Consider the following 144,179-nt stretch of genomic DNA (forward strand, 5'->3'; position numbering starts at 1 on the left):
AAGATTTACCCTGCCTACAAGATGTGCAAGTGTAAAGATAGAACAGAGATTGAGGGAATGTCCAACCAAAGCCTGGTCCAACCTGAGATCTAACCCATAGGAGAGAGCCAACCCTTGACACTATTAATGATATTCTGATATGCTTGCAGACAGGTGCCTAGCATAGCTGTCCTCGGAGAGCCTCCACCCAACAATGGATCGAAACAGATGCTGAGACTTACAGCCAAACATTGGGTGAACTGTAGGGAGTCTTGTGGAAAAGTGGGGGTAAGGATAAAAGAACCTGGAGGTAACAGGAGCTCCATAAGAAGACCAACAGAGCCAAGTAACCAGAGCCAAGAAGCGCTTGTGGCAACTGAAGCACCAACCAAGGACCATGCATGGACTGGACCTAGGCCTCCTACACAGATGTAGCTGATGGGCAGCTTAGGCTTCGTGTCAGTCGTGTAGTAAGGAGAGCAGGGGCTGTCTCTGACATGGATACTTTGCCTGATTTTTTATAACTTCTGCTTAGTGAGGCCCTTACCAGGCTATAGGAGAAGTGGAAGCACTCAGTCCTTATACAACTTGATGAGCTGGAGTGGGTTAGTAGGCAATCTCCCTTTTTCTGAGGAATAGGAGAGGGGAAAGGAGGAAGAGAGAGAGAGAGAGAGAAGGACCAGAAGGAGAGAGAAGTAGTTACAATCAGGATGCAAAGTTAATAAATAAATAAATATATTTTTTAGAAAAGAAAACAAAACAGATTCTATGGGTTTTAATATTCATTTGCATATTTCTTGATCTATTTCAAATTTGTGTAACATTAACAAAATAGTTTGGATCAATTAGAGCAGATCAGTAAACAAAAATGAAGTTTTCTTCTCACTGAATTGATATTCTTTTGGTAGCGACAGGATAAACAAATAAGTAGCATGTATTGCATTTTACGTAAGGTGGTTGCTATGGAGAAAGAAAGAGTAAGCGTCGATAGATAGATAGATAGATAGATAGATAGATAGATAGAAGTATAGATAGAAGTATAGAAGTATAGAAGGATAGAAGTATCCTTTCCTAGAGACAGTTGGCAACAGGTAACCCTTCCTAGATGTTAAGACTACATAAAATAAAAGGGTTAAAAGTAGCACAAATTAGCACAAGATGGTCAATAACCCAAGGAAACAGAAAACAGAAAGACACACATAAATATATACAGGAATTTGTTAAGCATTGGTACCACAAATGGTAAAAATCCATTAAAGCATGAACAAATGGTGCCAGGGAAAGTTGACAACCATGTTTTCCTTCTTTGTGCTACCTGTATTACCTACTTCTGATTAAAGACCTAAAACCAGAAGTAAGTATTTAAATCTTAGAGAAGAATATTTAAAACAATGTCATTACCACATTAAAGTAAAAACAGCTTCATAGGCTGGAGAGATGGCTCAGAGGTTAAGAGCGCTGCTTGCTCTTCCAGAGGTCATGAGTTCAATTCCCAGCAACCACATGGTGGCTCACAACCATCTATAATGAGATCCAGTGCCCTCTTCTGGTGTCCAGATGTACATGCAGACAGAACATTGTATACATAATGAAATAAATAAATAAATAAATCTTAAAAAAAAAAACAAAAAAACAGCTTCATTAGATTGAAGCAAATAGAAGAAAATAATGGTAAATACGACTAGCTTAAGGTTTACCCATTTCTGAGTTAGTGAGGCCTCGATCTATGCGGCCACAGGTTGGAATGACAATGTGTTTGGGAGTATTGGGAAGCTAAGGACCAGGTATGGGAAAGCTTGGCTTCAGTCAGTCTTAACAGGCAGAAGCCTGAAAGTGAACCATTTAATAAGTTGCAGTTCTAGAATTGAAAAAAAAAAAAAAAAAAAAAAAAGAAAGAAAGAAAGAAAAGAAGAAAGATGGAAGACCGCAGCTGAGCACCGGCATTCTTTCTCTGCTCTCTCACCGCAGACACAATGTGCCTGAGACCACTCCCTGCAGCAATAACCATGTCACCTCTAAACTAAGAGCCACGATAGACTCCAGCCCAGTCAGATGCATTCCCAGGAATTGTTCGCAGTGTCGAGCAAAGTAACCAATATTGAACGTGTGTTCTAAAGAGACTTTGGAAGGAGGTCCCTACAAGTACCTTAGTCCATGGGAAAGTGTATTAGTATGTAATTTTTGAAGTTTGCCTAGGGACAACGAGAAGCAAGTGTTATAGTGCGACCAATGGACCCTGTGACCTTAGGGTTGTCTACTTTGCTGCATTTTCTTTAAAAGAATGACATCCTGCAAATTTCATGGTTTCCTTGTTTTTAATTGCTCAGTAGTATTCCATTGTGTAAATGTACCACAATTTCTGTATCCATTCTTCAGTTGAGGGACAACTGGGTTGTTTCTTCCTTCTGGCTATTACAGATAAAGCTGCTACGAACATGGTTGAGCAAATGTCCTTGTTGTATGGTGGAGCATCTTTTGGGTATGTGCCTAGGGGTGGTATTGCTGGGTCGTGAAGTAGAAATATTCCCAGTTTTCTGAGAAAGTGCCAGATTGATTTCCAAAGAGGTTGTACAAGTTTGCATTCCCACCAGCAATGGAGGAGGTTTCTCCTTTCTCCATATCCTCTCTAGCAGAAGCAGAAAGACATACATGGTATATCTTCATTTATAAGTTATTAGACACATAATATAGAATAAACATAATAAAATATATATGCGTAAAGAAGCTAAGCAAGAAGGAGGACTGTAGGGAAGATGGTCCATCCTCATTCAGAACAGGATAGTCATTGGAAGTGGGAGAAGACCAGGAACAGAACAGAAGCCTTCCACAAAGGGCCTCTGAAAGACTCTACTGAGCAGGGTATCAAAGCAGATGATGAGACACATAGCCAAACTTTGGGCAGAGTGCAGGAAATCTCATGAAAGAAGGGGGAGATAGAAAGACCTGGAGGGGACAGGAGTATCACAACACAAGGAGACCAACAGAACTAAAAAATCTGGGCCCAGGTTCTTTAAAGAGACACATACTCCAACCAAGGACCATGCATGGAGATAACCTAGAACCCTTGCTCAGATGTAGCCCATGGCTGCTCAGTCCCTAAGTGGGTTCCCTATCAAGGGAAGCAGGGGCTATCTCTCACATAAACTCAGTGGTCAGCTCTTTGATCACCTCCTCCTAGTGGGGGAGCAGCCTTACTAGGCCACAGAGGAGACAAATCAGCCAGTCCTGATGAGATCTGATAGGGTAGGGTCAGAGGGAAGGGGAGGAGGACCTCCTTTATCAGTGGACTAGGGAAGGAGCATAGGGGAAGAAGAGCGAGGAAGGAAAGAGAAGAAGAAGGTAGGACTGGAAAGAGACGAGGTAGGGGGCTACAGCTGGGATACAAAGTGAATAAATTGTAATAAATAAAAAATAAAAACAAAACAAAACAAGAATGACATCCCATAAAGCTCTTCATAGTTTTTATTCTTGTGTTTAGGGACCACTCATAGCCGACAACCATAACAAACAAAAGTGAAAAGGGGTAAAAAAAAATAAAAAAAAAAAGTTAGACAAAACATAAAATGAGGAATTTCACCGAAGTTAAATTTTAAATGACAAGTCATAGCAGAGAGACTACTCAACATCAGCTTGTTCGATAGCTGCAAATGGAAATACAGATAAAACTGCACTACTTTTAAACTGTAAAAAAAAAAAAAAAAAAGAAAGGCAATCCCAGTTGAGAAGGTGGAAAGAAATGAGAACTCACATGTTGAGGTTGAAGGAGAAAGTAATTGCCAATACATTAACATATTGCGAGTTTCTATCCTACGTATTCAAAATACAAGATCAAGAATAAAGCCTTGGGGAGCCCTGTGCGTCTTACAAGGAATCCTCCCACTTATTTCTCAGAGCTACTGCTACAACCAGAATTGCATGGAAATAATGTAAGGACAACCAAGACAGGAATGAAAATTTCATTATAGTGTATGTAATAAGAGGAACAAACTAGACTTACATGTTTCATATCAAGTAACAAATGCCAAAGCCATGAACATGACAGAAAAAGGTCAGCATTCATGGTTTATTATACTGTGTCTCCATTGGAGTTATGTGTATTTTTAAGACATATAGATAGAAAGGAAATATCCTCTTTGGATTATTAGTCTTTTCAAAAATAAGTGAACGGAAATGTGATGTGAGGAATCGTTTTGTTCAAGTCAAACTGATTTTTTTATTTTTTATTAATTATTTATTACAATTTATTCTCTTTGTTTCCCAGCTGTGGCCCCTTCCTTCATCTCCTCCCACTCCAACCTTCCCTCCCTCTTTTTCCCCTATGCCCCACCCCTAGTATTCCCCTTCTATCTGACCCTAGCCTATCAGGTCTCATCAGGACTGCCTGCTTTGTCCTCCTCTGTGGTCTGACAAGGCTGCACCCCTCAGGGGGAGATGATCAGCTTGCCACTGAGTTCATGTCAGAAACAGCCAGTGCTCCCCTTACTGGAGTACTCACTTGGACACTGAATCTATGGGCTACATCTGAGCAGGGATTTTGTAATTATAGTACTTTGTTTCTTACAACATACCCAGAACAAGAACTGGGTTAAGTATGGAACAGAAAAAAAAAAAAAGAAAGAAAAAGAAAAAGAAAAGAAAAGCCAAAATAAAGTCTTTTATCCTGTTGTCCTTCTCAAACTATCTTAACATTTGGCCTAAACATTTGTACACAAAGAGTTTCCTATGCTTTGTACTCTGGATCACTTAAATGAGCCACTAATTTTTATAGTACTCAGAAAGGAACAGAGGCTGAGCTATGGGGACAAAATCCCTTTATGTCCTTCCTACAAGCTCCAGTTGGCATCATTAAAGTGGCAGAACACAGCTCCCAAGTAGACAGCTTATGTTTATGTGGCTTATGAAAACACTGAAGGGCTGCTTGTGTGCATCTGAATGTTGCCTCCATTTTCCTAAGTTATCTCCTCCTCCACCTGAGTAACGGTGCCTTCCTGCTTGGAAGGATGCCATGTCCTACCTCCATAAGTTTCAGAGTGACCATGAAGAAGACCCACAGGAGCTCTGTCTGAGCCAGGCACAATATCAATTATCTGACTTTTCAGAAAAATACAATCTTTCCTCTGAAATACAAGGATACAAAAAGCTGTTTTCAGATCTGCTCACACAATTTATTGTGTTGGTTAAATGAATATGAAAGATATAAAATGAGAAAATATAAAATATATAGAATGAAAAAGTTCTATGTCATTGCTAGTCCAACTATTTGTAATTATTAGCAAATATTAAGCACCACTAAGAACATACAAGCCTTGACGAGTAGTGCATGAGACAAATAAAAGTCAGAATTAATAAGTTTATTTCTTAAGAAAGTTTAGAATACATTCAAAAAAGAAGCAAAAGAAATGTCTTTCAAATGCTTTCCCAAAGCTCTCTCAGCTGTTGCTATAATTTTAAAAATAGGAATCATCACAGCTCATCTATTTCTGTGGTTTCTACTTTAGAAATAAATATCAGACAAGAAGTTAGCTGCTCAGTGTCTGCGTTAAATCTGAGGTCATTTATCTCTATGTAAAGGACTGGTTTGGTCATGAGTATCTTTCATGTCACCACTTCCCAAGCTGTTTATTACATAGTATTGGTTTTATATAAGAAAGAGTACATGTAAATTATTACATGTCTCAGTATTTCTATAAAACCCATTACACTCCATTTAGTGTTTAGTGTGCTGAAATAAAGACATATTAAAATAAATCACTATTTCAAGTTTTAAGACACATCATTGAATAGGAGAAAATTAAGGCAGCATCAAATTCACTTCTCAAATCATTCTTCTTTCATTTTTCTCCTAATAATTAAAAGAAAACAAATATATTCACAAGAGAAATTTTAAACATGCTGTCAATAGATCATCTAAATTTCAACTCTCCTATTTTGATTTTTGAGAATTTGTGATTCCAAATTCTCTCTCTCCTTAGTTATCAGTTATTGCTTTGGAAAGCTTCATTCACCCACCTATTATTCTATCTGCTCTATTATTCTATTATTTTTACATATGAGAGCTTAATTAGAATTATTCCAAAAATAGTTTTGTTAGTACGATAATACCAATAAAATTATACCAATATTTTTAAAATGAAAATTAAAGTATTTATATTTGGGGACATCCTGGGGTACACAAGACCCTGTCTCAAATAAAAAACAAAACAAAACAAACAAACAAACAAACAGAAAAAAACAGAATAAAACATTGTCTTTTATGGACAGCAAATATATATATATATATATATATATATATATATATATATATGTATGTATGTATGTATGTTTGGTCGACAGTACTACACTATGTGAAAAGCCTGGATTGAAGAAAAGATAAAACTGAAGACCAAGTAACACATGTATGACCAAATGTTTCCAAGTTCTTTCATGGATGTAAATGCTCACAAGAAGCAGCCTCTTTGCTGAAAATCCAAAGAGAAACAGGTGATTTGATACTTGTAGCAGGGGCACAGAGCATCTCAGGTTTCCATCCGACCTAATCACACTGCAATGATGGATTGTCTCTAGCAATTACCGTACTTTAGTTTAAGTACGTGCATTTATCATTGTAAGTAGAATTTTCCAAGAATTATCCAGAAGAATTCTAATAGCATAAAGAAAGAAATAAGTTTTCCTTCTTTCTCCTTCTATTTGGGTCCAGGTAAAGGTTCTATCAAGATTCTTCTTAAGACTCTACACAACAAATCATTTTCTGCTTCGGTTGCTCTGGCTCTGGCCCAGGACTTTGCTTAAATGAGTTGCTAGAACAAAGACAAGGCAAGCCAAACTGCAAAACCAGGAACTATTGCTGAAAACAACAAATGACAAGCTACTTTGAATCTTCAGCAACATGACTGGAATGTGGTCTTTATATACTGAGTTAGTGAGGAAGGTCATGCATCTGTATATGAAAAGCCCAAGAGTGAGGTAAACTGGCACAGAACTGAAATGAGAATATGCCATGATTGGATCTGTTGGCAACCTATTGCTTTTAGTTCAGGCAGAGAAATCAATTCAGTGAACACACCTAACCTTGCATCTTGACACTTGAAGCAATTATTTTCTTGATTCATAGTTGGAATGATGTTTGCTGGAAAGTTATCAAACTCTATTTTCAAGATAGGTCAACAAAAAGAAAATGCTTCTAGAATAAATCCGTCTGATGAGCTTTCAAGTTTGTCTGTCTTTCAATCCAGAACATGATCTCTGCTGGAGTTAAGATCCAAAAGAGGGGATTCGTAGGGGTGCTCATGTGGAGGGATCTGCTTTATACTAGATTCTAAACTGCTCAAGATATGGAAAGGTAACAATTAGGTAATGTGAGAACACATTGACCTAACACATAAATTTTGAGTATTAAATTTAAATGTTTGAAGTTTGGCCAAACATGATCAAAATAACATAGTTAAGAAAACTCTTTTCATTTTCATGTTGATATTTAAGATAACTATTTTTATTTTTTTGTTTCTCTGTACATAGACTTTAAGCTGGCCCTTTGGATTCTTTTGTCATTTGTCTCTTTTTAGCAACTCAGTTCCCTTTCTAAGAAACCTTTCCTACAGCAAAGCATGGTCTTCTCCTGTCAAAGAGACCACACACCTGTGACATATGACCAAGGACCCTGAGCCAGTTTATCCTTAAAGATGTGGTCCTAGATATTACAGACTGCCCAGAGTATTGTAGTGTAGAGTGGTTTCCATTCCCAGATTCCAAAGTGCTTTTTAGTTCAATGGAAGAGGAAAATGAGAGAAACAGAGGGAGAGAGAGAGAGAAATTTTATGTCCACCAAGGTTAATATCAGATTTCATGAAGGAGCGTTATTTGATAAATGAATTTGACTGCTAAAAAGTTTCAAAGATAAGGAAACTGAGAGCCAAATCTGTGAGGTTACTTTCTTACTCATTTGTAGTGTAAGCAAGCCAAACAATGATCGATCGATCGATCGATAGATAGATAGATAGATAGATAGATAGATAGATAGATAGATAGATAAAGACCACCGAGGTGTCAAGGTGTTCAGAGTAAATTCTTCAGCAGTTCTGGAGGCTCCCTGAAGGAGGCACATGGAGCTCGATAGCAAAGCGGGAGAAGGAAGAGTTCCTGTAATATCATTTACAGTCAAATCCTCTCCTGTTACAAATAAATTTATTTTTACAAAGTCTGTTATTGATATTGTGTGAAGAAGGATTGGCTCTAGCAAAGACTGGGAGAAGAAAAGGTGGAGCACATGGGACCACATTCGATTCAACATCAGTAGCAATCGTGTAAGAGGATTTTTATCCTTTAAAAACCTAACTTGTTTCATTGGGACACTATTTAAGGTCATTGTTTAACCTAGAGACCCAGTTGGGCTAAATCAGATGGATCTTCACACATTCACTAATCTTTTTATTCAACAGTATTTACTGTCTACCTCAGTACAGTGAGGCACTGTGCTCTGTTGGCCTCACGTACATCAGGGAGTGTGCGCTGAACAAAGCTGTTGTGGCCAGAATCCTTCTGGGTCTCACTCTGAAATACAGAACTCATAAAACATGAGCATTTCCTTAGATGACATCATTTTAAATTTTAACTTCAAAATAGAATAAGGAATGCTGGAGAACAACACAATTATTTTTACGAAGACTAGGGAGGTGGGCAACAGGTCCAGATGTCCATGAAGAGGAGAATTTTAATCTGAGAATTCTTAGTGCACATGGGTATGGGAGGGAGGATGGGGGAAACTGGATACACAGATGTCAGGATAAAGCTAAGTGCAAGAGTATAGTGAGGCTTGGAACTGAGCGCTAGAGTGTCCGAGAGTCTTAAAGGGCCATTGTGAATGAATCCACAAGCAGTTGGTTTTCACCCAAGAGCAGACCCCGCAGGAAGGCCTACAGAGTTCTCTGCAGCAAAAGAACGCAGCAGGACACAGGAGACCATGCTTTGTCTCTTCTTTCTGATAAAGCTCATGCATACGATGAAATACACCAGTCCACAGGTCTTTTTTTTTAAGCTTTATTGAGTAGCCAATCATAATAGAAAGAGAATGACCTAGTTATTTAGTTCTTGTATTCCAGGGAGGGGGCTCAACATGGTCACATGATCACCCCTGCACTTTTCCTGTGTAGTCGGAGCTGTGCAAGCTGTAGCTGCACACAGCTTGCATGGCTCCATCATAGCTGTGCTATATAGAGAAGCATCTTTGGAGGCAGAGTGATCGTGAGGCACTCCCTGGCAAGAGAAGGGACTCTGAGCAGGAGAAGGCATGGATTCACCTCCTTCACTCCAAATGCCACCCTGATAACTAAAAAGGTAACAAACATAAAATAAACAGTGATGCAGACAGCAGCTGTGGCCTTAAATAGTAGTAGGATTTGCACAAGCTTATTAGCTTTTCTTGATCCTGGATCTGTAAATCTGGATAAAAGATTTTTTATCAATAAACAATAATATGTTATGTTCCCCTTCCATAGAGTTTTGTAAATCAATAGATAACCTCCAGGAAGAAGAGCAAAAAGACATTATGCTCCGTCCTCACCTGTACCAGCAAACTCACCAAAGCCACTTAGAGGTGTGGCCCTCTCTGAAGTTGTCATAGGAAGGGGAGTTATATTTGTGCCTCCCCGTTTCCCATGTTTTCTCGTGGGGTACACACAACAGAAGAAGACGTGTGACCTGGACATTGTTTATCTGACTCTAGCATAGACTGTGGAAGGCAGGTACAGAACATATTTCTCCTCTCTGGGCTTAAGATGAAGAGGAAGGAAACAAGTACAGTAGTTAGGAAAGACTTGGAGACCACAAATTAAAAAAGCAATGATCAGAGACTGAACCAGAACTTCCTCATTATATCCCATTTGTATGAGAATCGTACCGACACCAGAAGGCAAGTCAAACCGAGGACATTCACTTTTTAATCTATTTTTTCAACTTAATAGAATTTTTTATGTACTCATTTGTCTTGGCAGGGTCTCAAACTATAGCTCAGGTTGGCATAGGACTTGCTTTGTGGCCCGAGTTAGCCTTGAATACTTACCAGATCTCCCTGTCTCTACCTCCCAAGTAATAGAAATAGATACAGGCATTACTGTACCTAGCTAAAATCTGTTCAGACTTGAGAGCTTCCATGTATTTCAGTGCTTGCATACAATGTATCTAATTTAAATCTAGGTAAACACCTATTTTTGCAAATCTAGCTGGAAGTTCTGTGTTCTGGGTATGTCTTCCTTTAATTTTCTGTGCATTACCATCTATATTTCTTTGTTGTGAAATGCACGCTGGAACTTCTTACTTCACTATTAACTATCAATGAAAACTCAGTAATTGGTAGTGGGTAGATGGCTCAGGGGTTAAGAGCTCAGTACTCCTTTTGCTATGGATGTGAGTTCTAGCATCCGTTAGTGGATTTCAGAAGCTGGTAACTCCAGCTCCACGGGTGCCCTCCTCTGGCCTTCTAGATCACTGTGCTCACCACCTCCTTACACATACACAATTTCTAAAGGTATAGTAAAACATTTAAGGAACCCACTGAGCAGCCATTTCCTGTCTGTCATCAACACCATCACACCCTTAATGTCCCTGACATCTGCATTTTTAGGTGACACAGATGAGTGAGGGCATGTGTGACTTGTCTTTCTGTATGAAGACAGTTCCTTGTTTTCAGTTGTTTACATTGTAAAGCTCTACTTCGAAATTACACGCAGAATTTTGGAGACAAAACTGACAAGAAGTGTTATTTTCTTTTATTTCTAGCAAGTTCTGTAATTCTTTAGGTGCATTTTAAAAAGTCATTTTCTTCCAAGGCTGGGTCCTTGTTCTTTTGTAATTGCGTCTAAAGAAAGTGCCACAATTTGAAAATATTGCCAGAAAATATATTTAATTTGATATCATATATTTCATATTAAATATTTGAAATTTGATGTTTTCCTCAAGGAAAATACATTTCAGAAGAAAAGTATATCCTCCAACCATGACTTAGACTTATATAACTATTCTCTCCTAAGGTACCAGAAAGTACTACAGAATGCAGGGCAGACTCGGGTTACAGTTGTGAGTTTTCCATCCTCAGTTATATTGTGACTTAGACTACAGAGCTAATTTTCAGTGTCTCTATTCTTCCCATCCTGATGTATCCTCATTTGGAAACAGCTGAGACAGCACTAGAACATGTGATGGCAAATAACTACTTAAATAGCTACATAATTTACATATGAATGTTTTTACAGATTATAATTATTTGTTAAAATCCATCTTTTGTGTATTCAAAGAATGACATCCAGGTACTATTCCTAAAGATTCTAAATTTATACAAATACTTAAGAGTTATAAAATATAATGTCACATTCTATATGTATTCTGTCCTATGTTTATATGATATACACATTATTAGTTACTAACTAACATAAACTGTGCTTCAAAGAGTTATGTTGTACTGGTCCATTCATAAAAGGCTGTGGTAGCTAAAGAGTTCTTTTATTGACATACATTATTTAATTATGTAAGGGGAGCAAGCAGAGAAGTGCCAGTATTTAAGTAGCAAGCGTTCCTCAGTGATAAGCCATTCCTCTAGCTCATGAGAGACTATTGACTTAGAAATATTGCACAAATGTTTAAAATTTTTGTAGTAATTTTCTAAGTGGTACATTATGTGTATATTTTTATATCTCTATAATAAATATACTATCCCTGAAACAAGAAATACATAAATGCTTTAGAGAAAATTGCATAGTCAGAATTAAGCCGTTGATGGACTCCTTACTGCTCCTCATTGCACCCCTAAAATGGGGACTGCCAGATCACTGTGGGCTACTCAGCAATCGACTGGGGCACTCGTGTCTGCATCACAAAGTCAACCATCTCTTATTCCCATCCTACTGTTTCCCACTCATTCTCACTAGAACGTATTAATTCTACTAATCACGAGGTGTGATTATTTCATAAGTGTATAGGTAGATGTACTTAAAGCACCTTACTCCTGTCTATCACCCACTACTCCTTCACCTTTCCTTCCCTGTCTTGCTTGCCTTTTCTCTCTCTTTAAATAATCTAGTCACATGTCCTTCTGTTGTTGTCAAATCCTGTGACATAGTTTTTAAAATCTCTATCACTTGAACACATCCTTGAAAATATAAGAGTAAATCAGTTGCTTTTTAATAGAGAGGAAGAAAAAGTAAGAAAATCACAATGACGGGGCAGCCTCCGTAAATAGGGGAAAGATTGCTGTTTTTGGTGAAGCTGCTGATCTAAAGAATCTTCTTGGGTTTCTAGAGTAAAAAAAAAAAGCTCAAGATCGTCTGTGTGTCTACACTTAGGCACAGCTGCTGATGACAGCATGTATTCAGGAGTCTTCATTGCAGGAGAGGCAAAGCCTTCAGGGAGGAGAATTTTCTATCAGAGTAGACATGCCATGGTAGATCTGTCAGAGAGAGTCAGGCTGGCATTCTATTCCCTGAAGGTGATAAGAAAAAAATGTCCAAAAGAAAAAAAAAGCAAACATTTTCATTGAAAGCATTTGGTGAGTTGGTAAGTGCCCTAAGAAATCAAAAGCACAGCAGAATGGAACATCCACTGAAATCTTTTGGTTTAAACATTCCACAGAGATAATTAAAAAAAATAACTATATTCCTTTTGATGGTCTAGTGATACGAATACACGGCTGACATTAAATGATTTCACATATGGCTCATATTCATCTTTCATCCATTTTACAAATAGGTATCAGATTTCTACCACACCAATGCAGTGAAGGGCTCCAGCGGGTGGAGTGGTTGGCTGAAACAGATCTTTCACATGGAAAGTGTGGAGAGCACAAACTTGGCATTATATGTAAGAAAGCATTAAAGTCATGCGTGTTCAAGCATAGAGCTGAAAGTTTTACATCTTTTCATGTTTGACACAATGCTGCTTGACATGTAGCTTTTGTGTTCAGAAATAGTATGATTTGATATTTTTAATATGAAAAGAACAAAGAGAAATATTGTTCTAAAGCCAATCAAATATGCAAGCCATCGACTTCAAAGCTGTTAGTTCTGCTTCTGGGTATACAGTGGTAAAATATTCTGTAACTGCCAACATCAGTGGCATGCAAAAGTGAAGAGTGTTCCATTTAGAAATGTGGAGTGTTGTTGTTTATAAATATTTAATATTGATTTATCTTTTAGTTAAGCAGCAGTTATTCCTAAACTAGCTGTATACCCAAATCACCACACAAAGACTAGGGTTTATTTAATTAACCTAGAACACAATGCTGGGCAATAGTTACTCCATCCTAACCTCCAAGCCCTCATAGTTTCCTACCATTCAGATTTTCCACATTATACTTGCTCTTTAGTCATATCTTAGGTCCAGTTCATCTCTCCTCTTGGTTCCAAGTCCTATCCTCCCAATCTCTCCTCTCTGACTTCTCCCACCCTACTTTCTTCTCCTCCCCTCCAGACCAGGATTTCTCACCCTATTCTCTCCATTGTTCAGCATTGGCTGGTTGTTTTATTGACAATACAGAGAACAAATGGTGGCATGTTTACACAAACTTGAGACAGGTGATACTTAGAATAAGCATCACAATGCAATGTCCAGATTGAAACCAGATAGTGGAGTAAAGAATTCAGTATTTGAATAAACAAGGGTAAATTGTATACATTCCTCAAGAACATTATACCAACAGCCGAACATTGTGAAGGTGCAAAAGATTGGGAATATTAAAACTCTAAATATATACTGTGCAGAGTACAATGAATAACATTAGTGATATACAGAATAATAATAGTGTCTGTTACAGCAATACTGAGAATCCATCACAAAGAATGTTTCAATAAGTGCCATTCAGTAATATATCTATAGTAATACGACCAATGCCAGTTATGTTCAAGGCATCTTCCTATTGGATATTTGTAAACACTGCTTGCAGAAGGCATCCTCCCTGAGTTTGAAGCCTGGGTCTTCTGAAGCCTGGTCCTGCATGAAAGAACCTCACTTCATCCCACCCTATGTAAATACTCAAAAAGGTGATAATTTTTTGTTGTTGTTGTTGTTGTTTGTTTTTGGCTAGCTATTTGCACCTACTAAGGAGTCAGGAATGAAGCCAGGGTTTCCAGACCAGCAGGTAGGGTAGTAGGGTGTTGTTTGTTTTGTGTTGTGTTGTGCTGTGTTGTGTGTTGTGTGTGTCCTTTGCCAATGGTAGAGCAACCTTCAACCACCCGATTATGTTCTTATTCTATTCAGGTTGTGCTATTCCAGTGGGAGGTGAGAGTACACAAAGCCATTTCTGCCTCTTAAATTCACTGTTATCTCCTGCTTTGTGTAACTCTCTTTCTCTGAATTTCCTCACCAGTTGCCCTTGAAGCTTCATTTTATCCTGTCAGTCACATCACCATCCCATTGTGACATCATCAAAGCTATTCCACTAGTTTCAGAAATGAAGAAACTGAGGCTCTGGGCATTGCAATTCCTCATCTAGATTAAAAAGGTTCTGATACATTCTTCTGTTCCCTGGCAGAGTGCCATCCTCATAAGAGAGAATGGAGCCTGATTAAGAAAAATATTGAACCCACAAATAAGCATTGTGGCACTGAGTGCAAAGACGGGGGGTGGGTTCTTTTCATGTTACACATGAAAGTTTCAATGTGGTTTTGTACACATCTATACAGCATGTATGTGAGTAAACCCAGTCATTATGGCAGTCCATTCACCTCACTCCCCTCCCTAAGACTTATGGGAAACAAACAGCTGTGCATGGAATGTCCACTGAACAGCTAAGCTTTTACATTTCAGAAGGCCTTCAGAGTTAAGTTATTTTGTTAAGGTGAATCTAACATTCAGGTGTACATGTGAGGTTATTTCTGGGTGAAACTTGCATTTAAGCCTGTGCACTTGAGTCAGTCCCTGTGCCCTCCGTATTGCACGTGGGCTCCTTCAGTGAGCTGAAGACCGGAGTTAAGAAGTCTGAGCCTGAAAAGGCTGTCTTCTCAACCTTGCATGCTGGCCTTCGGCTGTTACTCTGCTCTGCAGACCTTGACCTTGCCAGCCTAACTATGTTTCCAGCTAATTCATTACAATAAGTATCTTTCTCTATATTATGTAACCTTTGAATTGTGTTTTCTGTGTTAAAGGGCAGGGAATCCTAAGTCGTTAATAGCGTTTACCTTTTAAAACTGTATTTCGGTGTCTACAATTTCCAGTAGAGTGATGTCTATCAAAACGGGGCAGGAAAAGCCTGGGGTAGAAAAGTCAGGGGTCGTGTGCTGTATTTTTTAAAGGACTTTATTCACTGCTTGATGCAGGCAATCATGCATCTGATAGCTTCTGGCATTGGTGGTAGCTGAGGGCATTGTTCTAGGAGCTGATACACTGCAGAGCAGAATGACAGCATCCTAGCATCTTCTCATTTACGTCGAGTAGGCACATGATCAGAAAAGCAAAACATGAAAATGAACAAAGTGCTTTCAGAAAGCTCCGGAGGAAGCATACTTCAGTGCAAGTGGCTAGTGCAAAGCAATTATTGGGCTTTAATGGAGGGGGCGGCAATACGAATTGGGTCATAGACTTCCTGTTTAAAGTAAAGATGATGAGATATTTTGAGGGGATTGTCAAGGTTAGAAACAGTGCTCACAAGGTCACCTGTGGTGCACCTAGACACTAAGAAGTTGTGGCTAGTAAGGAGCTACAACAGATGGAAGAATTAGAGTAGAGTAGATAAGAATAGAAAAATCATTTACAAGAACATACGGACTTAAAGATGAACCAGGAAAACCAGGAAGATGTTCTCAGATGAGATATTCTCAGCATGAGAAGACAGACCACATACACAGGACATGTAGAATGTGGCAGAATAATCAACACCCAGATCTAAATGACAACATTGCTTGTTTGCCTTTTTTATTCTATTAGCCAAAGATATCCAACACATTTTCCCCTTTTAGCTTGGATATCTGGAAGCTCAGAATCAGCAGTTCTTAATTTCCTCAAGTAAATCCTTGTCTCTAAATTTTTCTGATGCTTTGTCTACTTCCTCTTTGATATGAAAAACCCAGTATTACGAATGTTTGCTTTTCAAGAGCATCTGTGGCAGTAGAAAATGAAGAGAGTTTTGTGTTTCTCATCCAAAACGATGATCTTTTAACCTGCCCACACACCAGGAACACAAGGAAACCTGACAGCCTGGAAAGGCGAGGCTGTGTGTTGTGAGACGCTGAGTATTGTATGCTTTGATATTGCTCGGGCACTACATCTATTTTTTCTTTTATTGGAAATGTATTTTTTTCATACCATATATTCTGATGTATGCTTCCTCTTCACTGCCAAGGCCCCCAACCTCCTCTCCCATCTGGATCCACACTTTCTGTCTCTCTTTAGAAAACAAACAGCATCTAAAGAATAATAATAAAAAATAAAATAATGAAACAAAAATTAAAAAAAAAAAGCTAGGATAGGAAAAAACACAAACAGAAGGGAAAAAGCCAGATAAAAATTACAAGAAGCATAAATGGAGAGACACACACATTTGCATATACTGGAATCCCGTAAAAACTTGAAACCAGAAGCCATAAAATATATGCTGGCATGTGGCCTACCCTTAAGAGTGGTTTGTTTTTCCAGTGAGACTTCCTTGCAGAAAACTAATTTTTCATTCACAGGTGTTTATCAGCTGAAGCTAGGATGAGGGTTAGGGATGTGGAGGTGTGGGCACTTCTCTCAGCATGGGATCCACGTGCAGCACACCCACCCCTGCAGGCCCTGTACATACAGACACAGTGTGTGAGCTCATGTGCGTGTCCATCCTCTGTGCCTTTTAATTAATTAATTAACTTTACATCCAGATCCAGCCCCCTCCCTCCTCTCCTCAGAGGACAGCTGTGCTAGGCTCCTGTCTGCAAGCATCACAGAGGACCTCTGATAGCCTCAGGGCTGGCTTTCTCCCGTGGGGTGGGCCTCGGGTTGGGCCAGGCATTGGCTGGACGGTTTTGTTTCCTTCATGTCCTCCATCCACTCTGGCTCTTTCATTCTTTCTGCCCTAGGGATGTTTCTTTAAAGAAGCTAAATTCATTGAATAATTTTAAAGTTAAAATGAGTTTCACTCAGTGGGTTATGAAAGAAGGAAAGCTCTTGCATTCTACCCAGGGAAACTTTGAAATTACAGCTTCTTGCCTCTTCTGAAAACTTTCCTTTTGAGAATCAGATGAGAGACAAGGGCACTCTGGGTCAGATAAAATTTCTGCTTTATGGTTTTTTTTCCCCAGCCATGACACTAATTATTAAACAATTTCAAAATCAGGAATTCTCAGTTAAGATTTCAAGATACAGCATATAAAATTGGAACTATATGTGTGTAAATATGTACATACATTTTAACTGTATATATATATATATATATATATATACATATATATGTAACATAATTACTGTCTTACCCATGTTTAAGTACAAGTTTAAGTTCAGTGTTTAAGTAATCCCCATTGTTCTGCAATCTCAGAACTTTTTCTTCTTGCACACTTCCACATACCCATTAAAAACAACCCTCATTGCCCCTTTATTTTATTTTCAGCAAATACCATTCTACTTACTTTTTTATGAATTTGACTATCCTGGATGGGACATCTGCTTTGGGTCATATAGTATTTGTGTTTTTGCAGCTGTCTTTACTCAGCCTTACGTCCTCAAGGTTCGTCCATGTTTGTGCATGCAATAAGCATTCTTATTTTTCAGGGTGAAAAATACCGTATTTGTAAGCCACTTTATGTTTTAACTTCTCACCCATCCACAGACAGTCTTATTCCCACCTCTTGTGTGTTGTTAATAATGGTCTTGTGGCTATGAACAGGTAAACATTGCTTTGGTGTGCTTTCATTTTATTGCTTTAATTTTGTTTTTTGTTTGTTTGTTTGTTTGGTTTTTTTTTGGATTTTTTAGAAGGAAGTGGAATAGCTGGGCTGTCTGGTAATGTTATATTTAACTTTTAAGGATATCTCCTATGTTTCCCACTGTAAGTGAGTCATCTTCCTTCTTTCCACTCAGCAACTATCCTGACAGTTATGAGGTAACTCATGACAGTTGTGTCTAGGATCAGTTAAATATCTTAATGTTTATAAAACATGTAACAATCATTAAGTTTTAAGGGAGTTTATCTAGACTTATTTTCTCAGATCGCAATTCTTTGGATGTGTACACATTAAAATATGAAATCCTTGCAAAGAAATGGTGACAAAGCCAGGCATATCTCCACACCGTGTGTACAAACCCTCAGACCGTTCTCCTGGAAAACGTTGCTAGAGAACAGCCTGACGCCTCTAGCCAGGTGGAATGGATTAGTAGCTAATTACCATGCTCTTATCTGAAAATACCACACCTGCTACTCCCATGAGTTCTTCAACCAAGTGTCACTTATAAACTATGTTAAGAAGAAATGGCACTTGTGCACAATGCTTGAGGTGGTATTTATATTGTGTTCACAAGGAGAGTGAACAGTGCCCACTCTCCAGGTTGTCCAGCTACAAAGTGACTCTGTTAACAGTGTGAGCACCTTTGTCAAAGAATTGCCTTCTCAACTGTATGTATTCTGAATTGTTAGTATTGTGTGTCATACTATAGGTCCTCATCGTTGAAAATCACTGTCACTAACCCACAAGTGGACACATTATGTTATGCTGTTTAGCAAGCCTGTGGCATTTCTTAGTTTCTGCAATGAATTGAAAATGAAAACCCAAGTCAATAGCAACTTATGATTCAACGAACTGCATAGTTCATATTGAAGTTGGCTTCTGATATGTTTAAAAAACATCTGTAAACAGATTATCATATTGAAATGATGGCTTCTCGCTTTAGATTTCTAACATTCTTGAAATAACCAGGGAAGAGTCTTATGGTTTTAAGAAGAATTTGAATTCAGATAAAATTTTGCTGACACTATGTTGCTGTTTATCTGTTCTTTAACTAAAGTTTTCAGTTACAGAGGCAGTTTGAAAGTTAGAAAAAAGAACAGGAGACTGAAGAAACCTGGACCTTGAGGCCACCACTCATTGGATATAGCAATGTGCTTCATTGCCGATGTAATTCTAAGGCTAAAGTCATCAAAGTAGGTTTCCAAGGGACATAAATATATTATCTATATAACATATAATGTAATATATAATATATAGTATATTGCTTTTAACTCAAGAAACTTGGAAGAATATTAGCACAAAGAATATGAAAAAAGAAGTATTACTACCCATCATTCATAAACTGTTTTTATCTTTCTTATCATTTATTCTTTTTTCTACACTGCCTTACGTGACCATCAATTGAACATTACATGAATTTGAATACTACTGAATTCTCCAATGGTCGTTGCACACATCTGCTCATCTGCTATGCTCATCTGATCCTGTGCTTTTGATAAAAAGGAGAGACTAGAGCAATTGGTACAGATTAAAACAGAATGAAAGGTAGGAAGATTTTGTGAGTTCCTCCTAAAACACAGGCAAAATCATTCCTTAATGAGATGCTTCAAAGTTTCAAAGTTCCAATAACTATGAGTTTTTAAAAGTATCTAATCACTTCGTGTGTTTGGGGAGGGGACTACACGGTGCCACCTGTGAGTGCGGATGTCAGAGGACAGCTTGTTGGGTTTGGTTCTCTCCTTCTTTCATGTGTACCCTGGGCATTGAACTCAGGTCACCAGGAAGTGCTCTTACCTGCTGAGCCATCTTGCCAGCTATGTTATGAAATTTTGTTCCGTAAAAATATGTGAACAAAAGCGTTCTGATTCCTAAAGTCTATTGTATATTAGGACCTGCTTCTTGGAGAATGAAGGCAGAAAAACCAGAGCCATAAGCAGTCCTGGAACTGTGCTGAGAAGGCATTGAATTACCAGATTGGCATGGGTACCCCTCAGCGCACTTGAACTTGTAGGCTGGGCATTTACTTGGAGGATTTCCAGAGCTGAAGTCCGTTCTTTCGCAGTCCCGAGGGAAACCGTCACGTTAGTATTTCTGCAGAACTATCTGGAGTCTCTGAAGCTTGGCAGGGACTTGGAATGCGCCTGGACGCCAGCAGATGGGCCTAACGGTAAGTTTCTGGAGGTCTCTGGACGCAGAGACACTGACAGGCCCCTCGAGCTGCTGCTTGCTCTGACTGCCACAGTCTCACACTGGATTCATTTCTCTTGTCAGTCCAGGCTACCATGAGGAAGAGCTCTCTCGCCTGCCTCGCTGCAGGTAATGCCACAGTGCAGCTCCAGCCTTGGGCTTCCAAACTGTTTCGTTTGATCACACTAACTTTGTACTTCAGATTGGCTGGACCTTTCTGTATTTACACTCTTGATCTGAAAATTCAACCGCTGTGTATAAATAAATCCACAATATAGCATCCGTTATAAATTGCATGATAAACAAAATGTGTAACTTGTACATTGGCTACAGATTTTCTTCAGAAGAAAAAAAACAAAACAAACAAACAAAGAAAAAACCCACATGACTATTTTAAGTTAGCTTTGGGGACGAGTAGAAATCTGTGCAGTTGTAATTTATGTGCACTTCGTGTTATGAGCTCATTAAGACAAAATTGTGACAGTTAATCAACATGCAAATGACATGTTTGTATATGACTTAGAATGCATTTTGACAGATGTAAGAATACTAAATATCAAAATTTAAGGCATTAGCCTTGCAATGGAAAACACAAACTACAGAAAGCGCTGCCTTACGCACCAAAACACTGAGATAAAAAAATTAATCATTATCAGATAGTTTTCCCCTGTTGATGACAGATGCTACAAGCACTCAGTTCTCATCCTGTACTCCAAACCTCACCCATCACCTCTAGTCACAAGATGCTGGTATGCTATTTATTCAGTAACTAAAGCTGTTAGACATGTATTCAGAATTAAAATGCATCTGCTTAAATAAACATCCTGAATTATTCTCTGTTCATAAATATTTAAAAATGTACTACAATTTCTGAATGTCGAAAGGGAAGTTCCTGTCACCGTCACCGTTGTTAGGTGTCACAAAGTTCCACATAAAAGAAAGGAGTTGTGAAGAAGCATGAGCTAGGATGGTAAGTAATGGGAGGAGTTCTCAGCTATATCCTTCAGTTGTGCTCTTTAATTCACATTGCATTATTCCTTTAGAGGTCCTCTAGGCAATGTGAATGAACATCTCAGCAGGCCAATTAGGCATTATGCTAATTGTCTCACACCCATTATCCTCTTTAAATCTCAGTATCTAGAAAATGTGACAAACTGGGGTTCAGAGACTGAACTTGACCAAACTCAGAGTTCCTGAAAGTAGAGAGCTGTGCTCGGAAGCTGGCTGTAGCTCCGGACCCCATGGTCTGTAATACGATGTACATTTCAGAGGATTTCCTTCACTGCTTTCTTCACACTTCTCTGTCACCTCCTTGGTAGACTAGTGGTTTATGGGTGTGATGTTGGTGCTCCCAGGCAGCACCCGCAAACACTCCCTCTCCACAATAAAGACTCCCCAATAAATACTACTTTTTCACATTAGAAATAGCAAAATGTCAAGAGGAGATAACCTAAAAGAATATAAACTGTCTCTGTAATTTCAAGACCAACAGTAGCTGTGAGACCCTGTCTTATGAAACAAAGCAAAAGAAGAAAAAAAAAAAAAAAAAAAGGAGGAGGAGAAAAGAAAAACAGTATGTGTTGAGCATAACTTTTAAAAGGTTAGGGCCTCAGGGAGCTGGTGCAGTTTGAAGCAGTGAGTGGGATTTCAATGAGAACACTCAGCATACATGTTTCATAAATGTATCTATAAAGTGGGGAAAACTGAAAACGGGCAAAGGGAAGAAGAGAAAGAATGTACAGAAGGAAAAGAAAGAGGAAAACGAAAGATAAGAAACTAAGACGTTTTAGACTCTCCTACAAGTAGAGATTTTTATATATGACACTGTGTAAACTTCATATTAATTGATCCGAATGTTTTGAGAAATACTTTCTGCCGCTTTTATCAATAAGAATTGTGAGCAATTTTGATGTAACACGGAGCTCATGGACACTTAGGGTCCAAAAGTAGAAGTTGCATCTGGGATTGCTGGCTGATACATAGTTACACTTAAAGGGGAACACAAAAAGATATTTAGATTATTGTGAAGAAACGCATTCACTTGCCTAATTAGAACCGTTCTCTAGGATGATTCTAGTTACAGTATTTCACATATTCTTTGAACCGAATAGAAAATATTTTCTAAAATTTTCTTCTGTTTGGTACACTCATTTTAATAGCCTAATATTTGTGTCTTGCTTGCAAATTGGAGGATATTTTTGTGTGTTTAATAACATCCTCTTTTGGTTTCAGTTTATTTCACTATAAAGGAAAGCTTTATTAATAGAGCCTACAAGACTTTGTAACATCCCTGTCTGAATCTTTGTGATCCTTACGAGGAGGAAAGTGATAAATTAGCTTGTACGTTCATTTAGCAAGCTCAGAGAGCAGATGGTGGAGAAAGCGAGGGTGTGATACAGTTTCTTTGGAAGCACATTTTCTTTGCTTTGCTTGTACCCAGAAATTAATTAGGATGAAGTTGTGTGTGCACATGCATGCATGCCTGTGTCTGTATGTACAATCAAATATGAGTGTATATTATCTATTGTTATGTTTTTAGTATTGTATTAATGTAAGAGCCTAACTGTAATGTTTCTGTGGATAAATGATCCTAATGTTTCTGACTTACAGCCATGTCCCACATAATTAACTATGGCATATGTACAATACTGACTATGACTTTGGTCCGGATAAGGGTTATCCAGGCACACAGTACCCAGGATTTCTTTGAGAATGGTTATTTCGTTACTCTAATAAAATATCTAAGGTAATTACCTCAGAAAACCTATTTGGGCGAACAGTTGTTGGGGTTCCAATCCCTAACCAACTTGCTCGTTGCTTCGGAACTGTGGTGTGGAATCACAGCCTGGCAGGGGTGTCCAGCCGAGTAGAACTGTGGTGTGGAATCACAGCCTGGCAGGGGTGTCCAGCCGAGTAGAAGTTGTGTACAACATCACGTAGGGAACAGAAGAGAGCAAGGAGGGACCAGGGTCCTAAAATGCCCTTCAGAGTCCTGCCGCCAATGATCTAAATCTTCCACAAGACCCCAATTCACAACAGTCTGTCAATACCAGCATGTACTACATCACAGTAGATGTGATCATGGGATCACATCTTCAACACTGAAGAGGCCAACTACCAAGTGGCCACTTCTTCCCAGGTAAGCTTGGGATGAGGGGGCAAGTTTCTTCCTCTCTCTTCTATTTGTTCGGTGCAGTGGGAATCTCAGTGTTTCACCAGTCCTTATCTAACTGTACTGGTGAAGGGGGTCTTCCTTTTCATGGGATTTTGGCTGGATCGATGTTGAGTAATTCAGTGGAAACCTACATGAAAGAAATCAGGTATTATCTTCATGAATCTAACTTCTTTTGGGGGGCATCTTCATCTATCTTCAAAAATTGAGCTGTAATTCTTTCAAGCTGACAATACTTGTGAGACGTCATCGTCATTATCTTTTATACATCTGCAAACACAGAATATACACATGACACAGTGCTATCAAGTGTGCACTTTGTCAACTCTAGATCAGACTGGTCATGGGGCACATCACTGCTGTTCTGCAAGCGCTTTGAGATGTCTGTCTTCTTGCATCTGAACTGAAATGAACTGAAATTTATCTGAACTGCTTATTAAAGGATCTCAGCATAGAATCTTCTCAGTACCTGCTGACTGAGTCTCAGCAAGAATGACAGAACTTCTCTTTGGCTATTTATTCACATTCCATCCCATTCAAGAGATTTTGTTGTTGTTTTGAATCCTCTTAAAAATTTTCAGGCGAAAGTCGAATCCCACAAAAACTAATAAATTACAAGCAAATATTAGTAATGAAGGTTGATTATTCTGATCAGGGAAACATTGCTCTTGCTATCTTTGCATCTTGTTCTACCTTAGTAAGAAACATGGAGGCTCCCCGCGGACAGTAATTAGCATGTGCCCAAGGTCTGGAAATCCTTTCTCAGAGTCCTGAATCTCCAGACTCCCTCCTGTGCGAGAGACAAAGACCTGATTGTAGCCTGTGCTTCCTTCCTCTTGCGTTTCTACCTCATTTCTCATCTCTCCTGTGAGCTTGCTTCCTTCCTAATATTCTGTCCTTTGTCACTTATACAGTCTTTTTATCTGCTTTTTTCTTCTGGTAATCTCTTAGTGTTTTAAGTATCTTCCTTGTTTGTTGTCCTCCAAATGTCTCTTTCTAATTATATTATCTGACACTTGCCATCTTTTTTTTTGTCCCCAATATTATCTGACATGCCAATTTCAATTTCATTTTCTCTTTTGAATCAACATAATCATTGTTCATGTCTATAGTATATACTGAGGTAATTTAGTTCACTTCTGTAAGATGACATGATCAAATCAAGATAATTAGCTGTGACAGATGCTTGTTATTTCTTCAGATATGAAGCCTTCGGACTCCTAACTTTTACTTCTTCATAAAATACATGATGAGTTGTTGTAAACTATCATTACTGTGGAACAATAAACCACATTTTCCTATCTGACAGAATCCTGAGCACCTGTTATCCAACTTTCCTCTATACCCATTCTCTCTAATCTTTCACTGTAGAGCAGAACAACTGATCTATTGCAAATGATAGCAAGTTTTCTTCCTTAGTATAAAACATAGTCTCACTCAGAGGCACACTCCATGCACACAGGATGTGATGTAGTTTGAGCAAGCTGTGAGCAAGCAAGCTGGTATAGTAGACAGCACTCTGCTATGAATTCTGCATCTGTTCCATGTTTCTGCCTTGAGTTACTGCCACGAGTCCCTTGGATGATGAACTATGTTGTGAAAGTGTAAGTAAAATAAACCCTTTCCCCCCACAAGCAGGTTAGTATTATGGTCTTTATAAGAGCAATGAAGACACCAAGACAGTGGGCAGTTTTTTTTAATCACTGTTGCCTTAATTCCTGATCATACTTCCCAGACTATATAAGAGTAGATTTGGCCTCATCCCGAATGACTTCAGTATCCTAGTAACACTCTCACTCCTACTGCTCCTGGAAACTTTTACACCAGCTTTCACAGGAAATCCTAATACCTCCTTTGTCTCAAATGTTAACTTACATGATGAAAACAGTCTTTAGAGATAGAAATCCTCAATGGCTCTCAAAAGAAACACAATTCTAGTTTACTACCAAAACTAATCTGAATGATCTAGCCTATCTAGCATGAAGACAGAAATATGGAATCTAAATTTGAAGTAAAATTAATTTGAACACAAGGAGGTAAGTGACTAAATTAGCTTTGATTTAAGTGATAACTAGGTTAGCTAATGCCTGATTGCCACATGAAACACACAGTATCAAACCTTCAGAGACAAGGTGAGTGAGAAAGAATTTCTCTTACCAGGGCTAGATGAGGATTTCAAAGAAACTTGTCTGTCTAGAAATTAGTATCCTCCAGTATACTTATAACCACTAGCAAGTTTTCCCATGGGTCTTTCCTTCCAATTATCAGCATTGTTGTGTGACTAAAATGTGTGTGGCCATTTTAAGTTAAAGTAGTCTTGGCTTTAGTTAAAAGAAAGGAGCTTTAAGAAATTAAAAGACTAAATTCTAAGGTTAATAAAAATCAGTTTGACATGACAACACGGACTGGGGAAAGCTCACAGGGACTCACCTCTTGATGAAGCGATATAGGTAATTGAGCTCTTCTGACAGAGAGGGAGAATTGGTCTTCTCCAGGGATAAGAAGAAGTTTATCCAGTTCCAAACGGTCAGTCTTAAACAAATACACAAAAACAACAACACTAAATGGGACATTTTGTGTGTGTGTGTGTGTGTGTGTGTGTGTGTGAAAGAATAATTAAGGAAGAGGTCATAAATTTAAGAAAACATGGAAAGAGTTGCAGTGGGGAAAGGGAGGTGTGGAAATAATGTAAAAACAATACTCATATATGAAATTCTCAAACATTGTTAGAAGAAAAATGTAAAACCCATTATGTAATGAAAGGGTTATAAAGAGATATACATACCTGGAAGAAACTGATTAGCTCCAGAGAGAAAAGAAGTTATTAATGATGTGGGAGCATGGATAAGACCTTAAAAGAGCAAAAGGAGGGACTGGCTCTTTCAGTTCTAGGAAGAACAGTGGACACCTCACTAAGAATGATCTTTTCTAGTTCCCACAAAATTTGCCTGCAAATTTCATGATTTCTTTGTTTTTAATTGCGAGTAGTATTCCATTGTGTAAATGTACCACAAGTTCTGTATCCATTCCTCTGCTGAGGGACATCTGGGTTGTTTCCAGATTCTGGCTATTACGAATAAAGTTGCTATGAACATGGTTGAGCAAATGCAGTTGCTGTATACTTGAGCATATTTTGGATATATGCCTAGGAGTGGTATAGCTGGATCTTGAGTATCCCAGAAACAGAAAGACATACATGGTATATACTCACTTGTAGACATACAATATAGGATAAACATACTAAAATCTGTACACCTAAAGAAGTTAAGCAAGAAGGAGGACCCTGGGTAAGATGATTAATCCTCATTCAGAAAGGCAAACAGTATAGACATCAGAAGAGGGAGAAAACAGGGAACAGGACAGGAGCCTACCACAGAGGGTCTCTGAAAGATTCTAGCCAGCAGGGTACTGAAGCAGATCCTGAGACTTATAGCCAAACTTTGAGCAGAGTGCAGGGAATCTTATGAAAGAAGGGGGAGATGAAAGACCTAGAGGGAACAGGAACTCCACAAGGAGAGCAACAGAAATTAAAAAAAAAATGGGCCTAGGGGTCTTTTGTGAGACTGATACTCCAACCAATGACCATGCATGGAGATAACCTAGAATCCCTGCATAGATGTAGCCCATGGCAGCTCAGTGTCCAAGTGGGTTCCCTAGTAAGGGGAACAAGGATTGTCTCTGACATGAACTCAGTGGCTAGCTCTTTGATCACCTCCCCCTGAGGAGGAAGCAGCCTTACCAGGCCACAAAGGAAGACAATACAGCCAGTCCTGATGAGACCTAATAAGCTAGTGTCAGATGGAAGGGGAGGAGGACTTCCCCTATCAGTGGACTTAGGGAAGGGGATGGGAGGAGAAGAGGGAGAGAAGGTAGAATTGGGAGGGGCCTACAGCTAGATACAAAATGAACAAATTACAATTAGGATGAGGGGGCAGTGAGATGTCTCCGTGGTTAAAGGCCTATCAAACCTGAGGACCTGAGTTTGACTCGAGAGACCTGAGGTGGTTTGAATGAGATGTCCTCACTTCTGTGGGACATTTGAATACTTGGTCCCAGTTTTTGGTGTTATTTGAGGAGACTTAGGAGGTGTGACCTTGCTAGAGGAAGAGTGTTACTGGGGCCTGGCTTACAGGTTTCAAAAACCACACACTATTCCCAGCGCTCTGTTTTTTGTTTGCATTTTGAGATGTTGGCTCTCAGCTTCGAGCTCCAGCTGCCGTGTCTGCTGTGAGCTGTCCTCGCCATGGTCCCCAACACTCTGAACCCTTAACCCAGTGTACACTTCCTTCTGTAAGTCACAGTGTTCATGGTAACTAATACAGACGCATGCGGAGGAAGGAGAGAACAGAGTCCTGAAAGTTTTCCTCTGGAATGCACAGGTGTGCCATGGCACATTATTACCCCCACCTCCTCCTGTCCATGTGCACACAAACGTATGTAAACTTATAATAAATATTTCAATGTGAAGGGATGTTTGAAGGCAATGAGTAGACTAGCCACAGTGTTGGTGATTCTCAGATAGGAAAAGAACACTTGCTGCTTCCTTCTGCACCGTTTTTCTTTTGACTAGGGAGGTATTGTGAACACTGTTCCCATGAGTCCCCTATGCTGTTGTTAATGGAAATATTGATGCCCACAGACAAAAGATTGCATTCTGGCTTCAGGGACATCTTTAAAAAAAAACAAAACAAAACAACAACAACAAAACAGTCCATTGGTTTGCCATTTTCTCAATCTTTGCTTTATCTTTATACCTACACTTCTTGAAGGCATGACAAATTTTGGGTCTAAGGTTTTATGGGTGGTGTCCCCCTCCCTTCACTGGAAGTTTCACCTGGCTATAGGAGATGACCACTTCAGGCTCCTTAACCCCAGTTGCTAGAAGTCGCAGCTATGGTCAACCCCATGGACTCCTAGGAGCCTCCTCTATTCCAGAAATGTCCCCCTCACACAGTTTCTGTTCTTTCTTCTGGTTTTCTCCCCTATCCCCAACCCCTGCTCTCGGAAACACCTGATCCCCATGTCCATTACCCTTCCCATCCCCTTTCCCATCCAGTTCCCTCTCTCCATCTACTTCAGATATCTATTTTATTTCCAGTACTGATTGAGAGTCAGCATCTTTACTTGGGCCCTCCTTGGCTTCTTTGGTCTGTAGCATGGTTGTCCTAGAGTTTATGACTAATAACCACTTATAAGTGAGTACAGATGATGCAGGTCTTTCTGGGTCAGGGTTGCCTCACTCAGGATGATGTTTTCTAGTTTTATCCATTTGCCTGAAAATTTCATGATTTCCTTGTTTTTAATAGCTGAGTAGTATTATTGTGTAAATGTACTACAGTTTCTTTATCCATTCTTCAGTTGAGGGATATCTTAGTTGTTTCAAATTCCTGGCTATTACAAATAAAGCTGCTGTGACCATAGTTGAGCAAGTGGCATAGTAACTTCCATTAAACAATTATTATTCACAGGTATCTTAGTTCTCTAGAATCCATGTTTATGAACTTCCTCTGATGCTCATACATTTACAACTGAATTTAGATCTTCCTTTTGGTAAGGATCTTGAAATCCACCTCTTAAGTACATCAGTCTACTGCCTTTTTTCCATTGCTTCCACCCCAAGTTCGGTCAATGTTTCATCACACAGTATCTACACTGCTTCCATTTCTGCTGTTAAGCTTATCTTTCAACCCATTCTCTGCAGAGCAACAAGAAGCGTCATTCAGTAATGCAGTGTCTGACTATGCCACTCGCTCTCCTCAGAAGTCTTTTTCTCACCCGTCTCCAGTCACTTCCCCAACCCTAAGCATTCTTTGTACTGCCACTGCAATCACATCTCTCAGAAAACTTCCTGCAACCTCCAGGGCCGAGCTACCTCCAAGATGCTTGTACTTGCTCATCACTGTGCTGTCCCGTGACTCACAACTCTCACTATAGTCATCTCATTAGCCTAAGGTATGCGAAGACTGGGATAGTATCTGTTCAGAGCCTGAACCATATCCACTATTCAATAAATAACTGAATGTTTAAAATTAATGAAAAAGAGTTAGATATAGATAAATTAAATATTCATAGTCTCAAATTAAGATATTCATGAAACTAGAATTTATTCATTATGGAGCCTTATCCACCATCCTGGAAAGTTACTGGAAATGTAAGTATTTTTTAAATTCATACAGAAGTTTTATGTATATTACTTTAATTAAGCATTTGTAATATGAAAATTATATGCTATTAAAAAGCTATGCACATCTAATATCCACTCTCAGCATAGAAAATTAACTCTTCTGGTTTCACATCAGCTTCTCTTTGAGGAGCTTCCTTCTTTTGTTTTAATGCAAATGGAAGGTGACTTTGAGAGAGAAACCTCCAAAGCCTTGGCTGACAACACACTGTAAGTCCAATTGGTCTTCTATTATTTTCTGACAGACTTTCTACCTTCAACAACATGACTGGGTTTATATAAACACAGTCTGTGCCACAGACTTGCCTTCAGAAGACTTCAGTGCCAAATTTGCTCGTGCCACAAATGTGTGAGCTGACAGAAACATTGGTATTCATTCCTCTGCAGGTTCCTCTTCTCATAAGAGTGGAAGTGTCCAATGATAATTCTTTCTCCATAAAGTTTCGACAAAAGGCACACAACCTGAGGGAACATAAAAGTTAGCAAAAGGGAAGTGCAAGGTGTTCATTACGGCAGACGTTTTGATAACATAGCCCTTGAAGACCATTAAGCTGTATCCAGCTCCGTGCAGATGACAGGTCAGAGTTCCTGCTGCTCTGGCAGAGAGATGGGCATACATGAAGTACACTCATGAAGGACTTGGAGTTAGTGCCATAATATAGGAGAGTTAACTAGGAAGATCTTTGCTAGTAGTTTCAAACGTGGGACAAATACCATCAGAGGAATGTGTGATACAAAATATAAATTGCTGAGTCAAACTCCCAATATTCTTATCCACTAGGCAATTTTTTGGGTGTTTGTTCATTTTCTTTTGTGTTCTTGCTTTCAGACAAGGGCTTACTATGTAACAAAGGCCGACCTTGAACTCTTTGCAAGCCTCCCATCTCAACCTCCCAGGGCTTGGCATCATAAACTGGATTTTCAATTTTTTGTTTGGCTTTTAGATATTAGGCTATTTACTCCAACAGAGCACTGAGGATGGAAATGATTCAGCCAAGTATAACTCAGTGAATCAATGAGCTTCCTTACAGGAGCAGAAAGACAGCTCTGTTACTAAAACCCCACCCAGGCTCAGTGGCTTCTCACAAAAGCCCGAGAAGTATGTTCAAATCTCCAGATCCCCCACAAAAACCCAGATGTGATTGTGCTCACCTGTATAACTCCAGTACTGTCTGGGATGGAGACAGGAGCACTGTTGGGTTTGCCAGCTACCAGTTTAGCTCCAGATTTCGAAGACTCTGTCACAGGGGTTAAAGCATAGTGTGATACAGGAGGACATCCAGCATGTTCACCAGATTCTGTGTACTCCCTCGGAGCCCACACACATATATGTACAATGCATATCTCTCTCTCTCTCTCTCTCTCTCTCTCTCACACACACACACACACACACACACACACACACACTAAAACACGTGTTTACATGTACATTTATCTTTTCTTCTGGTCTTGATGCCTCTTTGTAGGTCTGAGTTTCCAAGTTTTAAGGAATCTCATCATACAGAAAGTCCTTTTATTTTCTTGTGCTGTGGGTCTGCTAATGGGAGATCATCAGCTGTTATTGTCTGAAAAGTCTGTATTGTCTTTCCTTTAAAAAATATATTCTTTCTGGAGACAAAGTTCCAGTGGAAAGAATTTTCTCTCAGTATGATGAGAAGTGTTTTGTAGGCCCTCCTTGACTTTCATGTGTTCAGTGAGAAATCAATCATCTTTGAATATTTCACCACCTTCGTCCTCAACTCATACACAAAGCTCTGCTCCTCCCCTTCCCCCTCTCTCCTTTCTATTACTTTTCTATTCTCTGCTTTTGTGTTTTTGGGCATCAAACCAAGCACCTTGCAAATGATTGGTGATGTTCTACCATTGATCTATATCCCTAAGAATCCCTGGGTTCAGCTGTGTCTTCATCATCTCCAAAACACTGTTGAAAGCATCACACTGGTTAAACTCCAGCTCAATAATTTGCACTATGTTCTAACTTATAGTTTATATTTTTATGCTGGTATTCTCTATGTTATTCAATCTGCCTATATTATTAGTTGTTTTTATGGTTATTAGTATTATATCCTTGAACATAATTATAATAGTGGTATAAAATTATTATTTGCTAATTCCAACACCCATTCATCTTTGAATTTGTTGATATGCTTCAACGAAACTGCTTCTTTTCTTGATCCAGTGTCACAGCTTTACACTGTATACTTAACAATTATCATTTACAAATGATAGATCAGACTCCAGGAGATGCTGAACGCTGCTACTGTGATATTGGCACTATTGATGTTTTCTCTAGATGGCTTTCAAATTATTAACTCATCATCTTTGTGGGGTTTTGCTTTTTATACATTGCTAAAACATGAGCATTTTCAGATTCTTTAAAAATTAAGACAAATCCAGAAGGAAAACACTGAAATAACAGTCTTTAATACGATCATAATCTTTATGTGGAAAACTACCATGGCATGCACAGCTTATGAACTGATCTAGCTGGGTTGATGGAGAGAGAAAGTGTAACAGACACATGCACAGAAGAGTTGGGGTCAGGTGGATTGTGCACTGATGGAGAAGCACCACCAGCAGTCTGAAAACTCACCATTCTTATTAAACATAGCAGGAACCAGGAAAAGGAGGCAGCGGGCCAGCCTGTCTCAGTAGAAGGTCTCTGTAGGGAAACAGTATGAAGTTGTAGTATTCCGGAAGGATGGATCTGTGGTTGATAGTTTCTGCACACACTGGCTTCTGATAAAGGTTTACATTCTGTTAAGATCAGTATTTGGACCAGGGGAAGGCCTTGATATTGGCCTGAGCCTGACCAGGGGAAGACCTTGCCATGGGTCTGACAAACTGCAGTCACTAACATGGCTATCCTCTTCCCCTTAACAAACATTCACTCAAGTCTTCACCCATTATCCACAGGGGGAAAAAAAAATAGAAGGCACTTATTAAGTAAGCATCCTGACTTGTTATGGTTCATATATCACACTTGAAATAACCACAGGAATTCAAACTTCTGCTGGCAGTAGGCCATTTGAAGCCTCATAATTAGTTGATGTGTGTCATTGGTTTCCCTCCAGTGATTTTGCTCTGGCTGGGAAATAATCCAAATAATACACATTTTCTGTGGTGCTGTATTTTTCTATTTCATTTACTTTGAGCAAATATGATTCATTTGCACCTGTTTATTCTTTTGTCAAAATCATTTGACATTGTTTTTCAAAAGGAAAAGGAGATTTGCTTGTGAATGCTAAAGAAATGGGCCATGTATGTTGACAAAGATGTGCTGTAGACCTCCCAAGGTATTAGACAAAATGTTGGTTTGGGTTTGCAACCACTGCCTCTATCTTTATAAAGAATAACAAATTTTGATCTGAAATAAATATAAGTAGCAGAGCCATCAAAGGGAAGCTCTATAAGATGAATCCTATTGTGAAAAAACAAAACAAAACAAAAACAACAAAAAACCCAAATGATCCCCACATACTTTTCTTATAGAGCTAAACAGGGAACTCTCTGTAGAGGATTGTAGAATAGCAGGAAAACACTTAAAGAAATGCTCAACATCCTTAGCCATCAGGGAGATGCAAATTAAAATGACCCTGAGATTTCACCCGACACCCACCAGAATGGCTAAGATAAAAAACTCAAATGACAACACATGCTTGAAAGGTTGTGGAGAAAGAGGAACCCTCCTCCATTGATGGTGGGAATATAAACTGGTACAACCACTTTGAAAATCAATCTGTTGCTTTCTCAGACAATTAGTAATAGCGCTTCCTCAAGATCCAGCTATACCACTCCTATGCATATATCCATAATACACTCAAGTACACCACAAGGACATTTGCTCAACCATGTTTGTAGCAGCTTTATTTGTAATAGCTAGAACCTGGAAACAACCAAGATGTCCATCAACGGAGAAATAGATACAGAAATTGTGGTAATTTTACACAATGGAATACTACTCACCAATTAAAAACAAGGAAATCATGAAATTTGCAGGCAAATGGTAGGATCTAGAAAAGATCATTCTGAGTAAGGTATCCCAGAAGGAGAAAGACACACATGGTATATACTGACTTATATAGACCTGTAAGATATGATAAATATACTGAAATCTATACACCTAGAGAAAATAAAAAAGAGGACCCAGGGTACGATGATCAATCCTCACTTAGAAAGACAAAAGCAATGGACATTGGATGTAGGAGAAAACAAGTAACAGGACAGGAGCCTACCACAAAGGGCCTCTGAAAGACCTATCTAGCAGTGTATCAAAGCAGATACTGAGACTCAACCAAACCTCCGGCAGAGTGTAGAGAATCATATGAAAGAAGGGTGAGTTAGTATGATCTGGAGAGGACAGGAGCTCCACAAGGAACAAATATATCCATCTTTTATGAGACTGTTTCTCCAACCAAGGATGATGTATGAAAATAACTTAGAACCTCTGCCCGGATGTAGCCCATGCTGGCTCAGTATCAAAATGGGTACACTAGTAAGGGGAACAGGGACTATTTCTGACAGGAACTCAATGGCAGGCTCTTTGACTACCCCCACCCCCACCCCGCCAGGCAGGAGCAGCCCTGCTAGGCCACAGAGGAGGACTTTGCAGCCAGTCCTAAAGATACCTGATAAAACAGGGTCAGATGAAAGGGGAGGAGGACCTCCCCTATCAGTGGACTTGGAAAAGGGCAGGGAGGAGATGAGGGAGAAAATGAGGGAGCAGGATACATCTGGGATACAAAGTTAAACTGTAACTAATATTAAAAATAAAAAATTAAAAAAAATTTCAATGAAATCTGCTTATTCATCGTAAAAACACATCTTAGAGAGCTTTTGGTCACTATGATGAGATTCCTAAGCCAACATCTCAAAGAGGCAAGATTTATTCTGGCTTAGAGTCTCATTTTTGCTCATTGTTGGCTGTCTAAATAACATTAAGGTACATGGCAGACAGAATGGCCAGAAAATGTTCATGTTAGGTACTGTTGTTGAAGAAGCCCAGAGACTGTGAAAGAAGCGGGGGGAAAAGAACTACCCACAAGTGCATGATTCAAGAGACTATATTTGTCTACTCTGGCCACACTACTCAGTGTCTGCCACCTCCCAATAATCCATCCAATGATGAATTCAGCAATAAGTTAATCTGTTATTTGATCAGACTCCTTATCAATCACTTTCCCGAAGCCCATCAACTATCAATCATATCATTAACAATGGCTTTTTTGGGGGTAGAGGATGCTTCATATCCATACAACACAGGTTCACATACCATACATTTGCAAATATGTTGCTACTCCATCTTTCTTAGAGTTGATCTTTAATTCCAAATAAATAAATATTCTATTTATTTATATCTATCTATCTAAATATCTATTCTCAGATGCCCCCTCAGTGGTGACCGTAGTCACACTAGTCCCTCTTAAATATCAGGCTTATTAGTATAGTAGTTTCTGCCATCTGGAATTTGTTGTTTTTTCATGATAGAAATGAGGTATTAAGAATATTTTGAAATAAAAAAGAAAATCATCCATGTAATGTCATTTAGTTCATGGATTCTTTTATTTCATTCCTGTGTGTAATATCCTGGCTAGAATGATCATCAAATTAACTGAGTGTGCAGCTATTTCCTTTTGTCACTGCTGTATAAAGGCTTAGAAATATGTTGAGGCATTAAAAAGACATAGAATTAAATGCAATCTAAGTCAGCAACAATAACTGTAGCACCACTGAAGCCTTTTATCAGAGGACAGGCTTAAGATTTGAAGGCACATATCTGGCTTTTAATTAAGAACTGGTTTAAATCAGTGTTGTTGCTAATACAGGCTAGTGCTCTGATTTGAGGCCAGGCCTCTCTGATGGGGTAGGATCTTTTCCTATTAGGGTCATTAGAGAACAGCCATAACATGTCAACAACTTCTAAACTCTGAGCCCTGAGCAGTGAAAAGAGCTAAGTTCTGACTTTTCAGGTACTCAAATTCTGTTGGGAAAAGAGAACAGATCAACAGTTAATGAGTCAGTGCAAAAGAGAAATGTATGCTGGAAGGTATGTGTGTGGCAGGTCAGGGTAGATTTTCTATCAGTAAGATAATCAGACAGTTACTGTAGTATCGAGGATGTTAGGGAGTAAACCCTGGAACATTAAGTACCACATCCCTGGGGGAGACTTTGTTTGCATGGTGTGCTGAAGAAACAAAGAGCAGTGTTTAGATAAGAGAACCATGACAATACAAGGGACCAGAGGCACAGAAAGGGATAAGCAGCCATTAGTTGGTGAAGGCCACCATGGTGTATTTTCATGAGAGTAGAAAATACAGACATCTGCTTGGTATTTTAACAAATTACCTGGCTGCAGTGGGAGTCCTGTGAGGAAACTGTGGTGGCAGGCAGTCCATGCAAGACAAGATGTTAGTCTAGCATGGCAGCACAGTAGTAGGGGAAAAGGAAGTGCAAAATTGTGGCTCTTTTTTTTAAAATTATTTTTATTTTTTTTGTTTGGTTTCAAGATAGGGTTTCTCCGTGTAGCTTTGGCTGTGTTGGACTCACAGAGATCTGCCGGCCTCTGCCTTCCAGAATGCTGGGATTCAGTTAGGTGTGCACCCTAACTGGCTGTGGCTAGCTCTTAATGGATAGTGTATTCTTCTAATGGACTGAATGTGGAATGCATAGGAAAAAAGGGAGGCAGGGTGACTAGACCCAATGTTTGTGAATGTGGAGCTTAGTGAATTTGCTGTAGATAAATTTCTTTCCAAGCACTCACAGCTGGAAACTTTATGAAGCCTGTTTAACTTCAAGCCAAAGATACATCTTCATGGAAGTAAGATTGGAAAGCACAGTCTGAATGACAATGACTTATTAAAATCCACGCCCTCCCCAACATGAAGCATGGCATGCAAAGGACCCAGCATCTCAACTCAGGGAGTAAAAGGAACATGAGGCAGTCTGCTCAAGATCATTCCTGTCAGTAGGGAACAGCTCCTCCAGTTTTAAAAAAATCTCATGACTCTGACAGTGACTTATTACTGCTTGCAATAGTTTTAATTACATAGACCTAGTATCATCTTCAGAACTATTTTACAATTCCTAAATTTAAATTTCTACACTTTAACTACTCTTGATAACACAAATAATTCTGCTACTTAGATTATGTAAATCTACCTTTTCACTAGTGAGACTAATATAAAGTTTTACATAGCCTAACATATATCAATGTATTTTACTCAATAAGAATATAACCAGAGGGCTGGAGAGATGGCTCAGTGGTTAAGAGCACTGGCTGCTTTTCCACAGGTCCTGAGTTCAATTCCCAGCAACCACATGGTGGCTTACAACCATCTGTAATATGATCTGGTGCCCTCTTCTGGCATAGAGGTATACATGTAGGCAGAACACTGTATACATAAAAAAAAAAAAAAAAGAATATAACCAGCTTCTGTAACGCAAAGGACACTGTCTTCAAAACAAAACAGTTTGGGAAAGGATCTTCACCAACCCTATATCTGACAGAGGGCTAATATCCAGTATATATAAAGAACTAAAGAAGTTAAAAAGCAACAAATCAAGTAATCCAACTTAAAAAAATGGGGTACAGAGCTAAACGGAATTCTCTGTAGAGGAAATATTGAAAGGCAGAAGAACACTTAAAGAAATGTTCAACGTCCTTAGTCATCAGGGAAATGCAAATCAAAATGACCCTGAGATTTCACCTTACACCCATCAGAATGGCTAAGATCAAAAACTGAAGTGACAACACATGCTGGAGAGGTTGTGGAGAAAGGGGAACCCTCCTCCCCTGCTGGTAGGAATGTAAACTTGTACAACCACTTTGGAAATCAATCTGTTGCTTTCACAGACAATTAGGAAAAGTGCTTCCTCAAGATCCAGCTATATCACTACTAGGCATATATCCAAAAGACACTCAAATATACAACAAGGACATTTGATCAACCATGTTTGTAGCAGCTTTATTTGTAGCCAGAAGCTGCAAACAGCCCAGATGCCCCTCAGTTGAGGAATGGATACAGAAATTGTGGTACATCTACACAATGAAATATTACTCAGCAATAAAAAACAAGGAAATCATGAAATTTGCAGGTAAATGGGGGGAACTGGAAAAGATCATCCTGAGTGAGGTAACCCAGAAGCAGAAAGACACACAGGGTATATATTCACTCATAAGTGGATACTAGACATATAATATAGGACAAACATACTAAAATTTGTACACCTAAGGAAGCTAATCAAGAAGGAGACTCTGGCTACAATGCTCAATCTCCATTCAAAAAGGCAAAGAGGATGGACATCGGAGGAGGGAGAAAACAGGGAACAGGACAGGAGTCTACCACAGAGGGCCTCTGAAAGGTCCCTGCAGGTTACTGAGGCAGATGCTGAGTCTCATAGCCAAACTTTGGGTAGACTGTAGTGAATCTTATGAAAGAAGTAGGAGATAGTACAGGAGCTCCACAAGGAGAGCAACAGATCCAAAAAAGTTTGGGCACAGGGGTCTTTTCTGAGACTGATTACTCCAGCCAAGGACCACTCATGAAGATGGCCTGCAACCCCTGCACAGAGGTAGCCTGTGGCAGTTCAGTGTCCAAGTGGGTTCCATAATAATGGGAAGAGGGATTGTCTCTGACAGGAAATGATTGGTATGCTCTTTGATCACCTCCCCCTGAGGGGGGAGCAGCCTTACCAGGCCACAGAGGAAGACAAAGCAGCCACTCCTGATGAGATCTGATAGACTGACTTGGATCAGAGGGAATGGGAGGAAGACCTTCCCTATCAGTGGACTTGGGGGAGGGACATGAGTAGAGGGTGGGATTGCGAGGTGAGGAGGGAGGTAGGGAGCTACTGGGCAGATACAAAGCAAATAAATTGTAATAAAAATAAATATAAATTAAAAAAGAATATAACCGCACATGCAAACTTTAATCCTACTAGTATTCCTTAGACTGTGCATTGTTTGCCTAGCCCTCTTTATATCTTACATATTTTCTTGACTTATTTACTTTTTTCTTTTACTTTTGTTTCCAGACTTAGCAGCAAAGACACTTCAAAATTGCCATCTATCCAGTGCTGGCCTTCAACTGTTGATCCTGTCCCCAATTCCCAAATTCTGGGATTACAGGAATGTGACACCATTCCTGGCCTCATTCTTGTCCTTTTCTCTGAAGCCTAGTCCCCTACTTGTCTTTTCTCACAAACTGTGTCAAGTCATTTTCAGGTACATCCTGTATGAGTAATAACTGAATATAAATGTATGAGCTGACCTTTGAAATAACAATTTTGCACATTGTATTCTTTATCTTAACCTTCATTTATGCTTTGGTCATTCTGTACAAATATGTATCAGTGATTTCAACATTTGAGGACAAATTTACCTTTGTACAGTCTTAAAGGGATAAGCACTTAGGACTTCCTCTCCAAAACCCCACTACAATGTCTTTCTACTGCAAACTGTTTTCACCTGAATCCACAAGTTAATAATTTTGATTTTAAATAGTCTTACCATGGAATTGGAATGATAAATGCCTACAATCCTTCTGCTTGAGAGGAAAGCTTGGGTTGTGACTTTCAACAAATACCCCAAAGTTTTATGTTCTCTACAATGTTCCAAGAAACTGGTATTAGCTACACATGCGTACATTTAATAATTGTCATGGAAGCTTGGGACAAAAAATTACTTGTAAAGGAGCTAAGTGTGGCAAAATACCAAATTTTAAAACTGCCTTCTAGGTGGAAGTCAAAACTGAGCTGAAAAGTAAGAGTCTATGTTGATTTTTCTCTGGAAACTCATTTGATTTAGATGAAAGAAAAAGTTACTGTGAAAAAATATATACAAATTCAGATGCCTGTAAAAACTGCAACAATATGTGAATATTTGTTATTAGATGACAGGGAGGTTAAGGTTTTAACAGATGCAACTCTTTAAAATACTCTTAACAATTAGATGAACTAAAGGAAATCCACACAATCTATAAGCAGCCTTCTCTAGAGACGGTCAGGTAAATGACAACACAGCACACCTAAGGCATCAAATCAGAGTAAGTTTCTCTACAGGAGCAGTTTTACACACTTTCTTCCTCTTCTTCCTCCCCTTGTGTGACTTTGTGATCCACATTCCAAGTACAAAACACAGGCAGACCTTCTTCAAGATGCTTCCGCAGTTTAAAAGCAGCAGAGCCACTGACCTCTGGGTGTCTGGAGAGCTGAGATTCTTGACCCTTACCACTGTCACAGCAACTTTGCAACCCATCAAATGCACATTTCACTGGAAGAGACATTTATCTCCTTGTAAGAAGACCACCACTTTGAAACTTTCACTCATCTCACATTTCTTAAGACTACTAATCACAATATTGGAGAGAAAAATAATACACAGCATCCCGGAATGATTTCCTGACCTCAGTGTAGATATAATGTTACACACGAGTGCTCATAAGTTCCCAAAGACAGACTGCTTTTTCCAGATTTTACTAATGGGTGAAATCTACATCTTCCTAATGAATGAGATAGCTTATAAGCCATCTAGAATAGATTATGAACCATCTAGAGATCCCAAGGCACCAGCAGAGGAACTTATCTTTTATTTTCCAAAAATGATATTCTAGGAGTTTGTGGTGAGTCTTCATAGCCTTAAGCTCAAAATTCCTAGCAAAACCACACAGGTGTCCTTCCCTTTATTACGTCTCTCTCCCCATGAATATGTCAAAGAATGAAAAGTATGTGTAGAAAACAGTACCACGGAAGTTCTATTCTGTATCAGGCAAGTCTCCAAAATAGTCATCACCTAAAGCCCTATAGAGGATTTGGTGGATCAGGCCAGGGTCTCTAGATTTACAGAGAAAACAAGACAAAAGGCAGATTAAACCAGTAATTAAAAAATAACGTTAACTACAAAGTTATAGGATTAACAACCCAGAAATAAGGATGCATTCTTATAAAAATTCAAAATTCCAAAAGTAGTGAAAAATAAGACATTTGGGAGAAACCACAGCAGGCATCAAAAAAAAAAAAAAAAATTACAGAACTCCCAACTGAAGTTACTTGTGTTTTGAAAATAAGCAACGGGCTTCTCCCTCTCTGAACATGGACATGAGAACAGAAGGTGAAAAAAAGAAAAATTATGGTACTGTATCCACAACGTAATTCTATTTTCAAAAGTATACACATGTTCTTAAGAATCTGGAAAACTATAGAGCAAACTAAAATGATTTCCTGTGGGATCACAGCTAAGTCAGTGAATAACTTCACATTGTTTTGTTTAAAGCTCTCAATGGTATATATTATTTCTATTAACCATAAGCATCTCTGGCTAGGTGTGGTTGTTTGAGTAAGAATGGTCCCCCACAGACTCATGCTTAGCCCACAGGGGGTGACACTATTAGGAGGTGTGGCTTGGTTGGAGGAAGTGCGTCACTGTGGGGGTGGGCTTTGAGGTCTCCTGTGTTCAACCTACAGCCAGTGTGGCTCAGTCTTCCTCCTGTTGCCTGTGGACCTAGATGTAGAACTCTCAGCTCCTTCTCCAGCACCATGCCTGCCTGTGTGCTGCTCTGCTACCCGCCATGATGACAATGGACTAAACCTCTGCAACTGTAAGCCAGCCCCGATTAAATGTTTGCCCTTTTCAGAGCTGTTGTGGTCATGGTGTTTCCCCTCTCTTGGCAGCTTGCATAATAATTTCTGGTACCATAGAAGCTAGAAAGGAGAAGGGAGGATTTCAGGTTAGATTCAAACACCCTGAGCTCTTTGTTTTCACTGTGTGATGTCTTCAGCAACAGGGCCTTATCTTCAATTTCTGAGAAGCAGCCAAGGGCAATGGCAATTGTTTATACTGTATTGGTAGTCAACTGGACTGCTCTGACTAACCATTCAAAAGAGGTTTCCTATGCCTGGTGCTGGGGTTTTGTTAGTCTACGGTTCTCGTGAGAAACCCTGTCAGCCCAAGAGGCACAATTTCTTTTACAATTCATACATTATTTATATATGTACATATATTGACTTATATGCATTGTATATAACTTTAGGTAAATAAAAAAATAATAATGTCCTTATATCCACAGGTAAGCATAGTTATAATAATAAAAAAAAAACCCTCATCAAAGACACTTCTCCTTATAGCACATGTAGACCACCACAAGAGGCCACAAGTAGACACAATACAGAGACCAAAACACTGTGGAAAGATTAGCCTTGCTGATACGTCAAGCCACAATACCTACATCTATGGTTCAGAAACATCACAGAAAGATTAGAAGAGACAGAGTACTGGGAAGTTTGGTGTGATAGTTTCTCCTAGAAATGGCTGTATAAATAAGACTGGAAAAATGGCAATTATAAATAGATATGCTAACATAGAAGGAGGAAAATCTCATGGGGTCCTACTCCTAGACCAAGAACTACAGGCAACTAATGGCTGCTGAGAGAGCAGAATTAGCCTCTCCCAGGGATAAGCCCCTATCGCTTATCTAACACAAAGTGCTTAGCCCTGAAACCATAAACATAAACAGACTCAGCAGTTTATATTTATATGTGTGTGCAAATACAACATTCACTGTGCAATGGTAACAGGCTCCCAGATCTCAGTACAACTGATGCCATCATGGAAATTTCATTCAGGCTATAAAACTCAGCACAAAGGCAGCACCACCTGCCAAAGTAAAAACAAAGACCTAATCCACCAAGGCCCATCTTTCTCGAAAAGTATGTACTAACCCTGCATTTTGACTCCTGTAGTTCTGCTACTGTCTCATTGTTTTTGTTGGCTTTTTTTCTCCCAGAAAGGATCTGGGCTACATTAGGATCCCAAATACCCAGTGTAGTTGCTAGCATACTTTCTTTTGGCTAAAACCTGTGTCTGAATGGTCTTCTCTGGTTTTATAGCTCACAACAGAAGAAGAGCATGGATTAGAAAATTGTTTGCACATAAAAACGTTGCAGTATTCTGGTATTTATAGTTCTTTCAAAGCATGGAGTAGCCAATCAAATACATTAGGAGCAGTGCACACCTCGAGCTTATAAGGCACATATTCTTTTTGTCTTAATACAAATGTAGGAGAAGAAAAACAATCCAGTGGATTCTACACAGATGTTACAGAACCCGAAAACTGAATCAGAGGCTGTAAATACAATATTTACTCAAATTTGCATAATGTTAGGTCACGAGGAAGATTCTAGCAACATCCACATAAAGGATCGCTATCCAACATAGGCACATGAACTACTCCAATTGCTCCAGAAATGAAATTTTCTAGTGTCTGTTCCTGCTTAACGGTAATACGCATGTGCTGCCCTAGTTAAACACTGTGTTGATAGAACTTTTGTCCAAAAGTGAAAAGGAGAAAAACTCACAATAAACAAAGAAATCACAGCAATGTGAGCATAAGCCAAGAGAAACAAGGTTCAGAGAAAGTTTCCCTTTGTGCACCTGGAGGTACAACAGGACACATTCGGTATAAGGCTGTGCAGGAGTCCTCCTCCGGACACTGGGTGCTTTCTGAAGGTAGAGGACATGCTCATCTCACACCGAATCCTTTAAGCATCAGTAATTTCCAGCACATTTCCTCAATGAAAGTTGTGAACTGAGAGTTAATAGACTCTGAACAACAACAGCCCTTTCGCATTGCCCCTTAAGAGCTGAGAAAAGAGTAAAGTGGAGAATGAGAGCTTGGAACAGAAATGCATCAACATACCCAGGAACCAGAATTTAGGATTACTGTGGACAGGCACTGTGTGGCAGGAGCACTCTTGTGGCACGGACCGTTAGTTAAAAAGGACATTGGATGGCCACTTCCATAAGAATCTTTTCCTTAAATGGGATGTTTTCCTCAAACCTCTTCCCTCCAGGCTCAGGGAATTATACAGAAGAGAAGGCAGAAAGACTGTAAGAGCCAATGGGGCTGGCAACACTATGGAAACAAGGTCTGTAGACACAACAGGACTGACACATACATGAACTCAAGAGAACTGGACCAGTATGTACAGGCTAACATAGATCCAAGCCAGACGGGATCACAGTGCTCAGAGGCAATGGATATTGGCCCCCAACCATGACTTCAATTTGCAACAACTATCAAAGAAAAAACTTAGTTTTCACCAGTGAAATCTCAATAGGTATATTAACCATACTTAAGGACAGGTCCTATGTCCAGAAGTAAACAGCCAACACAAAACAAACTTAATGGTATTTTGTAGACTTATCTCATATTGCTTTATTTGGGCTTTGTTTTTTTTTGTTTTTGTTTTGTTTTGTTTGCCATACTGGCTTTTTGTTTGTATGTTATGGTTTCTGATTTTGATTTATAAATTTTGTATGTGTGTGCGTTTGTTTCTTGTGCTTTCCTTTTTTTGTATTATGGCTTGTTTGTTTTGTTTTTCTGTTTGTTTTCTAAAGAGAAAAAAAAAGTGTGTGGAATTAGGTGTGTAGGGAGTATTTGGGAGAAGGGGAAAAGGTGATCAAAATAGACTGTACAAAATATTAAAAAAACCTATAAGTTGATGATAAACACTACTGAATAAAAACAAGAGCATTCAATTGAGTTAACATCTCAATACAAAAAGGCATATTTTACATAAGAATCCTGAAAAAGTTAAGATATATATGGTTTATAAAAATCATAAATTCCATCACTTTGTTAGATGGAATGAAATAACTTCTGAGTATTCTGGAGGGAAGCAGGAAGTCAAATATACTATTTGGTTCAAAGAGATACATTATCCTAACATGGGCAACAACAGCACCTAAACAAAACGTACCATGTCTACTTACAGCAACCCAGGCCCCTCCCCCCTTTAGTATAGCTAGGCTCACTAAGGCATATGTTCAAGCAGAACTCAGGTAACCCGATACGCATGTGTGGAAGCACAGCAAGACTTCTTTCAGATGGGTGGCCAAACAGATTCTTCTCACAAAGATGAATCCAAACAGCACAGGATGGAAAATAGCCACCAGTGTTTTATAAGTAAGAGCCAAGAAAGCCTGGTCCTTTTCAAGCAAGCCATGTGGCCTCATTTTATACCTCCCTGGACATGATTAGTAACAAGGCATTTTTAACATGTTCACAAGTAGGTATAAATAACAATAAAATATCTTTCTGTACAAAAGAACTAAACTATGGTGAAAATGGGTGTAACACTTTTTGACAATAGCGAAATGTCTTCTGAGAATCTGAGAGTCATAACCTTTTCTAAAACTGTAAAATCCCACACACTGCGCTGAATGGCAGCACTAGTTGACATCGTCTGCAACCATAGTGTCAAAAATCTGGTAACAAATTCGCTGCTCTCCTCCGATGGTGACGTTGTAGGACTTGATGAGGCACTCCAGCCATGGGTATGCATCTATAGACCAAAAGAAACGTGGCCATTAGATTCAACACAGAACTGGTCATGCTGACTAATTTGCAATTTTTCCTGACAAACAGATGAAAGTACCTGGGTTTACAAAAGACCCAGCAGCAAAGACAGTAGTTGTCACACTTTACCCTCAGCCACATTCACACCACTTTTGGTGCTGGCTGCTTACAGGCCTCTCTGGCTTTTTCCTGATGAGCTGGAAAGAAAGGGAACCTGAACTATAGCTCCGATCAGTGTGACAGGACACAGCTATGGAGCCGCACAGAGCCATCAGCAATTGGCCCTCTCCACACTCTGAGAGCAGGTCAGACTCACTTCTAACATCAACAGGTGGCCCAGGATGGTCTGAGAGCACGGAGGGCAGCCCTCAGGCCAGCCAGGGTAAACTCAAACACTTCTATGCATGACTCAAGGGACCGGACATAGTAAATAATTCAGCTGTGTATATCAAAAGTTACCAGGCCCAGAGACTTTTTGTTTTGGAAATCTGTCCATGGGTAATTCCAATAGCAACACAAATTAAAGCAAACAAAAATGAAGCTGCTCAAATTAAACTTTACTCCAGATGAGCCAGAATTCCACCTTGGAATTGATGCTACAACACAGAGGCTGGCAGGACCAACCCTCACCAGGAACACCTCTGACAGTTCCATCAGGAAGGGATAAGCAGGCAGAGGGAGGTTCGGAACTGAGAAGGATTCCTGGAAGAATCTAGCTTCTTAACACAATGTAGAGCTGCAGGTCCCAAGAGAAACAGAATCCTGGGCCAGAGTCCGACACGGTGACAGCGATAACTGGTAGAACATCCCCTGGACAGGAGCAGGTTGAGAAGCTGGTGTTTGTGCAGGAACAACTAACGGTCATGAACTTTGCAAAGCAAAAACTCAACGTTCTGAAGTCTGTTACTATGTAAAAGAAAACCCAGTCAGTGAGTCAAACAAGATAAATGTATTTTATTTTTAAGACTATTTCTTGTGGAAACTGAACACATCTGTATAACTGCAGCCTCCATGTCTATATGCTGTATGTGTAAACTCAGAGTCTAATGTACTGTGACCAAAACTGTCATGCTTTCAGTGTATTTTAAGATATTTTAAACTCCTCTATTTATATTCACCTCAGGCACTACCTCATCAAAACATGGGTAATAGTTCTCCTTTACAACCTGAGTCACGTGGACTCATGGTTGCTTACTTCTAGTCTAGACATTAGAAACATGCTAGGTGTTTTTCCAAGAGGGGAGGGGAAGAGAGGCATCTTTTACATACTGCCTACCAATTTTTACTCCTGGTGGACATATCATATCCATGACTGTTTCCAGACTCTTCTGAAGGCTGTCATCTGTGAGGACTTCGGATGCTGGGATTTTGAAAAAGTTCTCCTAAAAATGATGATAAACACAGGAAATACTCATCCTTTGAAAAAGCATCCCTGTAGGCCTGGAGAGAAAGCTCAGGAGGTACGAGCACTGGCTGCTTTAGCAAAGGACCCATGTGAGATTCCCAGGCCCCACACAGTGGCCTGCAGCCACCTGTAATTCCTGCGTCAGGATCGGATGACCTTTACAGGGACCAGAGACACATCATGTAGGAAAAACATTTACATAATAAAAATAAAGGCATAAATTAAAAAAAGGAAAGTTTTAATGTACAGAATTTCAGCATCTAATTTGCTAAAATGACCTACTATATTCATCTAGTCTATTAAAGTTGTAGAATCCATAAACTGCAATACCGGGCTAGGTTAAAATCTGATTTACTGCTTTACTGGTACCACAGCTTGGAGATGCACACAAACACAGTAAGATCATGAAGCAAGGCTGATGATAACTTTTGTACCCTGGAAAGGAAATCTATTGTTAAGTATGAAAGGGCATAACATTAAGAAAGCAAACATTTCATCTTCCCCTTCTAATTTAGGCTTCAGAGAAGAGATTTCGTTTGCTTTGATAACTATTCTATCTTCAACATACAAGGCACACAGCAGCTGCTAGGTAATATTCATTTAATAAGTGGTGGCATGAATTGTGGAAACCAGAGGGTAAAAAAAATATCTTTTAACCTTAACCTGGATTGTTTTCCAATTCATATAAGTTAAAACAAAAATAACCTATCCACCTCTCCAGCAAAAACAAATAAACAAACACCCCTAAGCTCTCTTAGCCCAATAAACAGCTGGTCTTCCTCATAGCTTTTGGTGTTTCATGCCATTTGACAGCCAGTGACTTGACTGCGCCTCCTGGAACTATGAGGTACTCTGGAACACTTAACAGTGTCACCTGAGGTTGGAGACTTTGGGACATGCAACATTAGCCTGACCTCAGGAAGAGAGCCTCCAGCCACATGGGCAGTCAGATCTGAATGACAATATGTGACAAGTCACATCAGCGCCGAGGTTAAGCTTCCAAAACTGCCAGGACTCCATGGACACTGCTGTAGACAGCTCAGGGAAAGAAGTCGCTGCTTATATGAAAAGGACGGCTTTGCGAAGATCAAAGCTAAATGTGGCTTCGCCGACTGGTCAGTGGAGAACCATGAGCATCAGAAATGACAACAGTCTCTGGGCTTCTCTACAGCTTACCCAACAACACCACTCTGTTTTCTCAGAGATGAGACTATGGCGGCTACAAAGTCCAGTAAGATGACAGCAGGTGGCTAGATTATCTGCTTTTTTGTCTAGCAATAAATTTCTGTTTGACAGGGAGACTGACTCAGATTTTGATTCAACTTTCCATTTTTTTAAGTATGATTTTTAATAAAAATCAAAGGTAAAAGACATACAATTTTAGATTTATGTGGTTATATTTTATACACTTTAAGTTATTTAAAACTCTTTTGAGAACAAAATTAGGCTTCAAAAGTTCTCAATAAGTCACACTGAGTAGAACTAAGAAGTATTAATATGTTAAACATTTTAAATATAAATTGTTAGTGAGATATCTGTTCTGAGTGTGTTACTTACAGAGTCCTTGAGGTAAGCATCCAGAACTGCTGTCCCATCATCCAGAGTGAAGGTCATAACAAACACATACTGCAGAGGCTCAATGCCCAGAACTAGTGAGGGAAAAGAGCACGTTATACCAGGCAGCTAGGTGCGACAAGAGCTTTATTCTAGCGTGGAGCTGCAAATGATGCTTACTAAGAGTAGTAACAAGAGAAAGAAAACATGTCCCTGGGAACTTCCTGCTCCAGTATTAAAGTGATAAAGCAGACCACTGTATTTATACAGAACTAGTCTCATAATATAAGCAACTGCATAATACTTAATAGAAACCACAAAAAGTGGTTAATAAAATGCAGTGCATTGCATTTTAATCATAGGAAAAGATCAACTAAAATTACAGAATGTTCCAAAGAACATGCAGTTCGGTATTTTTTAAAGTATATTCCCTTTTGTATTATGAGTGTAAAGTATTCCTTATTTTTTAAAGAGGTGCAGAGATGAAGAAGAGTGAGTAAATTAGATACACCAAATCACATGAGGATTTGAACAACCTTTTTTTCAGAACTCAAGGCACTACACAGATGTACAGAACATTTTATTACCTTCCATCCACGCAGACCACATTCCAGTAGGGGAATTAATTAAGCAGGCAACTCAGAAGAATAAATTTGGCAAACACAGGACTTTAGTATTAAATAGCAATAAGACAGGAATAGAGTTTGGAGCTTCAAAGGGTCTCAAGAGATTACACTGAACCAAAAAAAGAGTGAACTTAAATACTATGCTGAGAACACAAATGCGCATTACCTAGTTCAAAGTAACATGGACTCTCACTGGACTTCTCGGTACGACAGTCATATTACAAAGTTAGATTTAAAATGAAAACAAAAAAAAAAAACAAACAAAAATACACTTACGAGCACACATATATTTATGTAACAAAATTTCAGTCTAGTTCAAAGAAGCTGTGTGTTCAGCTTCACAAAAATATTCTGAGTTGGCCAAATGATACCTACAGCTGTTAATATCTCTGAAAGATAAATTCTGGGAAAAAGATTGGCAAAGTGGAATGCTTACTGAGGAGACAAAGAAGTGAGAAATGAGGAAAAGTGGCAAAGGGAGACACAAAACTGGGTTTAAAATACATGCTCAATGGAGGCATAATAAATGCTGTCAATCCCACAGAGTGTTTTTTTCTTTTTAAATTAAGGAGGAAACGGAAATACACATTTAATAATTCTAGTAGACACAACACAGTCCACCTTAGTTGTATACAGGCAGATTTGGCTTCAATATTGAAGTCTAAAAATTGTGCCATGCTCCTGGTAGCTGTAACCAAAAGCTAGGTGACGAGTTAGTTATGTGTGTAACAGATAAAGACTCCTTTGTCCTTGCCAAAGACTTGGGGGAAAGTAAGAGCCACCTCAATACCTTTTCCAATGCTAAGAGTTAGAAAGATTTCCTCAGGATCTGTATTTGGGATCAATGTTTAAATGGAAAACAAATAATCCAGTATTGAAATATCAAAGTGATTATAATGCTTGGAAATAATTGCAAACATTTTAAATATTTAGTCCTCATTCTTCAATACAATTATTGTAAAGAGATTTTAATTTAGAAAAGTTAGGCTAACTCTGCCAAAAATATCCATATACACTAAAGAACAAATTGGTGAGATGACAGAGAATGGAAATTATAAAACATAAAAATTGAGCTAACCTTCTGCCACAGAGGAAGGAATCCACAGTCCTTTATTAAGAAGGGAATTTAGGTTTTCTATAGGCTTCAAGCTTGAACACTGTTTACATCTGAAATGAGTAAGTAAAAATCAGTAAATATTTAAGTATAAACAAATTTATTTTATTATTACACCCTGTTCAAATAGGGATAGTTTTAGAAAGTCGCTTATTAAACAGAAGAGCATCGCACTGACTATACTGTAATGTGTTTGCTGCAAAAGTCATGAGAGACACTGTGGGTGTGGTGGCTTGGATAAGCCTCATAGATTTGGGTGTCTGGATCAGAGTTGGTGGACTGTTTAGAAAGGATTAGGAGGGATAGCCTTGCTGGAGGAGGGGTGTCACTGAGGGTGGACTCTGCACCAGGCCCAGTCTTGCTCTTTCTAACTCCAACTTGCAGGTAAGATGAAGTCCTCAGCTACTGCTTCAGTGCCATGCCTGCCCGCCTGCTGCCGTGCTCCCCGCTGGGACAGTCCTGGACTCACCTTCTGAACCTGGAAGCAAGCCCCAAACTCAAGGCTTTCTATTGTAAGTTGCCCTGGTCATGTTGTCTCTTCACAGTAACAGACAGTAACTGAAACTATGGGCATCATCACAGAACTCTGAAGCTGAGAACCAGGACTGGACTCTAGACCAACTGTCAATCATTAAATTAGTTGTCAATTTTCTTACTTTTTAAAACAAAGAGACTTAGGAGACATGTTGTAGGAAATCTTTGAATTTATGATGGCTCTATTAGCAGTATGTGATGACCCCAGCCTTAAAAAACAGTAAGAAAAAATTATTTTGAAGGAAACGTGAGAACAAGTAAGATTTCAGGCAAATTAATGTTTTTAGTAAGCCTATATTTGCAGTCATATAGTTTATGAAGCCTAACACTCAACTACCATCTAAAATATAAATTAAGTCTGAGTAATTCAGTTTTATTAGGCATGATTGAATGTCTATGAGATGTAGTGAGAAAATATGCTTATAAGTAAATTCAATTGTCCTTTTCATTTATAAACTGGGAAATTCAGGAGTAAGTGCTTTTAGGTTTATCATTTAATTATCAAATATATATAAATATTTCTTTACTAACAGTAAAAATAGAAAAACAATGGCATGAAAATTATTCATTAATAGTAGACAATGATAAAGCAAGTTAATGGTTAATTGTTGCTTTCTTGATTTAGACTAACCAGGCACACTGCACTAAGAAGGCAAGATGGAAAGCAGGTACAAAAAGAGCAAGGGATGATCATGTCAGAAACAAAGTCTAAACTTTGACTTATTCAAAGGAGCACAAAATATGATGTTTTGATATTACAATTAAGTGTCATATAAATCTTGCAGAAGATTTAAAGATATGAAGACACTCGGTGCTTGAGAAGAAGAGTAGCTACTAATTCATTTCACTTCACTGTTGATGGCTTTCATCCACTGTGCATGAAACCAAACCATGGGTAAAGCCCAATGGTCACCCTAAGGAGCACATTCAGGTAATTTTATAACGAGAATCACAATTTAGCTTCATTAGTAATAATGACTAGTAAATGCTCCATTAGAGGGGAGCTGGGGAGGGGCGATGAGAGGACAGGTCTTTCCAGGCTGCAGCATCACTTCTCAAAGTGAAGCGTTCTCAGGGCGACGGCTTCAACCGCAGGGCCAGTGCTTCACTTCACCCTCAGCAGGTCAAAACCTGCAGATCCCGGACTCCGTCACCAGTACGGCAGCAACTCGCCCCGTGCCAGCTCAACAGCTGCAGAATCCTCTTACTGGGTTTGCAACTCTGCACTGTCCCTTCAGGGAGCTGATAAACAACCTTAGCCTGTGACAAGGAAGAAAACACTCAAAGGCTCATACCCACTGCGCATCACCATGCACAGAGAGTGTGTGTGTGTGAGTTCCATTTTAGAAGTGTGCAAAAAAGAATTAGTATGGTTGCTCTTGAGCTCACATCAGTATCTCTAACCCACTGAATACAGCACTCAGCTGCCTACCCTAACAGTCCTGTTGTCTGCTGCAAGTCTGAATTTGCTGACTCTCCCTACCGTGAGTGTTGTGCCACACACCACTTGACTGGAAAGATGAAAACTCAGAATTTAAAGAACTGTTTGCTGGACTGCATCTGTACAATTCTAACACAATCAATACCACTCAGGGACCATTTCTAACTACAAACTGGCACAAGTAAGTACCTGTTGCATATTCAGTAGCCTGGGGATAAACATAAAGACACAGTTGTGGTCCCAGAGCTTAGATAGTGGTACCAGAGCCTACCCATAGTGATACACCTTTCCTTGTATAAGGAATGGTGCTGAAAGGTCTAGGAGCTCCAGGTCCTCGGGGCCAGACCTCACAGGAATCACACTGTGAAACTTGCTTGACAGTTTAGAGACTTCACAGAATCTTCCTCCTTAAAAAAAAAAGAAGAAAAATTCTTCAGTAATGCATGATGTGGGATGTAAGTAACACATGAGATCTGGCAAACTCTAGAAATAGTGACAAAGACAGGGAGTTATAAATTTATAGGATAATTCACAGTAAAAAGTTAAAAACAACCATTATATAAAAATTAGATTAAGAAATCCAGAAAATAAAATAGTACAATTCTTTTAGAGTTGTCATTAACATGGCTTTTCCCGGCCCTTTCCTTGACATAGGTATTAGTGGAGGACTTTCATCCCATTTTTATGAAACAACAGTGACATCCAGAGGCCAAGACTACATTTGTCCTTCTACTACAAAACTATTCAACTGGATGAGTTCAACGCTGACAATATCACAGACACAAATCCAACAAGGTAGATAAATGCAAGCTTTCGTAATCTGAAAATGCAATCCAGGTGAATGTGTTTGCTCATCCATATCTGAATCTAGCTGAGGTACTATTTGGGAACATTTAAATTAATAGTATCTTATTAGGTGCCCGTAAGGTATAGTTAACATAATTAAGGTGATGTGAAAAATGATATTCTAAAAGCATAATAACAAGTCAGTCTCTTACCTTCTATCAAAATGAGACATTCACTTGAAAGAGGAAGAATGCCATCATTTTTCACAAAATGAACAGCGATTTGCCGTCCTCCTTGGCCTTCAGTGGACCAGACTTTTGAGTCATACAATGATGTATCTTGCAGCTTGCTATTTAGAGCGTTAGTTGTAGCATCTTGCAAAATTTTATCCAAATCATACTCAGATGGAACTTCTTGCCTAGAACCATTGATAATGAAGACTCAGAAAACAATATATGTATATTCTCAAAAATTCCAATTTAACAAATTATTCAAGTAAAAAAAATCCTAGGGGCTGCTCAGTGTTTAAAAACACTTGCTGTTCTTGCATAAGACCCAGATGCATTTTTCAGCACCTACATGCAGCCGTGCACCCATCCGTAATTCCAGTACTGACCTCTGTGTGGGCACTAGGCATACACACGGCACACACACACGTTCAGGTAAAACATGCGTAAAAGAGGTGAATAGAGAACAAACGTTAAATCTATTTTATATGCAGAATAAGTCAGCTAAGCTTTCTTAAATTAAGGAAATACTACAGTTTTAAATTTAATGAATTTTATTGAATAAATGTTTAGCACTGTAAGGCAAGGGAAATCCCTGCTGTGGTTGGGCACACACATGCCCTGGTGTGTGAGTAGAGGTGAGAGGACCACCTCTCACCACGTGGGCACTCAGGGCTGCTGCACAGCAGGTGACTGTGATTTGTCTCGTGCTCTAGCACCGGCAGGTTTTAGGTTCTGGCTGCTGCAGGTAAGGTTTCATGAGTGTGTGACGTTTGAAACTCTGGGAACTTTTCAGAGAATACAGAAGTGCTAAGTTCCTGAGAGGCGGGGCCTCTGTTGTTGGATGGTTGGTGGTTGGTTGTTGTGTCTGAAGTAGTCAGACACAAAGAAAGGAGAAGAAACCAGATGTCCTAATGGGGAGGATCAAACTTGGCCCAAGAAACTGAATGCCTACCTACTGAGCAGGAAGCGGTCTGATGGTAGCTTCCACCCTGTTCCCCTCTATCATTTTTTTCTCTTTTATCTAGTGTTAGGTGGTTAATAAGGGTAGAGAAGGGTGTGAGAGAGAAAAAGAGACCCACAAGCAGTAAAAAGTCCAGTTACAACCTATAGTTTCCAAAATATTATTTTCTATATTTCAAGGGAAAATATATAGAAAAGACTAACAGGAGATAAAACTTATTATCTAAACATGTTTTGAGTTGAATACATTATTAATAAGATTACAAAAAAATCCTACATATTTATATAGTCACATAATTAACTGGTGTCTGGAATGAAGATTAAACATGACTGAAAATTTTCAATTTTATCTATCAAACCTACTAAACATTAATTTTAAAGCTTGAAAATAGGATCTTTCATTTATTATTACTAAGAATGACTCAAAAGAATTTTTTTGGAGGGTAGCAATTTAGTAATTTCCCTTTAAATTATCAATATTGTTTTATAACACTATAAATTTAATCAAATCATAATGTACTCACTTTAGGACTTAAAACCTCACATACACAAAAACACAATCATACACAAGCATATATACAAACAATAAACATATAAGATAAAACTAATTTTTGGGAAATACTTACAATGAATGACATTTAGGACAAAAAAGTTTAACAGACTGGAAGAGTCTTCTGGGCATATACGATCTCAGTTTTGCATGGATTCGATATAGCTGAGGAGCTTTTTGCTTCAAAATGGCACACAATGGTGTTTTCTCTAGATATTGGTGGTTTGTAAGTACTGTAAAGGATTTTTACATTAAATCAAAGTCAATAATGTAATGGAGTTTTAGCCATGTTTAATACGAATCTTCCTGAAGCAAAGATTTACTATAGGATCAATTTCAGCTACAGTTACTGTTTCTAGATATGTCCCTAAAGTCTATGGACACTGTTCCAGGCACAAAGCAGGTACCCACCAAACAGATGCTGAGTAGCTGGGAGGAAGGGGTAATTTAAGCATATACTGTGTGCTTATGTATCCTTACATCATTAAATACTATGTACGTATGCATGTTAGCTGTGTAAAACAGTTCACTGCCAACCTGAGAGAACTCATTAGGCCACAGCTTATATTCTAACTGGATTTCATCAAACAAATAGTAACTAAACACATTTGCTAAAAATGATCTGACACAGAGGCTCTTTCCTGGGTATGTCATATTCAAGACTTTATTGAACCCTCCTCCATTAAATGCCCAGAATAAGAGAATGGACATGAGTATTATGGGAACTAAATTATCACAGTCAGGCAGTGTGTGAAAGAAAAGGAATTTATTTTGTAAGCAGAAAGGGAAAGTGGGAGAGGAGAAAAAGGAGGATGTGGAAGAGGGGAAGCAATCAGAATTACAACAGAAGAATAGAACAGGAGGAAGAAATGCTTGGAAAATAAAAAAGGGAAGGTTTGGGATAGCTGGAGGGAGTTTATGTTAAACAGTTTAACACAACAGCTCTTACTCAGATCTTAGAATAGTGCTATCCTAGAATATCTCACTGTTACTTGGTTAAGATCTTCTAAGACAACACTTCCATATTGTAGAAAACAGAACTGAGGCATAAGCCCTACAATTACTTTTGTACCTGGCTTTAAAGCAACAAAAACCTCAAGGAACATTTTCCTTCCTGTGGTAAATGGCGAAGAGCCTGTAGTAAAACACCTGTGTTGTGCAAAGGTGCCTCACTCCACCCTTTGAGGTAATATGTGAAGTCTGTGTTATATTCAAACTTAAATAAAAACTGTGGGAACATAAAGACATCCTGGATATGCTTTAGAAAGATTCACCACTTGTAATATACTGGTCTCTGATCTATCTTTATCTCTGTCTCTCTCCTTCTAATTTTGTCACTGAGCTATCGAGAACAGCTTACAGACACTTTGTCCTGATTTTTCTTAACACTTCAGTATTTCATGAGAACAACTTATTTCATTGACATAGCTTCAGTGCCTGTTTCAACTGAGACAACTAACACAGACTTACCACTATGATGGGGTTGTAAGACGTAAGACACTTGTATTTCTCCAAGTGTCCTTTACCTGTCTGTTCGAATCCTAGCAATAAAGAATATTTGTCTACCACATGTCCACAGTCCAGCATCAAATGGCTCTCAAGTCCATTTGTGTTTACGTCATGACACTGACTTGAGAATGAGATACTCACTTTGCTGAATAAGCATCATTTTGGGCATTTCACATGTTCAGATTCAGACCATGCATTCTGGCACAAAGACCTCACATGTGACACTGGTTCTTTTTATTTATTTATTTATTTTTTATTTTTTTTTTATCAGTTACATTTTATTAACTCTGTATCCCAGCCATGTCCCGATCCCTCATTTCTTAATGCACTCTATGAAGAGGTCTACTAGACTGGAGCTTGCCATCCATGGCAGGGAAACTGGTTCAGCTCAGTAAAGGATGTTCAGCATTACTCTACTCTGAACTTTTTCCCACTCTTATAGTTAGTAAGGGGTTAACTATCAAGGGATAAAGTGTATTCTTTATCAAACATTTAGAATCCAATAGTTTAAAATACATCAATTCACATTAAACCAATAAATACCATCACGTTAGCAAAATAGTCCTTTTTTTTTTAAATCTTTTTTCTTTTATTAGGTGTCATTCACCTTTTAAGAATTTTTCTATTCAATAACATTTTACTTATTTCTATTAGCAACCAGAATTCATACATTCCAGTTTTACTCAAGGAATTCTAACCCACCATCAACATTTATTTGATGAGTACATTGTTCCAGATTTGATATTTTTTTGTTAGCTGAGAATATCTTATTTTGCAGTTCAAGATGTGCCTGGTTTATCTCTAATTTTCTTGTTTTAGTTTTAGAATATGCCCTTTCTCCAAAGATAACAGGAATGTTTTTATGGGTCAGGATTTGCCTGTGCATTACATATACTTACTGTTCCCAGAGGTCATGGCCTCTGCACACACCTGCAATAGTTTCCACACGGGCATCTACAGCCTGAGTGTATGGCATTTCCTCCCATTCCACACTTCCATCTCCTTTCTCCAAGAGGAAAGACTTCCAACTTACAGTACTATACAGTTAATTCACTGCTTAATGAATTATTTAATGCACTTCTCACAATTTTTTTTCTGAGTTAAAGCTTTTTTCCAAGTTAGTTAAAATAACAGGAGTGTATGTGGTAAATGTGTTAACTGTTAATATTAAAATTTGAGGGACAGTGTAATGCGCTTCTTAGGTGTATAGAGTTAAATATATAAGTATAATTTTATTGAAATAATGTCAGAGTAGAATTTGTAGCATTAAGCTAATAACAATCAACACAATACATTTTATAAATCTTTATAATTATAAAGATATAGTATATCTTTATATACATATAGTATATATTTATATATATAATATAGAGATATGCACATGCATGGGTTCATCATACCATATGAGATGAAGCTGGGAAGTGAAAGTCAAACCCAAGCACTGACTCCTTCCATGAAAATCTGTCACTCATGGGGATGAAGGGACTGGGGGAGTATACAGTCAGGTCTGTAGGATGGTTACTGTACTTACTTGTAGCAGAGACCTGCTGACATCGTTCTACCTCATACAGTGATACTGAGCCTGATCCGGAGCCTACAGAAAGGGAAAAGGAAATCACACAATTATATAGCTTCTGAAAATGTCCATTAGAAACTTAATGTAAAATTTAAAGAACGCTGTGCAAAGAAACCCAAGAAAGCCTAGTAAATGTTGACATGTATATTTCCCTCAAAAATACCAGACTTAGTATCGAAAGGCAAGGTCTCTCCTTGCTTTGAGGGGAAATACAAAGAATTCAAAATATTGCATATTTCAAAAGGGAAGAACGTTCGTGGATTTATACTACATGATTTTAAGGTATAGCAATCAAGAAACTCTAGTATTGAAAGAAAGATGACAGACCAAGACAGCAAAGAAAACTTAGAAATCAATCCATATTTTGACAGTATTTTTTTTTTTTTTGAGAAATGGCTTTGCAACCACCAGGAATTATTAATGAAGGTTCATACTTCAAAATATAGTAATAGTTGATGCACTGGAAACCCCCAATAAAGCCATCTTTATAGGCACTTGATATTTTGGTAGATACTGATGCCATCTAAACATGAAAAGGAAACACACAGTGCTTCTAACTCCAAGTCTCCTCATTACATCTCTCAGCATTAAGAAATGAGCTACTGACATGTTCCAGCACAGATCAATCTCAGAACATAGTGTGTACAAAAGCAACCCCATTAGGATCAACAATAAGAGTATCTTGGAGAGATCTGGACGATTCACGTTTATGAATTAGACATCCAATACATGTATGAGCAAAAACAACTTGCGATGGTTAAGATAAAGGAACATCAACATTGTTTGTCTGTTTTAGAAACTGACATGCAAAATGATTGCTTAGGGAATTCATTCAGTTTTTTAAAATAAACATAAAACATTATACACACATCATAAACCAAATAAATACGATCACTTTAATTTGAAATGTGATTATATATTTAAGGGTGAATCAAAGAGTGCATAAGTCAAGACAAATGTTTACGGTGTTACTTTAATGCACATACATATACACACCATATAGTGTGTGTGAAAAGAGACACAGGGAGAAAAAACTGAAAAGGTAAGTGTGCCCTATGATCACCTCCCCCTGGCGGGGTGGCCTTACTAGGCCACAGAGAGAGAGGATCCAGACAGTCCTGATGAGACCTGATAGGCAAGGGTCAGATAGTAGGGTCAGAGGACCTATCCTATCAGTGGACAAAGGGAGGGACATAAGGGGGCAATGGGGAGGGAAGATGAGACCCAGGGGAGATGACAGAGGGGGCTACAGCTGGGATACAAAGTGAATAAATTGTAATAAAAAAAAAGAAAAGAAGAAAAGGTAAATGTGCTCTACAAATTATGAGGAAGTAAAATGTCAATGTTATAAATTGTCCTTACTTGAAAGTGCAAAGATGTCCTCATTTTCTGATTGACAGATATCATTTGAGGGCTGATTCACTGCCAAATCTGCACATTCTAAACTTCTAAAATTAAAGAATATGAAACCAAATTGTGTAAGAAAGTCAAAAATAAGTTTTAGCTGCACCCCAAAATCCAGGAGTTCATTAAATTATAAAATTTGCTATGATTCCACTCAATGGTCTATAGCTTTTATCAGATTATCTGAGAGCTCCAAAGCCCTCAAAATGAACAGCAGAGGAAGTCAGAAATATATGACTAGAAGTCAGTCAATGAAAGATAATAAAAACAAATAATAAAAATCTAGAAACTCAATGGTTAACATCAGTTACAATGACGTCACTCAAGATTGGAAAAGCAAGCTTATTCTTCTGGGAATTAGTACACAGAGGGCCTTCCTAGGTCTATCCGACTGCCATTTTCAGCCTTCCCATCCATCTCCATTGCTTTGTAACTGCACTGACCTGCATGGCCTCTTTTTTCAAGGGACCAATGGCTACCACACTAGCCTGGGACTCAGGTAAGAGACCTCCACTCTTCTTCCTGTGTTCCATTCTAGCGTTTCCACACTTACCCTTAGTCCAGCTGCAGCCTACTTGCCTGATCCCCTCCTCCCAGTTCACAACAACAACCATGGGTCTCAATGTCTTGGTGGAGATACAAGGTCTCCCTAATTCTTCCCAATGACTCTTCTCAGCCTTTCCTTCTAGTCCATTATGACTCCTCACTGAGCAGGGGGGCAACTCTCTACCACGGACCCCTCCAGAAGACAGCAATTAAGCCAAAGCACAAAACAAGAACTTAATGATAGCAAATATACATATATTCAATGACCTTAAAAGGAATATGAATAAATCCCTTAATATGAATAAATTCATGAAGACCATAAAATACAAATAATGAAAACAATTCAAGACATGGAAGTAAAGTTTAGCAAAGAAATAAAATCAATAAAAAAGACAACCTGAAATAAAACTGAAAATGAAAAACCAAAGACATCAAACAAAAGCTTCACAGGTAAGCCTCAACAACAGACTTTTTGTTTTTAATGGAAGAGAAAATTCTAGGTCTTGAAGACAATGTAGAAGAAATGGTTAAGTTGGTCAAAGAATTATTTAAATATAAAAAAATACACTAAAAACTATGGGAAATCTGAGATACTACAAAAAGACCAAATCTATGAATAATAATCTATGACTATGAAAAAGAAACCCATGTCAAAGATACAGAAAATATTTTTAACAAAATCATAGAAGAAAATTACCTCAACTTAAAGAAGAAATGCTTATCAAGGTACAAGAAGAACAGAGACACCAAACAGACTAGACCAGAAAAGAAACACCTCACAATGCATAATGATCAAAACACTACACACACACAGAACAAAGAAAGGATATTAAAGGCTACAAGGGGAAAAGACCAAGCCACATATAAAGGCAGACACACTCTAATACCCAACTTTTAAATGGAGACTCTAAAAGCTTAAAGGGGCTGGACAAATGTTCAACATCTCTCTGTTCTAAGAGATCAGAGATACCAGTCCAGACTACTATACCCAGCAAAATTATCTCTCATAACTGATGCAGAAAGTATTTCACAATAAAAACAAATTTAAGTCATTTCTGTGCACCAATCCAAATCTACAGAAGGCACTAGGAGGAAAACTTCAGTCTGAAGAGATGGTTAACTACACCCAAGAGGATACAAGAAATAATCCCAGAACACTTAGTCTAAAGAAGTGTTTATCATGACAACAAAAGTAGAAGGAATAAATACTGCTTGTTAAAAGCTCTCAATATTAATTACTTTAATTCCATAATAAAAAACATAGACTAACAGACTGGGTTACAAAACAGGACCTATCTTTTTGCTACATCTGAGAAACACCCCTCACATCCAAGGATACACATCATCTTAGGGTAAGATCTTCCAAGCTAATGGACCCAAAAAGCAGGTGTAGTTGGAAAAAAGACTTTAAGCCAGCAGTAACAAAAAGAGATAGGGGAGTACACTATATACTCCTTAAGAAAAAAAAATCCACAAGAGGATCTTAAAATACTGAACACGTCTGTAGTTAACACGGGACCTGAGTTCACAGAAGCACCGCTACAGCTAAACTCACATACTGAAGCTCACAGATAGTGGGTGACTCCCACATCTCCCTCCTCCAGTACAGGCCACCCAGACAAAAGCCTAGCAGAGGGATGTTAAACAACGTTATGAATCAAATGGTGGGTCTAGCAGATATTCAACACATTTCACCTGAACACTCAGGAATATACTTTACTCTCAGTTGTCCATAGAACTTTCTGCAAAACTGATTACACACTTGGATACAAAACAAGTCTCAACTGACACATTTTATATGGCCATGATAGAGGTTGGACATAGTAACAACAGAAATGGGATAACATGTACAAACTCATTAAAACTGAACAACTCACTACTGAATGAAAATTGGTTCATCTCCAAATAGATAAGGAAATTAAAACCTTTTTATGATTGAATGAAAATGAAAACAGAACATTTACAGTTACAGAACACAATAAAGAGAATTCTAAGAGGCAAATTCATAGTACTAAGTGCCTACATCAAAAAACCAAAGATATCTCATATAATGTGAGGAAACATTTGAAAGCTCTAAAACAAGAAATAATACTCCAAAAGAGGAGGTGGAAAAAAACAAATCAAGCTCAGAATCAAAATCAGTTTCACCCAGCTATAAACATGCAGCTACAACAGAAACCCTGCTACAATATGTACTGGCACAAATGTTACAGGAGTAACTAACCACTTTTAAAAACTGGACTTAAGGTGTACAGATTTTAGTATGTTTAGCCTATATTATATTTCTAACATCCACTTATAAGTGAGTGAGTATATACCATGTGTGTCTTTCTGCTTCTGGGATACCTCATTTAGGATGATCTTTTCTAATTCCCATCTGCCTGCAAATTTTATGATTTCCTTGTTTGTAGTATTCCATTGTGTAGATGTACCACAATTTCTCCATCCATTCCTCCACTGAGTGACATCTGGGTTGTTCCCAGATTCTGGCTATTGTGAATAAAGCTGCCACGAACATGGTTGAACAAATTTCCTTGCTGTATATTTAAGAATATTTTGGCTATATGCCTAGGAGTGGTATACCTGAATCTAAGCAAGAAGGAGGACCCTGGGTAAGATGATCAATCCGCATTCAGAAAGGCAAATCAGAAGAGGGAGAAAACAGGGAACAGGACAGGAGCCTATCACAGAGGGCCTCTGAAAGACTCTACCCAGCAGGGTATTAAAGCAGATGCTAAGACTTATAGCCAAACTTTGGGCAGACTGAAGGGAATCTTATGAAAGAAGGGGGAGATCAAAGACCTGGAGGGGACAGAAACTCCACAAAGAGAGCAACAGAACTAAGAATTCTGGACACAGGGGTCTTTTCTGAGACTGATACTCTAATCAAGTACCATGCATGGATATAACCTAGAACTCCTGCACAGATGTAGCCCAAGGCAGCTCAGTGTCCAAGTGGGTTCCTTAGTAAGGGAAACAAGGATCGTCTCTTAAATGAACTCAGTGGCTCTTTGATCACCTCCCCCTGAGGGGGGAGCAGCCTTACCAGGACACAGAGGAAGACAATCCTGATGAGACCTGATTGGCTAGGGTCAGAGGGAAGGGGAGGAGGACCTCCCCTATCAGTGGACTGGAGGAAGGGCATGGGAGGAGAAGAGGGAGGAAGGGAAGGATTGGGAGGGGATGAGGGAGGGGACTATAGCCGGGATACAAAGTGAATAAACTGTAATTAATAAAAAATAAATTATTAAAAAAATAAAACTGGACTTAAGACTGAGCATCACTCAACTTCAGCAGGGCATCTTCTTGCAGTAGTCGGTAGTTAACAAAGTGATCAACAACTGAACAATATTCAGAGCAGTGAGTCTTTGGAGCACTCATCCCTAACTGGGTTGTTCTTGTCAAACTATTCTTTTTCAGGCTTTGGGATCAATACAGGAGAGAAGGCAGAAAGACTGCAAAAGCCACAGAAGCTGTCACAACATGCACACGACAGACACAAGTTCTCTTCAGACAAAATCCCAGCACTGAGAAGGAGAGGTAGACACAAAGTCTCACCCCTAACCAAGAAGTTATTTCCAACTAATACCCACTGGAAAAGGAAAAATTGGCTTTCAACAATGAAGTGCCACTCCAGGTCAGGTCCTGTGCTTATAAGTAGCAGGCAAACACAAAATGGACTCTGTGTTTTGTTTCTGTTTTGTGCACTGTATGTTTTGGTTTTTGTCTTGTTGATTTTTTTTGTTTAGTTTACTTGTTTTGTTTAGTTTTCTTCTTAAAAGACAGAACATAAATTTGGGTGGGTAGAGATGTGGAGGAAGGGGCTCTGGGAGTAATTAGGAAAGAGAGTAATTAGAAAAGAATATGATCAAAATATATTGTATGAAAACTTTTAATTAAACATATTAGAAAAGTGAAATAGTATTCTGACATATGCAGTATTAAAATAATATAGAACTAGTAAGTATGAACTTAATGTCACAGGCAACTGAAGCAAATTAAAACTTGGGTGGACAGCAATGTTATTTCAATTTATATAGAGCGGTGTACTTTCTCTCTGAAGATATATGAATTTTTTTCCTCTAGAGTATGGTGCAATGTTTCTGTTCACAGTACCCACTGAAAACACCTAAGGAAGAAGCAGACTGAATTTACAACATGCTATTTTCTGAAGTCTTTAAAAATAGCCTTTCAAATATTTTGAAAATGTGACATACTGCCACACTTTGGGATATATTTAAGAAATTTAAAAGGATTTTTTTTTAACAATATGACTAAATAATTTCTGAAATTCCTGAAAATTCTCAGTTGGTAAACTGAATTCTGTTTACCATTGTTTGTTGATATACTTAGTGTATATCAAATAGAAAAAGAATATGCCAAAAAGAGAAACAAATTTTAATTGCGGGAATAACGTAAAACATAATGTTGGTTACTAACTCACTACTTGTACATAAAATCACTTGGTTTGTTTGGCTTACGTATTTAAAAATACGACAGAGAGGTAAAGATAGAATAAAGTTCAGTGGTACAACCTGCCTAGCAGATGAAAGAGTCTGTGTTTGATTTTCAGAAATGCAAAGAAGAGAAACAGGAAAAAGACTAAGGTCTCGCACAGCCCCAGGAATAACGGTACCTTGCAAAATAATCTAATAAATATCTCATTTATGTTTTTCAAGCAGGGATACAAAATACTCACTTTTTCAGCTGATCCACACAAGAGCTTGTTTCTGGCAAGACCCTGATCCCCCGACCGTAACTGGTTCCTCCATGGAGATGAAACTCCAGCCTTATCAACGAGCTGTTGGTTTCTGAATTAACAGACTGAAGTTTGGTATGGAGGCTGTAGATTCTAAGAAAACTTCCGATCTAAAAGAAGGTTATTTAAGAACATCATTTAAAAAGAAAAGGAATTAAACAATGTCTGATATTTGAAAACTTTACAGCCATTAGGAGGCAAAAACCTAGAACACAACCACCACGGGCATCAGCTGCAGAGTCCACAGGAGATTTAAATGTGAAGGAGCATGTCTAAACACACAGCCATGTGCACATCACACAACATAAGCAGGCCCATTTCAGAGGTCCATCAGTAAAATATAGTGAAGGAATTCAGGGCCTCAATGAAATTCTATTGGATAATACTTTGAAAAGAACTTGTTCGAACTGGCCTAAAACAATATTAAAAATATGGCATAAAATCCCCTCACTATGAGACATTAGAAAAAATAATAATAATGTACTTTAATTAAAATAACATAATGCCCATCTTTATTTAACAGGTTAATTTTCTTGCTAGCCACAGAAATGTTCTTTCCTTAGTCCTTTGATTGTTGGTATTATATGTAATGTCACCATATGTTTTTCCTTATCCTACAAATTCTATGCAAAATAAAGTTTTGATGCAGCATTTGTATCTTTACCTCAATCTGGTGAAATACATCCAGTGAACTGAAATACAGGATTAAACTAGAATTGTAATCTACTCTACAGTCAATCTCAGCTATTTTTCTAAATTTACTCAAAACACCTTTAAGTAAAGAATTGAAGATTTTCTTCAATGAAGATTCAAATGAGAGCACACTAGGTCATTCAAAGACCCTGGCATTTAGAACCAAGTGCTGCTCTGTGAACCTCTAAGCATCAGTTACCGGGGAAGGAATTTGTGCCCACACGGCCAACCCAGCCCGGGCAACCCCCATTTAACAAAACAAAGTAAAGACATTGTCATCTACCCAAATGGACAAGCTACATTATACAAACTGCATGTGCTTTTTGTGTAGACTTGTAAACAAAAGGGATGCAAACAAGGAAATCTAGTTCACTGGCATACAGTCAGTGTTTCTGATTGGCAGAGGAGAGAGAAGCCAGTTTTTCCCTTTCCCCATAAATTCAGTATAATTATGGTAACATGATATATTTAAAAAGAAGCATCAAGGGGCTGGAGAGATGGCTCAGTGGTTAAGAGCACTGTCTGTTCTTCCAAAGGACCCAGGTTCAACTCCCAGCACCCAAATGGCAGCTCACAACTGTCTGTACCTTCAGTTCCAGGTGATCTGACACCCTCACACCAATGCACATAAAATAAAGTTAAATAAATTATATATTAAAAAAAAGAAGCATCAAAGGGGAGGCCAGGAGGGTATATGAATGGGGAGGGTAGGAGGGAGGCACCGAGGGAAGGGATGGAGGGAGAAGGACAAACATACAAGGCTTCCACTGTCAACCTTCCTTGTTAATCTTTAGCTCTGCTGAGCAGAAACAGTAGAGAGAAAGAAGCAAGGGCCATACTAGCAGCACACTACTCCTCACTTCCAAGGGTATTTCTTCCCAGTCCTTGTGGATTTTCGGAGGAGGGCAGGCAACAGGAGATACAGTTTACTCTCCTTCAACTGCCTTTACATGCTTCTATACCAGAGGTGGAGAAAGAAACACGGAGTTCATGGAAAAATGTATAATCGCAACAGAATTATGCACTTTCCATGGGAGTTCCAAAGTGAGAATCTAGAATAATAAATATTAAAATATCTATTTTTGTAAGTGCTTTGGAATGTTTACCACTTCTTGACTACACATCAGTACAGCGTATCTACAGCACAGACATCCACACTGTTCAAGAGATTGGAAAGAGAGCTGATGCACAGGAAACAGGTGTATTAGTAGATAGAAGTAAGGTAACTGAAGTATCATTTCTTTCACATTAAAATGTAAATTTAAGGCAATTTCAGCCAGACACTTTAGTGTCTTTTATGACTTCTGACAACTTATTCCCAAAACATGTATGGAAGAAAAAACTCAAGATCATTCTGAAAAGCAGGATGTGGGGCAAGGCAGAAGTATGAAGTCCACCCGACGGAGCACAGTGAGTGCTGCTATGTGCTGGAAACGGAGAGAGACCTGACAGGCAACACTGAGATGAGCAGAGGCTTCAGACGATGCCGTTTGTACCTTCACGGCAGAGGAATCTACACTAACTGGTAAAATCTTCTGGAGAGAATGTAAATAGTGAACGCATGGTACTTACTAGGACTCTCCTTCACTACACTGAACTAGTAGACGAAATGTACAGTGCAGCAGAGAGCTTATTTCTCTGAATAGATCACAAAGTAAAGATGACAAATTGTTATTATCAGAAATGCCTTCTGGAGGCAGCATTGTATTTTTATAAAGCTTGAGTAAATATTATGAAATGCTGCCTGATGCTCTATTATTAAAAAAAAACAACAGGTATTGTTTAGTCTTGTTAGTGACGCAGTAAGATTCCAAAGCTCCAGGCTAAGGGATTAACAATGAACAACCTAAAGGTGTAGTGTAATCTTCACAAACATCTAACCAGGAGACCAGCATTAACAATATACAGCTAGAACATACAGAAATCCCTGTGCCTCTACAAGAGTGCTATCCAATTAAAAAAGAAAGAGCAGGACAGTGTATTTAGTTTCCCATATGCTTAACTACAACGACTGGGCCACTAAATGCCAAAATGTGATTATGATTCTGTACATTTTATACTGTTTTAAGAACTGCAGCAGGGTCAGAGTGTATTATTTATGGAAGTTGATACTGTGCTTCCTAATAAAGTCATGATTAAATTTTTTTCTGCTCCTATACAACAAATTATGAAATTATCCAATGTACGCCAATATGAAAATGTAAATATAACACCTGAAATGCTGAAAAGGTATTTGCATCAATGACATGTGACTGAAATTTTCCTATTGTCAGTGCCTCAGGAGTTGTCAGAAAATAAATAAAAGTGGTATGAAGGAATAGTAAATAATGTAAAGTTCTATCACACTGAGAGAGAATGTTCTGCATCCCGATACTGCTCCGCAAATGATATAATGTTATGTCTTTGAGAGAAATGCCAGGCCATCCATTTTCCTAACTATGTGTGCTCACATCACCCTCTAGTGGACAATGCAGGGGATAGAGCATTACTGCTAGGAACCCTGTCACAACATTCTTGAACTGCCTAACCAGCAGATATTCTTGACCCTCACTGCCCGGAGAACCTTTGCAATGTGTTGTTTAAGATTTAGGGAAGAGAAGCAGGGCAGGTGCAGGCACATGACTAGTGAGGGCAGCAGCGCAGGAAGAGAAGAGAATTCAAACCATCAAGTCATTGAAGTAGGTAGCAGAGCTGAGTAAAAGGTGCATCCTTTCTCCTCAGTAAAGAGCCCTTCCTATGTATGATGAAAGCACTCACATCTGGAGTTATCAATATTCTTGCTTCCAAGTGTAGACAGAATCTTCAGAGAAATAATTCAAAAGTCTGTCTTAAAAAGCATTTCCCCCCAGAAGTGCCTGCTTGCACACACACGTGTAAAGGATAAGATGTAGCCACACAGAAAGCTATCTCTGGATAAGAAAAAATAAAATTAAAAAAAAAAAAAAAGAAAGCTCTCTCTGTTCTTCCACGTGCTATCCCAAACAGGGTAACATTTCCAGACGGCTGCTGACAGTACCTGGATAGAGTTCTGAAAATTACAGGTTATCCAAACATTCCATTGTGTCAAATGCTTATAGACAACAACAAAACTTTTAAGAGAATGTCCCCCTATAGACTCTGGCATTTGAACATTTGTGCCCTGTAATGTACTGCTTGGGGAGGTCTAGGAAATGGAGGCTTCTGGAAGAACTTCACTGGGGGGTGGGGCTTGACATTCAGATGTGAGCTCTCCGCTCACTGCTCCAGCTGTCACACTTGCCTGTCACAGGCTTCCTTGTGGTGACGGTGGTGGAGTCTAACCCTGTAGAACAGCAATCCAAATAAAACATTTTTTTTCTCTTAAAAAGAAAAGAAAAAGAAGATGTGGTCACAACCCTGTGCCTGCCCTTCACATTGTCTGTTGATCTAAGTCACCTAAGACAGTTTGTGATACAACATAAGAGGACAAGTGTTTTCTGCTCTAGGACATTTGCTTAATAAAAGGGAACAGCGCCCAACTGCACATCAGGTAGTTTATTTCTGTTTTTTCTCTTCTTAAAAATGGGTTGAAATGATCTACAGTAAGATCATTTCCTTTCAGTGTTTATTAGACCTGGAAACAGACACTGATTGCTGATTTAACTTCTGAATGCCTTACTTTTTCACATAAAATGGAATAAAGCCAGTACTTCTCTCCTGGGATAATACCCAAATCACCTTGAGTGCCGGGCAAACATTACTCTAGATACTGTTATTCAGGATAGTGTTATCTTCTATCAGAATCTTAAATATATATATATATATATATATATATATATATATATATATATATAGTAAAAATGAAGAAAAACTACTCTCTACCATCTATGAGTCTAAATTTAATAAGAACTGCCAAATGTCCCTAGACAGTAAGCAAGGTCTATACAATTCACAAAAACAGACCCAAATTCCTGTGTGTGCTAGAGGTGGTATAGAACTTTCTCAAGCAATATGGACATAGTTAATGTCGACACTCTACACAATCCAGAAAATTTCTAGAGCTGGGACGGGGCTAGAACCTTAGTCTCATGTCCATCCCAGAGAACTACTGTGACCTCACAGGGGCCGACCTGTGGGGCAGTGTCCAGTTCTCCCTGGATGCCGTGACTTGTGATGATTCGTGCACTGACACAGCAACACAGACTTCCTCCTGGCTGCCTGGAGCCTGGCACGGTGGTTTACGGCAGAGAGCCACGGAATAAGCATGAGCAGAAGCCAGATCAGCGGCTGTGGAGTCTGCTTTGCAACGCCTCAGACTCTGCTCCAGCATATACAGGGACTCAAAATGAAGGAGATGCTAAAGGAAATATGTGACCTGAATAGATCTTCTTTACTGAATGTGAAGCTGTTTCCTATAATGACTTGAAAACTATCTAAGGATAATATTTTGCATTATACATGTAGTTATGATGAAAGGTCACATACTTCCATTGTTCTAGACTTCTAGCTTATATGCAGACTATATAAACTAAAACCAGTAGTAGTAGTTTTACGTATGCATGCTATCCAAACGCCACCCATTTAAATAAAATAACTTGTCATTTTTATTATAGTGGAGATAAATACTGCTTTAGTGGTGGCTTTCTGACAGTTACAAATACATTATTATTCTTATTCCTCATTAAATATGTAATTTCTTTTAAATAGTAACTAATATTTTTAACATCCTTGATTATTTAAAAATAACAGTTCTCACATCACAAATTTCCTTTACAATAGAAAAAATACGTATGTAGCCATAATTTAACAAAAACCCTAACACATGAAGTCGTCTTTAGAGCTGTTGGCCAAAGCTGTAAGAGACTCGTAAAACATCAGCTATTCCTGTTGTCTCCCGTAGGTGGAAGGCACCATGCTTAAGACACCATGGCTTTGGACATAGGACCCAGAAAACATGAGCTGGATCTGATCTGAAGTTGGTACCAGGGACTTGGGTGTGGTGTGATTGGCCTGCTCATGCTTTTGTTTGGAGGAATATGGATTTTGGGTTTGGGGTTAGGAAAGGAGTAAAATGCTTTTGATGTAGGTAAATGGGTCATGCTAGTCGGAGCACAGAGAGAGTGGTGTTGACAGTGAACTGGACTGTGAGGACCAAGCTCAAAAGCTTTCAGGGGAGGATAGTGTCTTGTGATATTTTGGTAAAGAATGTGGCTGCTTTCTACCCTTGTCTAAAAAAACTTGCCTTGAGGCTAAATTGAGGAGTTACGAATTAACAACTGTGGCAGAAGACATTTCCAAGCAAGCTGGCACTGACCGTGTAGTGTGACTATTAGTGGCCAGTGTTAATTCAGAGCTGTAATAAAAAGGAGACACTGAACAAGGAAACACAAAAATGTACAGTTGGAAGAGAAAAGGAGCAGCAACAAGTGTGAAGACATTAAAAGAAAAGCTTAATGCTCAGTGGAATAAAGGGACTGGTGACCCCAGAGCAAGACCACACCCAGCTAAGCTTCCACGGTACTGAGTCTTATTTTGGTACAGTGTTTCCTTATTATGTTCCCTTTCCTCTCTTTGGAATGGTAATGTATATCCTGTGCTACTACATGTTTGAATTATGTGATTTGCTTCTTGCTTTTGGTTTTGCAGGGTATTACAGTTATGAGATTGCCCTGAGTCTCAAAAGAAACTTTCAGACTTTTGAACAGGGTTGAGACTGTGATAGACTATAAGGATATTTGAAGTTGAACTGAATGCATTTCTGTATTATGAGATGCCTACAGGCCCATGGGGCCAGGGAGAAGGGTGTACTGGTTTGAATGAAACAGCCCATACAGGTCCATAGGGGTGTGGTGCTACTAGGAGGTGTGGCCTTGCTGGAGGAAGCGTGTCATTGTGGGCTTTGTGGTTTCAAAAGCTTAAGCCAGGCCCCGCTGTTCACTCTTCTTGCTGCTTGTTGATCCAGATACAGAACTCCTGGCTTCTTCTCCAGCACCATGTCTGCCTGTGCACACCCAAGTTTTTCATATGATAATGGATTACATCTCTGAACCTGTAAGCTAGCCCCAGTTAAATGTTTTTCTTTCTAAGAGCTGTTGTGGTCATAGTGTCTCTTCACAGCAATAGAAACTCTAACTAAGACAACTACCAAATGACCAGCCCTGAAAACATATGCAAGTAACATTTATAAGGACAGAGCATATACTTACTGTTTATATAGCTAGGGAACATATATACACACTCAACACACACACACACACACACACAGAGACACAAAACAAAGATGCCATGTATTTGAAAGAGAGAAAGGAATAAAGAATGCATGAAAGGGTTGGAAGGAGGAAGGTGAAGGAGGGCTAATGATGTAATTATATTCTCAAATAAAAAATAAGTTTCAAATGAATGTATGTATAAAACGCATTCAAAGGTTTTAAACTTAGATGCTCATTTTATAACTTAAAACTTGAAGACAAATAAATCTGAATTAATTTCCAGCCCAGTATTACCTATACAGCTTACATGAAAAAAAAAAAAATCACAAAGCTGAAGAGAATATAAAAACAAAACAAGGCGCATCTGTCTATTCAACATCACCTTCAGGGCCTTTGCCACTTGAACGTGGTTATCATAGACTAGGATGTCTATCACCAGACTCCGTAGCTGCAGAATGTGGCTCAAGTCACCCTCGAAAGTCAGATCTTGTATGGAGACTCTCCAAGAGGGAAACACTGTCCTTGTCCCGTCCCATACCTGCCATGGGACAGAAAAGCAAAGCTTAATGATCTTTAGGCAAGCCTAAAATGAACTGATGTATGCTGCTAGGTATTTTTAATACTTTAAAAGTGCTATGTATCATTCCGTGATTGTGAAAAGGATAAATATGAACGAATGGTGAAATGTAGAAAAATGTAAAAAGATAAAAAAATGAAAAAGTCACTCTATGACACCAAACAAATATCTAGTTGTGGACTTTGAATTTTTTTCTATTCTGTGCTTAAATACCACTCTCCTTTTTCCTCCATCCTCCTTCCCTTCTTTTTTTCTCCCCCATCTACACCTCTCAGCTCTGAGTATGTATAACTTCTGGTTACTACAAAAAACAAAGTTATGAAGCAAAACACAAATAAACCCCAGTAAAACGAAGAGATTGTGCCTATTTCAAACCGAGCATCAAGAAACCAGAATGTGCTTAAAGAAACTTACACATAGAAGTATTTTTAGCACCTGCATTGTATGAACAGAGTACTAGAGAATCAGTGGAACAATGCTTTGTTTAAAGGTTTTTGAGGACAGGAAAGATAGCTCAGCAACTGACAATGCATATCGCTGTTGCAGAAGACATTAGTCTGGTTTCCACCACCCATGTCAAACATCTATTTTTTTTTTTTCATGTCAAACATCTTACAACTGCCTGTAACTTCAGCTTTACAGGATCTAAGACCTATAAGAGGTCTGGCCTATCCAGATATCTGTATCAATATGTACATATCTATGCATATACAGGTAATTAACAAATAAAACCTAGATTGGACTGGCCTGTGTGCTTGTTGTGTGGGATTTGCTTTTAACTGCTGATTGACACAGGAGGGCCCCAGCCACTGTGGGCAGCATCACCCTTAGGCAGGTGGTACTGAACCAAGTAAGAAAGCTGATTGATACGAAAGAAGGGGGAGTTAGTATGACCTGGAGAGAAGAGGCGCTCCACAAGGACCAAATATATCTGGGCACAGGGGTCTTTTATAAGACTGTATCTCCAACCAAGGACTATGTAAGGATATAACCTAGAACTCCTGTTTGGATGTAGCCCATGGTAGCTCAATATCCAAGTGGGTTCCCTAGTAAGGGGAACAGGGACTATTTCTGACACGAACTCAATGGCGAGCTCTTTGACTTCCCCACCCCCTAAGGGAGGAGCAGCCCTGCTAGGCCACAGAGGAGGGCTTTGCAGCCAGTCCTGAAGAGACCTAATAAGCTAGGGTCAGATGGAAGTGGAGGAGGTCCTTCCCTATCAGCGGACTGGGAAAGGGGTAGGGAGAAGATGAGGGAGGGAGGATGGGATTGGGAGGGAATGAGGAAGCGGGATGTAAAATTAATAAACTGTAACTAATATTAAAAAAATAAAAAAAAGAAAGCTGACTGAGGATAGGCTCGTTCACCAGCCCGCAAACAACAGCATCCTTCGTTACTTTTGCCACACTTCTTGGCTGCTCATGACTCTACACTAGAGATAATGTGGCCTGGAATATGACACCTTAAAGTTCTTGCTTGAGGACTTCCCTCTGGATTGTGATCTTGAAGTGTAAGCCAAATAGTCCTTCCCTTCCCTAAGTTAATTTTGGTCAAAATGTCCTATCAGAGCAACAGAAGTGATACTAGAACACATGGCTACTGAGAAATGGATATATCATGATTACTAAAACAGGGATCAAAATTACTATTACGCATGGGTTGAAAAAGAAAATAATATTTTGCATGCTAATAACTGTATCTTAGAATTTTGTTGTTCTGTTTTTAACATTTAATTAAAAATTATGTTTGACACATAAGAAAATCAGCATCAGAAAACAATCAGTCATAATTCTACTTCCTCAAAGTAGTTAACAGCAAAATATTACCCAGAATATTTCTGATATTGTATGAATATTTTAGTATATTACTAAGCACAGTATTACTGAAGCTTATTAAAGATTTTCTCAAGTTTAAGTCTATGATTTCACTGTACAGTCATAGACCATTCTAGCACACCCAAATAGCTCACAAAGTCAAATACTACAGTTTTTTTTATAGATTTTGACTTTATATAAGGTAAAGTATTATTTCAAGTGTACATCTTCATACATTTCCATCAAAGAAATTCATTAAAATAAATTTTAAATGATTTGCAAAGACTTTTAAGACATATTAAGCTATCTCCAAGAAAGCCTTATTACTTTTCTTACATTTATTTCTCAATGCTGAATTTGAGAATAAGTCTCCTGACAGTATTAAGACCTGCTAATGTTCAAGCCTGGAGGGGGAGGAGCCACTAGGCTCCACCCCTAACCGAGGGCTACTGGCCATCAACAGCTCCTAGAGGAGGAAGAATCAGTTTTTTAGGGAATGTGGTCACTGGTGGGTTTACCATGACCCACTGAATGGACTCGCACTCAAGCACATATGATCGGCACTAAATGACCTTAGTGAGTTATTAAAAAATAGGGAAAGGGGCTGGAGAGATGGCTCAGAGGTTAAGAACACTCGCTGTTCTTCCAGAGGTCCTGAGTTCAATTCCCAGCAACCACATGGTGGCTCATAACCATCTATAGTAAGATCTGGTGTACATGCAGAATGTTTTATAAGTAATAAATAAATCTTTTTTTAAAAAAAGGAGGGAAAGCACATTAAGGTGGCAGTGGGATATTTTGTGATTATGAATGAGTGAGAGATGAAGGGGGAAATGGAATGTGGATATGATCACACTTCACTGAAGACATTTATGAAATTCTCAAAGAATACACGTGAAAAGACAATATAATAAACTCTTTCTCCAAGGTGTACCTATCTGAAGATGGGTTACCTATTAAAATAGGGTACAGGCACACCTTGGTTCCTTAGAAAAAAACATACAGTCTCACATCTGTCAGGTACATGGTGATTACAGGGCTAACAGTCCACCGCTGCGACCTGCAGAGAGCCAGCATCCTTATTTTTCATAATGCCAAATGGCTGGTTAATAAATGGTCACACGTTAAGGATGCCACACTTGCTAGGGAATCCTTGATGATTTTATAGTTTTTTTTTTTGGTTCAGCTTGGCTTTACCTGACTTACTTTCACATTTCTTAAAATAATGATTTAATTTCTATGCTCTATGTTTATATAAAGCCAGTCCTTTCAATTTCAAATACTTGCTAATGTGCCAGCAGCAACAGTAACACTAAGCCCTGTCTTGTCCAAGCACTATGACATTTCATTTCTTGTCTGATTATTCCAAATAGACAACAGAGCATTAGCCACAAGACTTCAGCCAAAGCAGTGCTGCTAAAAACTCCTCTATGATATGGTCAAGCAAGGAAAATAATTAAGTAACCACCTTCCCCATGCTATTCGTGGTATGAGAGCAAATGAAAATTACATACCATTTATGTAGCTGCATTTTTTTTCCTGATTTAAAAACAAATCAAAGGTGACAACAAACATTTCAAAGTTATTTATGTCTACTCCCATGACTCAGGCAGTGAAAGCCATGGGGCAGACTTAATGGCAATATACCCAGGAAGAAAGTAAACGAGTAACAACATAGTTGACTTTCACAAAGCAGCAGAAATATCAAGACAGAAGTGTCATTAAACGCATAACAGAATTCTGCATGTTATTATCAAAAGACAAAATGAATGTCGACTTTTTCTAAAATTCATGTCCGATAATACTGTTTTTCTCTGAAGGGAAAGCAGAGAAATGCAGGGGTAGAACTATGTGAAAAGGGGGAGTGTTTCAAAAACACTACCTTAAATTTAATTCACTAGAAAATGCAGTCTACAAACACTATCAGAATGCTACAGGCATGACAGTTAGGCGGTAAAGCACGGCTTCAAGTAGTTAAGTGATACCTTTAGAAGAAATGCTGTTCCGTCCACTTCTGCTTTACCCAGGAGCTGACAAGTCAGGTCATAATACTGCATGGGCTGAGCATCACACAGCTGCACTAGAGTGGAAGACGCTGAGATGTGCGTGGATGCCCAAACCCGCAAGGCTTCTACTACTTTTTGGTCCTTAGAAGTGAAGCTAAAAAGTTTGCTTGAAGTACGTGCTGTGACAGGAGTCCCTAAAGTTCCTTCAAATGTCAAAGACGAGAAACCAGGGCTGTTGATTCCCTGAAGCTCATTTTTATAGACTTGGATCTAAGAAAGAGGGACAAAGTAGAAAACAAAAGTCAGGAACCTAAGAAACTGAAAATGATGCATTTTTCTGGGATAAGTAAAACAGTACTTATTTTTTACATTGAATTAGATCACAACACAATACAATCAATAGATGCTATATCAAGATACATATTAGATAAAATTTAAATCATGACAAAATTTATATTTAAAAAAGTAACAGTATCCAAATTCTATTAAACTTGCATTTTTACATTTATATGAAAGTATAATGTGGCAGTTACCTATGTGGTATAGTGAAATCTTGAACACACGAATGTGTGAAATAATGTATGCAATGGAAGCTAAGGCATCATTATGATTGAAACATGCTACACCATGTTACGAGGACTTTCGCCCATTTATTTTTATTTAAGATTTTAATTTGCTGAGCATACCTTGTTTAAATTTTTTTAAACTTATAATATCTAACGTAAAACTGTTTGACAGACTCGATGTCTGGGCCACCGTGGAATTGGTTTGGACTTTCTTCTACTAACTGTTGGAAAAAAGCTCCTATAGTCATAGTCATACCTAGCACTTTTTTTTTTTTTTTTAAACTAGAAACTGTAGTAAAAGATTTTAAAGGTTCTGAATTAGTTGCCTACTCCTATGGACAGCTTTGTCTTTTCAGCAGGTTGCTAGTTGGGCACCCGAGCCTGACAAAACCTTGAGTTTATGCTCCCTTAGGGTGAATCTGAAGAAAGCACAGGGTGTGTCCCAAAGCCCTCTGCCTTAGTGGGACCCACCCTTCACACTGCTTTCAACAGAAGACCTTGTAGTTTATTTTTCCTAAATGTATTATTTTATTTATTATTTATACTATTTTTTGATTTTTTAATTTTTAAATATATATATTTAATTTTTTATTAATTACACTTTATTCACTTTGTATCCCCCATGTAGTTCCCTCCCTCCTCCCCTCCCAATTTCTCCCTTCCTCCCCCTTCTCCACACATGACCCTTCCCAAGCCCACTGATAGGGGAGGTCTTCTTTTCCTTCCTTCTGATCCTAGTCTGTTAGGTCTCATTAGGAGTGGCTGCACTGTCTTCCTCTGTGGCCTGGTAAGGCTGCTCCCCACTCAGGTAGAGGTGATCAAAGAGCAGGCCAATCAGTTTATGTCAGAGGCAATCCCACTTCCCGTTAATATGGAACCCACTTGGACACTGAACTGCCGTGGGCTACATCTGTGCAGGGGTTCTAGGGTTATCTCCATGCATGGTACTTGGCTGGAATATCAGTCTCAGGAAAGACCCCTGTGCTCAGATTTTTTGGTTCTGTTGCTCTCCTTGTGGGGTTCCCGTCCTCTCCAGCTCTTACTATTTCCCACTTCTTACATAAGATTCCATGCACTCTGCCCAACAATTGGCCATAAGTCTCAGCATCTGCACTGATAGTCTGCAGGGCAGAGCCTTTCAGAGGCCCTCTGTGGTGGGTTCCTGACTTGTTCCCTGTTTTCTTCTCTTCTGATGTCCATCCTCTTTGCCTTTCGGGATGGGGATTAGTCAGGGCCCTCCCTCTTGATTAGTTTCTTTAGGTGACAGATCTTAGTATTGACAGCATATGTGTACAAGAAGCTTTCTTCTGGAATGATGCTCTTTGTGAGATAAGTAGGGCCCTGTGGGATCATATTAAAATTGTACAAAGTCCTAGTTATGGTTTCTGTGAAAAGCTTACTAACGGCTCCTGTAGAAGCATTGTTTGCAGCAGCTAGGGAACACAGGCCCTAGGTGTAGGTTCCTGTCACCTCTAGTTCTAGTCTTATCTTTTTCTGCTTCCTCCTATTCTGGCAGTCAATGAGAAACAATGCTGCCAATATCTCTGCCATGAAAATAAGCTCAAAGTTGAACTTGTCAGTTATTTTGTCACAATAATAAGTAAAAACAGAATAGTATTAAAAGGTGTAAGGTTACTTATCACTGACTAGAGCCCCAGCATCCCTCCTGCTACTCTCTACTACTGCCTCTTCAACTTCAGTCCCCGACACAGGAATGATTACAGTCCTTGACTGACTTAACCTGACTGCCCAGCCCAGCTTTCAGTCGTCTTCACAGAAAAAATACCTACCCCTAAGCCCAGCAGACTTCTGGATACAATCTGTACCCCTTTTTCTCTCGAGTGCCTTGCCCTGAAGAGTTAAGTTCTCTTAGCTGAGTGGAATTTCAGTCTTCCCTTCCTCAGCTTACCAGAACTACCAAATCACACTTCAGGAATCTGAAGCCAGGCAGAGCAACCTAGTAAGAACCCAGTTTTAAATAAAATTACATTAATTAAAAAGAAGTTACAAGGATGTATCCTATCCCTTACAAATTCTACATGGAAACTTGGTAACAACAGTCATATTTGGAAGTGACAGGATAAACTGGAACCAGTAGGAATCCCAGGTTCTAATGTATGTCTAGGAGAAGAGGACAAGCAATTTATTTAAATGAAGAGGTGTCTAGCTACTTAATGAAGCCTGATACTATTTACACTTCTTGCCTCTTGAAATGCTTAGTGTCACATTCTAACAAGGCACTCATATAATTAGTACTAACGGCTTTTAGTGAACAATGCAGACTTCTTGTCTAATAATGTAGGTTGCAGAAAGTATGAATTATACCTTCAGCCTGTGAAAGCGAACAATGTCTCCAACTTTATAAATGCTCGGGAGGGCTTCATAGTTCCCACTAAAGAGCATGCATGTTAACTTCACATTTGTCTGGTCCACAATTGTTACAACTGAGCAATAATCTGGGAATCAAAAAATATTTAACAAGTAAATTAAAGTATTTCAAAGCATTTGGTAAAATTAGAACACACTTATTTAAAAATAATACCAAACAAATTTTAACTCTTCTCCATTATTAAGATTTCTAAAGCAAAAACGAGATACAGACATGTTTTGGATTTCAATGCCACTGCAAAATTAATCTGAAAAAGTGATCCACAAAAATTACCCTTAAGACATACAATGACAACAGAAATAGTCTACATTATTTTTCTGGAGAAAAAAATAACTTCTTTTGTTAAAGTTTAAAATTCACAAAAGAGATGAATACATTCAAGTAAATGAAATAAAATTTGCAAAACAAATATAATTACACTGATAGTGAGGACTACGGGAGTAAAAATGCTAGCCTAACATGAGCAAGGCCCTGGGTTCAGTCCTCAGCATTATGGGAAGGGGGAACCACAAGAGTATGAATGCAGAAAGTGTGACATCATATCTGTACTGTACAGATGCACGATCAGACAATTTATAAACCCATCCTGTCAGAGTAAACAGATAATAAAAACGTACAATTATATAAAATTGCATAGCAATAAACATACCAAAAGAAGTGACGGTATTTTAATTTGGAAAAATTAATGATATGTGTGATCACAGTGAAGCACAACTTTAACATTTTGCTATTTAAAACTGAAACAGATGCTGCTTTTTGCTCAGAAAATGACGCACTGTAGAAGTGCACTGTCTTCCTATCTTCTCCAAGACCCTAATAATGATGGTACCACAATACAAATAAGCACAAAACATTGAAAAAAGGGAAGGCGTGAAAAGGGATAATAATTCTAAATTATTTTAGAGGAGGAAAAAAAAACAACCCAAATCTTTCGTTACTTTGAACAAGAACATAGAAAAGAAAAACCAAAGAAGTAAACAAATGTAAATACTTTTGGATGAACAGAATAGTCAATAAGGAAAAAGCAAGCAATAAAATTCAAAAGGAGCAACATTTCCACAAAGTATTACTCAGCTGTTAATGAAAATAACATCATGAAATTGTCAAGCAAATGGATGGAACTAGAAAATATCATTCTGAGTGAGGTAATCTAGACTCAGAGGCAAACATGGTATGTATTCACTTATAAATGGATATCAACTGTAAAGGATAATCATGTTACAATCTACAGAGCCAGAGAGGCTAAGTAACAAGGAAAGCTCAAGGGGGTGGGGGGTGCATGAATCTCCCTGGGAAGGGGAAATAGAACCAATTTTTGAGGGTGGACTGGAGGCAGGTGGAGATGGCAATTGTAAGAATCAGGTGGGGGAGAGGAAGAGAGTACTGAGAAAAGGACTGGAAATGAGGGCTATATCAAAGGTGAGGTAGAAAGCTAGTGTAACGGAAAACCCAAAGAACCTTCAAGGTGGTTCCAGCAAAGACTCCTAGTGATGGACAGAGGAGCCTGAACTGACCATTTTCTCTCACCAGGCAAGGCTTTTGGTGGAAGGATTGGGACAACTGAGTCATAAACTGACCTACGATTTGTCCTGCCTGCAGGATGCCCTGGGGTAAACCTGGAGCAGAACTTAAGGGAATGTCCAACCAATGACTGGTCCAGCTTAAGTCCCATGCCCTGAGAGGGAGCCCAGCCCTGACACTGTCTGGAGGGCCAAGAACCAGAGGCTGGATAGCTCAGGGTCCTGTGATAGAACAAAACACAACTGCAGACAGAAAAAAAAAAAGTCAATAAAATGATTCCTAATGATACTCTGCTATACTTGTAGACTGAAGTGTAACATAACTGTCATCAGAGAGGCTTCCTCCAACAGCTAATGGGAGCAGATCCGGAGATCCAGAGTCAAACATTAGGCGGATCTTGGGATCTGGAAGAGGAAGAAGGATTGTAGGAATCAGAGGAATCAAGGACCGAAGAAAACCAGCAGAATCAATTAACCAGGGCCTAGGCCTCACAGAGACTGAAGCAACAATTAGAGAACCTATGTCTTTCGCATATATGTTATGGTTGTATAGCCTGGTGTTCTTGTGGAACTCCTAACAGCGAGAACAGAACTGTCTCTGACTCCTTTGTCCGACTTCAGGACCCTTCTCTGGCCTTAATAGGAGGGGAGGTGTCTCGTCTTACTGCAACCTTATATGCCATGTTTGGTAGGCATGGAAGAAGGAAATGGAGGAGAGGAGCTGGGGTAAAGAGGTGGGAGGAAGGACTGGAGGAGAGGAGAATGGGAACTGCAGTTGGAATGTATTATATGAGAGAATAAAATAACAGTAACAATAATAATACAGATATGATTATCTAAAACAGCGGTTCTCAATGGGTTGTTACTCCTTTGTGGGGTCATATTATCAGATTCTAATGTTACATACATTACAATTCATAACAGTATCAAATTATAGTTATGAAGTAGCAACAAAATATTTTTATGGTTGGGAGTCACCACAACATGAGGAACTGTATTAAAGAGTTGCAGCATTGGGAATTTTGAGAACAACTGATCTGAAGGAATTCACGTGATGAAATACGAATTGGTGGATATGGTGCACCTGCGCTGGCATACTTAAAAATCCTTTCTCAGCGCATAAGCAAATGCAATGTAAAAACAAGTAATGTAGGCACTGGACTCCTGTCAAAAGCAAATGCAGAGCTAACCTATGAACATGCTTACCAACGATCTTGGCTTTGGAAATTAACAGTCCAAGCCTGAAACAGGAAACTGCACCTAGGACTACTTACACACTGAGAGGTAACATTTAGGATTTAACATAAACCAGTCACCCTAAGAGACAGCTGGGACAAAAATCTATCTGCAGAATAGGAAGTCAACAAGACACTGTCCAGCTTATTGGGGGATGAATGAAAAAGCAAACAAACAACAACTAAATAGGATAATTTGTGGAGGGAATAGTACCAACACATTCAATAAAAACCCAAACCATTCCGTTATCCTTGATTTTTATTTTGTTTGATGCTTGATAATGATGTGCAGATTCTAAAGTTAGGAAAACTTTCTTCTTCAATTTTGTTGAAAATATTTTCTTTACCTTTTACCTGATTTCTTCTCCTTCTATTCCTACTCTTCTTAGATTTGGTCTTTTCATAGTGCCTCAGATTTCCTGGAAGCTTTGTGCCTGGATTGTTTTTTTCTTTTTTTTCCTTTTGGATTTAACATATTCTTTGACCACGGTATCCACTTAGTCTGTCTCTAGTGCCTAAGATTTTCTCTTTTGTATTCTATGGAAGTTTGTCTCTGAGGTTTTATCTGGCTCCCTTAACTTTTCGTTTCTAGCATTATCTCAGTTTGGGTTTTCTTTAGTGACTTCATTTCTATTTTCATGTCTTGAACTGTTTTCTTCATTTCATTCCAATGTTTGTTTGTGTTGCATAGATTTCATTACTATCCTCTTTAAGGTCCTTGAACTTATTCATAAAGGCTATTCTGAAGCTCTTATCTTCACTTCAGCTCTGCTGTGGTAGAGCTGCTGGGCTTTAGTGGGCAAATATTATCCTATGTTTTGTAAGAGCTGGGTTTGGGATGACTAGATTCTAGGTGCTGATTATCAGGTCTTGTCCCTGTTAAGCTGATTTTTCACTCCTTGGTTTCTGCTGTCTTTCTTGATCTTGGAAGAATGTACTGGCTACGGGTTGCATGGTATGGAGTTCTGAAACCCTCCAAGGTGTGGCTGTTATTGGTCCAGAACAGAACTTCTTTCTAGGTATTGGAAGATGAACACGTAAGAATGGAGATAGGCTAGAAGGGTGCTGTGGAGGCCACAGGAGGGAGGATAACTGGGTCTGTGAAGAGAACCTGTGGAATCCCGGGGGAAATGAAGGGAAGATGAGCTGCTGCAGGCTACAGGACTGGGGATAAGTTGGGGTATGTCTAAGTGTCAGGGAGACTACCTGTATGTCCTGAGTCCTGCAGCCTGTAAATACATGGTTCTGAGCTACGACAGGTGTACACAGAGAGAAACTCTCTTGCAGCAACAGACTTGGCAGAGAGGCCTCAAATCTCAACATGTGTGTGTACGTGTGTGTGCGCGCACTTCATCTAAGTGACCATGTCTGCATGGAGTACAAACATACAACCAGCATGCTAAGTCCTTGCTCCCGGAGTTCACATGGTTTGCAGTTTCTCTTTTGTAACTGCAACTACCTGTGCCTTTTCACCATTGTGAAAAAAAAAAAAGACCCTCCATGTGTTTAAATACTTCACAGACATGATTTTGTTATTATACATAGGAAGGCCAGAAAAAGGGAAAATTGTTTTTATAAAGCAAGAGCTCCCTTGAAAGCAAAACATTAAAATCTACCTATATGTCTATATATACATACTGGTAAGTAATAATTCACAGGCACTCGAGACTTTCTTAATGCTAAAACCATGGTAGGCGTACAATACACTCTATGCAACCTTAAATACTTACAGAACATCTTTCCTTGCATAGTTTACATGAGACTATCTGAAATTTAAATTTCTTTAGGAATGTTCTTCACTATCCTCCAATGCCAAGAACTCCACTATGTTGGTCAGTGTTTAGTATTCTAACAATGATAGCCACATACATTTGCTTTACTGTACTCTAGTCAAATGTATAAACACATTACATAGGTGAACCTAACACTTTCACTCATCCTTTAATGAGAACACTAACCAAGGACTGGATTTTCCTCAGCTGATTTATTTTTTGGACAGCTGGGTTCTAGCCCTCAGTGCGATACAAAGTTACACTCTACGCACAAGTAACGACTCATCACAACAAAACCAGAACTACTGATATGAATGACACTTTTCTAAATAAATGGGAGCTGACCTTTGAGTTTGGCACACATGGACAGAAACCTGAAAACGGATTTAAATTAAACACTCGCATTTTTAGAGCGGTAACACAAACAAGGTTGCCTGTTCACAAACTTGAGACCAGTCGAAGTTTGAAATGTCAGACATCAGAAAAAGGATTGGGTTAGATTTTGGCCACTGATTCTGGTTTGTTCAGAGTTAAACTAATGATCAGAGCAGACTAGATACTGTAAATAGATTTAGGGAAAGAAATAAAAGCTGGTAAAATATAGAATACACAGTTGAGTATTTGCTACTTTTCAGATATGAAACATATTATTTATGTTAAGCAACAAAACTTATAATCAGAGCTTCAACAGAGCAAAACCTGTACTACTTACTGATTAACCATTGTCCAGGACTCATATGTACAAGGCAGCATGCTAAGCAATCTATACAAATACATATGTAATCACAGAATCTCCTGAATTCCTATAAAACTGTATGCAACAGTATTGCTTCTAACTTTGAAACAAGGAAAGCTAATTTCTCAAGCAGGCTAGGTAAGGTGTCCGGGCCGAAGCACCTTGAAGGAGAGAAAACTGAGAAGCACACTTAGCCTGTCTAATGCATGTCTCCATGGTGTATGCTTTCCCAAGGAAAGAAAAGCTTACAGCTGAGAGGGAAGCTTCAAAGCTCTTCTAGGTGGGTAGATTGTACTGCATCTCAATGGTGCTGTAGCATTTATTATTTCATGAAGCTGACAGGAAATAAGAAATAGGTAAGTTCACTACAGAAGAATTCATAACACACTACCAATCCATTCTCATGTAACTGTTACTAAACTCGGCAATATCTATTATTCATAACCTAATATAACAAAAGAGTAAGATTCAGCAAAAGGCTTTCATAGGGCACCTGAACAAAGGTAAAATTCTACAGGAAACACAAAGTGGATGTAGGTTGCAAGTACAAGGCTCCCAATCCAGGACTTGACTGAAGTATGAGTGGCAAGAGGAAGAGATGGCTTGATGGCTCATAGGAAAGATAGCGTGTTGTTTATTGCCTTTCCAAAGCATTCGTCTTAGATGTCATAACTACTGCTTTCATATTCACCAGCTTACACAATGTTAATTAAGCTATATGACTTATGAAAAGACAAAGCTGTATAAATCCAGTTCTACATAGAAGAATGAAACACTGATCAATTCCTAGATGCAAGAGTTAAGGATGACAAAGTATTCATTACAAGGTTTTATAGATAAGAGGATGCTTAAAGGAGTTTTTAATTGAATTTGAATGCTCTAGTCATTGAATATGCCTTATGTGTTATTATAATAAACTACACACTCATACATACATAACTTATGGTCAAAGAGAAAGCAGTGAATATTTTTTAGGGTAATGACTATATACAGAAGACCCCCTAAAGAATGGCAGAGTTCAGGAAGCAGATATATCTTGCTGAAAAAAAAACATAGACAGGCTATTAAATTTTATGTTAAGAAAATTAATTCATGTTCTTACCTACAGCAAGCATATGGCTTTTATAAAATTTCTCCCTCTCTGAAGCCTGGGGAAGACACTAGAATTAACTCTTGCTGTGCTGCAATTTTCTTATTTGTAAAATAAGTTAATAAAGGTATCCAAAGAGCTGGCCATAATGGTACACACCTTTAATCCCAGCACTGGGGAAGCAGGGGTAGGAGGATCTCTGTGAGTCCAAGGCCAGCATGGTCTAAATAGAGTTCCAGGTCAGCCAGAGCTCCACAGTGGTATCCTGTCTCAAAGAAGAAGAGTTCAATTCCCTTTCACAACGTCACCCGGCTCACAGTGGCGGATAACTCCAGATCTGATACCTGCTTCATTTCTGGAAAATGCTCCCACATGAACACATCCATAATTAAAAGGTAATAACAACATAAATATTTAAATGGGGTTGAACAGATGTCTCAGCTGTCAAGGCAGCTCGCTGCTACAGGTTCAGTTTCCAGTACACACACATTGGAGGCTCAGAACATCTGTAATTCCAGCTCTAAGGGATCTGACAGCGTCTCTGGCCTCAGTGGGTACCAGGCAGAGAACTGGGGCACAGACCTATGTACAGGCAAAACACCTGTACATACAAAATAAAAATCAATAATTAGGTAAGTGTCACCCAAATGCTGGCCAGGAGTAGCAGCCAAACAGCAGCAGCAGGATTTCTACTGGTCCTCATGACACACTTTTCTTGTAAACATACATATGATCTCAGAATCTGTCAGTCCTGGACAGTTGTATGTCCACTAAAGTCATCTGAGAAAAGGAAATCTCAATTAAGAAAATGCCTCTATAAGATCCAGCTATAGGGCATTTTCCTATTTAGTGATTGATGGGGGAGGACCCAGTCCACTGTAGATGGGGCCTTCCCTAGGCTGGCGTCCTGGGTTCTGTAAGAAAGCAAACACAGCAAGCCAGCAAGTAGCACCTTCCATGACCTGTACATCAGCTCCTGCCTCCAGGTTCCTGCCCTGTTGGAGCGCAATGGAAACCCTTTCCTCCTCATGTTGCTTTGATCATGCTGTTTCATCAGCACACGATACTGTCTTAGCAAGATAAATCTACTATATAAAAATACTTCGCCAAGACACAGTGTCAACCTGATCAGAATTGGCATATATCTCTGAAAGTACAGACTTAAAGATAAAAAAATAGATGTCATTCAGTTTCCACTGGTATCTTCACTAACTACTTTTAATTAGTCACTAGCCACCCTGAAAAGAAAATTCTCTATGCATATAAAGGAAGATTCTAGAAGAACTGAGGGTAGAAAATAACCATTTAACCTCCTTACCTTATTCCAAAAGTAAATTAAAATGTCAAGGACACAAAATAAGGCAATTCCAGTAGAACAAAAGAGTAATCAAGGGTTGGAATGATATAATATCTAACTCCCAACTCAAGACTAAGTGTAAAAAAAAAAAAGACTAAGTGTACCAGTGTACCAGATAAGATCAGCAATGAGCCTGTCTTCAAGGGTGTTGATAATTGCTCATCAAACAAAACAACAAAGCAAAAATATGAAATAGTATGAGAAAAGTATTTCTTGACAATCATGTTACTTTTTAACCTTTCCCTACCAGAAATGCAAAACTAAGGTAATTCCATATTCTGTTGCCTTGAAGCCTGGCATTAGCAATAAAGGAGGAGAGAGCAGAAAGAATATCATTCTAGCATCCTTTTCCCAAGCAGTGCACAGCACAAGTATGCATGCATATACACACATATGTGCTTAAATACTTCAGGGAGATTTTAGATTCAAACTGATGACAAGTTATTTAACAACTTTTACACTTTGGTAATATTTGTGTAATCTGACATAAATCTGAAAAGATAGCCAATGATAAATTAAGCTCTTTATTCTGCAATCTTGAGCAATTCACCTAATTTCCTCAACTTAATGAACTATAAATTGCCTTGGAGTTTTATTATAAGGAAATGTGGCAGCTTACCTAAGAAGGACTTTAATCAAAGAAGCATGCATACATAAAATAAATAATCCATGAGAGATTCCTATCTAAATGCATTTTCATTTCCTTTTTTTTAATCTATAATACTGTCCCTTTTTTAAATGCCACAGTATTTCAGCAGAATTCGTCCATCAACATACAAGTTTATTATGGAAAAATTCAAATAAAAGTTTTGAAGCAGAATCATTTCAAGAATCCATTACATGTGGTAATCTTACTCCTTTTCCAGTAAATTTACCACGTAATAAATATAATATATACACACACACATATATCCTCTTAAATTATTCCAGTGAGCTCATATAATCTCCATTCATATTTTAATTATATAATGCATAACTACTTCGCTATCCTAAGTATTATGACACAGTGACAGATTAGCCTTAAGATGGAGACAATGAGTTGAGTAGTTATACTCATTTTCTCTTATACTATGATGGAGACAACCAAAGGGCACAGATGAAACACCCATCATATCTGTAGACAGCTACACTAAGGCCAGTAATGTTTCTTATAAGTATAAAGCCTGTGAAGATAGAAAACAATAAATAAACCAGACAGTGGACATTTAGAGAGAGAGAGAGAGAGAAAGAAAGAGAGAGAACATAATTGTGAGATGGCTCAGCAGGTAAGGATGCTTGCTGGTAAGCCTTAGGATATGTTTGTTTCACAGAACCTATGAGATAGAAAGAAATGGACTCCAGTAAGCTGTCCTTTTTCTTCCACACATACGCTGTGGCACACGCACCTGCTACGTATACACATACATGTACTGATATATTCTATAATACGGTTAGACCTCAGAATCGTTATTCTCCTAAGTAATAGCCAGGAGTTAAAGGTCACATAGAGTACTACTGAATCTCTGATATATGGACATATGTATGTAATATATGCAGAGTCCAGAACAGCAGAAGTACAGAGTGTACTGGTGCACTGCTGGAGTCTGGCACAGTAATGGGACTGGCTGAAGAGAAACAATGTTCTGATATGATATGGTACTGCATTCCTTTACCTATTAAGAAAATCACACATCTTAATCAAATCACTATACAGAAATCTTAGGGTGTGTGTGTGTGAGTGTGTGTTTTTTTTTTATTCAAGAGAGGATTTACCTGTGTATCCCTGCCTGTCTTTCAACTAGCTCTATAGGACTGGCTGGCTTTGAACTCAGTGATCTATCTTGCCTCTGAGTGCTGGGCCTGAAAGTGTATGTTACCACAACCCAGCTACATAAGTCTTCTAAACACTGCATTATTTAACAAATGAAACAAGTCGTTATCAACAAAACATTCATTTAGCTCACACTATCTTGGAAATAAAAGCAATGTGTGTGTGTGTGTGTGTGTGTGTGTGTGTATGTATGTGTGTGTGTGTAATGAATTTAACAGAAACAGTAAGTCTTCATGTTTTTTTTTTTTTATAATTGAATGGTAAAGTTTTAAAAACAAAATAAAAAACTGGTGATCCATGAAGACTATTACCCTAATATAACACCATTTTGATATGCTGTTAATATTTCATGCATTAAAATTATGTTTAGGTCAATTTCATCAGAAGTTGATTTTTTAAATTAAAATTTTCACTTTTTATTACAGAAGTCTGATCATGTTTGTTATTTTCAAATCTAGAATGTTGGCCTCTTCTTCCTCATGTATCAAGTTCTTATTTATTCTTGACAGTTCAACCCAAGTAGATCTTAAAAATCCTCTTGTCCATTAACATTCACCTTTCTGTTTTTGCCTTCAGAGCCCCAAGTCTGACTCTTTAGTTACAGCATACAGCTGTGCCCTGCTCAGCTAGGCCTATCTTGAAAGCTGAAACACACACACACACACACACACACACACACACACACACACACACACCTTTACTTGACTATGAATGAATAAAAAACAGAGCATAGCTTTTTTTAAAGAAGACTTTTAAAGCTGGGCTTGGTGCGACACTTTTAATCCCAGTATTCTTGAGGCATAGATATGGAAGTGAAAGCCTAGGGTGGCAGAGACAGACGAAATTTGATGAATTTGAATCCAGCCTATTTAGCTGGCAATTCTCAACGTGTGGGTCACAACCCCTCTGAGGTCATATATCAGATATCCTGCATATCAGTTATTTATATTACAATGTACAACAGCAAAATTAGTTTTGAAGCAGCAATGAAACAGTTTTATGTTTGGGCTCACTACAACATGAGGAACTACATTAAAGAGCTGCAGCATTAGGAAGGTTGAGAACCACTGACTTAGTCCACTCCAGCCAGAGCTACACAGTAAGACTGTGACAAACGCCTAACAAAACAAAACACAAGTTGTGTAAAAACCTCTTATGATATACACAACTATTCTAACTATAAAATGAAGCAGGGCTCATTTTCTAAATTACTAAGTTAATAATTAGCTATAGGAAATGATCAAAGGCAGAGTGTCATATAGCAAAATCCAGATGAAAACCTCAAATTTCAATCAAGAATCATTCATGTATATGAGAAAAACCAAATATATAGGTTCAACATGCTCTTCTCCCATCTCCATTCTCCTGGTAGAAATGGGTGAAATATTTATAAATGTTGTGAATCAGCTGAAGTGGACAAAGTCAGGTCAGCAGTCTACATCCTTCACCAGGTAAGTGATGGACAGCCAGAGTTTTGATGGCTTTCCATACTGAATGTCAACCAAGTGGCAAAGAGAGGTGCCATCACTCAGAAACACTAGAGCAGTTCATGGAGGCACAAAAAAAAAAAAAAGGAAAGCTAAGTGCCCGTCTCACGTGGAAACTACAGCATTACTTAGATACATAACCATCAACTTTAACATCTACATTAAAAAAGCAGAACCATAGAGCTAGCATTTCTAGAAGAATCTGCCAAGTCTTATGAAGACCTTAGTACTGCCTTCTTATCTTGAACAGGTCACATGACACACCCATGATGAGTCATATTAGTGACTGAATGACATCTTAAAGAATCCAAATCCAGGGCTAGGGAGACCGGTCAGTCAGTACAGTGCTTGCTGAATAAGCATGCAGACTCAAGTTGATTTCCAGAACCAGATTTAAAAACAACCAGCCACCAACTGGTGTGATGGCATTTATAACCGGTGTTGAGGAGACTCAGACACAGAGACCCTGGGGCTTGTGGTCAGGCAGCTGAGTCTGTACATTCCAAGCCTGTGAGAGACCCTGTCTCAGACAACACAGAAAGCGAATGGGTAGACAGCTCCCATGGACCACCAGAGGCTGTCCACTGGTCTCCACGTGTATGCACACACACAGAGGAAAGGGAACACACATGAACAGCATACACATCATTCTAAAAGTATTTTAATTGTAAAGTTAGTATTTTTAATAACAGGAATGATTGACTTCTGAAGGAATAAAAGCTATATACTTCTTCCATGACTTAATATAAAGTTTGGGAAATAGTTATTTTGCTACCAGATGAAGACTGTGATCAGAAATGATACTATACTACAGGTCATATATAGATCTTCAATACTAAGGATGCAAGCAACAGCATTTTTAAATCAAGTAGTAAAGAAGCCAAATTGCACCTGCCATCTCTACAATAAACTCAACATTTATAAGATAAATTTAACAAAAAGTTCTAGTCCATGATACATAACATTATAACATCATAAAATTCAAACTCGGAGCTCCATAAAGGCAATTCCCTACCTACCTCATTACACAGACATCTAGATGTTACTGACACTATGTCTCTGTACTGTGACATCACAGAGCATTTTGTAAAAGACACAGCCATGGACTGTTCAAGCAAACTTATTCTGGTACTCTTCTGTGCCAGTATTTACTAAGTTGACCCTTTGCTGAACACCAACCTCAGTGTGATTTGCCTGACCTTCGTTGCCGCACTTGATCCTGTTGAAGAATGAGCTTGGTCAACAGAAATAAAAGTGCAGCTGTAACTAAAACTGCAGCGTGGATAGTTTTAAAACCTCACTGCCTGTCTTGCTGGAGTGAAGACATCATGCTATGTCTGAAGGAAGGATTTGAAAGTTTCCAGTGACTGTTCAGAAAAAGTTGATGGCATTCATTTTAATTCGGTATCTCAAAAGAAACACAGCAACATATTATCCCCGAAATGACAGATGGTTCATTACCAGCCATGAATTTTTACTAAGGCACTGGATTCAACTATACATACCTGATAGAAATACAAAGCATAAGCATACATACTAAATAATTATGTCTCTCCATGGCATTCCTTTTTATTCATGATTTAATATGATCAGGAGAAGAATGATTATACTACCTAGAACTGTCATCAGTGTTTTCAAATAACATCTTAATTTTACAGTGCCATTTTTAATTGCTTCTGAAAATGATGTATTTTCTGATCACATTATTTAAAAACATCGAAAGGCAAGAGTTAACATGTCAAATGCAAGGTTTTAAGATTGTATCTTCTATCAAGTTACATGGAACAACTTAACAGGCCAGACTCTGGCACTAAGAGCTGATAGTAAAACAGTCTTGTAGCTCATCATAGCATGATTTTCAAGCACAGAATGGAGAAAGGCCATTGCCACCAATGTCTGTAATGGCATGCCGAGAGAAGAAGGAAGCAGGCTCAACAGGAAGGTCAAGTTGGAATGAAAACGTTTAGGAAACTCATATTTAGATCAAACTTCATCTGTTTCAGCTTAATGGTTCATTGCACTTTAAAACAATGTTTTCTGCAAAGACCCCTGTGCCCAGATTTCTTGGTTCTCTTGGGTCTCCTTGTGGAGCTCCTGTCCCCTCCAGGTCTTACTATCTCCCCCTTCTTTCATAAGATTTCCTGCACTCTGCCCAAAGTTTGGCTATGAGTCTCAGCATCTGCTTTGATACCCTGCTGGGTAGAGTCTTTCAGAGGCCCTCTGTGGTAGGCTCCTGTCCTATTCCCTGTTTTCTCCCTCTTCCGATGTCCATGCCATTTTTCTTTCTGAGTGAGGATTGATCATCTTACCCAGGGTCCTCCTTCTTGTTTACCTTCTTTGGGTGTACAGATTTTAGTATGTTTATCCTATATTATATGTCTAATATCCACTTATAAATGAGTATATACCTTGTGTGTCTTTCTGCTTTTGGGTTATCTCATTCAGGATGTTTCATCCATTTGCTGCAAATTGTATTATTTCCTTGTTTTTAACTGCTGAGTAGAATTCCATTGTGTAAATGTACCACAATTTCTGTACCCATTCCTAAGTTGAGGGACATCTGGGTTGTTTCCAGATTCTGGCTCTTACGAATAAAGCTGTCATGTATGGAGATAACGTAGAACCCCTGCTCAGATGTGGCCCATGGCAGCTCAGTCTCCAAGTGGGTTCCCTAGTAAGCAGAGCAGGGGCTGTCTCTGATATGAACTCAGTGGCTGGCTCTTTGATTACCTCACCCTAAGTGGGGAGCAGCCTTACCAGGCCACAGAGAAAGGCAATGTAGCCAGTCCTGATGAAATCTGATAAGCTAGGGTCAGATAAAAGGGGAGGAGGACCTCCCCTATCAGTGGACTAGGGGAGGGGCATAGGAGGAGAAGATAGAGAGAGGGTAAGAGTGTGAGGAGATGAGGGAAGGGGCAACAGCTGGGATACAAAGTGAATAAATTTTAATAAACAAATAACAATTAAAAATAAAATAAAACAATGCTTTCATAAGTCACTTTAGTTTATACTTTTAGTTTATACTTTTAGCCTGGTCTACTTCACAATTACTTCCACATTCTTAACACTGTACATTAATAAAATATGAAAATGAAATTTTCTCCCATTAAGCCCACTCAAGAGCTTACTCTCAGCTAACTGCTCTATAACATAACTGGCATATATTTACATTTGTGAATACATTTTACAACATGAAGTCAATGAAGACATCTCTGTGTACCCAACATGCCCACAGCTTGTAGGATGCAATATGTAAACAGTGCATTTTATTATTTTTTTCAATAATACCCATTGTTTCATTTTTAACATGCTTATATTAAAATAAAAAGGATATTCTTTGTACTTAAAAATACTTAATGCAGTGACTAATTATAATGTTTTATAATAGGTTAAATACATTAATACATGTTAAATTTCCTTCAACTGGACTAAAGTAAACTATGCTCACTGTTTTTTACTGTCTTGTGAAAAAACTAAATTAATGGTTTCTGGTATGACTTTTTAAAAAATTTTTATCATTAGTTATATTTTATTAACTCTGTATCCCAGCTGTATCCCATGCCTTCATTCCCTCCCAATCCCACCCTCCCTCCCTCAACTCCTCCCTGCGCCTTTCCAAGTCCACTGTTTGGGGAGGACCTCCTCCCCTTTCATCTGACCCTGTTTTATCAGGAATCTTCAGGACTGGCTGCAAAGTCCTCCTCTGTGGCCTAACAGGACTGCTCCTCCCTTGGGGTGTGGGGAGGTCAAAGAGCCTGCCATTGAGTTCCTATCAGAAATAGTCCCTGGTCCCCTTACTATGGTAAAACCAATTGGTTACTGAGCTACCATGGGCTACATCTGAGCAGAGGTTCTAGGTTATATCCATACATGGTCCTTGGAGTATCAGTCTTAGAAAAGACCCCTGTGCCCAGATATATTTGGTCCTTGTGGAGCTCCTATCCTCTCCAGGTCATACTAACTCCCCCTTCTTTCATATGACTCCCTGCACTCTGCGGAAGGTTTGGTTATGAGTCTTAGTATCTGCTTTGATACACTGCTAGGTATGACTTTTTAAAAATGTATTTAAAGAGTTACATTATCATACAATTTACGGATCTTCACTTTCTTTGAAAACTACAAAAACACGTACAGACATTTAACTCCAATTACTTAAAAATCTCTACTTTCCTCCCAGCATACTTTACCAGATCATGCTCGGCATACGTTAATGTTTCCATCAACATACATTATGACTAGATTGTCTCTTCCATCTGCCTTTAATTTCCATTCTGGACTTGAGGGTGACAGTGACTGATATGCTACTGTCACAGTACTGTGATGGTGATGTTTAGTATCTGCTAACATATTCACCTTCATCACAAAGTCTATACTTTCATGTGCTTTCACATCATTTAGAATCTTTTAAAAAGTGTGCTCATGTTGTGTTAAATAAGACCCTGAGATCCAAAGACCACATTCACTTTGCAAATTAAACAGCCAAAACTATTCATCCGTATTGTTCGATAACTAAATATTAGCACGGAGCTTGTTCAGAGTGTTCTCCCTGAGGTCAATAACACAGTTCTCTATGATAAAACAGCACACACATTGACACCTACCAGTTCCTTTCGTGAGGTACGGCGGTTTAAAGAATTTTACAACACCATAGACATTGACAATTGCTCCTTCCTTAAGCAGATTCAGTGGTGTGTATGTATAGGGAGTTACTGGAACCTAAAGAAAGAAAAGACAGTGATTATATCATTCAGTATCTACATTTTAGACTCTTATGGTGATATCTGTAAATTACAAAGTATATAGCATTTAAATTAAAAGATTTATCCTAAAGACAAGGACACCAAAATGCAAAACAGAAAGATTAAAAAAATCTTAAAAAAAAAAACAAAAACAAAAAAAGCAAAACAAAACAAAAAAACCAAAAAGTACAAGCATCCAAAGGTTACTATAGAAACCAACTAGTTTTCCTGAAATGTTTGTTCATAAGTAGCAAAATTAACACACCAGCCTATAAGTATAACCAGCTTAAAATTTAATTATACTTCTTTAAGAAGAAAAATAACAATCCAGTAAAATACCAAAAGTTGGTGTATAAGTTGAAGCAATACAGAAAATACTTTTAGATATGTGCACCATCAATATTAGAGCCTAAGAGAATCTTACTGAGGGAGGTGACTAAGGGTAGTGAGGCCTGTGGGAACAATAGAATTCTGTGCTGTGAGGTCAAGGCCATGTTTCTGTCTTAAATGTGCATTTGGCTCTACGGGTTCTTTGGTATTAAATCATCCCAGTTATCATTTAGGTACCTCTTGCCTGCCAGGAAAAGAATAAACTGAAAAGATGAAACTCATCCTGTAAATTGGCAGGGAATATTCCAAACAATGTAATTTTTGGCTTTGTTTTTTTTTTTTTTTAATTTATTATCACTTCAAAACTTAAGACACAATCAAAATCACCCCCAACACATACACAGACAGATATACAATTTAAAGGATTTATTTATTACTTAACCTTAAGAAAAACTGAGTTTTGATTCAGAAATCAATTGAATAAGACAATGGCAAAGGAAAAGAAAGAGAAGAGAGAAGTGCTGTATAAGGCTGTATCTCCACGCTAACACGGTCACTAGATGAACATGTGAAATTTCAGCAGCCTATCACTCCTGCCCTGCTGAGAAACAAACCTTGCAAGTCACTCTGAATGACTATTTAAAAACCGACATAGGTGACTTTGTTACTTTTATGAAAGCCAATTCTTTGGTAGACAGAAAATACCTTTGCAATTTAATCAGTCTTTAATATATAAGGTAAGTGTAGCTCATTGATTATGATAGAATAATGCTCAGCAAAAAAGAAGACAAAAGAGAAGATTTGGGCTGTTAAATTAATCTGTCAAAGTACCTGGACCCAAGATTCTGCCTTAACAAGTATGTCCCTGATACTGAGAAAAATGGGAACACTAGCATAGCTTAAGGGGACAGGTTGGACACGTGCAACAGAGTAGGCTCCTCAGAGGATACGGGGATGACTCTAGCTGAGACGCCTAGCAGTGGGGGTTAAGGGCCTGAAGTTGCCACCTCCTGTAGCTAGGTGGGACTTCCAGTGGAGGGAAGGGGCCACCAACCCACCCATAAAATATTTGACCCAAAATTTGACTTGCCTACAAGGTGTGTAGGGATAAAGATGGAGTAGAGGTTAAGGAAGTGACCAACCAACGAGTGGCCCAACTGGATACCCAGCCCATGAGAGAGAGCCAGCCACTGACACTATTAACAAACTCGATTTTACCTACAGTTGGGACCCTAGCACAGCAGTTCTCTGAGAGGCTCCATCTAGCAACTGATCGAAACCAATGCTGAGAACCATAGGACATGGAGGGGACAGAAGCTCTACAAGAAGATCAACAGTGTCAACTCACCTAGGCCCATGGGGACTCACAGAAACAGAAGCACTAACCAAACAACATGCATGGACTGCACCTGGGACCCCAACACATATGTAGCTGATGGGCAGCTTGGTCTTCATGAGGGTCCCTTAGCAAGAGGAGTGGGGGCTGTTTCTGACATGACTTGGTTACCTGCTTTTGGATTACTTTCCCCTGCTGGGCTGCCTTGTCTGGCCTCAGTGGAAAAGGATGTGCTTAGCCCTGCTACATCCTGATATGCTAGTGTGGGTTGGCCTGGGAAATGGGGAGGCGGTACTACCCTTTCCCGAGAAGGAGCTAGGGGAAGTGGGGAAGGAGAAGAGGGTGGAAGGGTGAGAACAGGAAGAGAGTAGGGAGGGGGGCTGTGATCAGGATGTAAAGTGAATAAACTTATTAAAAGGAGACTAAACTGTATCCGTATAACCGCTTACTGATTCCAAACAGAAAAATAGAAACAATAGAAAAAAAAACAACTTAATTAGTAATTTTCCATCCCATGAAAACTAGTCACTATACATTTATATAGCCATTTATATAGCTGCTATTCTTTTTTCAATTTTTTATTAATTAAATTAATTTACATCTTAATCACAGGCCCCTCTCTCCCATTCTCTCAGTCCACCCTCCCTCCTGCATCAGCCCTCCCCTATTACACAGAATGGGGGAATCCCCCTACCCAGGCACCCCAGCTAATCTATTCACATGAGGACTGAGTTCATCTTTCTCCCTTGTGGCCTGGTAAGGCACTCCTATCAGGGGGAAGTGATCAAAAAGGAGGCATAATAGTCCATGTCAGAGATATCCTTCACTCCCCTAACTAGTGGGCCAACATGAAACCTAAGATATCCATCGGGCTTATCTTCTTGGGGTCTGTGCATTGTAGTATGTCTATCCTGTACCATGAGACTAAAATCTGCTTATAAAGGACTATATACCATGTGTATTTTTCTGGGTCTGTGTTACCTTAGTCAGGATGATCTTTTCTAGTTACATCCATTTATCTGCAAATTTCATGATTTCTTTGTTTTTAATTGCTGAGTAGTATTCGATTGTGTAAATGTACCACAGTTTCTGTACCTCAGCTGAGGGACATCAACGTTGTTTCCAGCTCCTGGCTATTGCGATAAAGCTGCTATGAACATAGTTGAGCAAATTTCCTTGTATGGTAGAACATCTTTCAGTGTACGCCCAGAAATGGTATAGCTGGGTCTTGAGGTATGGCTATTACCAGTTTTCTGAGAAAGTGCCAGATTGATTTCCAAAGTGGTCATACAAGTTTGCACTCCCACCAGCAATGGAGGAGTGTTCCTCTTTCTCCACATCCTCGCCAGAATACATATTAAGAAATTAAACACCAACAAACCAGATATTACAATTGAAAAACGGGGTACAGAGTTAAACAGAGGATTCTCAACAGAGGAACTGTGAATGGTAGATAAGTACTTAAAGAAACGATCAATGAGTCAGCCCCTGAGCTCATGCCAGAGACAGCCCCTATTCCCCATACTAGGTAACACACTTGGACACTAAGCTGCCATGGGCTACATCTGTGCAGGGGTTTTAGGTTATCTCCATGCATGGTCCTTGGTTGGAGTATCAGTCTCAGAAAAGACCCTTGGGCCCAGATTTTTTGGTTCTGTTGCTCTCCTTGTGGAGCTCCTATCCCCTCCAGGTCTTTCTATCTCCCCCTTCTTTCATAAGATTCCCTGCACTATGCCCAAAGTTTGAGTGAGTCTCAGTATCTGCTTTAATACCCTGCTTGGTGAGCGTGAGCAGGGAGCAGCCTTACCAGGCCACAGAGGAAGACAGCGCAGTCAGTCTTGATGAGACCGGATAGGCTAAGGTCAGATGGAAGGGGAGGAAGACTTCCTCTATTAGTGGAATGGAGGAGGGACATGGGAGGAGAAGAAGGAGGAAGAGTTAGATTGGGAGGGGATGAGGGAGGGTACTACAGCTGGGATAAAGATGAATAAATTGTAATTAATAAAAAAGTAATTAATTAAAAAAGAAATGATCAGTGTCCTTAGTCATCAGGGAAATACAAACCAAAATGACTCTGAGATGACATCTCACACCCATCAGAATGGATGAGATAAAAAACTCAAGTGACAACACTGCCTTTTTTTCAATATAAATAAGTTAACTGATTTTTCTGTTAAACTGATTAGTTGTTCTTTTACAAGTTGGGTTCATTATTTCTGAATGTGAGTTATCCATGAACATCATAAACACATTTACATAATACTTCCAAATAAGACCAACCTGAGTAGCAATTTGCTTCTCCTGCTGACAGTAAAGGATGATGCCCTAACACAAGACTGCAGGTAGAAGAGGACACCTAAATCACTTTGAACTTGAGACAAATGTTGATGGTAGAGAGTTAGAAAATGGGAGTAAGACACAAGTGTATATTGCTGATAGGTAGGAACATGGAAACAAAACCCACAAAGCAAACAGCACTTACAAGCACTTGGACATAACATTCTATCAGGGATCTGGTGCAAAGCGTCTAATATCTACACCAATAGGAATACAGTTCTTAAAGCATCCCGTCGTGCCCTAAGATAGTCTCCTTTTTCTTTTCTATTTCAATGAAGTGCTTACTGGGGCACTTTGCTGCTCGATGAACAGTCCTAAGAGAACTAGAATATTCCTGTAGAATAGGACCTGGTGTGATAAGGCGACTGTTCTGGCCAACACGATGGCAAATGGAAGATTTAAACGTGACCAGTGCAGCTATAAAATGAGTTTTCCTTTCCTGACTTGAGGCTTCATTGAGTTCTGTCATGCTGAGAGTATATAGCATGTGCCAACACTTAGCTGTAAGTTTTTATTTTAATAGCCTCATGTCCAGCTGCTGCAGTATTAGAGAGCATAGACCTAGGAGTCATTTATTCTACTGTACTAAAACATATCCATGAGAAAGCTACAGGACACAATACCCTAAGGATAATCTGATGACATCTTCAAAAACCCTTTAGCACATAGGTCACCTATCTGTATTTCCCCAAAGACATGAAAGGCTTCTACTATGTCTTGACAGCTTAAGGCAAAGCTGATCATTCAATGGGACAAAAGAATATGAGTTCTACGGACTGAGGATGGCCTCAGAGATAGTGTTGGCTGCCACATACAAGAGTCTTGGTTTAATCCCTAGAACCAACCAACCCCCACCCCAAAGAAAACAGTACCCCATCCCTAAAAAAATGGGTTAAATGAAATATAACTTAAAGCAGCGGACAGAAATCCAGACAATTATGCCCGAAGAATGAACATGTACCCAGCAGGGCTGGGGAGATGGCTCAGCAGCTGACACACCGGTCAATGCATGTAAGGAATGGAACACCCTGTAAGTGCTGGGTGGCTTTGGCGGCCCAGCTGTGACCACAGCACTCCGGAAGCAGACTGAGGACCCAGGAGCAAGCTGGCCAACTAGAGTTAGCAAACTAAGGGTTTTAGTGTGATATCCTGTTTTAGAATGTACAGTGGACAGTGATAAAAAAGACATCTGATCATCAACTGCTGGCATTTACATGTCCTTCCTGTGTCCACACACAGTAGTTTAAGATGGCTTACTGCTCTTGCATGGGACTAAGGTTTGGTGTCCAGCACCCATATTGAGTGGCTCACAAACATCTCTATCTCCAGTTCCAGAAGATGCAATGCCTTCTGGACTCTGTGTGCACCTGCACGGAAGTGGTATACATAAACTCAAACAGGCATACACACATACACAGAAACAGTAATAATAAATAAATAAAGGTAGAATACATTTATTAAATGTTATTAATGTATTGCCTCTTGTTACATTCAGCTGTAATTATCCAACCTGCAAAAATGGCAACTTTCCTACTGCTAATAGATTACAAATTTTATAAACCAAAGAAAAATTGGTTTAAAAAGTATGGGAATCTTTTTAAAAACAATTTGTTAAATCACAACTCAGCATAAAATAACCTGCTGTAATACAAGCTGAAAAAATGAGTTTGCCTATAGTTTAATAAAAATTGCATGTTTTCTTAAAGTAAGAATTGGTTTTCACCATATGTACAGCTTATGAAGATATTAGTTGATAATATAGGCAAAAAAATCAAATATTGTTAATGTAAATACAGAACTATAATGCAATGCCATCCTATAAAAAAGAGAAGATACTGGTTTTCCATTGGAATGGCACCAGTGTAAAAGCTGATTTAGTGTAGGCTAATTTAAAATCAAATTATGAATTAGATCAAAATATGAAGCATATGCTTAAATGAGTGGATATCACTGTAGATTAAATATCCCCTTACCAAAGACATTGTTTCTGTGAAAAATCCTCTTACGGATTGATCCAAACCCTGAAAAAAAAAAACAAAACAATAAACAAGAAGACATATTTCCATGTATGTTACTTTCAATGTGACCACAGTCTTTCAAATACAGTTAACTATACATTTAACAATGCTCAAATTATCTATAATAGTATAAAGTTTGGTTCCCATGATCCATGTCACGCACTCACAACCACCGTTATCTGCAGTTCCAGGGGCCCCAACATGTTGCTCTGGCCTCCACAAGTGTCTGCACTCAGGTACACTTACCTACTCACATAGACACAAATTTCCACAATTAATCCTTTTTAAAAATGTTATGTATGTAAGAGCAAATGAAAATGTAGGTAGTAAGAAGGGGGGGCAGAGTAGCAACCCTTCTCAATCTCCTTATAGCAACTACATCAGCCAAATATTAGCCACAGAGGAAGAGAATGACAATCCAAAACTGTACTAAGAGTGCAGACAACTTTGTGTTTACTATTCCTCAGACAAATTTTCTTTGCTAGTGACACTTTTAGTGGAGTACTAAATGTCTTGGACAAGAGACGAGCACATTTAAGTCTCAAACTCCAGCCTTTACGTATGGCATCTTTAAGACTGTGAACACTGTTAAAACCAGTGAATGTTTCCTCTTAATCTGTCTATTGTTGTTTTGTTTTTGCAAATTCAATTCAGTGAGGATGTTTGAATCTCTACAATAAACAACTAAAACTGAGACTAAGCATTTCACCCACAGACTTACCAAAATACTATTCTATCCAATTACTTTTTCCCAACAGCAACAAAACATGACAATGCCAAGTCAGTTAAATCCGTGAAGTTCCCACCGAAGCTTTTACTTCTTCCCAGCATGTGCTGGGTGCTTAGGAACACAACAAACACATTCACTAATAAGTCATTTTCATGAAAAGTAAAAAGTACTTTGCTTTCAACTGACCTCAGAGCAATACACTATAATTTAAATGAAAATAAGATTTTAGCCAAAACTTTAAAATTGTATGTCAGGTCTGTCAGTTTTAAATTTTTTTTAATTACAGTTTATTCACTTTGTATCCCAGCTGTAGCCTCTTCCCTAATTCCTTCTCAATCCCACTCTCTCTTCCTCATCAACTCCCAGACCCTCTCTAAATTCTAATGTAAACACAGCCACAGGCACATAGACACAGACACAGAGACAGACACACACACTGCACCTGTGCTCACACATATACATGAAAATACCTAGTGGTTCATGCTTACTATTTACTAAAAACATTTTTAAGCATAAAATTTACATATACAGAAATACAAAAATGAATAAATTTATAGAAAACACGTAATACCAAAGAACAATTGATTCTACTCAGTCTCGAATCCTATTCATATGCTGTATCTTTACCTTGACTACTTCTTGGCTAACAGTATTACAGGCATGCATTTTTAAAATAACTAAGAATCTTAAGAGCACACTGAGTTATAAAATAGAGTAACTCCTAATTACATTTAGTTTAACTGAAGGAAAAACAGAAATGTACATTTAGTGCTTCCGTTGAATAGTAAATATTAAAATGAAGTGAAAGGAGAAACCATTCCTTTATATACATGGCCAAGTTACATACTCTTCAGACTTTTGCAAATTTAATAGCATCATTTTTAGGTATCTTTTACATATGTAAAACATATTTAGCAAATTATCAAAAATGAATCTGTGACTGAATATCATTAATAACTTTAAACCTATCTTAAAACAATAAATTAAAATTGTTTTATAATATAAATATAAAATTATATTATAAAATTATCCTGCCACTTTAACATAAACTTTTGCAGCTGTTTACTAACTTTTCAAAAGTAATACAGTATTGTTGACTTTTGATTTTTTTTTGTCAGTTGATAAAAACTCCATACACCAGGGTCAAATAAAAGGGGAGGAGGTCTTTCCCTATCAGTGGACTTGGAAAGGGGCAGGGAGGAAACCAGAGAAGGAATGTGGGGTTGGGGAGGGAATGAGGGAGTATGATACAGCTGGGACACAGAGTTAACAAAATGTAACTAATAAGAAAAATAAAATTAAAAAAAAAAAAACAAAAAAAACCCCTCCATACACATATAGATAAACCTATTTACAAGTTTTACCCATATAAAATTAGTAAGTATATTTTCAGAAGCAGTTCTTTTGAAATATAATTACAAAGAAAATAATTTAAATCTTTGTACTCGAAAGACGCAAAAAAATAATAGACATATAATGGGTTAAACAAAATCAACAGAAGTCAGGCACAGTGAAATAACATATGTCTACAATTCTAGTACCTGAGAGACTAAAGCAAGGGGACCGTAATTTCAGTCTGTCTGGACTGAAACTCTAGCACAAGTGGGCAGGGCTGTGGCTGCAGCACAGTGAGAAAGCATAGGCACCACCTAAACAAACCCATGCTCAAACTAAAAATGTGAAAGTGGGCTGGAGATAAGGCTCAGCCTTACGACATTATAAGCACTGGCATCTCCGCCATAGTGCCTGGGTTTGATTTTTAGAACTCACATCCATCTGAAGCTCCAGGTTCAGAAAACCTGATACCCTCTTCTAGCCTCTCAGAGTACCAGGCACACATGTGCTGCACAGACATACACAAAGGCAAAACATCCACACACATAAAATAAAAAAGTAAAATGCTTAAGAGAAGAATGTCAAAATATTCAGAAATGACAGACAAGAAAACTAGCAGAAAAGATTTAATATCAATTACATATTATCAAAGTAGAGGGAAATACAAAAAGAAGGAGGTGTGACAGATACTGTGGAAAGTTCTTGTTGAAAATTATAATGGAAGCTAATGGTGTACTGAACAGAGTTAACAGATTAACACAGAAGAAAGTACTATGCTAAAATGGGAAATACAGAATGTTAATGACATAAAAAGCTGACACCTGCAATATATCAAATAGGCCTCTAGCTAGAAACAACCAGGAAAAAGAAAATTATGAATACAAAAGCTAGAAATGAGGTATCACTACTAATCTTACCAACATCAAAATGCAACAAGAACAACTTTACACTGGTATATTGGTCAACATTAATGAAAAGGATAATTTCCTTTAGAAATACAAACTGCCAAAAGTTCCCTCAAGACAAAGCAGGTAAAACTGAAGGAGCCTGACCACCACCACAATGATGGCATTTATTGTTAACATTTCCCTCACAAAAATGTGACTGGGTGGGCTGGCAAGATGGCTCAGAGGTCCTGAGTTCAATTCCCAGTAACCATATGGTGGCTCACAGCCATCTATAGTGAGATCTGGTGCCCTCTTCTGGCATACAGGCAAAACACAGCAAAATCAATCAATCAATCAATCAATCAATCAATCAATCCTTTTAAAAGCTGTCACTGGGCACAATTGGCTTTACTGTGGCTTACGTTAAATGTTCACAAACATTTAAGGCAGCCATAATCATTTTCCATGCTATTCATAAAGTGAAGGGGAAGGGCCACTAACAACCTTTCCATGACAGCTACAGAGAGTATCACCATACATACATGAAGCTTCACACTACTATCCTTAGTAATGTAGAAGCAAACATCTGTAGCTAAGTGTTAAAGAACCAAACCCAAGACTATATCAAAACCAACTGTTTTCCTAAAAATGCAAGTTAGTTTTAAAAGAAAAAAAAAACATTCGAGGTAAACTATATATTTGTATGCTAAATCAAGAAAACTGATTATCAGCATTCAAGGTGAATGAGTGTATTTAGCAAAACCCAACTTCCAATTAAGAAGTAACTCTCAGTGAATTAAGATGTGAAGGCATTTGCTCAATCCGACAGAGTCCAATAATAAAAGCAGGTATACTTATCGATAAAATCTCATTTGAAAGGATTAATGATTTGCTACTGACACTCTGGGAAAACGTCTACATTTCCACAGACGGCTTTCACATTCACAGTGTCCTTTATCCCTAATAGCAGTCCACGTGGTTCTTTTTCTGGTGTCTTTCTGTCATTCGTTAGTAAACAGAGACTATCTGGACCAGAAATAGAATGAGTACCTAGGTTACATTGCTGACCTCAGGGAAAGGTTAAAGTACCACACCATTAACTATGACACCTGCTGGGACTTTGGAACACAGTCAGGATCACATCAAAGGAGGTTTCTCACAGGCCTAGTCATATATAAACTGTTGTTAAACCATACGCTTTTAAACAATATACATTTAAAACCTGAAAAATACAATACGCTGATGATATTGTAGAAGTCATCCAAATTCTCAAAAAAAATACTGACAGAAATGTGAGCAGGCATAAACACTGATAAAACTTAGTAACAGCAAACATATGGACGGCCTCAAACACACTAACGCTGCTAACAGTTATTATGTATGGTCAACAGAAATGCATGCTCCTAAAAATATGTGCAAGCATGCCTAATGCAGCCAAAAATATAAAGCTTCAACTGTCTATCAACGGCAGAATGAGACTAGAACAGATAAATGGCCATATATGTACTCCAGGGCAACAAAAATAGACAAAAAAAAATCATCTGTTAAACCTCATCAGCAAAAAGTTCATGGAAGAGATGTTCGGCCATGAAATTAAAGAAAAAGACTAATCCACAGGTCACAAGACATTCATTATCCTTGCAGGGTAGTGACTAAAAGTGCCATCCTTATGACATCTTTTCTGGATTAGATACTAATTATCAGTGTGTGTTTCCTTTGTAAAAATCCTCATGATAACTCGATCACTTTCCCACAAAGACGTACATCTGAGAAAACATAATAGCTTAAAGAAACAGACCTCTATGGACTGAAACACCGGGACTGTCCTATTATGCTACACTCATTTGTACTTGTTTTCTTAACAAACAAATGGCTTCGCTGAGCAGATCTCACACATGAATTCCGTAACTGTACCTTCTGCTTGCTTATTTTCTGCCCTGTCTGAACTTTACAGTCCATTTATCAGTCATGTCTAAATCTAACTACCGGAAACCCAAAACTAAATAAGACAAGTGTTAATTGTTTGACAATCCCTCTTAATTGACAAATATAATAGATACATTAGATTTCCTCAGAAATTTCATTGTTTTTGTAGTCTATGAGCTTAATTTGTTTTTAACAAGATATTTATATCTGCTATTACAGATTTTATAAGTATTCATTCCATTTCTTCTCTCCTCGATGATGTCAATTCCAAGAAGCAAACATTAAATCTGATTATCACAGTATTCCCAGTACTAACAACATGTATATTCTATTGATGGTATTAATATTTAAAAGTTTATAGTTTGTATCCCACTCTCTGGTCCAGATTATCCAAACCAATTACAGGCTTTACGTGTGACTGACTGGTAGTATCTAAATGCCCAAGGTATGCTTCCTAGCTATCCAGGATTACTTGAGTATTACTAAGGAGAGAATTCTATATAGGAGGACAATGCAGAGTATGTTAAAGTCAAAATTTAAAGAAGGTTACTAAAATAATTTGGTCACCCTAGTCAAAGTACAAACATCAGTTAGCTATTGCAAAAATCTCACTGTAAGAATAAATAGGCCTCCTGTAAAAGAAAAGAAATGAGAGGCAGTAGGAGAATGCTACAGCAAAACTTTGGCAAAGAGAAAAGCAGCATTTCCTTACATAGACACTGTCTGTTTACATTACTGTAAACACATCACCTATTAAAAACCATTCACGTGTGTGTGTCCATCCCCATGTGAAATGTAAATACACAGTTGCCTATTTCTAGAGAATAAGTAAAAAGGTTAGCACAAATGACACGTGCTGATACCACGTACCTAAAGCCTAACCTTCAAAACAGCTGCTGTGCCTCCACAAGGCATTAAGAAGAAGCAACTGAGTTTTCCCTGAAAGGAAAAGAAAAACAGTTAGCAAATAAAGAGCGTTTTAAACATTTATAAGCAAAAGTAAGAATGGGTCTTAAAGCATTAGAATTTATAGAGTTGTAGTAACACTAGCAAAAATAATGACACTTGCAGATTCGGAAGAATGGTCCCTACATAGGACTAACCAAGAGTTACTATCACAAAGATCTCTGCTACAACCACAGCCCTGCAGCACTATCCTTGCCTAACCAGAGTTTTCCCTCTAAGCTTTCTCTAGCCCATGTATTCTTCGTGCAGGAGGTAGCATGGCTATGTCATTCTCCTGCTGACATCTAGTATGAAACTAACTCAATTTCACTTCAGCATCCAAATTCCTCAGCATACACATGGTTGCTCTTGCCAAAAAGGAAGGTTCAGTAAAAGACACTGCCACCCTGAAAGTCCCAGTTCAATTTTCCTAATCTAGCATATCAAACCAAAAAGTTATCTCATGTTTACAAATCATATTGCTAAACTTAGTATTAATCAGAATTAGAGATCACCTTTAATATGGCGACTAGAGCTATTTATTTTTGAACCTCAGGAAATTATTCTAGTGTATCACAAAACAATTAATGTTTAAGTGACTGCTGGACAATTATGAATAACATTGAAATATCCAGTCTCAGTTGTAATGGTAAAATAAAAACCAGTCTTTCACAAAGATACTGAATATAAAACATGAGCACTCCTTTTAGGAGGAAAATGTTTTCTAAGTTAACAACCTTCTTAGCTAAATATACACATCACTGTGCTCACAATCTGGCTGCAGAACTCTGAAATCCACTTGGTGTAATTTAGTCAGTGGCTAAACTTTCTTCTGGCACCCCTCTTGCGTAATAGTTCTGTTTCACAGCGATGTACAACGAAAATTCAACGAGGGAAGCTGACAACGTGCTGCTGAGGACACACATTTAATCAAAAGTATAGTTGGGTGTTCAGAGAACATATTTTATAACTATCCCAATTACCAACGCACAGCATGTTACTAAGGGGTTGAAACGTAATTGCTTCCCACTGAAGCTTTTGAATTTCAAGTACTTCTAAAAGCTAGCTTTAAGACGTGACAGTTTCACTAACCTCACCGTGGTGCTTTAAAATGTTAGACGTGGGAGGAGGAGTAAATGTAGGTTTGGGTTTTAATTCCTTTGGCAATGAAAACATGCGTGCGTGTGCGCACTGCACCAAATGCTTCCCGATTCCCGTGGGTCCTGGCTGCCTCCTCCTTCGAACTCGTCAACACCATGAAAGAAACGGCAATTGATGTTCATCCGAGCACACCGGCATCGCTGTTTACCTACCACGCCTGGACCCCCCACCCCCAAACCACTGAGAGGGTTCGCTAACACTAACCGTGCGCACTAAAGCTTCAGCAAATGGTGAGCCGAACGGTCCTCGAGAGAGTTAAACAGGGCCGCGCCGCCTCGCACCTACCGCCAACCCACAGCTTCCCGGCTCGCTCGCCCGCGAAACCCGCGCGAAGCCAGGAAGCCGCGGGGCCCGGCGCGCCCGTGACGTCACGCGATGCGCCGCCGCGGAGCTCACGCATGCGTACTCCACCGGGACCGCGCTGGCTCTAGCCGAGCCCTCACCCGCTAAACCCGGGGAGGAGGCGGAGCGCGGAGCGTCTGCTGAGCCCCGCCGCGGCGGTCACGGCATCCCAGTTAACCGCCCCACCCCCACCCCGGTTAACTTTGCTATGTAGGTCGTTTTTGACCCCTGTGGCTCCCTCAATCCTTCCTCCCACTCTTCCACAGCACGCCCGGAGCTCCGCCTATCGTTTGGCTGTGGATCTCTGCATCTGTTTTCATCAGCTGTTGGATGAAGCCTCTCAGAAGACAGTTATGCTAGGCTCCTGTCAGTGAGCACAGCAGAGAATCATTAATAGTGACAGGGGTTGGCCCTCTCCAGTGGGAGGGATCTCAAGTTAGGTTAGTCATTGGTTGACCATTCCTCTGTCTCTGCTCCATCTTTATCTCTAGACTTCTTGTAGCCAGGACAAATTCTGGGTGGAAGTTTAATGGGTGGGTGAGTGTCCCCCTCCCTCCACTGGAAGTCCCACCTGACTATAGGAGGTGGCTACTTCAGGTTTCATATCGCCCACTGCTAGGAATCTCACTCCTATAGACTCCTAGGAAACTCTCCTGGCCCAGCGATGGCCCCACCCGATTTCCATTTTCTCTTTAAGTAAATAAGGATAACAATGTCGTTTGTTTTATAGCAGTTTGGGGACATTTGTACTATTTTCAGGTAAGTTGAGGAACCTTGCCATTATTCTATACAGCTTCCTTTTCCTTCCCCACACCTGTGTTCATAAATGAAGCAGGAATGACAACTGATGCAGAATTCAAGGACTGTCTGATAGAATATCATAATAAGTAAGACTCAGGCCCATTCTGCCAGCCATGTCACCCACCTGCAAAAGTTTAGCCCACTATGTGGAATTTGGATCCTGTGCACTTTGGTTCTAAAAGGAAGCAGAAGAAACTCCCCTTATCCCAGCGGAGGACCAGGAGGCAACATCCTAGGCAATAAGCAAGCAGGAAAGGAGAAAGTTAACAAGAACCAGCAAACACCAGCAACCAAAATGGTGGCATACTGGCCAAGAGGACTGTTCTTGCTAGTTGTAGCTTCATTATAGTAACAGGTTAACATCCTGTAGGGGTGGAAGGAGCTGTAACACAGACATACTTTGAAGCTCATGGTGAGTGGCTTGTGCATATTCAAAGTCCCCCGTGCCCAGAAAAACCAAACCCTCTTCCATAAGTGAAATGCACAGTTTTGTTTACAAACTCCCAGTCTGTGAGGTAAACTGCTGTGCTTCTTTTCTGTAATAAGCTTTGCTGTTGGTTCATAAGGAACTCCTCCTCTAATTCGCATCTGACATCAAACAAAGCCTCTACCCAGCTAGTGACAATCTCACCTGCAGCACAGTAAGATTACATACATCCACCCAGGATATGTTCCTGTTTTCCTCATCACTCACTTCCCCTCAGTATTTAAACACATTCTTCTACGAAGTTCATTAAGAGCAGAGAGAATTGTTTTGTTTTAGAACCAAGGCTACTATGCAATGGCCGATACCTGTAGGAGCAAATATCCATTAGTTGGACAATACTCAGAGAAAAAAAAAAATTCTTTCCTTACTTTTAACATCAAATTTTCTATCTTTCCCAACCCTCAGCCGGTTACAGGGAACTTTTCCTTGACAAAACCAGGGAAGACTTCCTTCTTAAGCTAAAAGGACATGTTTAGTCTCATGTAGTTTTTAATGAGTAGTTTTTTTAGTAAGTCCGAGAACACTGTGCTTTTAGTGTCAAGGATTTGCTTAAGTTATGTAAATTTGAATTATTTTTTTTAAATTTAGTTTTTGCAATTAAAAATACTGTTATATAATTTACCCCTTCTCTTTTCAACTCCTCTCACATTCTCTTCACCCCTCAAATTCATGACCACGTTTTAAATTACACACACACACACACACACACACACACACTGACAGCCTACATCTTGAAAAGATATGCTTCAAGAAATGTTTAAAATGAGATTCCTGGTGATTAATAGTGAACATCATAATTGGGATGGGAATTTTATCAGATAATACATGAAGCAGCCATTGTGGTTATTATGGAATGGGGTTCCCTGAGATTCCTTCCTTCCACATATGCCTGTCTATTGGTGTGGTAGTTGTTCTTGTCTTGTTAAGGATGCCATGCTGTTGATATATTATGGGTATACCTTCCAAGTCATTTCTAGGAGACACGGTCTCACTGCAGATATCTGGGTCCTCTGGCTCCACTCTCTCCTCCTATGTTATCTAAGCCTTAGCTGTGGGGGATGTGCTGTAAATGTAAATTGGTGCTGAGCAGTCCATGATCACTTGTTTTCTAAATTTTGACCATGGGTGGATTAAAGGCAAAGTTTTCTTTTTATCCTTATCAACTTGATCTTCTTTTTTTGTTGTTCTTCTTTTAGCATACACATATTCACATACTTACAGAAACTAATGTCTACTGTAAGTATATATCTGATTAGTTGTTTCTTTGTTATAGTACTTACTCTCAATATCTCTAGGGTGCAAATACTTCCTACAAATGAAGTAATTTGTAATCCTGTTTTGTTTCAGGGTCTCCCATTTTATAGCAGAGTCTGGGGTGCATCCAAGGCCTGTACTGTATTTCCTCATGTCAACAATTAGTTTGCGAAAGTTGGGAAAACTGCACATGAATTTATTATTTATAATGATAATAGGATCCATTGAATTAACTAGAAAAAATATATAAATAATCAGCTTGGTTCCTCTGCCAATTGAAAATTTGAGCGCATCTGAAAGACTCTAACTAGCAGTGTTTTCAAAGCAAAGACTCATGACCAAACCTTTGGCAGAGTACAGGGAATCATAAGAAAGAAGGGGAGTTAGTCTGATGGGGAAAGGATAGGAGCTCCACAAGGACCAAATATATCTGGGCACAGGGTCTTTTCTGAGACTGACATTCAACCAAGGACCATGTATGGATATAACCTAGAACCTCCACTCAGATGTAGCCTGTGGTAGCTCAGTAGCCAATTGGTTTCCCAAAGTGAGGGGAACAGGGACTATTTCTAACAGGAACTCAATGACTGGCTCTTTGGTCTCCCCACCCCCGAAGGGAGGAGCAGTCCTGTTAGGCCACAGAGGAGGGCTTTGCAGCCAGTCCTGAAGATACCTGATAAAACAGGATCAGATGAATGGGGAGGAGGTCCCCCCATCAGTGGACTTGGAAAGGGGCATGGTGGAGATGAGGGAGGGAGGGAGGGACTGGGAGGGAATGAGGGATGGGGACACAGCTGGGATACAGAGTTAATAAAATGTAACTGATAAAAAAAATAAAAAAAGAAAATTTGAAACAATTTAAAATCTATTTCTATTTTAATAATACATTAGCTGTTATAAGTTTTGAATGTGTTAAAATGCTTGATATAAAATCTGTAGTGTACAGATGCTCCTTTTTCAAGCAATGTTTAAAATGAGTTCTCACTAATAAATAATGATCATCAGAAGTGTTACTGGAAATTTATTAGATAGCACATGAATAAAAGGAGTCAATGCAGTTATTATAAGTAATAAATTAAAGATGACAGGTATTAATTTAAAATTGACATTTCTTACATCTTAGTATTTTCAAAATGATTTTCCGTACTTTTGAATATCTCAGTATTGAATTCAGACAGTTCAATGCATCTAATTATTTTTTTACATGTTGATATTTTTTACATGTTCTATATGCAATATACTTATTCTGCAATATACTTATTCTGCAATCTACTGACATCAAGTTATATCCCCAAAGCATGACAATATCATCTTAAACATGAGAAGTTACTAGAAATAATGTTTTAGACATAGTCTTAAACTGTCATTAAGCCTGGAATTTACTCTTCAGTCAAAGCTATGCTGGAACGTGTGATCCTCCTGCATCAGCCTCTTGAACTCTGAGAATGCAGATCTGTAGAGCTATGCCATGCTGAGACACAGGAGCTGGCTGTAATTCCCTGTAGGCGCACACATACCTGTCTGTTTCTGCTGCAGGACATCATCTCCCCTGAATTTTGCTTCACAGATGTTATATTTTAGGTGCTTAATCAGACTTCTATGAATGCTACCAATTTGACTTTTCATTATTTTTCTGTGACTTGATTTGAATAGAAATAGACTAAAGTTACAATCTCTTTGATATGTAGAAGTTTGGTTGTGACATGTCATCTTCAGTTTTCTGAGAACTTTAAAAATCAAAATTGTTTGAACATCATGACTAGTTCTTCTGAAAATATTCTTCTTCTTTTTTTTTATATCATCCCACTGGAGCATGTAATCTAATTATTCTAGGTATTTGCCTACCTCTCTCAGAGTGTGAGAAAGCTGTCAAGGCCTGTCAGGGAATTTAATGGCCTGCTGCTAAAAATCTGTATAGTTCTCTCAAGACTTAGAGTTTACTGTTTCGCTGAAAATGTATGGAAGGCCAAGGCCTAACAGTAGAGCAAAATGGATGCCTTTCTCCCCGTTACACTTCCCTTGGCTCAGTTCATCCTCACTATGATTTACCTGAATATTTTTGGTAAAAAAAAAAAAAAAAAAAAAAGCATTTATCTGAAGGTGAACTGTCCCCTTCATTTTCTTCCCATTGCTTTGCACTTTTCACTAATTCAAATAAAATTTAATTTTTGAAAGGAAAATGTTTTTGTATCAAAATTAGTTTAAAATTAATTCTCTCCACTAGATCAGGTTGTTTCATTTCTTTGTGCAGAGATTCTGAACCTATGTTAATAAAATAATAATATTTACTTGCTATTGCTGAGTGGCCAATTTATTAAGTAATTATTTTTTAAATTAACAAAATTGCTATTTTCATTATTTAGCCACATAACTAATGTTAAACTAATGTTAACTGAACCAAAACATTTTTGAAGCTTTCACATCTTATTTAAGCTCATTTTAGCATTAAGATTATCTGATAGCCATATATACATTTTATATATTTAAAGCTCATATTTTTATCTATAACAACCATTCGCCCATGCAGAGAGCTTTAACCATGAAGTCATGCTTATATCACTGTCTTAGTATGTTCCAAAATGACTATAAGATGGACCAGATGTATCTCTTGAACAAACAAAACTGTGTTGTGCATTAGTAAGAATGTTAATTTCACGTTATTTTCTCTGTTGTATATATTCCAGGACAATCAATAATTAATGCGAATGTTGGGGCCATTTATTCAACCAGTGTATCTTCTTATGCCTGATTACCTCAAATGGAGAAGCAGTTCCTTAGCCAAATATTGGACTGCCTGCATAACCGAATGACTATATTGGAGACTAAGCATCTTCAGGAAAGTACTACAACCATGTAGTGGCTGACAGAATACAGGTTGCAAGAGTCGCTGCTTCAGTTCTGACTATTCCAGGCCAACTGCACTGGCCTTGGAAGGGGCAAGCCTCAGAGAATCCCTAATGAACCTGCTTATTAGGGCCAAGGAGAGATCAGTGCACCAGATGGCTCATCAGGAAGCTTGCTGGTGGTAACTCAAGACCTAGATTGGTTCGTATGTACAACCTGTGATTGGTGGAACTGTGCTTTGATTCACAAAAACACGGTGTTGCGTTTGCAGGCTTGTTCAAGTCAGCTAAGAGACATCTTCCTTTACTGAAATAGAAACTTCCCAATAGTCTTATTGTCTATGTGTGTTGTGTACCGTAGGTAGAGTGATCTGAGCTGGCAGAGCACATAGGATATAGGGGCAACAACAGCAGTTGTCGCAAATGACAGCAGCAGTGGCATTAGCTATAGTAGCAAGATTATGGCTGAAAAGTCATAGAAATCAACCAGGAGCAGAAATGTGAGAAACAAAGGCAGGAGAGATGAAGGAAAGTGAAGCACAGAGAAGGCATGAGACTCTAAACAGCTGAAAACAAGTACTATGAATCTAGTCACTGAAAGATTTGCCTAAGGGATGAGTCCTGATGCCCAAAGGCCCAACAGCTGCTACTGTTAAAAGATAGGTTGTAATTGTTCTCATTATTGGAACAAAATACCCAACAAATGCAACTCCAGAAAACGTATTTTTGACTCATGATTTAATAGTGGTAAAATCCAGTGTAGCTGGGGTGCCATTAGGAGCATGAGACAGCTGGTCCCACTTCATTTGCAGTCAGGAAGCAAAGAGAAGCGAATGCTCGCGTACCACTACAGTACAGTTTCTTTTTATTTGCACAGGACTCCAGCGTAGGTCCCAGAGCCACTCACACTCAGGAAGCGACTCCTTCCTAAGATAACCTCTCTGGAAACATCCTTACCGACTATGTTAGTCACTTTTCTTGTTGTTATGACAACCCTTACAAAAGCAACTCACGGTGTGAGGGTATATTCATCGCGGGGCAGGCATACTGGCAGGAGGATGCTGCAAACTTCTTATGTTGTATCTACAGGCAGGAAACAATGGGTGATGAATGCTACTGTAGAGCTGACTTTATCCTTTTTATCTGTTCAACCCCAGTCCAAGGAATGCTGCTACCCACATTCAGGTGGGTTTTCCCACTTCAACTCATTCTGTGAACTCCCAAAGATATGCCTAGGAATTTATCTGCTATGTGATTCTAACTCATGTCAAATTCAATAAAGATCATGCAGGCATACCCAGCATTGTTTCTCATGTGTTTCCAAATTCAGTCAAGTTGAAAAATCAAGGTTAACTATCACAAATGGAAACACAAGCTGGCACTGCTGCTGTTGCTATCTGCTTCTAAGAGCTGACACTTAAGCCATCTGGTCAGTGCTTGGCCATGGTCATGGTAATCAACGCTCAAGGCAGAAAGCCTTCAATCTTAGAACATAACCAAACCTTGGGAAGAGTACAGGGAATCATATGAAAGAAGGGGGAGTTAGTATGACCTGGAGAGGACAGGAGCTCCACAAGGATCAAATATATCTAGGCACAGGGGTCTTTTATAAGACTGTTTCTCCAACCAAGGACCATATATGGATATAACCTAGAACCTCTGCTCAGATGTAGCCCGTGGTAGCTCAGTAACCAAGTGGGTACCCTGGTAAGGGGAACAGGACTATTTCTGACATGAAATCAATGGCTGGCTCTTTGACTCTCCCCCCCCCACCCCAAGGTAGGAGCAGCCCTGCTGGCCACAGAGGAGGACATTGCAGCCAGTCCTGCAGATACCTAATAAAGCAGGGTCAGATGAAAAGGGAGGAGGTCCCCCCCTATCAGTGGACTTGGAAAGGGGCAAGCAGGGGATGAGGGAGGGTGGGATTGGGAGGGAAGGAGGGAGGGAGCTACGGCTGTGATAAAAAGTAAATAAACTGTAATATTAAAAAAATAATTTTTTTAAAAAAAAAAGAACTTAGAGACACATAGCTATGAGAGAGAGAGAGAGAGAGAGAGAGAGAGAGAGAGAGAGAGAGAGAGAACCTGGAACACACAGCTCTAATTGGGATTTCTCCATCAAATCCTTCCCTCAAAGCTCAGGAAGAGGAGGTGGAATAAACGCTAGAGCCAGGGAGATGGAGGACATTGGAATAACAAGGCTCTCTGATTCAACTAAGCGAGGATTATATGAGCTCACAAAGACTGAAGCAGGAAGAATAGGGCTCACAGTGTGCAACAGGTCCTCTGCATATATACTGTTGCTTTCAGCTTCGTATTTTTACGGTATGCCTCAGGGAGTGATCGAGTGGGTCTCCGACTCTTTTCTGTGCGCTGGGTTGCCCTGTCCATCCTTGGTGTGATGGATTTCATTTTATCTTATTTTTTATTTGTCATGTTTGGTTGTTATCTCCTAGAAGCCTGTTCATTTTTAACGAGAGACAAAAAAGGGATGGATGTGGAGGAGAGGGCAAGTGTCAGGGACTAGGAAGAGTACAGGGAGGAGAAACTGTAAGTAAGATGTGTTGTATGAGGAAAGTATCTATTTTCAATAAACAAAAATTCCAAACAAAACACAAACCAAAAAGCCTCCACTTCTCACCACTCGGAGCTATGAGCTTCTGAGTCTGTAGGCTGATCCCAAGGCCACTGAAGCTTTAGGGCTAAACTCTCACCACCTACTATAGGATTTCTGACTAGCTGGTCCCTAACAACTTGTCTTGCAAGCAGCTGGTCTATTTCCTGAACTAAACATGCACTAACAAAGAACTGTTGATTAGATTTAAAAGAAATGAGAGGTGAGTGTCATTTGCATACAAATTTGCAAAGACATGTAGGAGGATACTATTGTCATCATCCACAGGAGCACGAAAAAGTCAAAGAAAAATAAATTGCAAGGAAAGATGAAACGTGAATCAGATGTGCACACACAGAGACACCCACACATAAACAAACGGTTTACTGAGTTTTTACTATCTTTGATGTGGTTCTTTATAAGGAAGTTGCTATCCTGTTCTTTGGTTTCATGTTAGAAGTGTATGAAATCCATAAGAACCAATTAGGTTTCTGTTGTTGTTCTGGTTAACATTTCTTCATTTTCTAACAAAAGGAATGCAATGAATAGTCAACATTCTTTTTATTTAATTTAACTTTATGGGTGTTGAGACTTTCATGGATGAGTACTGTATTTCCATAATTTCTACCCATTGTAACTCTTCCCACTTCCCTGCCAACTCCCACTTAAAATCATGAGCTCTTCTTGAACTTCTATTCCCATTGTGACATTTTCCTCAACCTAGTTGGCATGTCAACTGGAATTGTCATCGTTCACCTGTCTAGGCGACAGTATTGTTGAAATCTTATGTGTGTAGCTTCCCTGTTATGTGTAGAATATTAGAAGACCCTGTCTCATAGCAGGCCTGCTGGGTCTCTGGCTCTTATAATCTTACCCCCTTATGAACTGCCCCACGATGTCTACCAAGCCTTGGATAGAGGTGTTACTTGTAGCTGTGCCACTCGGGGCTTGGCACCTCAATATAACTTACTTTTCCCATTTAGACCATAGGTGAGCCTTACGTTAGAGTTTCCTCCTGATGCACAGTGAAGCTTCTGTGAATAGGAATGGGAGCCGCACGTATCTGCTTATAAGGATAAGTGTCAAGAGCACAGAAGCAATGTGATGGATAAGCAAATCTCTGTTGCTGCCTACCACGTTCAAGGACTGATTTCTTTAAAGGAAAATTCGGAAGTTTCTAGAAAAAAAAATTGTATGGAAATGTGTGAATAGTCACATAAGAAGGCGATACCTTATTTATAGGAAATATAGATGATTTTGGAGGTGAACCGGACCCGGCTTTTGGCCTGGTTCTAAGAGAGAAGGAACAAAACAAGAAGAGGCAGGTAGCTGCCTGACTTGCTATGGATTACTTACAGCTACATTGGATTTTCCAAATTTACATGATGTCAGGCTTTTTTTGCTCCTGCTTTCTTTCCTCCTCAGGAAAAAAAAAAAAAAAAGCCCAAGTGAGAAAAGATTTCATTTAACTTCACCCCTGCCAACTGGATTCTCTTATATGTCAATCTTAATGTTTCAGAATCCTGTTCCTAGTCTCCTGCCATGCCCATAGGAGATGTATAAAATCAGATGGCCTCATATCTCTAACACAACTTTTTTGATCTTAGGTGCAATGCTTTCTGGATAGGATTTCTGCAAGAGCTTTCCAGAGGTTTACCTTTGCTTTATCATTCACCACACCCTATCTAAACTCAACCATTCTCCATCTGAATACTCACTGAGTGTCATCTTTCATGCTCCTCCATAAATCATAAGGACTCTGCAATGCTATCATGGTAAAAGTCCAAGCCGTAAGTAGCCGAAAAGGCAATATGCGATGATCTGATCCATCTTCCACCCTTCTGGTTTGACTTGCTGTTCACTTGCTGCCAATAGATTGGCATCTTTGGTGCTTGAAGTACTAGGACACTGTTTCCTGACTAACTTCAAGTATTTCCAAAAACGTATGTGAGGCGTCAAACTGACTATTTAAAATTCAACACATACTTTTACTATTCTTTTCTGTATCTCTAATATTTTGATGAACATCCATAAAGAGTAAGATTGACCAGTTTCATTGTATTTTAGAATGCGATGTTAAGCTGGACTGCAGCAGGGATGGCAGCTGTTGTGTTCATTTGGTAGGCAAAGAATGCTTGAGAAATGGCTAAGGTGAAATGCCTCATGTAGCAGCCATTTTATTTGCAATTAGTCCACAAGCCTGACAAACCATACATGTTACCATCTCCTATCTACCAGTTCTTAAAAACTGTCAGTTGAATTGGAAAGGAGACACTGACTTTGCATGAGCACAAGTTGTGTGTGTATGACTACATGACACAGACAAATCGCTTCTACATGCCAAGGAAATAAAGAAATAGAAAACCTAGCTTTATAAACGCCAGCATTATATTTGTGATGATGATGTGCGTTTGCATGTATTTATCATGAATTATATGGAAAACTACTATGGCCCATAAATGATTTTGTTACAGTTATTTTTATATAACTGCGTTGGTTTCTCTTAGTTATACTCTTAACCCAGCTATCATACAAATTATTGGGACTCTTTATATTTGTTTATAATAAGCTTCACAGCACAAGAACTGAGCAGTTATTACTCTAGACTTAACCCTCTAGTCTAATCTGTTTTAGAAATAAAAATTTCTAATCCCTAGTGTACATCCCAGAATAACTGCACTTTGCAGCTCTCCTACTGAGTTCTCTCTCCTAGTGTCTCCTGGACCTCTGGCAAGGCTGAATCCTCTGGCCGAATCCTCTAACTCCTCCTCCCCAGGCTAGCAGGAAGTCCAGCCCTCTTCTCTCTCCTGCTCAGCTACTGGCTGTAAACTGTTTTATTGACATATCAGGGGATTATTGGTGAGCTGAATTTATACAACAATAAGAAAATTTTGCATCCAGATATGGGGGATACAGAAATCAGCATTTGAATTACACAATAACCTTATGCCTATGTGACCCCAAGGCCATATTTTATGGAGTATGGAAAAATGAGAAAGACCTTTGATAATAATGATTAGGTTCATATATTAGCAAAGATTTAAAATTTTAAAACTTAAGTCAATATGAATGAGACTTGTTCAGTTATAAATTAGCGTGTTCCTTTTATATTCTTATACTTACATCCTTTCTTTTCTCAGGATATTACTGTGGTGCCCAGTGGAAGAGAACCTTGAACTGCCGAACTCAAGCAGTGCTCTTACCTCAGATACCCCGGCAACTAGACTGCATGTATGCTCTGGTCCCCTACTTAACTGAAGATGTTGTTTGTGTCCAGTAATCCTTGGAGTTGAGTGCTTCCCCTATTCCATCTTTTGTCTCAGCCAAAGATAATTATTTAATGATTTATTTTAGTGTTTGTGTGCATCTCTGGGCATAAGTGTGGAAGTCACAGGAGTTGGTTTATTCCTTCTCCTTGTCTTGGGTTCTGGGCATTAGAGTCAGGGTTAACATGGCAGTCTTGTGTAGTAAATATCTTTACTTGATAAGTCATTGAACTGGTCTGAGACTTCTTTTTCTTCAGGAGGTATGTCTCATTTTCCCAGCGCCCACCTCCCTGCCTCTAATTGGGTAGTGACTTGAAGTTGAATGATGAAAACAAATTCAGTTAAATGTCTTTCTTAGAGGAATGCTAAGAAATTGGCAGGCAGTAAGGGGAACATGGATGGATGGATACAGAAAAATAAAAATTTCTAAGTTAGTACTATACAGTATTAAAATGTGTGGATCACAGCATGGACTTAGCAGAAAGGACCAAATTATTTATTGTGTAGTGGAGAAATGAGACACTTTTCTGTTCTTAGACCATGCCACTTGGCACCTATCTGACTATGTGTTCAAAGGCACAGAACTGTGGAAATCCTTTTCAATAGAGGGTAACTTTGGATAAAATATATAAAAGATGTACAAAATGTAATCAAAACTGTTTGAATGATAGTTCTTTTGATTGTTCAACCATGAAAAGTTTTTTTTAAACTGAGTTATAGTAAAAAAAATGAAAATAAAACCAAAGACCCTCAACAGTGGCATTGTGTGCAAAAACCTTGTCTCGATTTCTGTGTTAGAGATGCAGAGCAAATACAGTGAAGAGGGAAAATAAAAGAGGACCAACCAAAAGCCAGAGGGTTTTCGTGACTCCCAGAAGAAATACTGTGCTTTGATGCCTCTGATGCACTCCATTTATACCCTGAACACAGAGGTCTTAGAGTTACTGAGGTGACAAATAGTTGAAAATAACGAGTTATGGGGGAAATCATTGACACACTCTGTGCAACTTGATTATACGTATGATTGTAGCACTACCCACAGAAAAGGACACAGAAAGGAAAGCTAGGGAAAACATTGCTAAAAAGCAAGGCATGGACGGCAGGGGATTCAGAAGGAACTGTCAACTTCTCGACACGGTGGGACTAATCTTTATGCCATGATCTGTGAATCCATTTCATTGGCATGTCTTAAATTCTGTGTCACTAAAAGGGGTCCTGAAAACACTGCTTACATACAGTTCCCTTTCTATTTAATTTTAGACTAAAAAAGCAGTGTTGAAATGATGATCATGTTCTAAGAATCAAAACGCACAGTAGCAGGCAGCAATTTGTGAGCCTAAAATTTTTCACTTTCTTCCCTGCATTTCTGGATGATCAAAAATTGGAATAATTTTAGAAACTTTATAATGTATAATTTTGGATAATGGGAATCTGATTAAGAGTTTGCTTGCTTTAAAAGTTTATTGTGATTATTTGGAATAATTAGGAACCATTTGTATCGAGTTCAAAATGCATTTTTAACACAGAATAGCATTTTGTACCATTGTCAAAACTTTTCCCTATTAGTTTAAATTGAATATACATCTATTCATTATGTTCATACATTTTCACAGTAAGTTGGGAAAATATTGAAATTTCCTTGATGAAAATGAAAGTAGTTTGTTCTTTTTTTTTTCACTTGCATGCAACAATAATAAGTGTCTAATGGCAAATATTAATCTTTCTCCCCACAACCTGTTCATTAGAGACTGCACTGACAAAAATTATGGGATTGTGTGCACTGTATTAATCACAGAATGAAATTCTACTGGTCTCCCATGTTTATATCAATGTTTTAAAAAATCAGTTAAAAATGTCTTCCCCTGTGATTAGAGAACAATAGAGGTGATTGCCATAGTAGAGGATATGCCAAGTCAAATACGTCAGAGTTCAGCATAGAGAAAGGAATGAAACATGTGGAGAAAAACAACTAGTTTGATATTTCTATTTCTTTTCCCATTTAAATGAAGCAAATAGGACAAGTTTTGAAGTGGGTGTATTAGACTAAAGGGAGATTTAAAAACAAAATGTACCTTTACTTTGTCATTTGTATCTGACCGTCTATGCTGTTGCTATCCATATACTTCCTAATATCACCAATGCTAATGCAGTAACAGGGAGTTTTCTTATATTAGAAGGGATCCTTTCCTTTTCATTCTGCCAGATAGCCTTCATAACAAACCCTCTGCCCTCAGCAGGAAACGCCATCCTCTTTGTTGCACTTAGATTGAAGAGTGAGCCTGTGATCCAGAGGTGATCACAGAGGTGATCCACAGGTGAACCCCTGATGCAGAGATGCAAGGCACAATTTTCTGGCATCTCCATCAGAATTTCCATCCATTACAGATACAATGTAAAGTCTGGCTCCTCTCTTTCTGGCATCAAATAAGAAAATGTGTGCATCATTTGCTCTGGCAGCCATTACATGATCAAAGGAAACAATGCTTACAAGGAAGTCAGTTCTGTGTTTGACTGGGTGATGAACAAGATAAAAATTAAAAGCAAAATCCAGCTCCTTGCATTTGAAGGCAGTGGTCGGCCATTAAGTAAACTTCCACCTAATATTAATCACCCTAGTATTTATACTGATACTCACTAGCATATTACTTTATTTTTAGTTTTTGGTTTTCTGCTGACAGGAGCATATTCTTCTTTGGTACAAATGCGAAGAAACTCAAAAATGCAAGACATTCACATCTAGTTGGTAAAACACAGGAAGATTCTGGAAAACACAGGGTGGCTAGTGAATACACCCTGCCCCTCCACACCTACCTTCTAGCAACGCCCTGCTGTGCCTTTGGTGAACCTGCCATCCTAAGCTTTCCTCTTACCTTTGTATCTCCAGTTTTACATGTATTTTACATGTATTTGACATGCATTCTCAACCTGTATTTTTCCAAACCCTGCTCTCCTATTTCAGTGGCATACTAGATATTTCTAATTGGATGTCTAGAACGTCACTCCATGGCTCTGGCCGTAGCAATCTAAAATACAGATACTGATTATATAAGCTCGAACATTTCTCCTTTCAAATGCTCACCATCTTAATGAATGACTCTATCCTCATACACTTAGGCTACTTCAAACTCAATGGTATCCCCCTAGTGTGATAGAATTGAAGGGGGAAATTTGGGGCGGTAACTAGAGCATTGAGTACAGCTTCATATTTTTAAAAATTGCAAGAACAATTTTTAAAACTTCATAGTAAGAACAGAGCGATTCTTCTCTGAGCTATATGAGGACACAAGAAAAGATAGTCACCTCGGTACCAGGGGTCAACCCTCATCAAACACGAGACACGCCAGCTCACAGAACTGTGAAAAGTATGGGGTCACTGTCTAAACAACCCTGTCTTTGCTATGTGTGATGACAGCCTAACCTGGAAGAAATAGGAGCTGATATACCTTGGAGTCTTTAAACTCTTTGTCCACTACCTGACATATCTGTAAGTGATGTTATATTGATCTTCAGAATCCTTCTTCCTGTCTTGTAATGAGAAATTACTTACCACACCCACTAACCCACTTATCCTCCATAGGAACCAAAGCAGCAGCATCCTACAATACCTTCCCGGCTTCCCGCCTAAACATTAACACCTAATTCTCAACTTAGGAGTACTGTTATTCTTTTAAAATATAATCATCACATGCTACTTTCCCTTGCAATTTTTAAAAATATTTTTTCAACTACACTAAGCAAATAATAGCATGGCATTTTACTGGTTCCCATACTTATATTAAAGTCCCTCCTCAATTTCTTTGCAAAATAGCACTTACTGTGCTTTTATTTTTGAAATAGTGAGGCATTACCTGAAATTCTCTTCTCACATAGCCCCTTTATTTATTTCCTCCTACTTAATGGCATTGCTGCAGCCACCTGATCAGAGTGTATTTGCCTATGATTTACTCTCTCCCACTTAGTATTTGGAAATTGTTTTAGAGCAAGTAGGTAACCACATAACATTGCAGAGAAGAATTGGAAAAAACAACTATAAAATCTTGGCACGCCTGGGTTGGCTACCCAGAGGCTATTTAAGCTGTGGGCTGGCTTTCCCCGGGGTCCGAGGATTGTTCAATGTCCCTGAATAAACTGCATTGAAAAAAAAATCTTCTTGATGAAAATCAAAGGTAGTTTTTTTTTTTTTCATTTTCACTTGTACACAACGCCAAAGATTGCAAATAGACAAAAGTTATGTCAATTGTGCATTGCATTAATTAGAGAACTTTGCTGGTGTTTTGTTTATTTGTACTTCTAATAACCCTTGACTAGAAGTGAGATCTAGTGTGACAGAGATTTTATTTCTACTTATCACTTGGATACTTATGTACTTGAAAATTAGTAAATATTAGTTAATTTAATAACTGTTTTGGCGGGCAAAGAACTTGTTTGTACTAGCCTGGTTGATTAACGCTCAGATACACTGATGTTTTAAAATAATCACTTAATCAAAGCTTTTCCAGTTAATTCAAGTACATAGGCATAAAAGAAAAGAACAGATGGACGATCTCATTAGCTTAGATTGATGGACACAAAGATATTGTAAGATAAGATAGAAGTTCAGTTCTGCCTTTTTGTGGTCCTTGTAAAAATAAATTTCTAAGTGATGGTCAAGATAAAAAGTAGTATTAAGAAGAAATTAGGAACATTGCACATGTTATTGAATAAGAGAGGTGAAACTGGGCATCCTTATCTCATTTCTGATTTTAAAAGAAATGCTTTCAGTTTGTCTCTGTTTATTCTGATGTTGGCTATAGCCATTACTATTTTGAGGTATGCTCCTTCTATCCCTAATGACTGTAGACTTTAACCATGAATGCATGCTGAACTTTATTAAACACTTTTTCTTCACTTATCTAGGTGATTATGTGAATTTTGTCCTTGTGTTTAATATGTAATACATAATAATATGATTCCTCTTATGTACAAATACATTATTTATATAATATATTATACTTCTTGACTTGTTTGTTAATCAGACCTTGAATCTCTAGGATGAAGCCCACTTAATCATGATTTTGATACTTTTAATACGTTCCTAAATTTGATTTGCAAGTACTTTGTTGCAAATTTGTGCATTTGTCCATCAGGAAAAGTGTCCTAAACTTTTCTTTTTGTCATTTTGTCTTTGCCCAGCTTTGTGTAGCATGCTAATTCTAGCCTCATAAAATGAACTTGGCAGTATTCTATTCCTTTCTGTTTTGAGGAAAAATTTGAGAAGAGTTGATCTTAGGTATGTGTTGTGAGTTTGATCAAGTCAGCAGTTTAAAAAAAAGTCTTTTGTTTAAGATCATTAGATAACAAACCATGTAATATTGTACTTCATCATTTTAAAGTTATGAGTATTGCATTTTGATGTTAGTTATAAGCAAAACATCCCTCCTGTCATGGCCTTGAGATCTGCTTTATTTATTAAAAAAACCTAGACAAGGCATTTTTCTTGTCAAAAGTCTCTCACAAACTAAATCACTGAAACAAGACTTTCAATTTTTAAGGTACATAAATCCATGAAAATACTATATTGATTTTTTTTTAGAAATGATAAACTCAGGTTGAAGAATAAAGAAAAGTTTTAAATTAAAAATTCATAGCCTATTCTGATCAAGGATGTTGGATTAAAATGGCCAATTGAATCCACTGAGCCTTCTCCTACACAAATTACCTTTAAAATAGACCTAAACACTTACATAATGTAATCCACCATATAAACAAACTGAAGGAGAAAAACTACATGATCATCTCCTTAAATACCGAGAAAGATTTGACAAAATCCAACATCGTTTCATGTTTAAAGTGTTGGAGAAATCAGGGATACAAGGCACATACCTAAACGTAGTAAAGACAATATACAGCAAGCCTAGAGCCAACATCAAACTAAACAGAGAGAAACTTAAATCACTTCCACTGAAATCAGAGACAAGGCAAGGCTGCCCACTGTCTCCATATCTCTTCAACATAGTACTTGAAGTCCTAGCTAGAGCAATAAGACAATTAAAGGGGATCAAGGGGATACAAATCAGAAAGGAAGAAGTCAAAGTATCACTAATTGTAGATGATATGATAGCATACATGAGTGACCCCAAAAATTCAACCACAGAACTCCTTCAGCTGATAAACACCTTCAGCAAAGTGGCTGGATACAAAATAAATCTAAAAGAAAGCTAGGATGCTATTATTTTTTTATCAATTAACCATACAATTGAGAAATTATTTTAAATGTCGAAAACATATTAACTATTGATGCAAAAGACGCACTGAAGAGGACTGTGTGACAGATATGTAATGGCACCAACGGATGCTGTAAATATGGAGCCAGTACATGAAAATTCCTGGAGAGCCTGCAGAGAAAGATTGCTTGTGTGAGTACATAGAGAAGGGTTGAGCAGAGTCGTTTTCTTCCCTGAACCATGTTTTGAGGGCAAATGCTTAGATCATTGAAGCCAGGCATAATCAGGCAAAAGAAATTGCACAACTGTCCAACATTTTCTTCCACGTTCTCCTGAGGCCAGCTCTGATGTCAGAATCTGTATCCCAGCAAGAACAAATCATCAAACAAAAATACTAGACGCTAGAAAAGCACCTCCAACAAATTTTGGCTTCACTTTATTAACAGGAATCTCCAGTTTGACAAGAAGCCAATTTTGATACTTTAGAGCGCAATAGATTTCAACTCAATGTAGTAAACAGCTTAAGAATGAGTCACAGACACCACAAAAGAAGACACAATGGCTGCATTATAGAATTAAAGTAGTAAGTGTAAATTAACAACAAAAATTCACACCAACAAATCTAAAGTCTAAATGAACTGCAAAATTTTAGGAAACATATTATTGATTGATTGTAGATCGGTGGCAAATAAAACTCAACATTAAATGTGAGTAATTGTAGATAATGTGGCAGACGGTGAAAGATTTATTTAAAAAAAATGTCCCATTGAAAGATCAGTTTTTGAACTGAAAAGGAAATGATGTCTATGCTCTCTTTTAAAAAGGAAAGTATGAAAAATAATATTATCTTAGATGAAATTAATGACCCCAAACTTTAAGGAACTTCTCTGAACAACATCAGATAGCAACAGGCATGCGCAGTTGCTGGGAGGGGAGATGATCTCAAGCAGCCTCTGGAAGGCTTTGTGCATGTGACGGTGGGCTTTGCAGTGAAGCACCTGCCTTGATCACCTAAGCTTCTGCAAGTAACACCTCACCCTGGCTGCTATACGGAATCTTAATAAACCAGTTAATGCACTTGATGCAAAAAGAAAGAAAAAAAAAGGAAGCTAGGTGACTAAACATCAAGCCATTTTGAAGTTTGGTAGAGGGGAGATCTCCACAAGCTGGAAACCCTGTACGCAAATTATGTTAACTGGTATTTCTGACCTCATGATCAAGAGTGTAGGTTGTGCCGGCAGGCTTCCTGAGCTCTGTCTTAACAGTGTTGCAAAGGCATTGGGGTCGAAGAAAACAAAAGTGTACGTTTACCATTTTTGCAACAAAGCAGTTAATCATTCTCTACATGTCAACAGAAAGCCCCCTTTGTAGCTCTTCCACACTAAGCACTACTAGAACTCAACAGAGTAAGCCAACCAAACAACCACAAAATAAAACCAACAGAACTGGGTCAAGAGAGAACTCCCATTGAAAATCATGAATGGTGGGAAAAAGTAATAACATTTATGAAAAAAGCTTAGTAAAGATGAGCATCAAAACAGTGTAGTGTGAAGTACAAAAGAATTGGTTATGGATTTTCCATAGTATCAACTAGCTTGACTAAAAATAAAAGGAGTATTTTGATGAAAGTCATCTTTCTGTTATTATAACAAATACCTGAGACAATTGACTTATACCAAGAAAAGGGTTATTTTGGCGCAGTTCATAATCAACAAACTCCATTGATTCTGGGCTATGGTATGGTACTCAGTGCATGGTAAAGTAGTCATTAAGTTTATGGCTATGGATAAGAATGAGAGAGCGACTACAATACCACCATTCTCGGAAGAGCACATTTCTAATGGGCTAAGGACAACCCATTAAGCTTCACTTCCCAGAACTTCTACTGTCTCCCAACCTGATGGCAGAGATTTTTCTGCATGTTCATTTGGAAGACTTTTCTTGATTCAAGTGTAGCAGCCCCTACCTTCAGTGCTCAGGACAGAGATACATAGGGACTTCTGGGAAATTTTTATAAAGAGTGGGGACAAAACTGAAACCGCTTGGAAGGGGTAGCGACTTGGGTATTCACACCGCGAAAGAGCAAATCTGTCTAAACAGAGGGGTAAGTGGTAGATGGGCAAATTTACCAAAGGATGTGACCTAAATGTTTATCTGGGGACTATGTAGAGAATGGAACAAATGAAAGAAAAAAAAATTACATTTCTAGACATAAGTCAAGAAAACATTTTTTTTGGAATAAACATAATTATTTTGTTTCCATTCAGTGGCTGTGCGAGCCGTGAATTTGATACAGGCTTATTAATAAGACATTTCATGTAAATATCCTGAGCTTAAACTAAATTATTTATGTGATTATTATTGTAGACTTGACAGTTTAGAGGATATAAATATATAGCTCTATTTTTTACTATTTGGTTTTATTTGTCTTGTTTCAGGGAATTTTTTTTTCAGGTCATTTTGAATTGCCATTGTGTTATATGAACTGTTGACCATCATCTTCTTTCTGAGTTTGTTTTGTTATTGTGATTTTTCGAGACAGGGTTTTTCTGTATTGTCCTGGAACTCATTCTGTAGACCAAACTGGTCCCAAACTCAGGGTCCATCTGCCTCTGCTTCCCCTTTCTGGAATCATCACCACTGCCTGTCTAATTCTGAGTTCTTAATAAATTTGATACATATATCTTTCTAATAGGTTTTCCACCTATTCAATATAGGCTAGATCAGACCATATTAAAAGCAGTTAAATAGAGAAAGAAGATCCAGACAGTCCTGATGAGACCTGATTGGCTAGGGTCAGTTAGGAGGGGAGGAGTGGCTTAGGGGAGGGGCATAGAGGGGAAGAGGGAGGGAGGATGGGACCTGGAAGAGATGAGGGTGGGAGCCACAACCTCTACAGGTTACAGGGGCTACAGGATAAGAAGTGGATAAATTGTAATAAATAATAATAATAATAAAGAAAACATTTTAAAAACTAGGTAAATACAGGTTAATTATGTGCTGCTCCTGGGTTGGTTCACTGCTCCCAAGAAATGGGACCAGAGGAGTCCCGTTCTTGCGCTAAAGTGGGGAAGTGTTATAGACTGTAGGAAAAAGATGATTATGAGTCTACTAGTAGCTAGGTTTGTGCCCAAGTATGGGCAAGAGCTGAGCCCTTAGGAGTGGATTTTGGTTGCCGGCAGCATCAGGGGAGGAGGACCCTGACAGGGGCCAAGAATGGGGAGCTGGCACGGTTTCTTTGTTCAAAGGCTTCCCTGTGCTTGCCATGGCAGGGGTGGGAGGGTTGGAGACAGGGCTGCAGATGGGATTTCCCAGCTTTTGCAGGGGTGAGCAGGGCTTCCAGCCAAACACTTCTATTTGCTCTCTGGGTAAGATAGAGACATATTTGTTTTTGTTCAGAGAAACCAAATATCCACAAATGTGGCAGAAATCACAAAATTAAAAAAAAATGTCTATTAATCTATGCATGATGTAAGTCTTAGTGAGGGTTCCTACTGCTATGAAAATAGAATAGTTGTCTTGCTATGACCAAGACAACTTTTTTAAATATTTAATTGGGGTTTGCTTACAGTTTCAGAACTTTAGTACCTTGTCATCATGGCAGGAAGCATGGTGGCCCACAGGCAGACATGATGCTGGATACGAAGCTGAGAGTTCTATGTCTTAATCCACACGCAGCAGACAGAGAACTGGCTTGAGCTTCTGAGACCTCAAAACCTACCCCCTAGTGACACACCTACTTCAAACAAGCCGTACCTACTCCAACAAGGCCATACCTCCTAATAGTGTCACTCCCTACGGACTAAGTATTCAAACACGGGGGGGGGGGGCACTCCTATTCAAACTATCACAATATAGCAATACATTGTTAGACCTAGGCACGCCAGGCATTGTTAGAAATATTAACTCTGTTAACATTCATCAAAGCCCTAAAGATGATATTGTTCCTATTCTCATTTATAGGTGACTAAACAGAGGTGCATTGTGGTCATGAAATTTGCCCCAAATTGATCTCAGATAATAAAGAGCAGAACCAAGATCTGAATTCACAAACTGTAAGTCTAGTGAGTGCTTTACAACCAACCTTAGTAGTCATTCTGTCAGTTATAACTCTGTCCAAGAATACACTTTGCTTAAAAAGGTATTTTTTCAGTATTAATGGAAAAATTCAATGTCATTTCTAGTTTTGATGAAATCTTTGTAAGTGTCATCTTATGCTTTTAGGGCTTATGTTCAGAAATTTGGTTTTTCATTTATTGGATAATTTGCTGTCTTTGTAGTTGTAGTTAAGTAATGCCTTAGGATAAATGAGAAACGAAAAGTGATTTAATTAAATATCTGTAACTGGATTAGAGCATTTTCCCTGTACAATAAGGTTGAAAGCACTTAAATATTTTGAAGTCAACACTTTACAAAGTAGAGGAAACACACGATGTTCTTGCTATTTGGTTGTCTAAGCACTCTGCCTTCAGAGCCATTCACCGGAAACCAAGGTGTTGATGTAAAGGCGGGGGCTGTCTCTGAAAGCAGAGAGGCTGCTCTTTGCTATTTGGAAACCAAGGTCTCAGATTGCAAAGACAGAAAAACTGATAGTGAGAAGAGCAAGACCTCAGTGAAATTAAAATTAATACTCTGAAAAATGAAGCTATGTTCAAATGAAAGTGGAATCATTAGAATACTCATTTTCTATTTGCATCTACTATCTTAGTCTGACCTTCACACATCCTACTTGGGCCTGTCTTTGTGATTGTAGTTACTATTTTATGTGGAAATACCTAAGAATTATATGGGAACTAATTTTTAATATTTGATTCTTAGAAAATTAGGTCAACATTTTTAAATCTGTGTGGATTGGCACAAAAATGAACTTTTCACTGTATAGCCACAGGTGATCCTCCTCACCTTAACAGAAGAGCTTTGACATAAATGCAGTGGGACCCTCTGTTTTCTTTTGAGAGAATGTTATTTTTTTTAATTTATCATTATTTAACTGAAAGACTAGATATTTAGTAACGTAATGAAAGCCCTTGTACATAATTATAGTGCTGTTATTTGACATCAAACAATTGAATGACATAGAAATGAACTCCTAAAACATATATGATATAATTAAAATCATGCCCAAATAGCCACTCTTCTAAATACTTAGATAAATTGAATAAATTATAACTCAAATTACACACACGTATCTTTATGACATATCAATGAAAATGTGGCATTTTAAATAGAGAAACAGCAACTAATAATACAAGTGGGTTCTGTTCATCCACAATGCTGAAAGACCAGAGTTTGGATTCCTACCTAGAGAAAAAAGCTTTAAACATTCTGGAGCAGTGGAATAACATACTTGTAGTAAAAGCAGCTACGTTAACGTTTGGTGATAAAAGAATTGCAAGAGGCTTCCAGTGACTTAACTAAAACAGACTGTAATCACTTCTCTGATAGAAAAATAAATTCTCAAGAGAGTTTAAAACTGTATTTGTCATGCATGAGCTTCAGGTCCAATCTTAAACTGCTTGTATATGTAAGTTGTTTGTATGTGAACAATAAGATAAAAATGTAAACTGAGATGCAAATTGAAATGATTCTTATAGCTTTAAATATAGGCATACAGATATGCAGAACAGAAATGGAAGTCCAGGATACAGTTAATTTTGGACAACCTATTACTCAGAAATCCCCAAGCAATGGAACTAACTATATACTTTATGCTATACAATATTTACTATCTGTGGTGAGGGGAGAAAAGGAAGAGGAGGCAGAGGTGGGAGAAAAGGGAATAGGGTAAGGCAGATGAGGGAAAGTGAGAGGAGGAGAGAAGGAAAAATGGAAGAGGAGAGAGTTAGAGAAGACAGTGCCAAGAGGTTTAGAGGTGACCTTCATTTACGTTTGTTAGGGTGTATCTCTATACATTCCATTGTTAATTGCTAAAACAGCAGTGAGCTAAATGCTAACAGATTCTGGTACTGTCATTGTTATCGAATAATCTGTCTCAATGCTGTATAAAAATTATTTCTTTATTAGCTCTGATTGGTTAACAAAGAGGCAGAACAGCCTATGACTGGGCAGATAAGATAGTAGGCGGGACTTCCCTTCCCAGTCTGGAGGTTGCAGTGAGTGTGGAGGGAGAGAGTGAGCAGAGGGAGAGAGGAAGAGAGGAGGAGAATGTCTTCAAGCTATGAGGAGGAGGAGGAGGAGGTCACCATGGGGACTAAGATGGATCAGGAGCTGCCAGAGTCCACGTGGCGAGCAGCATCGGGCTTGTGGCTGGGAAGTAGCCAGGATAGTATTGACAGGTTAGAGTAGATCAATATCTGCCCAGCTGTAGAGCTCTAAAGCTTATTAATAAATGTAATAGGTCTCTGTCTCATTATTTGGGAGCTAGAGCGGGCATAGAAAAATCTTTAATTCCAAACTAGAGGAGAGGGGAGAGTCGAAAAACAGGAGAGGGTATGGTAAATTAGGAGAGAATCATTTTAAGGGAATGACTCACACCCTGTTGAATTGTGCCCTACTGAGTTGTAGTTTTAAAGATCAGTGTTTGTTCTATCAAAGCCTTTGCCTGGTCAGATAAGGACTATCACTGTAGAGTGAATTCTGCTTTATTCAAAGTCCAAACCTTTAAACTTTAGACTTTAGTCTCATCTGAAAAGCACTTTGACAGCAACATACGGAACAATACTGGACTAAATGAGCTTTGTGGCCTAGAGGAGTTAATGCTCAAAACTAGGCACTTTTACCTCATCGTGACTCTGAAAAAATGAAGTATTCATGGGCAAAAGGATGAAACTCTTCACTCCTTGTTGAATTAACTCAATCAACAAGAAAAACCATGAAAATAATATCCTTAAAGTTCTTAGAGAAATGACCTAGAGTCTGATGTCCTGCAAAAAGCAGCTCCTCAAAGTGAGTGGGACAGGTATAATTTCAAATATTGACAGTTTTTTTTTTTTTAAATTTCTCATAACATATATTTTGGTCATATTTTTCCTTCCATAGGCACCACTCCTATTTTCTATTCTTCCTCTCACTTCAAAACAAAACAAACCATAAGAAACCCCCTAAGGCCCCTTCCACCAATCACGTACACAAAAAATAGACAAGCAACAACAACAAAAAGCAAAGATCGATGGAATCCTTTCTTGATTTACCAACTGCCCCTGAGCATGCCTGAGTTAGCATAGCTGGTACCACTCCCTTGAAGAAAACTCATTTTCCCTTTTCCAACAGCTATCAGTCACAAATAGCTTCTTGGTTAGGGTGGAATTTTGTGTCCACTTATTCTTCTCCATGATGGGATTTTATCTGGTTTGAGCCTGTTCAAGTCTTGTGGATTCTGCCATTCTCTGTGAGCTCATGTGTACATCAACCCTATTGTGTCTCAGTGACACTGATTCCTTGGAGCCATCCACCTCTGGCTTTTTCAGTTCCCCTCTTCTGCACAAAGAAGAGTTTAGTATAGACATTCCTTTTAAGTGAGACAGAGTTTCTCTGGGTGTTCTGGATATTTCTCTGTAAACCAAGTTAGCTTCACATTCAGAGATCTGCCTCCCTTTACCTCCCTAGTGCTGGGTTAAAGGTGTGAGCCACCCCACCTGGTTCTATTTTTTATTTTTAAAGATCGCTTATAATAGGTATTGGTAAATATGTTATAAAAATAAGTTAAGACTACTGTGAAAGTAGTGACCGAGGTCGTGGAATTCAAAAAATGTAACTAAAAATTCATTTACTTACCTGGAAAATAGTTCAATGACAGTATGTGCCACAATATTTCCTCAATTTAGAGGTCTAGGATAGGTCACTAGATAACAGAGATTATAACATAGACCTTCAACAGCTTAGAGAATAAAAATGGGGAAAAGGTGGTCCAAGTGAAGACAGGCATGGATGAAGAGAAGGAAAAAAGATAGATGGAAGAAACAGCACAATAAGACCCACAACAAGGAAGAAAGAATATACTTAACAATTGGGGTAAGTGTTGAGTGGTTGCTTAGCAAGGGAGGCTTGGTTTAGTCTCTGGCACCATAGCTACAGGCAAGTTACATGTTTCCAATTGTGAGCTATTCTGAACATTTGAAACATAGCAGTGTGATACATTTAAAATTGGAAAAATTATGGACATGGCAATGACTATAAATAAGAAGTCGGAATAAAATTTTAATTCTTTGAAAAACAATTTAAGGTAAAATGTGTTATTAAGGTTAAAAAGGGGACTTTGTAGAATGAGACATTAAAAATGTTAGGAAAATATAAAAAGAAAAAGACACAGAAATTAATTTATTATCCATGCATGTATAATTCTCAAAAGGTTCAGCACCATATTGGAATTACTTGAACGAACTACTTTTTTCTTCCCTGATCTCTTGAAAGTTTAGACCACGATTCTTTGACTAAGCCTTTCAGAATTGATTTTCTTCTACTGTTTTTTACCTCCCACTTTGCTCTTGAATGGTGGGTTGTATCTTGAATTAGAAGGAAACCTCACAGGGGAATAGTCTTTTATGTGTCTATACATACCATGTACCCTTGCAACTATTATAAATAAATAATCATCATCGGGGATGAAAATAAAACAAAAGAATGTCAACCTCTCAAGCAAAAAATGAGTTAGCTTCCTCTCGTTAACTATACCTTAGAGGAGCATTCTTCTGAAACTGGAGAAACTTTTCCAAGAAGTATGTTATTGATGCTTCCATCTAAGTAAACAACTTCCCTGAATTGTCTGTTCAAGCAGTGAAAATCTTGCGTACCAGGAAACTTCTTAGTATCAGGCAAACTGGGAAAGTCGATTGCTCCAAATCACCCTCCTTAAAGACATGAGAAGCAAATGCCTTTGATTGCAAATTAAATATAAAGAAATGTTCATGCAAAAACCAAAATAGTATGGACCAGCTATGTTAGACTACCAATGTTCTTTTTTTTTTTAAAAACCAAAGAAGCAGCTAATAGACAGTGGAGCATGTTCCTAAGTTACAGTGCAAGCACAGTACTATTCTCCAAGTGAACGACCAAGCCTCTTATCTCTCTGAATTTAAAGTATATTTTCCACATTTAATAACTTATAAAATGTAAAATTTTCCTTTGATCAAAATGAGAACTGCTTCTGGAACACTGTTAAGACTGTTCGTTCATTTGACACTATTATCTATTAAGTCCCTGCAAGTCCCAAGAGGAGTGAAACGTGACTCTGCCTTCAAGATGGTCACAGGCTTTTCAAGGAAAACAAACGTGTTGATGACAGTTGAATACAAGATAATTCTATACAAGTGATGACAATACTATAATGTAAAAACATTTATAAAAGTATAAGGAAAACATCATTCAATCATGAGTTTATGTATTTACTCATTATCCAAAATTACAAGCATCAGTTTTCTGCTTGGCACTGTTTAATGATGCCTAGGAGCTGTGAACAAAAAATGAAGGCTCTGAAAATCAGGTAGCATTTTTTGGATTAGGAAATATATACAATGAATATGTGCCCAAATATGTAACGTTGATTTGTTCCAAATGGGAACAATAGTTAACAAATAGGCAGATGATGGGAGCCAACCCCTGAGAGGCTCAGAAAAGAGCATGAGAGTTATTCAGACAGGGTGACTCTGGACAAGGGCATTCCAAAGGAAAGGTCCTTCTTAGTTTCCTGGTTCTTTCCTTAACATTCTCTAGTACTTTACTAAGTAGTCACCAGTATGCCTGTGTTGTTCTGGTTAACCATCTTGAGAGGCAAATATTAATTTTTATATCAACCTTACTTCATTTATTTTTGTTTTATTTTTATTACAATATAGTCACTTTGTATCCCAGCTGTGGCCTCCTTCCTTGTCCCCTCCTAATCCTTCTCTTCCTCCCTCTTCTCCCATGTCCCTTCCCCAGTCCACTGATAGGGGCAGTCTTCCTCCCCTTCTCTCTGACCCTAGCTAATCAGGTCTCATCAGGACTGGCTGCATTGTCTTCCTCTGTGGCCTGGTAAGGCTGCTTCCCCTTTCCCACCCAAGGTGAGGTGATCAAACACTGAATTCATGTCAGAGACAGCCCTTGTTTCCTTTTCTAGGATACCCACTTGGACACTGAGCTGCCATGGGCCACATCTGTGCAAGGGATCTAGGTTATCTCCATGCATGGTCCTTGGTTGGAGTATCAGTGTCAGGGAAGACCCCTGAGCCCAGAATTTTTGGTTCTGCTGCTCTCCTTGTAGAGCTCTTGTCACCTCCAGGTCTTTCTATCTCCCCCTTCTTTCATAAGATTCCCTGCACTTTGTCCAAAGTTTGGCTATGAGTCTCAGCATCTACTTCGATACCCTGCTGGATAGAGTCTTTCAGAGGCCCTCTGTAGTAGCCTCCTGTCCTGTTCCCTGTTTTTTCCCCTCTTCCAATATCTATCTCATTTGCCTTTCTTTCTGAGAGCTTCTGTGGTAGATTCCTGTCCTGTTTCATTTTCTTTCTCTTCCAATGTCTATCTCATTTGCCTTTCTGAATGAGGATTGAGCATCTTACCGAGGATCCTCCTTCTTGCTTAGCTTCTTTAAGTGTACAGATTTTAGTATGTTTATCCTGTATTATATGTCTAATATCCACTTACAAGTGAGTATATGCCATGTGTTTCTTTCTGCTTCTGGTATGCCTCACTCAGGATTATCTTCTCTAGTTCCCACCATTTGCCTGCAAATTTCATGATTTCCTTGTTTTTAATTGCTGACTAGTAATCCATTATGTAAATGTACCACAATTACTTTATCCATTCCTTAGTTGAGGGACATCTGGGTTGTTTCCAGATTCTGGCAATTAAGAATAAAGATGCTATGAAAGTGGTTGAACAAACGTTCTTGTTGTGTACTTGAACATATTTTGGATATATGCCTAGGAGTGGTATAGCTGGATCTTGAGGTAGCACTATTCCTAATTGCCTGAGAAAGTGCCAGATTAATTTCCAAAGTAGTTGTACAAGTTTACCCACCAGCAATGAAGGAGGGTTCCCCTTTTTCCACATCCTCTCCAGCATATGTTGTCACTTGAGTTTTTGATCTTACACATTTGGATGAGTCTAAGGTGAACTCTCAGAGTCATTTTGATTTGCATTTCACTGATGACTAAGGATATTGAGCATTTCTTTAAGTGTTTCTCTGCCATTCGATATTCTTTTACAGAGAATTCTCTGTTTAGCTCTGTAACCCATTTTTAAATTGGATTACTTGATTTGTTGCTGTTTAACTTCTTGAGTTCTTTATATATTCTCTATATCAGCCCTCTGTCAGATATAGGGTTGGTGAAGATTCTTTCCCAATCTGTAGGCAGTCGTTTTGTTTTGATGACTATGTCCTTTGCTTTACAGAAACTTTTCACTTTCATGAGGTCCCATTTATTGATTGCTGATCTTAGAGCCTGTGCTATTGGCATTCTGTTCAGGAAGTTGTTTCCTGTGCCAATGAGTTCAACGCTTTTCTCCACTTTTTCTTCTAACATGTTTAGTGCATCTGTATCAACCATATTTCAATTCTTTAATATTTTATCCATTCGATCAAATACATTTTCCTTGACTTTTTTCTTTGCCCCATCAGAATTTTGTATTTAATATTGTTTTCTTTCCTGCGGCATTTTCCATTTGTTTCTTCTGTATCTGATTCCTATTTTTCTTCTGATACTGCATAAAGGGAACTGGGGCCTAAGAGAAAAGTATCTCCAGGACAAAGCTAATGTACATTCTAGAATAACATGTAGGGGGCTAAACTAATTAAAATATAAAATAGTTCCAGGAAGAAACAAGGATTATATAGGTAATCTTAATTTGTTGCAGCATATCATATGTGATTCAATTATTGTTTAAAAAATAGATATGCTAGAAAAATGGGTGTTTTAAAATAGCAACCATGTGACTTGCCGCCATCTTGGTTGATGACATCATTAGTATGAAAGTAGCTGTGTGACTAGCAGCCATGTTTCCTAAGGTTAATGAGTCTATCCTATGTAACTTCACCAGCATCTTGGTTTAGATAACCACTTGGTATAAAACAACTAAAGAAACAATTATAAAACTTCTTAGTCTCCTACTGAGCCCCTCTACTTGTCATCAAATCTCCTTTTTAGATTAAGGGGACAACAACAGGTGTCCAAACATCTTGGATTGTGATGGACTTTTGTGCTTAAATATAGCCAAGGTTATAAAGGTCTGCCCAAATTAGCAAAAGCTGAATTAGAGTTGTTTGTCTAACTATGTCTTTGTCAACTGTTTTCAACAAGAACCATCTATTTTAGATACAAATAAAATATATTTGATAAATTATATATATTTGATAAATAGAGTTTACAAAACTCCTAAGGTGTACTCAGGTCAATAGTAACTGACTTGATGGTGGACATATAGCCTTCTTTGTCTTTTTTAACTTATTAAGTTATTTTATTTTTTTTTTTAGCCTCATTGTCTAGCCTCATTGTCATGACTGACTTTGTTAAGCTCAGCTATTTGGATAAAGTGAGTCATACAAAAAATAAAAATAAAAATCCAAAGAAATAAAACAAAACCCTGCAGTATTTTATAATGGCACACTATAAAAGGATAAAGCTCCCAGTCTCTCTATGTTTATGGTTTAAAGTTTTATTTGGCTGCTAACTGATATTTAACTAAATCTTCAACTCAAAAATTTAAGGGCAAACTTAACAGAGATAAAGCTGTAAAATTTTAATTAGGCTAGGGTCAGATGGAAGGGGAAGAGGACCTCCCCTACCAATGGACTTGGGGAGGGGAATGGGAGGTGATGAGGGAGGAAAGATGGGATTGGGGGGGCATGAGGAAGGGGGTTACAGCTGGGATACAAAACTGTAATTTATAAAAAAAATAATTAATTTTTTAAAAAAGTTCCTAATGTGTTGTAATCTATTAAAGATAATTATGACATGAGGGTCAGTCCCTTGTAAAGGGACTGTTAATGTTCTTAGAACTACGCTTGTAGATATGCTAAGTTCAAATGTAATTCATTTACAGAAATGAGCTTTATTTACTCTTCACTTTGTGTTTTCAAGGTTAAGCTTAAAGCATGTAACTGAAAACAAGTAAAGTTTGTTTATATCAGGATACTTAATACATAATGGTCCTCAAACTCTTCAGAGGGCCATTGACTATGACATTTGAAGTGTTTAATGAAAAATCTTCCAGCGACAGACAGAAATGTCAGCTCGATGAGTGGACCCCAAAGTCTCCAAAGAGGATGATGGACAGAGACTGCTCCACCTGGATTGTGGTAACACTAGCAACTGGGCACAACTGCTCCATACCTCACCTGCAGCCAGGGTCCTGCCCAAAACATTGGCACCTTTGGGATGGTTGCCTTAGCTACGTGCCCATGGTAGGTAAAATCTCCCAAGTTTCTACTCCCAGGAAAATCTCTGAGACCATCTGAGTCAGGCAGCTGAAGACCTCCTACCTTCCCCTCTTCCCCAACCTTAGCCATGGAGCCTAGGACAACTGCCCAGGGTAAACCTGACATTTCACTTGATACATAGGCCGATAATTGATATATTGAATCATACTTCCTGTTATAATTTATCCTTCTTAGGTCTCTGGCAGCATTGACAACAAGGCTAACTATAGCTTTTTCAGTACAGCAACAACACTCCTGCTCCAACTCAAAAGAAGCTGCTGCCTTCTCGGTTCAGTGTTTGTAGAGCTGCTAGGTCTCCTGCTGAGAAAGGCAGACACACACAGTTTACAGGCTGGCTTTAGGATGAGGATAATAAATCCACAAAACAAGTTTCAAAGCAACTTTTTACTACTCCTTTATTTATTTTTTAATTTATTAAACTCCATTCACCTTGTATCCCAGCTGTAGCTTCCTCCCTCCCTCTTCTCTCAAACTCCTTTATTTGAAGGAGCTTGTTTTGCAAGGACTGCTCTCAGTAATCAACCATCCATGGTAAATGATTTGATATAAAGGAAAAATTTAAACTTATAAAAGTTGTGTCTAAGACAGTGATGTAAGGTGTGTAAATACAGTGGTACAGAAAAGTGATTAAAAAATACATGAAATGTTTCAGACTTCTTTCCCTCTCTATGCTATTGTAATACTAAGACTTCAAAAGTTCAGTTTTAACATTATTCAATGGAGTTCTGATAAGTTAGCCTTGGTAAAGCACTGACTGCAATTATCAGTCACAAGCTCAAAAACTTCCAATTTTCTTTGGTTGTCTTCTAAGTATAGATAAAATATGCTTCTCACTGTGCTGAAAACATCTTTTGCCCAATCTATATATCAAACCCTCTGGACAGAGGAAAAATGTTCATGCTTTTACCCAAAATCATTTCTGTGTTCCCAGGCTTTTACTGCGACTGCCATATAGATTACAAATAGAGATGATGCTAATACAGCTATAACTTTTATCTCTTTCTGTAAACTTAAAAAAACTTTCATGTAAGCTTCAGGAACTCAATTTGGATCCACCTCTCACAGGTCAAACGGACTCAGATAAACACTTGCAAGCTCCTGCACCTACCTATTCCTGAGGGTGGAAGTTCTTTCTTTTCCTGGTCTTCAGACTCCCCTCCCCAGCTATGCAGATGGTGGACCTAAAGGTTTCAGTTGTACACACACGATACAACTTTGCCCTCAACTCTTTAGCTTTACCTTCATTCCTTACCCTATATCCTTTTGTCCCACAGGTTTCAAGTTAACCGCAGACTGATCCAAGGCTGCCTACAGTGCACCGGCCCTGGGGGTATCACAGAGGCCACCAAGTGGGCCAGCATTTTAGACTGCTTCAAAGTGGCCTGCCCTTCCATAGCCCCATGTGGGTCCATGGAACCCTAGCAGCTATCAAAACAGCCTGGAAGTCTCTTCCTCTTTTTTTTTTTTTTTTGTTTGTTTTACATGACAGGGTTTCTCTGTGTATCTTTGTCTTGAAATTGCTTTAGACCAGGCTGGCCTCAAACTTACAGTGGTCGGCCTGCCTCTGCCTCCCCTAGTGCTGGGATTACAGTCCTGGGCTCTGATTTCTTCCTGTTCTTTGACCATCATTCCAGCCTTCCTGGATTTCAACCAAAAGGCTCCAATTTCAGCAAGAAGTACTCCAGCCAGAAGAAGTTACTTTGCTCCTTATCATCAACAAAAGACTGTGAGGTTGCTCTGAAACCTAGGACAAGAATCACGCAGTACTTGTGGTTTCTCCCAGCACTTCTCACCCTGCCCCTTACACTAAACCTCTCCCTACCAGGCACTGGGCTTCAGCTCCCCTCAACTCCTCCTACCCCACCCCACCCCAACTCCTCCTACCCCACCCAACCCCGAGCCTGATATGACTCAGCCATTTTGGCTATTCCAGTTTCTTGTCTCTAAGCGTTGGCTGTTGCTCTCTTGCTTTCTCTACCCCTCTCTGGTCTCATGGCCCCGTTGAGTCTCTTGGTTATGTTCAGCCTGGACTCTTCCCTCTGTCCGGTTTCTTCTAATATCTATCTATTCTAACAATCTTCTCTCTTTAGGAGTAGTCATGTCCTCCTCTTTTTATTTCTTTTCTTCGTTCCTTTTATTCCTACTTTTCAACCGTTATTGTTGGTGTCTTAATTTGTGGGTTGAGTGAGCAATTAGTTTATCACGTGTCCCGCTTTAAATTCTTGCAGATTTTCTGATTAAAATGAGATATTTTAGTTTAGTAGCCAACTATCTCTTTTCTTTCTTTAGTGCTACGTGAATGAGTTCAGAACTGCAAACAATTATATCATGCTTAATTCAATTAATTTCATCTCTACCCAATAAACTTCCATAATAGTTTGCTAGGATTTTTTAAAATCAATAATTTGTCATAATTAAGACTGTTTTCGTGTGTAGCACTCTTTTCCTTAATAATGAAAAACTTAATCCATATATCTAGGCATAAAATACGAATTTATTGAAAAATTTTAGCAAAAAGTTTACTCATTTTAGTAATGACCTATTTAACAAAAAAGGTAACTTACTTTGTTTGATTTTAATGTGTCCTTGGAGATTTTACTTCTTTATAAAAAAGGACAATTTAAATACATGAGATTTTTTTCACAAGCAAAACTAAACATACGTTCATTAACATTTTTACTAGACATAGTAATTTAATTGCCAATTAAATGTAGAAATTTGGTGCTCTTTTAGAAGTGGAACGAAAAAGAAGTATTCTGTACTGAGCAATTAAATATATTTAAGGATACTTAAACTTATTCTTTTTAAATGATGTTTTACTTCTCAGTGTTGGAAAAATGATACATATATTTGTATAATAATAAACTCATTTGAATATACTCTCAAATTTTCACTATTTTGGTATGAGTTTGTTCTAAAATTGGTCCTAAGTTTCTAAGTACATCTGGATAAAGGTATTGCTCAAGAAAATGAGCACACATGACTACAAAGATGATCATGATACTGATCTGGTAACAGTTTAACAATCTTTTATTTTTATTTTTGATAAATTCTTGACTGATTTTTTGATATAAATGTACATAGAAGATTGGCTTAATGATGAAATCCCTCTTGCCTTTAATATCTTAAGTTATCTTTTTTCTTTTTGAATACAGTTTTTTTATTTATTACAATTTATTTACTTTGTATCCCAGCTGTATCCCCCACCCTCATCCCCTCCCAATCCTGCTCTCCCTCCCTCCATCATCTCCTGTCATGCCCCATAAGTTGTTATCTTTGGTCTAGACTTTAAGATAAATACAGCAGTAATAGTTCTCTGCATCTTAATAGAAAGAAAAACAAAGCCAGAGACAAAGGGACAGACAAGGTGGACTTAGTGGGACTTGATTGCCTGTCACGGGTGGATTCACGGCCCACGGGGAATTTCACACCTGCTTTGGATGCTCATCGTTAACATCGATGCGCGGCCACTGTAGTATGAATGCAGCTCCCCAGAGGCCCCTATTCAGGTCGTCTTGGCCTTCCATGTGGCAGTATTAAGTTGAGGCACTTCCTTTAAAAGCTGAACTCCGGCGGGAGTTAGGACTCTCTCCAGATCCAGTAATGACGGTCTGGAGGGCTGAGCTAGTTCCCAGGACAATGAGTGGCTACAAAAGAACAACTTTAACCCCTGAATCAAAGCTTGTGGTCTCCTTTGTAATTGTTCCAGATACTGTGATGAAAAAAGCCCTCACAAGACTACAGCAAAACTCACTACCATGATATTGAAGCCCTTAAGAATTAAATAAATCTTGATTCTTTACTCGGGATTTTGTTTAAACAAAGGAAGATGGAATAAGCCAGGAGTTTGTTAAAAATGCTGTCAATGTCAATTGGATTTTGTCATCCCGTTATTAAAGGTGATATTCAACTTGTTTCTTTTTTCTTGTCCTCCTTCCCTTTTTCTTTTCTTTCTTCCTTCATATTTACAGTGTTACAACATATGTATTTAATTTAAACCGCTTGTTAACTGGCTCCTTAATATTTTTAAAAAAGGATTCAAAAGGATTCAAGAAGTCTTTTATAGAAAATTTATATATTTTATTTTCTAATAGCTGCATGACTGTTCATCAAAGGTACACATAGAATTCAGATTTCCGCTAGTAACTAATTCATAGACATATCCATTTCTCACAGAACACTTTCAAGAATCGGGAGGACTCTTTTTTAATTTTTTAAAAATTTTTTATTTAACTTTTATTAATTACACTTTATTCCTTTTGTATCCCCCCATAAGCCCCTCCCTCCTCCCCTCCCAGCCCCACCCTCCCCCCTTTCTGCATGCATGCCTCTCCCCAAGTCCACTGATAGTGGAGGTCCTCCTCTCCTTCTTTCTGATTTTTTTTTTTTTTTTTTTTTTGTTCTTCTCAATGCAGTTTATTCAGGAACCTTGAACAATCATCTGACCCTGGGGAAAGCCAGCCCACAGCTTAAAATAGCCTCTGGGTAGCCAACCCCAGCGTGCCTCGTGGGCAATGCAGATAGGTCCACATACATGGAAGCAAGCCAGATCCTCAGCCTTAGCCAACAATGCAGCCACTTTTGATGTGAACTGATGGACTAAGATCAGAAAGGAGAGGAGAACCTCCCCTATCAGTGGGAGGACTCTTTTTTAGTGTTAGTATTTTTTATTCTTTTTTAAAATTAATTACACTTTATTCACTTTGTATCCCCCCATAAACCCCTCTCTCCCCTCCCAGCCCCACCCTCACCCCCTTCTCTATGCATGTCCCTCCCCAAGTCCACTGATCAGGGAGATCTTCCTCTGCTTCCTTCTGATCCTAGTCTATCAGGTCTCATCAGGACTGGCTGCATTGTCTTCTTCTGTGGCCTGATAAGGCTGCTCCCCAAAGAGCAGGCCAATCAGTTCATGTCAGAGATAGTCCCTGTTCCCATTACTATGGAACCCACTTGGACACTGATTCTTAATCCAATCTAAGCAGCCCCTGTATGAGAAGGGAAGCAGAGACACACATCGAAACACACTGACACACTGTAATAACAGTGGCAGTCTGCAGTGAGGTGTCTGTGGTGAAGTAACCACAGAAACACAGGACAGACTCTCCCTTCAGGCTCTAGGATGAACCAAATATGCCATCACTTGAGTGTGAAATGTCTACCCTGTAGAACGATGGGATGTGACATTTAATTTTGGTAATTTACTCTGCCTTGGCATACCAACATGTCACTCCTCTTCATTATCTGTTTTCTATAGCTTAATAAAAAAAAGCCTTTAGAGAAAAGTGCAAAGGTCATTTCCTTTTCTGGTATGGATAGAGAAACCTTCCGAAGATCTATAAGGGATGAAAGATTCAATAACCCCATGTCCAGGACAGGTCCACAGATAAAAAGAGACAGAGCAAAGCAGGAGATCTACAATTTTCATTTAAATAATCATGCACTCGAGGAGATGAAGACGTCAAGACAGCAGAGGGAGGGAGGTTGTTTGAAACATTAATGAGTCGAATGTTTGGGATCAAAGGAGCAAAGACCAGGTCACATTTTTAAAACAGAGGTACAGTGAACAATGGAATGAAGAAATGGATACTAATAAAGCTGAAGCTGCTAGCTCCCCTGTACTGCAGCTTTTTAAAATTTCTGTTTCTCACAGAGGAGTTCAGTGCTCAGGAACTCTTGCCCGGATGCCTATAGGCATTGAAATCTAAAAACAAATAGCTCACTACTATGGGATTTCCCATGCAGGGTGCACACACAGTATCCTGGAAGAGGAATTTCTTGTATTGATCATTTAAGACAGTATTTTTATGAAATATTAACATTACAAGACTTGGTTAGAAAATGCTAACTGCTGAGAGCCTCTGGTGAGATCTAAGCTCATGTTGGACTCTAACTCCAACATAATGCTTTCCTTTTAAATCAGCAAACACAAGGATCCTTTTCCTTTAAACTACAAGGTAAAATCTGGAAGGTTATTGTCAAACACCCTGCAGTTATTGCACAGTAAAGAAATATTTCGCATTTTGGTGCAACACCTGAAAAAAATATGCTGGTTATTTTCAACATCTCAGGTTTCCAAGTTTAATTTTCAGCATTCTGAGTTCAGTCAGTGTGATGTTTTGCTCAGAGACTGTTGTAATCCCAAATGAGAAAAAAAATGTGCAAGGCTACACAAGAAATAAATACATAATACTGTAGCTAACCACAAGTAGATAAATACACAGAATGAGTAGAAAAGTTTTAGAGATACTGTAAGGGCTATTTTTCTAACTAATGTA

At 38.6% G+C, this 144,179-nt stretch overlaps 1 protein-coding gene and 1 long non-coding RNA gene across 11 annotated transcripts; both read right to left on the bottom strand.

The window, feature by feature from the left end:
- Window positions 1–10,862: 10,862 nt before the first annotated feature.
- LOC132649735 (uncharacterized) lies at window positions 10,863–25,764 on the bottom strand. 6 transcript variants are annotated; one of them, XR_009588251.1, is made up of 5 exons: window positions 25,660–25,764; window positions 22,812–23,359; window positions 16,566–20,308; window positions 16,261–16,361; window positions 10,863–12,445 (listed from the first exon to the last, which is right to left on the bottom strand). It is a non-coding gene; the product is annotated as an uncharacterized LOC132649735 (long non-coding RNA). The 6 variants fall into 6 exon arrangements; XR_009588247.1 differs by having other exon boundaries at window positions 10,863–16,728; window positions 19,665–20,308; XR_009588250.1 differs by having other exon boundaries at window positions 10,863–16,361.
- A 3,702-nt stretch (window positions 25,765–29,466) lies between these two features.
- Pot1 (protection of telomeres 1) lies at window positions 29,467–107,405 on the bottom strand. 5 transcript variants are annotated; one of them, XR_009588245.1, is made up of 20 exons: window positions 106,925–107,233; window positions 105,485–105,553; window positions 99,692–99,739; window positions 93,578–93,692; window positions 77,906–78,036; window positions 74,994–75,284; window positions 71,000–71,155; window positions 63,698–63,867; window positions 58,411–58,496; window positions 57,004–57,066; window positions 54,040–54,196; window positions 52,436–52,641; window positions 51,709–51,844; window positions 49,427–49,515; window positions 47,726–47,817; window positions 46,040–46,145; window positions 44,591–44,749; window positions 32,004–32,072; window positions 30,563–30,648; window positions 29,467–29,872 (listed from the first exon to the last, which is right to left on the bottom strand). XR_009588245.1 is itself a non-coding variant. In XM_060373972.1 (17 exons), the coding sequence occupies exons 3-17, from the start codon at window positions 99,698–99,700 to the stop codon at window positions 45,476–45,478; spliced, it is 2,001 nt and encodes a 666-aa protein (XP_060229955.1). In that variant the 5' UTR covers window positions 99,701–99,739; window positions 105,485–105,553; window positions 106,925–107,405; the 3' UTR covers window positions 37,349–45,475. The 5 variants fall into 5 exon arrangements, 4 of the variants coding, with proteins under 4 accessions (XP_060229955.1, XP_021511250.1, XP_060229956.1 ...); XM_060373972.1 differs by lacking the exons at window positions 29,467–29,872; window positions 30,563–30,648; window positions 32,004–32,072 and having other exon boundaries at window positions 37,349–45,669; window positions 106,925–107,405; XM_021655575.2 differs by lacking the exons at window positions 29,467–29,872; window positions 30,563–30,648; window positions 32,004–32,072 and having other exon boundaries at window positions 37,349–44,749; window positions 106,925–107,231.
- Between the last annotated feature and the right edge of the window lie 36,774 nt (window positions 107,406–144,179).

The sequence above is a fragment of the Meriones unguiculatus genome, chromosome 21, assembly GCF_030254825.1.
Source record: "Meriones unguiculatus strain TT.TT164.6M chromosome 21, Bangor_MerUng_6.1, whole genome shotgun sequence".
NCBI lineage: Eukaryota > Metazoa > Chordata > Mammalia > Rodentia > Muridae > Meriones > Meriones unguiculatus.

Coding starts and splice junctions, on each gene's coding strand:
- Pot1 (XM_060373974.1), bottom strand. Junction 75,285..77,905: donor TTCGCTTTCACAGGCTGAAG/GTATAATTCATA, acceptor CCTCTTTCTTAG/ATCCAAGTCTATAAAAATGA. Junction 54,197..57,003: donor TCAGCAGGTCTCTGCTACAA/GTAAGTACAGTA, acceptor AATCCTTTACAG/TACTTACAAACCACCAATAT.